At 41.9% G+C, this 144,179-nt stretch overlaps 6 protein-coding genes and 1 long non-coding RNA gene across 23 annotated transcripts in view; 4 read left to right on the forward strand and 3 right to left on the reverse strand.

Moving 5' to 3' along the window:
• The window catches only part of Abhd10 (abhydrolase domain containing 10, depalmitoylase), a 12,135-nt gene extending 1,746 nt beyond the window's left edge, over positions 1–10,389 (forward strand). Inside the window, exons 2-6 of one of the 3 annotated variants that reach the window (XM_087576249.1) lie at positions 544–727; positions 4,214–4,325; positions 4,787–4,924; positions 7,425–7,515; positions 9,719–10,389. In XM_087576249.1, coding sequence (XP_087432375.1) covers positions 544–727; positions 4,214–4,325; positions 4,787–4,924; positions 7,425–7,466 — 476 coding nt within the window. In that variant the 3' untranslated portion in view covers positions 7,467–7,515; positions 9,719–10,389. 3 annotated transcript variants of the gene reach the window in all.
• A 6,444-nt stretch (positions 10,390–16,833) lies between these two features.
• Tagln3 (transgelin 3) lies at positions 16,834–30,401 on the forward strand. Of its 5 annotated transcripts, NM_001035236.1 has the most exon segments (5): positions 16,834–16,977; positions 17,292–17,473; positions 18,499–18,673; positions 28,520–28,622; positions 29,921–30,401. In NM_001035236.1, coding segments are annotated over 4 exon segments (600 nt in total). In that variant the 5' UTR covers positions 16,834–16,977; positions 17,292–17,293; the 3' UTR covers positions 30,063–30,401.
• A 15,675-nt stretch (positions 30,402–46,076) lies between these two features.
• Tmprss7 (transmembrane serine protease 7) lies at positions 46,077–81,921 on the forward strand. Its single transcript, NM_001105882.2, is given in 18 exon segments — positions 46,077–46,124; positions 48,455–48,662; positions 52,633–52,763; positions 54,406–54,473; positions 55,763–55,956; positions 57,716–57,754; positions 58,512–58,740; positions 59,955–60,085; positions 61,884–61,996; positions 65,986–66,092; positions 70,687–70,823; positions 72,271–72,378; positions 75,499–75,609; positions 76,409–76,525; positions 77,371–77,542; positions 78,808–79,076; positions 80,066–80,202; positions 81,651–81,921. Coding segments are annotated over 18 exon segments (2,490 nt in total). The 3' UTR covers positions 81,822–81,921.
• Positions 73,005–84,860, reverse strand: LOC148002597 (uncharacterized). Its single transcript, XR_015633082.1, has 3 exons — positions 84,688–84,860; positions 83,952–84,286; positions 73,005–76,631 (listed from the first exon to the last, which is right to left on the reverse strand). It is a non-coding gene; the product is annotated as an uncharacterized LOC148002597 (long non-coding RNA).
• C11h3orf52 (similar to human chromosome 3 open reading frame 52) lies at positions 82,448–109,276 on the forward strand. Of its 3 annotated transcripts, none has more exons than XM_087576945.1 (7): positions 82,448–82,480; positions 83,506–84,198; positions 88,906–89,035; positions 96,128–96,255; positions 102,871–102,941; positions 106,587–106,768; positions 107,831–109,276. In XM_087576945.1, the coding sequence occupies exons 2-7, from the start codon at positions 84,064–84,066 to the stop codon at positions 107,833–107,835; spliced, it is 651 nt and encodes a 216-aa protein (XP_087433071.1). In that variant the 5' UTR covers positions 82,448–82,480; positions 83,506–84,063; the 3' UTR covers positions 107,836–109,276.
• A 3,478-nt stretch (positions 109,277–112,754) lies between these two features.
• Positions 112,755–123,969, reverse strand: Gcsam (germinal center-associated, signaling and motility). 4 transcript variants are annotated; one of them, NM_001432441.1, is given in 6 exon segments: positions 112,755–116,159; positions 117,025–117,053; positions 118,377–118,423; positions 119,315–119,371; positions 121,243–121,311; positions 123,837–123,969. In NM_001432441.1, coding segments are annotated over 6 exon segments (549 nt in total). In that variant the 5' UTR covers positions 123,866–123,969; the 3' UTR covers positions 112,755–115,841.
• A 4,825-nt stretch (positions 123,970–128,794) lies between these two features.
• Positions 128,795–144,179, reverse strand: part of Slc9c1 (solute carrier family 9 member C1) — a 66,872-nt gene continuing 51,487 nt past the window's right edge. For all 6 annotated transcript variants that reach the window (NM_001008762.3, NM_001437751.1, NM_001437748.1 and 3 more), the window contains 6 exon segments: positions 128,795–128,994; positions 130,596–130,648; positions 134,851–134,977; positions 136,853–137,038; positions 137,156–137,287; positions 143,816–143,998. In NM_001008762.3, coding sequence (NP_001008762.2) covers positions 128,932–128,994; positions 130,596–130,648; positions 134,851–134,977; positions 136,853–137,038; positions 137,156–137,287; positions 143,816–143,998 — 744 coding nt within the window. In that variant the 3' untranslated portion in view covers positions 128,795–128,931.

Below are 144,179 nucleotides of genomic sequence, written 5' to 3' on the forward strand. Positions count from 1 at the left end.
TAAATACTTTCAAGACTCGTGATTATTTCACCTCCGATTCCCAAAACCTGGGGTTGCAGGAGCCAGTTTCCCTTTGAAATAATTTTGTAAAGGCAGGGGAGAGAAAGAAACAAAACACACCTCCACTTCTTTCCTCCTATTCATCTGACCAAAGTAGAAGATATGAATTCCTGAAACATCTTTAAAACGGAGAAATCTCAGGGGAAAAGCTGAAAGTGATGTATTTAAATTTAAATGTTCATTGCTAATGTTTAGGATAATCCCATTATGCCAACATGAAGATATTTTTTGATGAGTCTCTTTTTTGTTTTACTGAAATTGCTATTTCATTCTGTATTTTGGGAAAGTATGATTGGGCCTTCCTCTAAGAAGTTAAAAATTTTTGATGCAACCTTAAAACTAAAAATCTCCTACTTGAAGCTTATTTTGACTTTTCCTGTCAAATGCAGCGGGATAAGAAAGTTAAAATGTGAAAATACGTGTGATTTTTTTTTCCAAAAATAATTTTCAAAGTATCATTGACGCTTTGTGTACTTTGTTTAGCTTGCAGACAAAAGACAACACTCTCTTTCCTTAAACGACCAGAACTTCCAAGCCTGGCTTATAAGAGGTTAAAGGGCAAAAACCCAGGAATTATCTTCATCCCTGGTTATCTTTCTAACATGAATGGTAAAAAGGCAGTAGCGATTGAGGAGTTTTGCAAATCTATAGGTCACGCCTTTATCAGGTAGGAACAATACATTTCAGCGAATATATTGCCATTTAGTATTGAAATTAAGTAAATGAAGTAAAGGCCAGTGTTTTAGTAAATGGAGTTATTTAATAGTGTGCAGACTTTGGTTTTATGAGTTAGGGACGTTAAGGTATGGGTGCTGTGCTGGCTAGATTGGCAGCAGAAGGTAGAAGGGAGCTAGTAACTTAGTTCTCTAGATAAAACAATCTGTGTGGCAAAGGAATATACTTGTTGGATTTCTTGTAATCTCCTGTGATGATGGGTTTTCCACTGAAGACAAAAGACTTATTTGATCACTGTTTATTACTTTCTAACATGGGTGCTTGAGGCTGAGTAGTGATAGTATAGTATAGTACAGTACAGTACAGTACAGTATGTATAGTACAGTATAGTATAGTACAGTACAGTATGTACAGTACAGTACATACTGTATAGTATGCACAGTACATTGTGTATAGTACAGTATGTACAGTAACATTGTGTGTACAGTATCGTACCGTATAGTATGCACAGTACATTATGTATAGTACAGTATGTACAGTACATTGTGTGTGTACAGTACAGTATAGTACAGTATAGTATGTATGGTACAGTATAGTATGTATAGTACAGAATAGTGTGTATAGTACAGTACAGTATGTATAGTACAGTATAGTATAGTATAGCACAGTACAGTATAGTATAGTATACTTCAGGAGAAGAGCATGTGTTTAGCACAAAATCCTGGATTCAATCCCTAGCACAACCCACAAAAGAAAATGTTTTTCTAAGTAATATAATATTGTAAGATTGATATTGTATAATTTACATTTCTGTTTTCTTTGTCCTTTACTTATATTATCTGACTATGTGTGAATATAAACAAGGGTGGGTAGTATTTAGTTAAATCTTAATTTCATATTTGTTCTTTTTCTATATTTTAATAGAAATGTATTGATGTAAGAAAATTGTTGGGTTTATCAATAAATGTTTTTATATTTTAATTTTAAGATAGTTTAATGGGGAAAGCATTGGTATAAAATTGAAGAATAGGATTGAAGAGAAGACTTCTTTAAGTAACTGATAAAGAAGTCAGTAATACACAGTAGACACAAGTTTGTCATCCAGTAAAAGAAGGTTGGGCTAAAGAGAATTTCTGAGTTCTTCTCCAGCACTAACAGCCTGAAAATCTTAAATGTTAAAGAATAGTTTCACTAATGTTCATTCAGTAGTTCTAGAAAATCTAGAAAATATAGCTACATATAAAACTTGTAGGCATTGTCTGTCAGTACATTTGCAGGAATTTTGTCATTAGGTGGATTTAGTCTAATTCCTTTTAGCAAAATTACTTCATTTTCATTCTCAGAAGTATTTTAAAACCTCTTAACTTGCTTTGAAGACTGGAGCTGAATTGTATGTTAAGAATTGTGAATTGTGTTTGCCCTTAAGCAAGGGGTGAGAGCACTCAGGTTATTAGGCAGAGCCACCCATCAGAATGGGATTCAAAAGGAAATTAAGATGAGAGGCACTGAGGAGGGAATTAGATGGACAAGACTTTACAAGTGAACTCTGGGGAAAATAAAGGACAGTTTGTGGACAGAGATCATTCACAATCTGATTCATATCTAAGGAGAACATTCATAATCAGAAATATTGCTGTCATTGCTTTTTTTGTCTGAAAAATAATTTTAATAAAGAAATCAGCATCTAGGGCTGGGGAGATGGCTCAGTGAGTGAAGCACTTTCTGTGCAATCATGAGTGAGTTCAGATCTCTGAACCCAACTTCGTAAAAGCCGGGTGGACACATGCTTGTAGGGGTCAGAATCTGACATCAAGTATCTTCCTTGATCACCTGTAATCCTAGCCATTTGGGAGAGAGAAAGGGAGTCTCCTAACCAAGCTGTTTAGCCGACTAGTGCAACAGTAAGCCTCAGGCTCAGTGCAGACTACCTCAGTGTATAAGGTAGAGAGTGATCAAGGAAGATACTTGATGTCAGATTCTGACCCCTACAAGCATGTGTAGTACATGTACCTATGTACCACGTACATGTACCCCTCACACATGGGAATACATGGGAATACACATATGTCACAACCCACATAAAAAAAGAACTCACCGTTTAACCGATTTTTGAATTTCATTTGAGACTGAGAGCTTTAGCCAGTTCCAGGCATACTGTAGTTTTCTATATATTGGAAGCTATATAAATATGCATTTATAATCAATAGATCTACAGATTCTTTAATTAAGATCTTTTGGGAAGCATTGTAACAGTGGTGAGTGTAGCAACCTTCCAGATTCACTGTGTGTGTACATGATCATGTGATATGTAAGCATGACCATGCATGTGTGTGTATGTGCATATGTGTAGAAGCCAGGAGACAACCTCTGTTGTTATTTTTCAGGAGTCATTCACCTTATTTCAGAGACAGGGTTTCTCTCACTGGTTTGAAGCTTCTCAAGTAGGTTAGACTGGCTGGCCAGGGAGTCCCTGATCTACCTATCTGCCCCTCCAGCACAGGTACTGAATGAGGAAAGTTCACGAGATGAAGAGATGTGACTTAAAGAATGACTAGTTTGATGGGGAAGGAAGACTTTACTGGCTGTGGAATAGCATGCAAAACTCATAGTTATAAAGGATCTGGCCAGGAATTGGGACTAGTTCAGAATGACTTGTGATTTTGATAATCTGCGGCCATGATAGGATACTTCATAATTTATTGAATTGGGACCTTGTAGGAAAGGTAAAATCCAAAGATTAAGACAGATATTGAGCTTGAATCCCTAGGAAAATGTAGGCGGAGGAATTCATGGTGAATCTGATTCTAATCCTGAGGAGCAGTGAGTGATGTGAAGAAAACAGGAAGGCGTGCAGAGCTGTGAGAGGAGCACAGTGGTGGCATGGGACACCCAGAGCCAGCTTTGCATTGCATGCAGGGCTTGAGCTAAAGGACTGCATGAGCTGAGGCATATCTAATGGACAGCTGCAGATAGAAGTGTGCTAAGTAGAGGTGAAAGGTCACGGGGCAGGAATGGGGATGGTGCATACTCATCTTCAAGCATGAATATGACAATGCACTTTCAAGGGAAAGAGCTCACAAGAAATGAGGTCAGAGAAGCATAGTAAGGGTTTTGAGTTTTATTAACTACACAGAGCATGATGATACAATGTTTCATTGAGGAGGATCGTTCTGACTCCTAGGGACCAGGCTATGAGGATAGAAAATGGAAATGAGAAGAGACCTAGAATACTACTGCGTTGGGTGGATGAAGATGAGAACTTGAACTAAGCTAAGTACAGTGAGGATGGAAGAGCTCGAATGTTGAGAGAGGTGGTTGGCAGTTAAGCCAGTAGCATTTAGGAAAACACGTGTTGACTGATGTTTACTGTGGTCCGTCATGGCAGTCATGAAAGTGCCTTACTTTGCTGTAAAGTCAAGTAAGCAAGCCTGGACGCATGTCAGACACATAGGTGTAAATCTATGTTTTCTTCTTCCAGGTTTGACTACTCTGGGGTTGGAAGCTCAGATGGTAACTTAGCAGAGTGCTCAGTGGGGAAGTGGAGAAAGGATGTTCTTTCCATCCTTGATGATATAGCCGAAGGACCACAGGTAACCAACCGGCTTTGCTAAGTAGTTTTTGTCTCAAGCAATGTTTGTTTCTTTAGGTACGACAGTTGATAATACTTTGTCAATTTCAGTAATTTTGATTTTGATGAGCAATTTGACTTAAAATGATTATATTTTTACTTTTTACTTCTCATTGAAAATTAAGTTTGCTTTTATAGTTCTATATTATAGTCATAATGGCTTTACAAACATTAATTCTATCAGGATACAGAAGCAGATGCTCTCTTGAGTTCAAGATGAGCCTAGTATACAAAAATAGACAACACAGAAGAAACGACTCAAAAGACAAACAAGTAATTTGAATGAATTTTACTTTTTGATACATACTAGAAGTCTGGGGTCTACAAGGATATAAAAGATGCAAAGTCCATATATTTCTATCAAACCAGTCTCTTTATGGGGAGTGTGGGAATCTCTTTGAAGCCATGCATACTTGTTTTTAGATACTGGTTGGATCCAGCCTTGGTGGATGGCTCATGCTGCATGCTGCAATCGCACGGCCAGAGAAGGTCATAGCTCTTATTGGGATAGCTTCTGCTACAGATGGCGTGGTGACACAGTTTCACTCACTTCCCGTTGAGGTAGGTCATGACCCATTTGGCAACCCCAGAGAGTCCTTCCTGTCTTCTGCCTTCTCCCTCTGTACTTGTGCACCCTCTTCCTCTAACTTATTACAGTGACCGGGCTTTTGTCTTTGCTGTCCTTTTGCTCGGTCTCTTGTTTTAAGGTTTTATTTTCTCATGCCTCTTTTTAAACATCCTGCCAAATACGCAACACATGGTACTGAAGTCATATTTTAGACTTCCTTTTTTAGCTCAGTTTTCTTGATATCATTGACCTGATGGGATTCCATATAACAGTCTACTCTCTTTACTCTCTTACTGTCAGTTCGTGCTGTGTGAGTAGTGCCGCTCTTAGGTCATGTGACACTGCACTACACAGATGCTAAACTACCTCTTTTAGCCCGAAAACAGACTTATGTTTTCTGGGCAGCAGTTCTCAACTAATTAGAGGTAGCACACCAGGGGTAGAGGGTTTTGTTTTGTTTTTGGCTTTTTTTTTTTTCCCCTGGCTCTGTTGCTTTGTTAGCATTTTGCTAATAATTTTTGTGATACATCAAAAAAAAAAAAGCAAGCCTTTTCTTTAATGTCCTTCAGCAATTCATTGTAAGAATGAAGTGTCTGAAATAACTAGGAAGATAGCTGTTTTCGTCAGTTCCGATTGGATATGCGTTTAGGCAGTGTCCTAGTTAGGGTCTCTGTTGCTGGGAAGAAACACTATGGCCAAAGTTGGTGAGGGAAAGGGTTTATTTGAGTTGCACTTCTGCTTCATAATCAGTCACGGGGCAGGAACCTGAGACAGGAAGAAAGCTGATGCAGAGGCCATGGAAGGGTGTTGCTTATTGACTTGCTCTTCATGGCTCACTCAGCCTGTTTTCATATAGAACCCAGGACCGTCGGCCTAGGGATGGCTCCACTCACAAGGGTCTGGACGCTTTTCCATCAATCACTAATTAAGAAAATGCTGTCCAGACTTTCTACAGCCCTGTCTTGTGGAAGCATTTTCTAAGTTGAAGTTCCCTTCTCTCACATGACTTTAGATTGTGTCAAATTGACATAAAACTATCCAACACAGACAGTTATGCACAAGGACAATGGATTGAGCAGCATCTGAATCTTCATGCATTGTTGTTTTATTGCATTCATTTGTGTTTTCCTCTCCTGTGGGACTAAGTTCCTGGTAAGTCAGAGACAATAGAGACTAAAGGGGAAAACATTGTTTCAAAATGATCCAGACCTGCTATCAACCTTGAATTTCATTCTGAATCAGAAATGGGAGATATGCTCAACAAGTTCCTCCCCACAGTAGAGCTTGAGAACCAGATTCGTAGAACTCAGGATAAAGGGGCCATGGGGAGAATCGAGGGGACACAATGAAAATGTATAACTTTGACGAATAGAAGGTTACTGATTTCTGCTTAGGGTTCTTTAAGACCTATGCTACAGAGCATCTGAGTTTGTTCTAAGTTCATGTTGTTCTCGGTTTCTTAAGAAATAACAGTGTTACTGGAGATGAGGGGACAGCTCAGTTGTTAAAATGTTCCACATACAAGCTTGAGAATCTGAGCTAACCCCATGCGTGCTGTTTTGTTTGTCTTGATTAATGATGACAGGCTGGGAAAATGGCAGAAGAGATAAAAACACTTGCCTGACAACCTGAGTTCTGTAACAAGCCTGGGACTGACATGATAGATAAAAAAACCAACTCATGTAGGCAGTCCTGACTTCCACACAAGCACTATGGCACACACATGCATCCTCACCTTTTCCCCACAGACCTAAATGTAATGATGATAATAGTAGTAGTAGTCGTAGTAGTCATAGTAGTAGTCGCAGTCATAGGTAGTGGTCATCGTCGTCATCGTCATTATCATCATCATCATCATCATCATCATCATAATCATTTATTGCTAGGTATACTGGTGTGCCCTTGTAATTCCAATACTGATAAGACAGACCAGTAGATCCTTAGAGCTTCATGTCCAGCCATCATAGTGTACTAGTAAATCCAGCCTCAAGATACAGGGTGTAGGCAGGTAAAATGGCTCAGATATAAAGGTTCTTGCTGACAAGCCTGATAGCCTGAATTTGATTCCCAGAACCCATGTGGTGTAATGAGAGAGCCAATTCCTGACCACTGTACATATACTATGGCATGCACACACAAATAATAAATGTTACAGAAAACAAGGTTCATAGGAGGGCTGGAAACATGGTTCAGCCGTTAAGACCATTTGCTCTGCCTTCATGAGGACCAGAGTTAAGATGCCAGCTTCATGTAACAAGCCAGGTGTCCCCTCAGACATCTGCAGACCCAGCTCTAGAGGGGAGAAACAGTCACAAAGGCTCAGTGGCTTCTAGTCTAGCCGAGGGAACAGCATCAAGGTCAGAGTTGAAACTTGGCTACAAAAGGACCAAGTGGAGAATGATAGAGGAAGACCCCTGCCCTCCTCTGGCCTCTGTGCATACAGTCATAGACACATAAGCAACACACACAACTTCTTTTTCTCTTTTGGAACAGTGGACCATGTTCCTGAGAAATGTCAACCAAGGTGCACAGTGATACACACAAATTCACCTCATGAGAGTCCTGATGTTTTTTCCTGTCAGAGGTAAAATTACAAAGTTGGTCTTCCCTGTACTCATCTCTGATGTCTGAATTCTTTTCTCACTTTTTTTTCTCAAATATAGTTCCTTGGTGTTTGTGTTTTTTCTACTCTGTGAATTTGAAACTTTGACCCATTGCTTAATCCTCTTGACTCACCAATACAATGCTTTTCATGATAGGAAATTTTCTCAAGAATATTGCAGCTTGAAAAGGAGTTCCTTAAACATGTTTTGTTGTTGTAAATGCCAAGGTCTGCGCACCTCTCCTTTTGCATATGAGTAAATAGATTGTTTGCATGTGGATGAGGTGGGCGTTGAAAATCAAACAGCAGGTTTCTTAGGTGGGGTTTGTGTTGCTGTGATAAATGCCTTGACCAAAAGCAATTTAGGAGGAAAGAGTTTATTTCACCTTACAACTTTCAGGTCCCACTTTTACTAAGGGAGAAGTCAGAGTAGGAGCTCAAGGCAGGAACCTGTAGGCAGGAGCTGAAGCAAAAGTCATGGAGAAATGCTGCTTACTGGCTTGTTCTTGATTTGTGCCTCTTACTTTCTTACACAATTCGGGGCCACCTGCCTAGGTGTGTCACCACCACAGTGTGCAGGGCCCTCCCGCTTCAGTCATTAATCAAGAAAAACCTACATTAACTTGCCTGTAGACAGGTATTAGGGAGGCATTTTCTCAGTGAATGTCCTCCTTCCCAAATGGTTCTAGCTTGTGTCAAGTTGACATAAAACTGAACAGCATCATGGAAAGGACAAGGCATTACCTCCACATCGACCACTAGCCCTAAGGGATGAAGAGCGGCCAGAGAGGGTGTCACAGCCCTTGGAGCTGAAGTTAGAGCAGACTGAGATGTCCAGTGTGGGCTCTGGGAACCTAGCTCGGCCCTGTGCAAGAGGCGGGAGCACTTTAACTGAGAAGCCTTCCCTCCAGCCAGAAAATTCCAAAGTTTAATAAAAAACATTATTGAAGGCATATATATATTACAATCTGAAAAATAATCCTCAAAGGATGTGTTGATGTTTCTTTTTATCAGAATCTAGGACTAATATTACTGTTCAGTTTTCAGGGGGCTTTTTTAAATCTTCTTTGTTACCCAAACCAATAAACTCTCCTTCCTAGAGTCCTGAGAAGTAAAAGTTATGCACATTGTAAAACTTTCTTTTGCTAACTGGTGGGGTGCTGCTTTAATCCCAGCACTTGGAACACAGAGGTGTCTAAGTTCGAGGCCAGCCTGATCTACGAATGAGTTCCAAGATAGCCAGGGCTATACAGAGAAACCCTGTGTTGAAAAAAAACACCACTCTCACCACCATCAATAATAATAGTGATAATGATAATAATATTCTTTCAACTGAAAATGATCTAAGTATATGAGTAATTGTTTTGAAATTTCAAAAATAAATTATTTTAAGATTTGATTTAGGACTGGAGAGATGGCTCAGTGGTTAAGAGCACTGACTGCTGCTCTTCCAAAGGTCCTGAGTTCAATTCCCAGCAACCACATGGTGGCTCACAACCATCTGTAATGGGATCTGATGCCCTCTTCTGGAGTGTCTGAAGACAGCTACAGTGTACTCATATATAATAAATAAATAAATCTTTTTTAAAAAAAATGGTTTACGTAAACATTAGTGTTTTGGGACCAATTTCCAGAAATTGCTGCACTTTTCTTCCCATCTGTCTTCCCAGTCAGTTGGGGTTAAGCAGAACTTGACATAAGAACTTGTATGATAGGGAGATCTGAGTTTGCTTGATAGCGAAAGCATTTTGAGTTTGGCCTTTGAATATGAGTTAACTGTAAGCCTTCATGCTCTCCTTTGTAAAGGGAGAATTGTTTGTAGGTTTGTAGATTCGTGGAATCATTACAGAATTATTACCAGAATTGTGTGAAATAATATATATATATAATGTACCTTGCATCTAGTAATTAATTTTTGTTTTCTTTTCATGGGGTCTCCCTATGTATCTCTGTCTGGCCTGAAACATGAACTGGCTCTGTAGACCAGGCTAGCATCAAACTGCTAGGTGGGCCTGCCTCTGCCTCAGGAGCACTGGCGTTAAAGGCGTGCACCGCCTTGGTTCTGTGTGTGATGATCATTGTTGCTGCACTTCTGTTGCCTGTCTTCTTACTGAGGACTGCCTTCCTCAGATGTTCAAGTCTGCTAAAGAGTTGTTGATATTCGTGTTTTTATTTTTCCCACTAGATGCAAAAGGAAATAGAAATGAAAGGTGAATGGTCCTTGCCATCAAAATACAACAAAGAAGGCTATTACAGCATTCCTTACAGTTTCATTAAAGAGGCGGCGCATCACTGCTTGTTACACAGCCCCATTCCTGTGACCTGCCCTGTACGGTTGCTCCACGGCATGAAGGACGAAATAGTTCCTTGGCACAGATCCCTGCAGGTTGCCGACCGAGTAGTCAGCCCAGATGTGGATGTCATCCTCCGGAAGCACAGTGATCACAGGATGAAGGAGACAGCAGATATCCATCTGCTTATCTGTACTATTGATGACTTGATTGACAAGCTTTCAACTGTGACTCACTAGAACCGCACTTGTGCTTGGTGTGCACTCTAGTGCGTCCAGAAGATTGAAAGGATGGTAGTAAATCAAAGACCCGGGTACTTCAGGGTTTCCCCTTCTAGTATGTAAATATCCGATACGTATTTATTTAATGATGTGTTTGCACAAGTACACAAATTGGGAGAAAAATATTAGCTGCTGTTTGGAAATTTTTGTCCTCCTTTGATATTTTTCCCATTAAAATAGTACCTATTTTTTTTATTAAAGAGATGTTTACCTTTCTTATGTACACTTTAGCTGTGCCAGCTCTCAATTGTGTTCCTTTCTTCTACAATAAAGCTTGAATAGTTTGGGTTTTGTCTGGTACCATTATATATGGAGGTTTGTAAAATTCTGCTTTTAAAATACAATTCAGAAAATAGAGGAGGATTTTATTCAAGTAATATGAAATGATTATTGAAATGTCTGAAGCATGATAAAGTTGGGAAAATGAGAGTGCCATGCTATATTTAAAACTAAAATTACTGTTTAATTATTTTAAAGGTTAAGTTTTATTGTGATGTAAAAGATACTTTTAAATTTTAAATTGTCATTCTTATGGGAGTCTTCCAGAATTTTTAATTTTTTTAAGTTTATATGTAAAATAATAGGTAATATAATTTCCAACACTTCTTTCATTTTATCCTTGAACCTCACTTACACATATCCTCTGCTGTGTCTCTCATTCTCTGCTTCCCCCACACCCTTTTTCTCCCCGCAGTCCCCTTCTGCTTTCATGCTATGTCTCTGTATGAAAAAACATAGCTACTATTTCCCTTCCCCACCGCTGCCCTTTCATGCTCCCCTAACATCCTTTAGAGCCTTCTCTGCAGTCTACTTTCTCCAGCCATGCAATATGTGTATTTAAGTCTGTATTCTACATATGAGAGAAAACACTTTCCACATCCAATCGGTTTCTCTTTACAGCAAATCAGTTCCACCATTTTCCTGCAAACATGCCTTATAGTTAAATGGTATACATGTAATGGTGTAGTAATTTTATATAATGATTGGTTAGATTAAAGAGAGAGATGATCTTTCTGCATTAACCCTGCTTTGGGGAATACGATTAGAGTGGCTTAAGTGCAAGTAGTTGGGTGGTTACCACTTTAGTCTGAGTGGCAGAAGGGTAGAGTCAGTAAGGAAACATGAAATGCTAGTATAAGGCATGGCATCTAATAACTACTGAGGTATTAATGTATACTAGCCTTTATATTAAATTGTGGTTTGTTCTTTAGTTATTAATTTTGGCTAGACGTTAGCCTTCATGGGTTATATCTGTCTATGTTAAGGTGACAAGATAACTCATAAAATGTGTCGAAGACTTAATTGATGTCATAAACGAGAGTCAGCAGACAATAAACCTGGTTGAAAGGACAGTTTAAGAAACATAGTATTTATAGCCCATGAAGAAAAGGGTGATAAAATTTCTGTGCAGGAAAGTGTTGCAGCTGGTTGGCAGATCATCCTGAGAAACATTCCTTATGACTTGGCTTTTGTCTGTCTGGGAACTTGGATTTCAGGGACTCCCACTATGGCCAGAAATGAGACTAGTAGCTCACTGTGCATAGTCAACTCTGCAAACACTGGTTTATGCTTAACCTGGCTTTCTTCCCTGGTGCCCAGAATGTTGATATATGTGGATCAGAGATTACCTCTGAATAGTCCAGTAAAACCCCTTGGTACCGCCTCTTAACAAGCTTTCTTGTGGATGCTATCACATGAGCTGTTAGAGCTCTTTGCTGGAGACCCAGTTTTGGCCTGTGTGACTTCAGTGTGGATTCTTGGAAGCTTACCCCCAGTTTCCCTGGGCTTCACCCCATGTGCCTTTTTCCTTTGCTCACTCTGGTTTGGATCCGTTCACTCTAATAAATCAGTAGTGAAAGAACTGTATGGTGAGTCCTGTGCATTCTCACAAGCCTGCACACCTGAGGTGGTCTCAGGGGCCTCTGATGCACACACATTAAACTAATCCATGACTACTACTTATCCCAGAGAAAATCAGGAGGAAAAAAGTGAATCCTCTTGGCCTTGTTACTCCGAGCTAGAAAAGGACCATTTGGGGACCCCTTTGGTTAGATACTGCTAAACATGAAGAGTATTGGAAAATGAAGGGGACAAAGTCCTCCCTCCCCACTTAGAGTTTTCTGGGGTTGAAGTAAGGAGGTGGGAGAGTCAACATTGTCAATGCTACATAGCAGTTAAGGTAGGGATTGGAGCTCTGGGCTGCATTCCATAAGGTGAGTGACCCATTGCCTGTGTTGATGCAGTTGATGTGTTCAAAGTACAAAGTGGAGCTTAGCTACATCCCAGCACATGTACTAAGCCTGCAACAGCAGTTTTGCCCATTGTGCCTTACTTCCAAGTCTCAAAATGGTATAAACCTACATAACATATCTAGTAAAGAAGCACAACACATTTAGAATAGTGATGGGCAGGAGGCTAGCTTCCTGGTTTTTGTCTTCTGCGTGGAACATAGTCCCGTGAGGAACTGATGGTCACCAACCCATAATGCTATAGGAAAAAGGAAGCAAGGAAGTGGTGAGGCTTTTAAAACCAAAGGACCTATGATTTCCTAACAGGAAGACCTCAGATTGGACTGGTATTTTTTCATGTTTATGTAGATATTCAGTGCCTTCCCCCTAGTTTTTTTGTTTGTTTGTTTGTTTGTTTGTTTGTTTGTTTGTTTTAACAAAAGGAAAGCCTTATTTAGTTTGGCAGGAGTTAACATCACAGAATTCAAATGAGATTAAATTGATATTTTCACCATCAAGTGAAACTTCCAGTTACATTGAATTGAACTTTTGGCCACAGGGTCACCATGGAAACGCTTAAACAACTCAGGCTATTGCCAAGGCTATTCCACAAACCCATGGTACAGTCCTACTGCTAAAGACAATGCTTGCATATCTCATTGAACAGAGAGGTTGAGCTGGTGTCTAAAGCTTTCACCCCTAATGACTGGCGTCCATAGTACTGAAGTAATGAGTGTATTCTTCACATTACCACACAAGAAAGGTACCAACCCTGTGATCCACATGACCTGCCTGCAAGATGCACTGAGGTAACAGTGGCACAGATGTGGAAGAAGCCAATCACTCTGGTTGGCTGAAGGGCCCACTTTTAAGAGATGGAACCCATACCTAACACAGGTCAGTGGTCAAGAACCTTAGGCTAGATAAGCCATAGGCCTATGGGAAAACCAAACTATTGTTCTGCTAAAGGAAGAGCAATAAGGGACTCCTAATAACATTCCACTAATAATAACTCCTAATAACTTATTCCACTGATAAGTGCTCAGCCATCATTTAGAGTAGATAGGAACTAACACAGAGACCCACGTCTGGGTAATATACAGAGAGAGATTTGGGAACAGCTAGTCCTAAATCTTCATCAAACCCCTCCCTTCAGGGTACTATTTGGAGAGGAGGTAGAGAGACTGTAACAGCAAGAACCAACAGATGACACTAGGAAAACAAACCTACTAAGGTCCTACTACATAGTACCTTTAGACAAAATAGGACCGACTTACATAAGAACTCACAGAGACAAGGGTAGCATACACAGGGCCTGCACGTATTCAAGCCACGCAGGGTCTCTGCACTGAGAGGGTTGGAATGGGAGTGAACAGGAGTCCTCATCCCTAACCAAGAAGCTGTCTCCAATTGACAGCTGCCTGCAAAGGAAAGTGTAGTTTTTCCCCAATGGAATCTTACAGGGTATATAAACCACACTTAGATATAGGCCCCGAGCGAGCCCAGTGTAGACGGCCAATACAAAACAAACTCAATGATTCAGTGATATTTTTGTAGAATTTTTTGTTGTTATTTCCTATTACTTTGGCTTTTTTTTTTAAATCAAACTGGTCTTTTGATTATCTATTATGGTTTCCAGTTTTGTGGTTTTAGGGTATGCAAGTTCCTTATCAGCCAATAAAAATATTTAAAGGAGCTCTGAGCAAGGCTGATTTATAAGGCATAGTGATAGAGCTAAAAGAGGGTTCTCATTCCCAGGACAATCCCTATAGTGAGTCCCTGGATTTGGAACATTTGGAGAAGTGTGTGGTGCTCACCTTTAATTCCAGCACTTGAGAAGCAGAAGCAGATGGATCTCTGAGTTCAAGGCCAGCCTGTTCTGCAGAGTGAGTGGGTTCTAAGATAACCAGGGCTACACAGAGAAACCTTGTCTCAAAACAAAATGGAAGAAAAGGAGCAAAAACTCATTAAACAAAGAAAAAGGAACAAGTGCATGCTAGGTGCAGCCATTGCTGTGTCAGAACTAGTTCCAGTGCCCGTCGAGGCTGTCAAAATTACAAAATGCTGAAGTCCCTCGTGTGGAGTAGGATTTGGTTAGAGCCCATGCGTGCAGCGCCTAAAACACTTGATTTCTAGAGTATTTAGAATACAGTGCAAAGACAAATATAAATATTTCTTATGCTATATTTCTTAAGGGACAATAAGGGGAAAATTACATTTTCAAAACAAAATACCTCTCTTGCCTTTATTTTTTTTTTCCAGGATGGCCTCGAACTCATGGTCCTGCTTTCAACCTTCTAATCTTGGAATTATAGGCATGCACTACACTGCTGTGCCATGTCCAGACAAGGGCTTTTTGTTTTGCTTTTGTGTTTTTTGAGTTGAGTTTGGGTTTTTTGTCTTGTTTTTTTTGTTTGTTTGATTTATTTTATTTTCTTATGTGTGTGTGTGTGTGTGTGTGTGTGTGTGTGCATACACATATATTTAATTTGGATCTTCGATGTGGAATCTTTATATATATGGAGGGCTAACTGACTGTTTCAAAGATCTCTTTTTAAGAAAAATATGTTTCTGTGTGTGCGTCTTCGCAAAATCATGTACCCACATGCATATTAAGTGCCAGAGGAGGCCAGAAGATGGTGTTGATCTCCAGGAATGGAGTTACTTGAATTATGACAAAAATAGGAGATAGAGACTATATCTAGAAAAATGTAGGCAAGTTTCTACTCTAAATATATATTTTAGGGAACATGTCATTTCCCATTTTGCCTCGTTTATACTGGTATTTTCAGAGGGTTACTGAGAGCTTAGCTTTCTTTAATCAATTAATGAAGCTCACTCAGTCTTCATTCATAGCCTGAAGCACCACAAGGTCTGAGCCTGTGTGTCAGTTTCTCTTTGAAGCCCTTGATTCAGCCCCATCCCTCTTACTGCCGGATGTTGGTTCATGACAGTGCTTTGCCTGGCATTATTGATAGAATTTACCACCTTGAAACCCTCTGCTGGGCCTCCAATCTCTTCCTTTCAAGCACTTTTGAGTTTGGACTTAGTTTCTTATCCTCAAACAGCCGTGACTGACAAGGTGCCTGAATTCCCCTAGGCCTCCTCTCTCCTTGCCCAGTTTGTAATGACAATTTTCCTTTAGATCTGGCCCTGGCAGTCTTTTCATGTTACTTCCTTGAACAGCATCACCCAGGTTTATGGTTTTAACTCCTACCTACCAAGCGGATGACTCAAGTATGTTTCTACCAGTCAGATAATTCTCTTGAGCACCAGACTTCTAAAACAAGGATCTCAGACGGACCATGGGGGCTCTCAAAGTAGCAGGACCAACTTTCATTATCTCTACCTGTGAGTGCTTCTGCAGTTAAGTAGCACTACATTAATTTAGCTACATCAGCCAGATGAGTCTCTCGCCTTTTATCCAAGATGTGGTGGTTTTCTTCCTCCTGAAAATATTCAAATTCTCTTGCAAATCAATGTGAGGCTGGTAAGTGCTTGACAACTGGCTTTTTACTGTTGGTACTTGCCACCATCTTGGGATATGGATTCAAATCAGGACCAGTTTCAATCTGCCACTGTGGCATCTCTGAAAGCAACGTGGGGAAGAAATGTACAGGACCACACTATTATTCATTGCTTACCTTCTGTAGAGACATGGATACAAATATCCCCAGGAACATAGATTATTGGGAATGTAACAAAAGTAAAAAGCAATTCATTTTGGATACTTCATCTATGTAATGTAATTCACTTATATAATCCGATAACTAAAGATGACAGAATTTGCCAACTGACCCTAAAAATTACTGAAAAATCTAACCACAGACCCTTGCAAGCACACTGCTTTGTTACCTGGAGCCACCTGACGTTCCAGCCGCAGTTTTCTTGCTGATTCTAAGGATTTTTCACCTTTTAAAAAAATATTAATTTTAAATTTTTGTTTTACGTGATGAGTGTTTTGTCTGCATGTATATCTATGCCCTGAATGCAATCTACCAAAACTTTTAGGGTACTGACAGACTTCTGTTTAATTACGAATATGTTTTAGTTTAAAATAACATTTAAAAGATTTACTCCTTGAATAGAGCCAAACCAAGCCACAGAGGTTTTCTATGGGTTGGTAGTTTCTGGATGAAACTGGGTTGACAGCTTAAGTAAATGGTTGCAGCTTCCAGCGTCCCCCACCCCCACTCCATCCTGTCCTGTAACAACTGTCACTTCAATGCAAGGTTAAAGTGATTTGGCTATTCCTGGCAGATGGGCACTTAGCAGAATGGACCCTCCCAGAGGCCCAGGTCCCCTCAGGCTGCTGTGTGGGGCCTTGGTTACAATGCTAGGTTTCCCAGAGGAGAAGAAAGGATTGCGCGGCAGAGAAAGAAGCTCCCAGCGGGAGTCTGGCCTGACTAGGAGAGGGCTGGTTTTGGAGGGCTCTTAGCAACAGCCCTGGTTTGACCCTCCTCAGCCGTGAGAAAATCGAATCTGAGCGCCTTGCTTCCAGGATCCTCGCACCAACAGCGGCTGAATGTTGAGACAGCCTTTCTCCCACCTTCTCTGGGAACCTCTAGCAAAGTGCTGCTGAGAGCCGGGAGCAAGCAACCATCGCCCACCCCCTACCGTCTGTCTGAGGGGTTAGGCTCACTAGTGAGTCCATGTACATCATCTGGTCTGCCTGACAGGCAGGACAGAGAGGGGAGGGGGGTTCCCAGCCCCCCATGGGCCGGCCGGGGCTTTATTCTACAGTCCAAGGCGCGTGGCTGCGCTTTTCTTTCCCGTTTGTAGGTGAAACCCCATTGGCTTCATTGGCTCCTTGATTTAAACCACGCCCGGCTTTCTGCCCGCTTTGCTGCTGCTGGGTTCGGCCTCCCTGCCACATCCCAGCCGGGTTCTCAGGAAACCCGGGGGCTCCTGTGGCTGCTATTGTGTGGATGCCGCGCGTGTCCTCTCTTCTCTTCCAGAGATGGCTAACAGGGGTCCGAGCTACGGCTTAAGCCGAGAGGTGCAGGAGAAGATTGAGCAGAAATATGACGCGGACCTGGAGAACAAGCTGGTGGACTGGATCATCCTGCAGTGTGCTGAGGATATAGAGCACCCGCCCCCGGGCAGGACCCATTTTCAGAAATGGTTGATGGACGGGACGGTAAGGCAGGCAAGGATATTGGTTGTTGGGGCGCTGGGCAGGGAAGCTCTCCTAGGACCCTTTCTTTCCCTGTGAATCCCCGAGAGATCCTCTGTTGCCAAGGTCTGGGTCTCACCAGGAGAGATGAGTGTGCCTTTTATTTCTCCAGGGCTGGCTGTAATTCTGAGGGCTCTCTGCACAATTCCCTAGCCAATTTAGAGGATTCTCCACCCATCTGGGCATCAAGCTTCCTTCTGAGCTGTAAGCAAAATTGAAACCCTTTTGATAGTTCCATGCAGAGTAGAGCTTAGCGCTGCTGTGTGATCTCCTCAGCCTTCCTGGGCTGTTCTTACCCCAAGGGAGCCAGCTAGTTACAGTGAAACAAAGGAAGGGGTCAGGCTAGGCAACTTGTCTTCCTCCGGGGAAACTGTACCCCTGGGAGATGCTCAGGAACTCTTGAGGAGATGAGTTCCCCTGAACAGGAAGGGAATCCTTATTTGATAAGTGCTGATCTGCCCAGATACTGTGTGTGTTTGGGTTCCAGGAGGATCGCTCAGCTGAGTCAAAGAAGCCCATCTTTTCTGCCAAGCTCTGATTTACTGTTACATAACTGCTATCCCATCAGTTTGTTGGGTTATCCTAGGGTTTCGCTTCCAAGAGTCTGTGAGAAGACCCAGTTCAGTTCTTTGACACATCACAAACTTACATAGGATGAGTTAGTGAAGACAGCAGATCCCAGAGAGCAGATCAGAATCCTCCCGTTTCCCCATGAACCTCCAACGCATCCTCCATTAAGAATGTGAGATCATTTCCTCATCACCCAGCATCGTTTATCGTTTTCAAGGAGGGAACCGGGTTCCGGCTGCAAGATTGCTGTGGTCAGCTACTGTCTGGGAATGGGCTCCCTGGGGTCTTCTGTGGTGTGTGTGTGTGTGTGTGTGTGTGTGTGTGTGTGTGTGTGTGTGTGTGGATGCACCATTCACTTCTGACCTGTGACATTTATTGCAAAGGGAAACACTAATCCTCTGTCCTCACACTCCCTTCAGGTCCTGTGCAAGCTGATAAACAGTTTATATCCACCAGGACAAGAACCCATCCCCAAGATCTCAGAGTCAAAGATGGCTTTTAAGCAGATGGAGCAAATCTCTCAGTTCCTGAAGGCTGCCGAGGTCTATGGCGTCAGGACCACTGACATTTTTCAAACAGTGGATCTATGGGAAGGTAAACAGCCCTTCTGTCTTTAGGTCTGTTTCCCCTGGACTCCCATTCTGGTACGTCCTCTGTTCTCTGTCCTCTACTTATAAAAGCCACTTTTATAGGGCTTCCCTGTGCTCCTTGGGGGAAGGGAAGTGCATTCTCAGCTGTCATCCCAGGAACAGGGTTGGCCTTCCTGTTTGTGATGCTTTATGGGGATAGGGGTCCTGTCCTACAGAAGGACACGTCTTGAGGATATGGCAAGAACCTCACCAAACTAGTGGCTAAATGTGTGAGTGAAAGTGTCCACAGAGAAGAAGTGAACTGGTTACATGACTGTGTTTTCCTCTAGTGAGCCTTCCATAACAAATCACACTTAGTGGAAGAGAAAGGAGACAGGAGTGAACGAGTGCTCTCCTGACTCATCAGCAGTGGGGCTTGCAGACAAAGCCATCTGGTGCTCCCTCTGTCATTCAATCTGAGGAAAAAAACAGCTCTCCATCTTTTTGTTAAACAATTATCTAGAGCATGGTAACTGTATCTTCTAGCTGCTTACTCTGCTTAGGGAGACTACTAAGTGACTTTTCATTCACATTTGTGAATTGACCTGGCGAGAAGAATCTCACAAAGCTATTTAGATTGGATCTCATCTCTGGACATATATAGATAGCAACCCACTATTGGAGGAAACGATGTGGAGTTGAAGATATTGCTGGAGAATTTGAGTGACGAATAGTCATAAGGCTTCAAGTCCCTTTTAGTGACAATGTGCATATTAGTCCATACAGCCACGACTAGGCTTGCCTGAGGCACAGAGAGACCTACTGTCTAACTGACAGATTGATGGGCATGCTCATTGTCACTGGATGTCATCACAGTGCAGCCAACAGGATCTTCCGGGTGGTGACCCAAATGGCTCTGCTGACAGTGACAGCGGAATAATGCTATTTTGATCAAGAGGTGTGGATATTCTAAGGGCCATTACCTCAAGCCTCTATTCAAAGAGAGCTTCTTCGATGGGTGAGTATTCAGACCTGACGAGGCCAGGGGACTGGTCCTGTATTTAGCTGTCACTCAGAAACTCAGATATCTGAAATGCTAGCCACGGCAGCAGACCTCATAGACATCTACCTCTAATTCTCAATGGGATGGCCTCACTGAGGCTTGATTTCCAGGTCAAAATTGTGGTGACTCTCCACAGATAGTAGCAGTTTCTTTTCCCTGATATTGCCATCACTAGCAGCACAGAGCTAAGAGCTCTGGACAGTGCCACATGAGCTTCTCACGGAACTATGATGGAAACGTTTTTCAACCCCCTCCCCCACACTCTCACTCCACAGACAATGACACCTACCTGCCCCTGGCTGTGTATGTCTGTCAGAACACTCACAGACCTGAGATTCCACCCTAGGCTCTGGTGCCAAAACACAAGATGGTGCTCGACAGGCCACAGCATTCTTTGGCCAGGAGCCTTAGCTCTCTTCTTCTATACCATGGATGTGCTGTTGAGCCACAGCGGTGACTAACTGTTGATGCCAGGGAGGCAGAGGAGGATGGAGGAGGAGGAATCAAGGCTGTGAGAAACCAATAGGTGTTAGAGCAAATGAGAGAAACCCTGGTGAGCAACCTTGTCCAGGGAGTACGTAAGAGGCAGGACCCTGGAGACATAGGGAAGTAGGTCTAGAGGTTGTCTTCCCTGAAGGGCCAGCCTTCCTCCCTTCCCCATTTACTCCCTTTACCCAAAAACATGGAGAGGAGCTTCATACTGTGGGATGGGGGTACCCACAACAAGAGGAGAGAGAAAAAGCAGAAATTCTGGGTGAGCAAACTATGTAGCGCTCTACACTCCTGCCTATGTGTTAGATCCTCTTGGAGGAAGAAGAAAGCTAGGGTGCATAAAAATTACTGGAGCAACCTGAGGTGTCTCTCTGAATACGATAATGCTTCTAGCTAGGGAGAGTAAGACAGGCAATACAAGTCATCATTCTCTACACCCTGCACCAACTCCCAGTGGAGAAGCACGGGACTTTAGAGGAAATGAGGAGGATTTTTCTGAAGGTGCTGTGATTGGCAGGTCACAGAAACACTAGGTGAACTATGCAAAATGCAGGGATGGGCCAGAGACCGTAGTACAGGGAAGCAGATATGTACGAGTGTCCAAATGACTTCCTGGAAGGCCCAGGGAGAGCTGATCTTGAAGAAGCTGGCTTAGACATGATGTTTCCCAGGACCATTGTCTGAAGCCCAGGCTGGAACCGTTTACCATGCTGCAGAGTGTAGGAGTAGAAAGCAGGTTGCTTTGAACAGAGAAGTGGGTGGGATGGCATTGGTAGCGTAGATTGTGGACTGAGCATTTGAGGCTTTGGTGCCTTCTGCAGCAGCTGTTTGTACTGGATGATGACTAAACTGTAATCACGGAGCAGGGTTGGCGCGTGTTTTTGTGACAGGTCTGTGTGAGGATGTACACACTCTGTACCACACAGATATCAGACATCAGACTAGCCACTTGCACAGCTCAACACACTTTCCCTACAATTCTACTCCTTGTCTGGGGATGCCATCCCATCCTCCCTTTACAGTCACTCCTGAACCACAATTGTGGTAGCTGTGGTTGCTGTGAGTCCCCACCCCCTTTCCTAGACACTTCTCTTTCTCCTCTGCAGGTATTTTACGCTTGGCTGCTCTCAGTACCCCATTTCCTTTGCTTGGCATGTGCTTCCTAAGGACAGCTCTGTTTGCCCACTGTTGGCCAGTGCCTTTCCAAGCTGCTTCTGTATTGCTGACCAGTAAAGCTGCAGGGGCCCATGTTTGCCAAATGCCTTCTTATTTGAGCTTCAGTTACTCATAAAGGCAGGGACCCAGAAGCACCCATCACCCATTACATTGTTTGGAAGAGACCTGGGGTCAATAAAGATACGAGATTCTTCCAAAAGAAACCCACACGGCAGCTTGATCATAGAGACCGATACTCGACAAAGTTACCATAGCCTACTGGGGAAGGACCAGAGTGGCCATCATTAGGGGTGATGGGGAAAGATGAGGACCATTGGAAAGAATGGAATGGGAGTGGAGAAGTGTTCCTCTATGAGGAGAACAAGTAAATGATCTGGCAGGCTCCTTTTACTATTGTCACAGACGCTTATAAAGGGCAGGGGTGGGGCCGTTTCAGCTGACTCAGAGGACGGAACACTCCAGGCAAGCCTGCAGCGTCTTTGCTATGAGTACTAAATGAGAGAGAGGAGAGAGGGAACAACAGTAACCCACATGTGCATGTGGGGAAGAGGAAGAAACCACTCAAGAGAAAGTGAGCATTCGGGTCTGAGGTTTGGTCAGAAAAACTACAGCAAGCATCTTGGGAGGTGCGGTGAAACTAGACAGCCTGGACCAAACCTGTTTGGTGCTCTCTATTTCCCCCTGCATCAAATGGGGATAATAAAACCTATTTCATAGACTCGATCTGGAGAACAAAGGAGGTGATGTGTCAGAGATGCTCAGACAGTGTCTTCTAAGTTGAACTGTAAGTATATGTCCCTGGCCTTCCCTTTCTATAACTAATAGAAGGGATAGGGACTGGAAAGACAGAGATTCCTCTTTAAAAGATGGACTTGATTAATAGCCACACTTAGGGGCCGATAGGGTTGCCTGGATGACCTTCACCATCTCAGCCATTCATGCAGGTGACTTTATTGACTTTTCCACTCATTGACTTTGTCATCTTTCCCTATGACACATTGCACTGCCAATTTCAGACCCAGGAGACCTTGGTAGAATGATAATAGCATGGGTTTTAGAGTAGATGCGTTGAAGCCCTTCTTTCCAGTGATCCTAGTTGTGTGACTCTGTTTATGGCATTCAGCTGCCTAGAGGCTTGGTGCATTGGTCTGGCACCCCCAAACCCTAGATGTATTAATGGAGCAAATGCATTAAACCTCTAGCCTGATATATGATTCCTAGTTCGCTGATCAATTCTGACTTTTCTTCTGCCCCCATAAGCTCATCAGCAGTGACCTTTGGGGCCTCTTTGTTGGACCACTTAGTGTCAAATGTTAAGAATTCTCAAATGTCTGAGAGCAGACAGTAGTCAAAGAGCAAGCAACCCAATTATTCTCCTCAAGAGTTGCAGCAATAGAGGATAATGGACACATGGTTTTGTGATGTCTGTTCTTTTCTGCTGATCCTGGGAATCTAGAAGGTGTTGTTTACAGTGAAGTGTAGAGCCTCTCAAGAGGTGTCACTACACGGGCTCTTCCTCAATGGCAGGCAGTGAAGACACATTTCACCTAGCTGGAACTGACTTGGGGATACTGTGAGGTACCAGCAGGGCCATCACAGATGCCTGCTCCTCCATTTTCCCATGCAGCACCCTCAGCTGCATTTACTCTGAAGGGCTGCTGGCGACTGTATTCTGTGATCTTCTCCTTTTGCAGTGATTGTCAAACTCCAGCATGTAGCACAGCCATGTAGTATAGTTGACAGACACATTTCTGACATGTTACGTCTGCAACAAGGCCCAAGAGTTTGTATTTCTTACCAACTTGTAGGTGACACTGCTTCTGCAGGCCTGGGAGCCCCACTTCGAGAACCATCACCTTACAACTTCTCTTCCCTCCGGCCAGAGGCAAGCAACAAAGGTCCATAAAATCCAGAGAGAACACTCAGTCTGCATTCTGACATTTCTCCCTGGACTGTAGCAATAGTCTCTCAAGGAGACGGGATAATTTTTCTTTTACAGTTTGCTTGTGTGTGTACACTTTCTAAGAGTTATCAGACTGGGTCGAGACCAATGAAAAATAGTAGGTAGGAAACAAATATTTAAGACTGACTTTTTTAGAGTTACATTACTTTTCTAAAGTGACTTCTCCATTACCTCTGTTTAGCCCTGTATCCTCTTATTTCTGATTTCTTTTTATTGAAAATAGATTCTTTTCTCATACAATATAATCTGATTATGGTTTCCTTTCCCTCCACTCCTCCTAGTTTCTCCCCCACCTTTCTTTCCCTCCAGATCTACTTGCTTTTCTGTCTCTCACTAGAAAACCACAGGCTTCTAAGAGCTAATAACCGAAAAGGACAACACAAATTATTATAATAAGATGAAAGAAAAGCTTTTATATTGCAGTTGGACCTGGAAACCCAACAAGAAAAAAAGAATCCCAAAAGCAGGCACAAGAGTCAGAGATCCACTCATTCTCCCAGTGAGGAGTCCCATAAAGATACTAAACTGATAGCTATGATATGTCCACGAAGGACCCCGTGCAGACCTCTGTAAGGTATGCATAGGAATCTTGAATGTAAATGTAAGAGGGTAAATTCCTCATTAGTGTGTCTTCATGTAAAACTCAAATTTTATAAGCACTAATGCTTCTTCAGAGGGGGGACATCACAAGGCATAACTCTGGGCTCCACTATCTAAGGCTTATTGATTAGTAGTTTGGGGTTTATGGCTATTTTGGAGGTGCTATTGCTTTTTGTAATAAGACAGCATTACAGGACAAAGTTGGTATAGTGGCCCTTGGGAGGCTGAGGCAGGAGGTCTGTTTGGGCTACAGTGTGAGGCCTACTTTAAAAAGAAACAAAGAAGGGGTTAGGAAAGGAGAGAAAACAGGGCAACAATGACCCCTGACTTAAGTGCCCACCACTGCCCGACATTGAAAAGGCTTGCTGGATGACACAACACAATCATTCAATCAACTCCTTTTTCTTAAGAGTTCATTGTTCAATTTGGGTTGGCAGCACAATTAAGAGGAAAGTACAGATACCTTCTACATGCCCTAATGCACACATAGCCTTCCCATATCATCCTGGCCATGTGGATGGTACAGTCGTTATTATTCCTAAGCCTTGACTGATGCATTGTTATCACCCAAGGCCCACACTCTACAGTAGGGCTCACCCTTGCTGTTGTACAGTCTATGAGTTTGGACACATGTGTCTAGCATCACACAGCCTACGATTCCTACCTTAAAAGTCTTCTGTGGCCCAGCCCTTCATCCTTTTCCATCATCTTCCCTGGTAATCATTGCTCTTTCTACTGTCTCCCTGGTTTTGCCCCTTCTAAGATGTCACATTAGCGTGACAGTGTGTTATCTGTTCAGATTCTATTAGCTCTTTTAAAATAAAAACCTTGTCTGATATTAACTTCTCGTGATAAAGAAATAAAAGAAACCAGGCAGCCTGTTATTATGAGGTTAACTTCTTCCTGTGTCACTTTTTTTCTCATGGTCAGTGGCACACTCTTAGGTCATCATCAGGACTGTCCCCTTCATATCATGCTTGCATTTGGAAAATGGTCAGCCTTGGAATATTCTGTCTTATGGAGTTGTATTTCCTTATTTTCTTGAGAGAACAGTATTGAGCGGAATTACTTTAGTCATAAGCATTTGCCAAAGTGTCCAGCATGGCTTTCAGGAAGCAAAGTGTTTCAGGGCAGGCAGACTTCCAGCATGGATCAAAATGCTTCTAGCGATCAGCTTTATTCATCTGATTGTGTGGAAGATGTCTCCAAAGGAAGGAGTTAGTGCTTAACAAATTTTACATAATTCTTAGCATGCGTCAGGCACTATGATGTTAAAAAAACTGAATAGGACCAAATGTTCAGAGTGAGGCTTCTATGTCCATCTGCTATGTAAGGATTGTCATGGGAGATACCCCAAAATCTGGATATTTAGGACGCTTAGTTATTCTGACAGGCTAGCTGGGAATCACCAGATAAAGCGTGTTTCTCACACTGATGGTCGGAATCACCTGTAGAATATTTACTAAGCTTAGCTGATTATAATGAAGACTCTTAGGGCTTTCTAAATCAATTTCTCATGGGTAAAAACCTTGAATATTCCTGTACTAAGTTTGGAGAGACGCCCCCTCTGCCCATTCCCATAAACAGACGAAAAGCTTGGGATTATGCTCTGAATCAAGTTGTAATGGCCACTTTTGCACTTGCATCATTTTGTAAGCTGCGTTAAGAAGGCAGACGATTGGCCATAATAAAGCAGTTTGGCTCTTGTTATTTTATACCCAGCACAATGCACAGATCATTCTTGACCTCACTGTTCCTTAACACATTTACATATTTGATGCCTGGTGACAGGAATCAGGTTCTACAAATGGCTCCGATTCCTGCCGCCTGCCTTCCCATCTAACACTACTCACTTGATCTCTGTTTCTAGTCTGGAAAGAGGCCAGTTTGGACAAGGGCTCTCTTTCCCATCTAATCAGTCCAAGAATTTTGGACTTCTTCACAAATGTCTCTACCAGAAAACACACCAGGCGTGACAAGCAAATGGACCAGCTGTGAGCTGGCTAAGACAGGTGATTTCTAGTTACTGAATTATTTAGAATCTTGGTGACTAACTTGATTTGCATATAGGCCCCAAATATTTTTTTAAGTTCTTCAGGTGAAGATATAGCAAAATTATTTCAGACAAAAATACCCAATGACTTATGACCATTTGGTGATTGGTGTCCTTAATCCTATGGTACCCAAGATCAATGCTCACAGTTAGATTCCCTGTGTTCCTAATGGCCTTCTTTCATTATCTCTGATCACCGGTTCCTGCCAAGGAACATGGTTCACTACCCATTTTGCAAGGGGGAGGGGCATAAGGGATGGCAGTGAAGCAGAGTGACTGTCCAACAAAAGCCTGAGCGGAGCTCCATTTATTTGCTGCGTGCCTTTGAGTGTGCTTGCAGATCTTGGGTTAGCTTTGCCATCCACAAATAGAAGAGGATTGATCTCCACTCTGTCATGTTAAGATCTCATGTGATTAAGGCATTTATCCCGTAATTTACATGAAATCTCTTGCTTAGCAACCTTTCTTTAGAAAAAGAAAATTTCTGGTCTGTTCCTGTCAGATAAGACCTCCTTCCCTCCAATGTGTCCAGCTCCATCATACAGCTGCTTGCAGGTCTGCTGTAATGACAGGAGGGTGGGTACTGTTGATTTTATGCTTCTACAGTTCCTGGATCTCCAACCCTTGCCTGAAGCTCAGTTCTTCCCGAGTTCATTTGTGCTCACGTAATTTCCAGCTATTTGTGAAGGAGGCTTGTGCTCTGGTAGAACAAAGCTTGCATTTCAGCTCTTTGTTCAGGGTAATGTTTATGGGTGGCTTACTAAGTGTCCTTCCACATTGTCGCAGATCCTGTACACATCAGACCCACTCCTTCCTGCTATCAAAATTATATTCCTCCTGCTCTGTGTAAAAGCTGAGCTGATTGGCAGATTCTAGCTAAGACTTCCTGTACTTATTCATTTTCTTCTAGGTTCTCTTTAATAGCTCTCTGTGTAGAGCACACCCACCATGTCTTTCTGAATGCCATTACTACAAGTGCATTTTATTAAAAAAAAAAAGCCTATTATGTAGCGACAAAGTACAGAAAGGTGTTTCATCTGTGGAAGAGAGAACTTGTTCTAATACTTGTCTCTGCATTTCTCCAAATTCTTAGTATTTCTTGTATCCCTCCTCTTCCAGCTCCTATGGAAACTCCACCACCCCAGCAGTTTTCTGGGTCTGAGAGAATTTCCACCGACAGCATCTCCCCATACCTATTGGCCATCCTCACCTCCGCAAACTGCGGGCAATCACCCTGCAATGAGTGCTAGACAATGGGGAGGTAGGGGGGTGGCTCATGAGGAAAGGACAATCTTCCCTGTCTTCTCAGAATATATGAACATCCTGAACAGGACTTCCTTGAAGGCTATAATTGTTGATTTCATTACAGTTCATACTCCATTCTCTGTCTGCCTTTCTGCTGTAAATCTGCATTCCCCAGTGGTTGAGCTGGAGGAAGCATGCTAAGAAGACCACAGATGGCTCACTGGGTCTGACGAGAGCCTTTGAATTTGGCTCTTAATCTTTCTCAGGATCCTACTACCTCCCCCCTCTGTGTACCTATCTCTGATTTTCTGTGTGTCTCTGTGTGTCTCTGTCTCTGTCTCTGTCTCTCTCTCTCTCTGCCTCTGTCTATCTCTCTATGTCTGTCTCTGTCTCTGTCTCTCTACCCTTTTCTTCCCCGCCCCCACCCTCAGTGCCTTTCAGTGTTTGCAGCCCTCCATTCCTGCTTTGCAGAGACCTTTGATCTGCATCTAAGCTGCAGCCTACCCACACAGGTAGCACCTCTTCTATGTTTGAAACTTAGTAGTCATTGGAAAAGAAGGATTGGAGAGAAGGTGGAAGGAACTGGCTGATTTGAAGGCTCAACTGCCTTCACTGTGGGCAATCTTGCGACCATGTCCTCATTCCTTACGCAAGCCAACTTCATTACCACCACCACCGGCTCTGTTCTCTCTCACATGGGCCAGTGATTTATTGTCTCCATTAGTTCCTTTCATGCATCACATAATAGAGGGCTGTCACTTGTGTCCTGAGTGCTCTCTGTGGTGATTTGCTTTCTCCATTTGCTTGTGGACCACAGTGCTGCGTGCATACTCCATTTGATGAACATGGATGATTTTAGACCCTGCTAACCCAGATAGAATAAAAGAGCTGAGCCCCTGGGGTCTCAAGCCAAATGACTGCAAGCATCCAATTTCTCTGCAATTTCTCATTCCCTGTCCACTCATGAAGAAAGTGCTCTTCTACAGGCCATCACCCGGGACAGGTCACATAGCTTGCTGAAGCCATGAGGCCAGGGATGAATCTGTATGTGAACTGTAAATGTTTAGAGTGCTTATTACACATACACTTGAATGAGAAGAACCCTACGGTGTAAATTCAATAATTAACGGGGTTGAGGGTAGGTTTTACATTAGGGCCACTCTGGGAGTGTTTAGTGATTCTCTCTTGATTGTACTCATCCGTGGCCTCTGTTACAGCTCCTCCTTCCAAAATTCCTGTCCCTGACACACTTGGCTTTCATCTCTTAATTGAATTCCAGGGAAGGACATGGCAGCTGTGCAGAGGACTCTGATGGCTCTGGGAAGCGTTGCAGTTACCAAGGATGATGGCTGCTACCGGGGAGAGCCGTCCTGGTTTCACAGGTAAGCTGTTCTCTGCCTCCCATAGAAGGGCAGAGGGAGGACCTGACCCCTTAGCTACCAGATGCTGTCTACACAGAAGTAAACGAAGACATCCCATAGCAAGGCCCACTGAGCAAGGAAGGCTGATGCTGGACAACTCCCAACAAAAGCATAGGTTCTTGGGTTTTCCTGTTACTTCCATGCATCCCCTCTCCCTTGTTCTTTTCCTTCTTCTTTTATCTTTTTAATTTTCTTTGATGTACCTAATGATGATTAATTTATGTCTCTCTGCCAAGTACCATCTCCGTTTATAACTATTACCCAGCAGGTTGGCTAATAGCTTCCTCTTTGACTCTCAAAAGAGTCCTGGTCTGGGTGATGAATTATATGATTCTTTCAGTCTACTGAAAGGGCCTTTTAGAACATTTTCCTTAAGTGATCTTTTTGGCAGTGAGAACAGAGACAGAGATGTGCAAACTGAGGACTTTGCTGGCAGATGAAAGGGATGCTTATAGCAGCTACTTGGTAATCCACTTTATTAATCTTTCTAATTTTTTTCCTCATGCTGGTGAAATATAGGACTTAGCTTGTGCCCTTTACATGACCCTGACCTAAAATCCTCCTGAAAACTCATCAAAATCCTGGTCGCAGTCTCAGAATTATTTAAATGATCTCTCAGGGTCCAAACTTATTTACAGTTCAGCTCTTTACCACAATTTGGTATTCTCTGGTGAGGAAATATAAATTGTTCCTTGAAAATTCCTAAATTGATTGGGCAACAAAACAGAGATCAATCCTCGGTCCCAATCCTCGGTGGAATGGGACTTATGACATGTTTTGTAAAAGGAGTTAGTTTTGTGAGAGAAGGTACCTGAGAAGGTGAGGAAATGAAGACGGAGGGAGCCTGAAAAGGAAGCTGAAGGGAAAAAGAGAAGCTGAGGGAGAGTTTTCCAGAAGGGCAGCCAGCTATGAATTCTTTCTTTTTCCCTTCCTTCCTTCCTTCCTTCCTTCCTTCCTTCCTTCCTTCCTTCCTCCCTCCCTCCCTCCCTCCCTCCCTCCCTCCCTCCCTCTCTCTCTCTCTCTTACTTTCTTTCTTTCTTATGAGAAATTCTCAGAGTCATCTTGGTTCATAAGGGATAGGAAAGTTGAATGTACCTATCAGCCCCAGACCGGGTAAGCCATAGCTCATGGTAGAGTTGTAGGTCAGAACAGAGTCTACGGATGTGTTTGATTGCTTCAGATAGAGCCTGTGTAACCCTATCTTGAGAAGGATTTGAAACAGTCACATGACCTAATTCCACCTCACTCTTTCCATCCAGGAAAGCCCAGCAGAATCGGAGAGGATTTTCAGAGGAGCAACTTCGCCAGGGACAGAATGTCATAGGCCTGCAGATGGGCAGCAACAAGGGTGCCTCCCAGGCAGGCATGACGGGGTACGGGATGCCCAGGCAGATCATGTAAGATGTTGTATAGTGAGTGCCCCCTGGTAGAGAGGACGGATGTTCCGCACCACAGTCTGTGACAAAGAATTAGGTAGTCACCTTCTCACCTTCTCTTTCTCAAAGCCTTCTGTCCCCTGTTCTTGCAAAGTGCTGCACTTCTGCTGAGAATCCACGCTGCCTACTGCTGCCTACTGCTGCCACCTTCTGTTCCTTTAGAACTATGCAAAGACTGCCCTTCCTCTCGCTGACCTCCTGTGCCCTAAGATCTCAGTTTGTTTGATTATTTATTTATTTATTTGCCAAAAAAAATTTCTCTCCTTGACTTACAGAACGTACCTAATAAACAAATTAGTCTGTGTCCCAGAGTGTAACTTCATTCTCTGTCAGAGACTTGGCAGATTGTAATGGCTCCTTTCCTTTTTCATTCAGGAGTTAGTAGACAAGGTGAGATTAGCACAAACAGTAAAAAAAGGATCCACTGTGAGGAAACTTTTGTAGTTATCAAATATAGCTTGGTAATTTCAACAGAAAGTCTAGATATAGTTTTTCCCACTAGAGATCTTAAATTTAGAAGTTTACACTGTCTTGACCTAGACATACTTTTTTTAAGCATCTGTTTTATAGTTATAATGTTAGACCTTGCAAGCAAGAAAAAAACATCATGAACTTTTGTAAGGGTACCAAGGAAATAATGGATAGATGGATGGATAGGTGGCTAGATGGATGGAAGGGTACTTTTCTCAAGCAACTGTCTTAATGAGCAGCCTTTTCCTCCTTGTCCATGAGTTGTTGTCATTTACTGAGATATTTATACAACCCTCCCCACATTGGCAAGGACTGATATACTCTGTGGTATTTGCTCTCTACACATTGTTTATAGGACCCTAACCCTAAAATTCTTGAAGATTGCTCAAAATTGAGAGCTGCCTAATATGAATGAATTCCCAAGATATTTATCCATGGAATAAAATATTAACAGGGAAAATGAGTATAAACTCTATAATTCATCTTACTCTTTAAAAAATATAGTTAGTAAGAGAAATGAAGTATCTTTATTTATAAAATGAATCATGGACTAATTTGAAAAAGTAAACAATAAACGAGACTATATAATATTATCATGCCAAGTATTTAGGTGATAGCATTTCAAACAGTTCTTGGCAGTTCTGGGATATCATAGAAACTTCTATGTGATCCTTAACTACCCAGGGAGCCCCTTGGTATTCAGGGGATCCATTCATGGCTCCTGCAGGATTATTTATTGTGTCATCTGACTGTGGCCAACCCTTCCTCAAACCCTACTTTGGAGTTGCCAAATGAAAAGGGACAGAAGCTGAAGGGTCCTCCAAAGTGAAAGAAACCTAGGAGAGAATTCTTAGAGAGAACGGAAGGTAGTACAGTTCCTGTGTGCCTGTGGATGTAGGGGGCATGGGAAATGCCCTCCACTAGGGAGGGGCAGTTGGAAGAAAGCCTGGCATTCTAGAACTAGGGGAGAGAAACTTTTCTGCTCTTTCTAATTTGTACTCATAGTCAAGATAATATATGAGCTTATGGAAGGAAGCAGAGACCCTCTAGGAATGGAAGCAGTATTACTTTGTACAGAGAGAATCGTTTAGAATAAGACATGTAAACATGCCAAGAGTGGTGAGGGGAAAACATTGGAAACATAAAGCAGTAATCCATTATGAAGAAGGGAAAAAACCCTCCATCATAGGAATTAACAAAAGTAAAATGAATAAAATAGGACATGCTAGGCTGAGTGCCTAGAGCCACCTAGTAAATTAGAATACCAAGAAAATGCATCTCGTAACAATTTACAAATAGATGGTAATATGAAATAAATATTAAAAATAACACATAAGCGTCGTGGACTTAGAATCTCAGAAGGGAGAAAAGTCAATTAGGGAAGCAAATGTAATCGATTAGTTCATTTTGTGTACAGATGTTCTCCCTACAGGAATGTCTATGCATCATGGGCATGCTGGAGAGAAATTTTTGATGAAATAATATTAAGATTTTACCAGAGGGATTTCCCCCATAGAAAAGAACTGTTTAAAAATCATTATAAATACGGGGCAGGGGTTCGGAGCCAAGGCCATGTGATAAGATTCAGCATTGTAGTACAATGTTTGACCACTGAAAGTAGCAGTCTTAAAGCATGTGCATGCATGCATGCATGGATGCGTGTGTAGGCTAGAGGACTACCTCAGGTATGAGAGAGGATTTCTCACTACAGGGTACTTGAACTTGGGATCACATGTGTTTCCCCACCCCCACCTCTATAAACAAAGGCTCTGGGAAACAAACTCAAGTCTTCATGCTTGCCTAGAAAATACTCGGCCAACTGAACTGTGTCTCCAGCCCAGAGCTTGTAAAGAGTAAAAGTTATTGCATATAAGAAAAAAAAGATCAGGCTAATCTTCAGAGTTCTCAACATAACCTTTGGAACATGAAGTAATATTTTTCAACACGGAATTTTCTATCTAGATCAGAGGTTCTCAACCTTTCTAATGTGGTGACCCTTTAATGTATTTCCTTATGTTGTGGTAATCCCAATCATAAAAATTTTTTTGTTGCTACTTGATAATTGTTATTTTCCTGCTGTTCTGAATCATAATGTAAATATATGATATGCCTGATATCTGAAATATGACCTTTGCGAAAAGGTTGTTTGACCTGCTGGTTGAGAACCATTGATCTAGACAATTTAAATTTGAAATACCAATTTTTAAGTGGTATTATTTATTATTATAAGGTAAATGACTATGTGCATGCCAAGGCATTTGTGCAGAGTTCAGAGAATAACCTTTAGGAATAGGTTCTCTCCTTCGCCCAGAGGTTCTGAGGGTGGACTCATGTTATCAGGCGTTGGGACGAACACTTCTATCCACTGAGCAATCTCTGGCCTGCTTACTACATTTTAAGATCAAGAATGACGCACACGTTGATAAAGACCAACTTTGAAAACATGATTACTTCATTAAGAAAAATATATTAGCAGGAATACACTATTTGACTGGGGAATTGTGGGCAAATGCATAAATTAAAAAATCCATTCTTGTTAAAATATAAACATACTAACAAATTAGGAGAGAAATCTGACAAACGGAACAACTAAAATTCCAGAAATACTACTATGGCATGTGTGGCATAGGGGAAGAAATGAAGAGAAAGGTAGATGTTCTGAGAAAATGGACTTATTTGGAAGAAAAGTTTAAGAAACTTTGGGGAGAACCAGTTAGATGGTCCAACAGGTGAAAGCATTTGAAAGAACCAATTCCTCAGGCTTGCCTTATGCTAACCGGCACACACACAGACACACACAGACACACACACAGACACACACACAGACACACACACAGACACACACACAGCACACAGACACACACACACACACACAGACACACACACACAGACACACACACAGACACACACACAGACACACACACAGACACACACACAGACACACACACAAACACACAGACACACACACAGACACACACACAGACACACACACACAGACACACACACAGACACACACACAGCACACAGACACACACACAGACACAGACACAAACACACAGACACACACACAGACACACACACAGACACACACACAGACACACACACACAGACACACACACAGCACACAGACACACACACAGCACACAGACACACACACAGCACACAGACACACACACAGACACAGACACAAACACACAGATACACACAGACACACACACAGACACACACACAGACACACACACAAACACACAGACACACACACAGCACACAGACACACACACAGCACACAGACACACACACAGCACACAGACACACACACAGACACAGACACAAACACACAGATACACACAGACACACACACAGACACACACACAGACACACACACAAACACACAGACACACACACAGACACACACACAGACACACACACAAACACACAGACACACACACAGACACACACACAGACACAAACACACAGACACACACACTGATGCATGTGTGTCTCATTACAGTCATTACAGCACACACATGTAATGGATTTAGAATACATTTTAAGAAATTGTTTGGAAAGTATAAATTCAGTAAATCCAACTCATTTTGTGAGGGTAATTTAATATTCCAAAGAGCACAACAAGAATGAGAGAGAGAGAGAGAGAGAGAGAGAGAGAGAGAGAGACTCCCCTAAACAGATACTGTTTGAGCTACAAAATAAATTGGATTAGAACCTAAGCTATGAACTAAATATACATTAATCTGTACTGGTATCAGTAAATGAGTAAATAAAGACATGGAAAAGAGACAGAGATTATATTACATAGTAGCTAACTAACCCAACAATGTATTTTTGAGTCCACTGCATGATTCTATGGGAGAACTACAAGCCTGTCATGAAGTATTTTGCACATTATACATCATGCTGCATTCTAACTAGGCTTCTGGCACAAATGCTGGTAGAATTTGGACTTAAAAAAAAGAGAGGAGCAATTAACTTGGGCTAAAGTACAGTAGTGCATTGGTAGAGTGTTTGCCTACCATGGAGAAAGCCCCCTATTGAACTCTCATCCCTGCAATGGTTAGACCATCTGTTTTGGTAACTATTCTTCCCCATTTGTCTGGGCAGAGTAGGTGTGATAGAATGTGAGAAGTGCTGTGACCCCTCAAAGACAGTTCTTTCTGGGTGGACTGGAGCATGCAGTTACAAATACCTGTGACTCCTATGCTTACGTTTCATTTCATCTTGGATTTCTAAAGAGAATCTTAAAGCAAAGTAGAAAGGAAGTCACTTGCTTTTAATTATTTTTTTTTCCTTCGAGACGGGGTCTTATGTAGCCCAGCCTGGCCTGGAACTCACTATGTAGGTATGATTGACCTTCTGATCTTCATTCCTGGGGCCTCCACCTGTACAGTGCTGGGATTAAAATTTTGTGCTACCCCCTGTATTTGTACCATGCTCAAAAATCTAATCTGAAGTTTTCTCTATCTTGGCAAATACTCTACCAATCACATTATATCTCCAGCCCATATTAATTGGTTTTTAAAATTCAAATTCTACCAGCATTTGCTCCATAAGCCTGGTTGGATCACAGCATGACACACACACACATATGAATGATATATATATAGATAGATTTTGATATATATTGATATATGTATGTACATACATATGCACATCATATACATCATATACATACACATACATCTCTACATTTTTTCATTGTGAAGTTTGTAGGAGAATCATGCATGACTCTCAGCTTTATAAGTCAACTCCTCAACCCAGGGCCATACCCAAAGCTCCTTTCGACTGTAGAAACAGAATTATTTGCTTACAGCTGATGTCATCTATAGGCTGCATGAGACCATAGTGGAAAGGTTGCTTGTGTTGGTAAGTCAGACAGAAGGATGAATGAAAACAAAATGTAGTGCCAGGATGGCAAACCAGGGTGGGGTTCTCCTCTTTCAAGTCACCCCACCAACCAATAAGTGGCACCATTACCCTTGGTTGTGCTTTTTTGAATCAAGTTCTCAGGCAGCCTAGGTCAAACTTGAACTCTAGATCTTTTTGCTTTCATCCACCTACCAAGTCCCGGAATTACAGGCTTTTGGCATCATGGTGGATTGAATAAGAACATCTCCCATAGGCTCATAGATGTGATGACTTGGTCACTAAGGAGTGTCAGTATTTGAAAGGATTAAGAAGAGTAGGCCTGTTGGAGGAAGGATGTGGATGTCAATGAGGATGAACTTTGAGGTTTCAAAAGTCCATGGTAAGCTCAGTCTCTTGGATCAGGATGTAGCTCTCAGCTACATCTCCACTCCATGTCTGCCTCTGTGCTACCCTGCTTCCCACCATGATGATAATGAACTAGACCTCTTAAACTGTAAGCCAGCCCCAATTAAACGCTTTCCTGTGTCTCTTCACAGCAATAGGACACTGACTGTGACAGGCATTATGCCTGATAAGCCCTTGGTTTTGCAATGCTGAGTCCTCTGGCATGCAAAGCAAATACTCTATGGTGACCTATATCCAAAGTCCTCCTTTTTATTTTTATTTGGAGACGGAGTCACACTCCGTTGCCCAAAATAACTTGAGCTTCCTCTGAAGCTCAGTTAGGCCTTAAACTTGTATGCTTCATCCTTAAAGCTTCTGAGTAGCTGTGATACAGGCTGGTTCCACCAGGTAGAGCTTCAGGGCTATGTTTTAAAAGAGCAATCTTTCTCCCCTCTTAAATTGTAGACTTATGAAGCATGCTATGCATCCTTTATACTTGTAAGTGGTAGTGATTGTAGGCGAGTAAACTTAAACAGTCATGCAAATCTCAAGCATCTTCAGTAATACCTCTCCTGTGGTCACTAAAACCACAAGTTAGAAGATCGGTGAGTGGGATTTTTTTTGGGGGGGGGGTTCTTTTTTTCGGAGCTGGGGACCGAACCCAGGGCCTTGCGCTTCCTAGGCAAGCGCTCTACCACTGAGCTAAATCCCCAACCCCGTGAGTGGGATTTTTAAATCTATCGTGCTCAGCTTTTCTCTGTGATGCCAACAGGGTGTTAATTGTACAAGTAAGAATTTTCACATCAACACAGGGCTGTGCTAGCACGTGCAACAAACAAAAGAAAAAGAACTGGATTTCTTTTAACATTAATTTTTATTTTGGCACAGGGCCAGCTCAAAATGACCTTGAGTATAGCCTGCAATAGATGAATATCTGAGTTAATTTTCCTTGGAAAGCACACCTGATTCTACAAGCCACTTTATATTTATTACCTGACAGTTTTGTAAAATGGTCTAGAAATTTGAGGTTGATAAAAGACTCATTCTACCTTCTGGGATAACTTGCATACACAACTTACTTGTGCTAGCATGCATGTGTTTAGATTATGGTTCCTAGTGACTATTTTAAGTGAGAGAGCTTATGTGAAATATGGTTAACAGATTTGTAACTCAGCAAAGTCAAAGCTCAGTTTGGCTCTGAAGCTATATAACATAGTCTCAAAATAGCAAAACTTTTATAGTCTTGAGCAAACATGCAGTGTCTCTTGAATTTCTCCATCCTCATGATCTCTTGATGGTATGTTTCCTTTAGTGACATACTGCCCATAATTAAGCTTTCTTAGTGACAGGGAGCACAGATATGTTCTTGGCATACATGTGGCCTGTGGCATATTGCAGCAAGATCAGATGAGGAACTGATCCTTTCATCATGAAGAGATCTTTTACATGGAATCTACTGAACACTTATCATTGAAAACCTACTAGATATGCTGTGTGTGGCGTACACCTCTATAATCCTGTTAGCCTGGACTGATAGTGAGCCTCTGTCTCAAAAAGTAAATTTAAACAAAATAATATATCGACAAAAAAGAAAATCCAGTGACATCATATGTCATCTCTTATTTCATCTGTGAACTGTTGAATTTTTAAAATGTTGTCTAGTCATACAATTGAAAATAAAACCGTAAGAAATGTCCTGGTAGAGACTTGTTTATCCATTTTGCCTAATATTACCAAATTACCACCTACACTGACAGTTTACAGTACCACCCACAAAGTGAATCCCTACCAATTTCTCTAACTCTCATTAGAACTACCCTTCTTTCGAAGATTGTGAATATTCCAAAAGATGTTGTGTTAGGGCATCGATGGAATCCAAAGTCCACAGGCAACTGCAAAGTTAGTTCTTCTCAGAAATCTCAGTACCCTGCCCCCAATCCCAACGTTTTTCACGTTGGCTTCATAGTCCATTAAATCCATGAGCAAGTCGTGCTTATAAAGACCCCATGAAGAAGACAGGGTTGGATGAAATGAGACGGTTGGCTGGTAAGTATGACCACCAAGCATGGCACCAGAAGAGAAATTATTGTTTCTGGAATTCCACTTGAATGCTTTAGGCCAGAGAGAGCTTAAGTGAGATGTGGTTAATTGATTTATTTTTCAGAACAATCCAAATCTCTGGTGTGGCTCCTGGCCTATAATATATTCTCAAGATAAATATGACAACTTTTATAGCCTTGAGCTACGAAGGTAAAGCCAGTTTGAAGGGCAAAGATAAATCTCATAAAGTGCACATTTGTCTAGAGCCAATATTGCCCTACTGACCTTTATTTTAATGAAACACATATTGAATGGCCTTCTGTAGGCTAAAGTTAAAGATCCATTCTGTTCCATATTCTTGGATCAATACTCCTTTGAGAGAACATTACATCAGTCTTGTAATGGGATGGTCTTGGCTCACACAGGTTCAAAAATGACAAATGGTCTGTGAAGAAGTCCTGTCTCAGAACAAACTAGAAAGAAAGAAGCTGTGGGACTTTCACTTGAGAGATACCATAGATCTGATGGAGCTATTTTCGAAAAATGCTTTAGCCCAGACAATTTGTAATGATGGAAACCTATTACAGCTGTAGATCTTGGGCCTCCAAGATCAAGGTACCTGAAGTTCTCATGCTTTGCCCTCAGCTTCGACGATGGAACTCTAATGTTGTGTCCCCAAGAGGGAACCAAACCTTTCTCTCTCTCTCTCTCTCTCTCTCTCTCTCTCTCTCTCTCTCTCTCTCTCTCTCTCTCTGTGTGTGTGTGTGTGTGTGTGTGTGTGTGTGTAAAACATGGTTCTGGAGGCCAAAAGTTACCTAAATGTCATACTCAGAAATACTGACCACCTCCTTTGAGACAGGGTCTCTCTTTGGCTAGGAGCTCTCCAATTAGGCTAGGTTGGTGGCCAGCAACCCTCAGGCATCTTTGTGTCTCTCTCAGTGCTAGGATTGCAAATACATACCACCATAGTTATTTTTTTGAAGGTGCTGGGAATTCAACTCAAGTCTTCATTTTTTTTTTCAAGACACAAATTTAGCCAACTGCACCATCCTCCTGGACCTCAGGGGGACCACTTCTTCTTCTTCTTCTTCTTCTTCTTCTTCTTCTTCTTCTTCTTCTTCTTCTTCTTCTTCTTCTTCTTCTTCTTCTTCTTCTTCTTCTTCTTCCTCCTCCTCCTCCTCCTCCTCCTCCTCCTCCTCCTCCTCCTTCTTATTGATTTTCAAACTTTTCTGTTTTTTAACACCTTGTTGCAAGAGCAATAGGAAGTATCAATGAATAACATTTACTTACATTATCATTTTCTTTATCCTTGAGAATTTAATACATGTATATTACAAAATATGACCACATTCACCCCACTTTCTCCCTCTAACTTTCCTCATATTCCTTCGCAGCATGTTGCTCTCCCAAACACTTCTCTTTGTTTTTATGCTAACTCATTAATTTGAATTAGTATTGTCCATAAGTGCATGGAGGGGGGCATCCACTGAGACACAGAAAAACCTACCAAATGGGAATACTCTGAAGAAAGAATAATTCTTTCTCCCCAAGAGTTATAATGGCATATCCCCCATCAGTGAAACGGCCCTTCTTAAGGCTAACACTTGGAGACTAGGCTCATAACTATTAACATGAATCTTAGACTGATTCATGCATTCACACTCTAGCGCGTGCTTACTTTTCATGTGCTAAATGTCAGACTCTGTCTATACAATCCATATCCTTTAATGATTATGCCAGTCTCACAACATATGTACATAATTTTACTTTTTAAAACTGGAGAATAAATCTGATTTGGGGGGCCAGATATAATGACACATATTTTTAATCATAGCACTAGGGGAGCAGAGGTAGATAGATCTCTGTGAGTTTGCGATTAGTCGGGTCTTCACAGAATTTTAGGTCAGTCAGGGCTATAGAGTGAGACCCTGTCTCAAACAGACAAATAAAGAAAAATATCCAAGTTTTTGAATTGTGAATATTGTGATTCCCAAGCCTTATAAACATCACAATATAATACTTTCTTCATTCCAGACCCAGGGCTGAGCTCTAGGGAGTACATGAGTAAACATGTGGTCTTTGCACTCAGACAGCACTTGATCTCTCCCAGACCAAACTCACAATGAAGACCTTTTCCAACTGTAGCTCAGGAAGTCACAGATATGTCGATTACTCTGGGCTCAGCTCAAGGGTGCATTTAATACTTTCCTGCATGTATATAAATATCTCACATTTAATGTAGCTTATAATACATTGGACAATTTCACATGAAATTAGATCAGAATTTTTCCTGCAAAGCTATGTATATATTATGTAAGTCTGGCATCCTTTCCAGAGGGGAAGATTAAGGTAACTGTGCTATTCCTGTTGAGTACAATTCAATTTTGAGAAGCAATTGTCTGAAACAATTCCCTAAAAGCAAAAGAAACAACATTCCTGAAATTAGGTATTTGGCAACACTGCGTGAAATGACTTAAGTGGTTAACTAATAATTAATACAACAACTAAGATTTTTCTGAGCACCCAAGATGTATCAGCTTCTATTCTATGCTTTAGCATAGGAACATAAGGAACATGGAGTCCCCAACTGGTGTAGGTGGTGTAGGTTTTTCATGAGAAGAGTCAGGCAGCAAACCTCCTGCTGTACAGTCACTTCTCCTGACTAGACGACTGTGGAGAATGTCTCTCAAGGTTTGACACCAGCCCTGTAGACAGGGTCCCTCCTCCGCTGTTTTGCTAACACACCAAGGCAGATGAGTGGGTCTGAAGAGCCTTCTCTCAGAGTAAAGGAATTTGGCAGCTGTGGGTGACCGTGGGTGGATGCTAACAGAGACTTCTAGTGATGAAAATTCAACTTAAGAAGGTGGAAAACTATCACTTAAGTCAGGATTCTTTCTGGTCTTGATCCTGTGAGGGATCCTGTGAGGGTTAGCAAAGACATCCACTCGCATGCCTAAAGAGAAAGTAAGAGGTTGCCACGTAGTGCCCTGAAGAGCCAGAAGCCTGTTACAAAAGTGCAAGACATGGAGTCTCCTTCATGTTGGTAGGTCCACAAACTTAATCAATTGTATTCTATCATTTTATGAGAACAGCAATCATGAGACAACCAGGAGAGCCTCAGTAAATCAATACTTACCGGAATATTTCAACTTTGGGCAAGACTAGAGAGATGCCAGTTGGACGAACAAAAAATAATTTAGTCGTTGTATCATAAAATACATAGAGACATTGTTTGTGTTGGCTGAAACAATGCTGAACGTTTGACTTCAAAGACAAAATGAAACAAAACAAAACAGCGAGTTCTATGGAATCTCTCAGTTGAGCAAGTGTGTGTGTGTGTGTGTGTGTGTGTGTGTGTGTGTGTGTGTGTATGCACATGTTTATGGTAGAAAAGATCCAATTTAATTCTGAAATGGTTCATCTTTTGAGAGGAGAGAACAGGATGGGTACGATTTCTGACATTGGTGTTTGAATGTCAATCCGGATCTCTCTCCTGTGAAAGCAATGAGTAGAACTACCAGGATGCATCTCTTACTTGGTGTTTGTAAATTACGTCAAAGCTGTTGAGGCCATTAATTGAGTACAGTGAGAAGCAAGCAATTGAATAGGATGTTTGTTGTTTGGATCCCAGCTTCTGTACACAGTCTGCAAAGTGGTTGTCCTGGCAACCACACTGAAGCCGCAAGTAAGGAGCAGCATGAACGACAGGAACTTGCTGGCAATGCCAACTGCAAGGCCGAGCAGGTCCTGACTCCTGGCTGAGTGTGTTTACTCTCCAGGCCACTCTAGGCCACAGAACAATATCTACAATGCCTTGGAGGAGCATTTCTATTTGTTTTATCAACATTTCTCTGTACCCAGCCTATTTGTATTCATGTTTCATTTCATTCTTCCTTCGTAATTATTCTCATCTTCCATTGTTTTTGGATTTTCCTAGTCACTTACTGTCACTTCTTTTTAATATTATGAGCTTTCATGATTTCTAAAATCAATACTTTTAGTGCAACAGATATGTTCTGTTATCAGGACATAAGCTAGTTCAGCTTCTCCTGTGAGACAGGGGTCATAGGTAGCTCATGAAAGTGATGGATTTCTGTGAGACTGCTGCTTTCTGCAGACCAGTCTGAGCCTCTATAATTGTTCATCTGGTTAAGCCTGTGAGTCAGTGTGGCTGGGAATGAGTCCACACCAAGGTTTGTCACTTGATCTTAGCCAAAAAGTCAGTAAGTGAAACCGCAGTGCTCCTTAATCCAACCACGTGTGTAGACTGAGCTGAGCACCTCTCATATAAAACATTTTAAAAAGAAAAACAGAGCTTTGTAGTGGGATGATTAAACCAGAACACAAGGGCTGCTGGCTCTCTGGACTTTTAGTTTGCCTTTTCCCAAGGGTTAATATGGCTGACTATGGATGAGTCTACCTGGGGACAGTGGCTATCCAATAAACATCAGTGACTGTTGGCAAATGATCAGAGACAAGAACAAGGAGGTTTGAAAGGAAGCATGGCTCTGCTAAACACCGTAATGTCCCATTTCTGACCTTAAGGGCTGTGGGACAGTGAGGTTCTGCTGTGGTTGTTTAGATGTCTCGGCCTGTGGTGATGTGTTTGGAACTTTGGAGATGATAATGTACTGTGTCAAGAATGCAGTGTCTTGACTTGCACCTTGTTCGATTCTCAGGATGTGTTTGGAGGGAAACATGGGGCGGGGGTATCTTCATGTTCAACCATGTGTCTGTTGCTTCATGTGTAAGTTATATAGTCCCCATGCTCTGACACCCTCAGTTGTGATGTGGACACAGTGTGAGAACAGCATCCACCTAGACCATGATGCGACACTCCTGTGACACTTAAAAGGGAAAAGGAAGTAATGTAAATGACTTTGTGTTCAGCCAGAACCCATGAGACGGTAAGAGGCTAGCTTACTAGCTTGTATATAGGGTGGAACCAAACCCCAGACCTAATAGAATTCTGTCAAGACTCTCCCTCCTTCCTTTCTATCAACTATTGCGTGGAAGATCATAACTTTGCCGGTTGATGGTTGGGGATTGAATAGACATGATAATTCATGAACAAAGCAATGTGAGAGGTGCCATAAAGTACAGCTTGATGACTTATTATAATTGAGGTCTCAAATAGTATGGTGCGTCGTAGAGCTTTTAGGGCCAAAAAAGCAAAACAGCAAGAGATTGCTTTGGGTTCAAATACAAACCTTGCAGAAGTGTATAAGCAGGATGTAGAACATGGCTGAGATATGGGCAGTCCTGGGGACCAGAGGAAAACACGAGACATGGAAGGAGGGCTGCTGATGTCATCCTGGTCTCTGATGCAGGCTAATCTTCACATCTCTGGAATCATACATCTTACCAGATGGTATAATCGGCAGCTTACACACCTCCACTGAACAGTGATGCAAGCCCTTCGAGGTGGTGAACACCTTGAATCTTAGTACTCAGGAGGTACAAGCAGGTGGATCTCAGAGTTTGAGGACAGCCTGAACTATGAAGTGAGTTCCAGGACATGCAGGACTATGGAGAGAATCCCTTTCTTGAAAACCCAAACCAAACAACCAAAACATTAACAAAAAGAATAAAATATCTTATCATTTAAAAATATGTGCTGTGTCACCAAACGCCATGCAATAAGTGTCTAGGCAGAAGGATGGATGAGTACATTGAGAAATAAAGACTTAAATGCATGATTTGTTGGATCTGTTTTTGTGACAGAAGGACACAGTCAGGTGTTTTGGTGTTTTGAATAGCAGGATGCAGGGACAGATAAACAGAGCTCTGTCTGTAAAGGACAAAAAGTGATATTGGAGTCATTTTAGGAAGCTGTGCTTCTCAATATTGAACGCAGAGGTCAGCTTCAGCATGGGTGGGGTCTAGAGGAGGAAACCCAGTTAAGGAGACAGAGTAGTTCAGATCCAAGATGCTTTTTCTTCTTGTAAAGGTCCGTGGGATATGACACGAAGCATTACAATCACAGTCCTTCTTGTGAATCAAGAGGAAGCGGGAAGCCATCAGTTTATTACAGAGCATTAGGGATGACCAGAGGAACGTTGACATTCCCACTCATCCCGAGGACTTGGCAGTGAGCTGTGATCAGAGGGCAGCTCTCTCTGCCTGCATCTATCAGAGCAGGGGGAAGCAGAACCTGAGGGGTGGAAATGCACTTCTCAGCTACTGAAAAGCTGGCCTCACCTGTAGTTAGGAAAAGATGGATGAGTCACCTCCCACTGCCGGTGGCTCTAGGCCAAGGTCTCAGAACCTTGCTTACGCTGGATGCATGACTCAGGGCTATGCCAAGTCTTCAGTGTGCGGTAGCTTTGGTGCAGAGAGTTGAAATACTTACAAGGTTTTTATGGTTTGGATTTACCCTGAGGTTAAGTTTGTTTTCTCCACGACAACTTCTGACCCAAATGGAGAGATATTTCTCCTTGAAGCCAGGTCACTGTGTGCTTTCGGCTTGCCTTACTTCCTTCTGCACAGGACCTTTACTGGTGAGAGGGACTGTCTTTCAAGCTGTTTGTAATGGGAACATTAGCCTGCATTTGATCCTTATGTGTCTTTTGTGATATGTTCTGGAATTTAAGGAACTCTTTCTCAGAACTTCAGTAACAGTTAACACAATAAGGAGGTTGAAGAATGCTTGCTCTCCAAGCTGCCTACGAGCTTGTATGCCTCATACTCCAGCTTTCGCCCTATCTCGTCAGATCTATGGCTGTCTAGTGTATTTCACTCCCAGAGACGATCATTTCCTCACCAGCATCTTTTTTTTTTAATTATCTTTAATCTTTTCCTACAGTCCAGTCATTATCCCCCTCCAGGTCCACCCTCTGACAGTTCCTCATCTCATTCCTCCTCCTTACTACCCCCTTCCCCCTCCCCCTATTTCCAAGAGGTTGTCCCCACCCCCATAACCCCCATATACCCCCAGGCCTCCCCACTCCCTGGGGTCTCAAGAATCTGGAGGGTAAGGTGCATCTTCTCTCATTGAGGCCAGACCAGGCAGTCCTCTGCTGTATTTGTGTCAGGGCCTTGGACCAGCTCATGTATGTTGCCTGGTTGGTGGCTCAGTGTCTGAGAAATCTCAGGGATCCAGGTTAGTTGAGACTGCTGGTCTTCCTATGGGATCGCCCTTCTCCACAACTTCTTCTAGTCTTTTCCTAATTCAACCACAGGGGTCCCCGACTTCTGTCCATTGGTTGGGTGTAAGTATCTGTGTCTGTCTCTGTCAGCTGCTTGTTGGGCCTCTCAGAGGAAGTCATGCTAGGCTCCTGTCTGTAAGCACACCAAAGTATCTTAGCAAAATAACATCTAGAACTTAATATTGAAAGAACATAATGTCATCACTAAATCTGCCCACATTTAGAGTCTACCCTTAACAGTTAGACACTTGTTTTGGCATATATCTGTATTTTGTCTTTTGTTTGTTTTTGAGATTGTATTTTAATGACATTTCTCTCTTCCCTTTCCTCTTCCCAAAGCCTCCCATTACCCCATTCTCGTGTTCCTTCAAATTCATGTTTTCTTTTTATTAATCAAGGGTTATTACATGCATGTATGTATTTCTACATTGCTAAATATAACCTGTTGAGCCCACATGATGTTACTGTTCTTCAGTTTCTATCTCCCAAGTTCTAGGATTAAGAACCATACCCGGTTTAATTGCTTGCTTTTTCTGTTGTATGGCCAGTAAAGACTTCTTGGCATAAGTAGGATAATCCTTTTGATAATCTGAGCAAATGAGGCTGGTCTTGTAGACTCAGAAAGGCTTAAAGAAGGCAGACGTGAAGAGCAAACCCAGGATGACCATTTTGAAGTTTCATTCAAGATGAGGACACGGAGAGGACAGTAGGAAAATGTATGCTTGGTTAACTCAGTCTTAGTAAGAGTTCTCAGTATGTTTGGACTGATGGATTGCATTTCTGGTAGGGAACTGAGCCCTTGGTCCATCATAAAGCTACATTCAGAAATCTATCATCGTCAGGGAGATGCTGCATGCTAGGTCCCTTTAACTTTACAATGAAGCAGAGAGCTTCAGTTTCTGAACTGTACCTGGGTGGTAAGATGACTCCATTCCTCTGTAAGCTAGCTGAACCCGGTAACTGCCTCTCCATTCTTCTCAAGCTAGCATGGGAGGTGGTGAGTGAATGCAGCCTGCAGACTTCCCTACGTGGTCACACACAGAAGACGGGAAATGGACAAAGAAAAAAGTGATCCTTCCTGCAAGTCCTCAGACCTCAAAGTAAGTAATTGTTGGGAAGCCCTCAACTCTCCCTTGAACACTGTGTACTGTTAGTGAAATGAATCCAGGTGTCTGTAAATACAAAGAAGACAAATATCATTTTTGCAGTATTTAATAGTTTTTTTGAATGTGAGCTTGTTTAAAAGGACTGTAGTTGGTCATTTGTTAATACTGTTTTTAAAAAAGTTCAGGGAGATTGTACTGATCTCTACGTAAATTCCACTTTAAAATTTAATGAGTAGTGCTAGCTGAGACTGCCTATAATGTGTTCTGATACTTAAAGATCTGACTTGGGCCTTGGCATTCTATATGTGCCAGCATTTCCTTACACTTCTTTCACTCCTTTGGAGTCATGCTTGAAAGTAGCTATGACTCCACACTTAACTCATCCCACAGAGGCTGGTTTTCTTTCCAGAAGAACAAACTCACCCTTTCAAGATCCCACATCAAATGAAGTCTGTCTAGTTCAGTTTCACCATGAAAGATACACGCAGCTTTTCCTTCCAAGGGTTGACAAGGATGTTTGGCAAAGAGAATGAGGGCATCATGAATAATGCAAAGTGTACTTGGCCCCATATTATCCCATTAATTGGCAGGATTAAAGACTGGAAAATGTGGTGGTTGGATGCGAAGAAGGAGGAAGAGGGTGAGAGGATGAGGCAAGGGTAACAGCAATGTCAAGACAATTAATGTCTTCATGATTGTCGTTTTGTTGTTTTGTTTTGTTTTGTTTGTTTGTTTTGTTTTTTGATTTCCCCCCCCCCAGAATGCTGCTGTTAAAAGAATGTGTGTTTAAAAGTTATTTCATCACTGGAGTTTAGTTACCCTGACATGTATAAATCTCTTTGTCTAAGAAGCTAAACTCTCACATGCATTATTAAAGAATTCACAGTGTCAAATGACAAAAGGTAGAGGAGAAAATAAAAGAGGTAGAGAGGAAACAGCTAAATAATGCATTTCCCCCCTTTTCAAGCAACCAAATGCCCATAAACTGGCAATTTTACCTGGTGATGAGTCATCTGCTTCATTTTTTGCTTTAGTTTAGAGTGAAGCTTTTATTTGATTGAGAAACTGAGTCACCAACCAGTTTAGTGGCTGTCAACAACCAAACGACAGTGTCGGCGTTCTGTCCTCCAGGCCAGCAAAAATAATCACATCTCTTTAGTTTGTTTCCCCAGCTCAGTCAGGAAGTTACAATGAGGAAATCAATATATTTATGTGAGAAACTTGCATGTATGCTTATTTTCAATCTTGAGACCAGACAGAAATAACGAAAATACAGGAGAGAAGCAGAATAATACAAGCCTTTAGAAGCCATAAACATCTGGGCATGGCAGAATGTTCTTGTCATCGCAACACCCAGGGCACTGAGGCAGGAGAATTGGGAGTTTAAGGGCATACATAGGAAGATTGTGTCTCATGAACCAAATCCTTCCACAAACCCAATTCCTTCTGACGTTCAGTTCAAATTAAAAACAAATTAACGTGCCAAAAGAAATATACAAAGATGATGAGGCCAACCCAGGCATCTGAAAGTCGTACTTCTTTTCTTACTTCCCAACTCTCAGATATCTTTGTCGGCTTGGCTCTATACAGTCAGGCCTCTGCTCTGGAGTGCTGGAGTGCTGGGAGGTATGCTTTATGGCTGGCACACCATCTAGTTTTTTCTTCTCTTTTTACATAATAAGAATGGGCATGTCTCTCTCTCTCTCTCTCTCTCTCTCTCTCTGTGTGTGTGTGTGTGTGTGTGTGTGTGTGTGTGCGCACGCGCGGCACGTGCATGTGTGGTCAAAGAATAACTCTCAAGAATTGTTCATTCCTTCTCACCTTCTAGGATTAGGGCAGTGGTTCACCTGGGAATCTCTACCCATTTTTCATCCAATGACCCTTTCACAGGGGTGGCCTAAGACCATCAGGAAACACAAATATTTATTTACATTATGATTCACAACAGTAGTAAAATTACAGTTAGGACATGGCAATGAAAACAATTTTATGGTTTAATACAGATCTTAATCACAACACGAGGAACTGTTTAAAGGGTTGCAGCATTAGGAAGGTTGAGAACCATTGGCTTAGGGGAATCAAACTCAGTCATTGGGTTTGGTAGCAAGTGCCTTTACCCACTGAGCTATTTTTGTTTGCCTGCCCTAATGTCTAGATTTTCTGAGCTGCATACTGTACCTAATTAAAAGCCTCTCATTGCACTCATATGGATAGCTTGACTGATAGGCCTTTTAGCACTGGGGTCTCCTGCACAAGTCATTCCATTTATGCTTGGGATTATTTCAAATCAATGATTTGTCTTTTTTTTTTTCTCTTTTGAAAAGATATCCAACATCTCCATCCAGGTGGTCAGTGTCCCAGGGAAGCTACCAGGGAGAAGACTACCTCGAAAACCCATTGGCAAAGCCAGGCCCCGCAAGCAGCCTAAGAAGAGAGCTCCCTTTTGGAATGTTCAAAATAAGATCATTCTCTTCACAGTATTTTTATTCATCCTGGCAGTCACAGCCTGGACACTTCTATGGCTCTATATCAGTAAGTGAACATTTAAGTTCCTTTGGGGTTGGGGCAGGTCCTGCCTAAATCAGCAGGCGTAACCAATCTCTGGTCTCTTCTGGTAGATTGTCCCTCTGTCCCAGATAGACACACTGTTTGGAAAGACGGAATTGAGACTTTAAGGGGGAAAGCCACCAAGTTGTCTGCCATTTCTTCTTTATCACCATTATTTTTTTTCATGGGTGGGAAGAGGAGGAGGAAGGAGGGATGGGAAGGGAGGAGCTGAAGAGAATGCCCAGGAGGAGTTGACTGGCTCATAAATGCCATGCATTTGTAGCTTTTAGGAGATGAATGGAACACTAAGCTGTTTCATTTCCGCCTTCCACCCACAGCCTGTTACTAGGCAACCTGAAATTTCCACCTCCCTGAGTCTTCTTTCATATAAACATCTTTGTCTTCCAGTTATGTTTTTGCCCCTATGACTATGTTTTTGTCAATCTGATTGATCCTTTGGGGTACATGTGACAAACTAAACTCTGTTTTTTTCCTACAAAACACTTACTAATTCAACCTAGTAACTTGGTTGACTTGTATTGGCATTCTCACATGTATAATTCATTTAATAAAAAAATGCACATAATAGCACACATGTGAATACATACATGTGATCTCAGTCCCTGATTTTTGATATGGGGCTTCTGACATTCTTATAACGTCCTTAATAATGGTAGATGGGAACATATTTATAATATTTTGTCAATATTAGCAACTAGTTCTTAGTTGCTAACACAGAGCTTCTAAAATATTGCTTTTTTGTCTTGGTTTTCTAATATTAATAAGACGATTTGTACCTGGAAGTGCCTAGAAAGAAAGAGGAACCAATATGGCACTGCCAGGCTGCATCTTCCAAATCTAGACCACATCAGAAAGAGAAGGGAGACTGGAAATTAAGCTTAATCATCAGTGGCTAATGACTTAGTCAATCATGCCTTCATAATAGGACATCCACAAAAACACCTACGAATCAGGGTTCAGAACACTTGAGTTGGTGTATTTGCTGGGAGGAGCTGTGTTTTAGCTCCACAGAGACAGAAGTTTCTTAGTTCAGATACATACAGGCTTCACCCTAATGAACCTGTTCACCTAATGGTTCATCTGTGCTCTTTATAATATCATTTATCAGAATCCATATATAATGAGTAATAATAATGAAACGAACTAGCATAACAAATTGTCACCATTGAGGGGATTATGGGACCTCCTGATTTGTAGAAGCAGCATGGACTGCTTAGAGGTATACCACTTGTAGTTGATCTGAGACCAGAGCATCACTATGGGAAGGAGGGGTTAACTTTTGCATAGGTACATGAAGGCATCAGATACCCATTGCCATCTGCAGAGAACTGGAGTGTTGCTTGGTGAGGAGACAAAACCCCACACATTTGGTCTCAGAAATGCTATGCATAGAGAAGCAGCTTGCTTGCCTCGATCTGCTTTCAAGGATATTAGAATGTGATCATAAGGCAAGAGGATTCTAGGCAAAGAATCCATGAATGTTTTAGAGTGGTTTAAGTCACTCACTTATCCTTATAAGTAGATCCTCAATAATTTGTTCTGCTAAATCTTAGCACCAAGGCACTCTTTAGAAACTTAACTAATGCATTTTCTACTTTTGAAAAGCCCATGGGTTGGTTACCCAAGAAGGAAGGGGTTATCTTTTTTATCCTTAAGTGGTTATTTTGTAGTTAGTGAAGAGCGGCACACAATGGGCCTAGAGATGGAATTGAGACAATGCCTGCAGAACCGGCTTCTGAATGTTCACCTCATACATTGTGGGAATGCCAGTGTGAGTTGACTTCCGGGATAGGCATGGGACAGATTGGTAAACCAAATACCATCTCTGAATCCAAGGAGATTATAGGACGGTAGGGTTAGTTCAGACAATGGGCAATGAAAGCAGCACACTTTGTATGGACATAGAGCACTTATACCCCATGCTTTCCTTGCACCCCAGCTGACGTGTTTGCAATACCCTGCACTTAATGTTTTGGGAAAACATTATACAGAAGTAACTTATTTGTATAAAAGCCAGAGATGTTCATTTAATGGAAACAGTCATAGAGAACCAAGGAGAGCTTGTTTGATAAGCACGAACTGTTTAATAGAAAGCAGGCTAGTTCTGACATATACAGTTTGGTTATAGAAGGTGACCATAAGTAGTGAGGCAGACGGTTACTCAAGGAAACCAATAGGGATTTGTGCACTGGGATGAGCTAAATTTTACGTAACTGGATTTGATGCTAAATTGATCATCTTTGCCTTGCTGCTGTTCTGCCCCGAGTACATACTGATCAGAGAAGGATGTGTGAGATGATAATAACAACAATAACAACAACAACAACAATAATAAAATACCTAAGAAGGATCTCCCTGGAAAAACAAAGACAGAAGCAATTACTAGTTTTAAGTGTGAGATTTAGTGCGGTACTGTACAGATGGATAAGACATTCTGCCAAGGCCAGGAACCCAATGATCAAAAAATAACAAAGAGAAGATCAACCCCCTACCCCACTGCCATACCCCCACACCAGGTTCTCTGCCCTTTGTTCCCCATCCTTCCATAGCCTCACGTCTTTGCTTTGGCCCAAGTGACCCCAGGTAGACCTCACGAGAGGGTGGATTCCTGCCTCTCCTGTGGACTCCATCTTTTATATCCAACCATCTTTGTTTAGCTTCACCTGATAGATGGCCTTTTGCTGGCCAGAAGATATTTTCTTCCTCTATTTCTGCTACTCCTCCCCTCTTTTTTCTTCTCCACCAAATCTCTTGAGACCCAAAGGTAATCCAAGGACTTCACTATATTGGGGGTTGATAAAACGCTTGGTTTACTGTGCATTCCCTCAGAGAGCTTAAGACTGCTGCCCAGGGGTAACAACCGCAGGGAAGGGAAGGCAAAGCCCCGTGAGAAGCCTGTCATGGCAGCACAGGACTGCAGTTTGAGAGACAAAAGTAGGAAGACTGAAAGTTCACAGACAGCCTGCATGGTCCTGGTGAGACTGTCTTAAAAGACCAACGGATGGGAGGAGTGTAGCTCAGTGGAGAGTGCTTGACTCCATGTGCAGGGTCATGAGTTTTGATTCCCAGCATGGCAGTAAATGCATGAATCAATAACTATATAAATAAATATATAATCAATTAATAAAATCAAAACACATCCATAAGAAGTAGCGACAAGGGAGAGACCTTAGAAAAAAAGAGGAGACTGTGGCCCAGTGCTATAGTGCTTGCCGACCACGTGTTCAACACCCAGCATTGGGAGGGTCAGGTGTGCGAGAAGGCTAGACTCTAATCCCCCCCAGCTATTTCCTTTTTCTCCTGAGCCCATGCAGATACAGCCAGCCTTGTCTCTGTCCATCTGTCAGCAAACTTCACAGCCAAGAACCCTAGTCTTACAGTTCTCAGAGCAGATTTGAGTAGGAGTGACCCCATGCTGAGCTGAAGGCCACACTGGTAAGGACAACTGCTCCATATGTTGTGTAGAGTAAGAAGAGTGGCCTCGTTACTGAATATTAGGCACACGAGTCAGCTAGTAGCTCAGCGGAAGCTCCAGTCAGGAGGTTTCCTCCCTCTTTCTTCACATGCTAACTGTAGCCCAGACTGTGATGGTGCACACCCCGTACTACTTTACAGCTTGTAGACCTGGAGCCCATGAGAACTGTGTATGTGCTTAACCCTCTAGAGACACCAGACTAATCACCAAGACATGTAGCTTTTACCTTTAAACCTTGCCCGTAACTATTTACCAGTAGCAGATGAGTAGATTGTGGTGAGAGAGAGAGCTACGCTGATTGGCTGCTGATGGAAAAAGATACCACTAAGTTTATTTTTGAGTTTTACAGATTATGATATATTCTAAAGTCCCTATTGGCCCAAGATAAAATCATTTTAGGAGACTCCTGCTAACATGGCTTAGCTGTCCAACCTCACTGCCTTCTCTCTTGTTTTGCAGGTAAGACAGACAGCAAAGACGCCTTTTATTTTGTTGGGATGTTCCGCATCACCAACATTGAGTTTCTTCCCGAGTACCGGCAGAAGGAGTCTAGGGAATTTCTCTCCATGGCAAAGACAGTACAGCAAGTGGTAAGGCTGCGCGTGCAGGGGCAAGTGGGTGGAGACCACAGGAGCGGGGGTTGGGAGGGGGTGGGTTTCTTCAATGTCCTGGCTCACTGGCTTTAGGAAATAGAAGATAGGGTTCAGAAAGAAAGCTGTTGGAAGGAAACTTCATCTGTTCTTTAAAACACACCTGCTTTTCTTCTCTCTGCTCTGTCCATCGTCACTGTAAAATACAATCCCATTCAGATGGTTCTTCCAACTTCTGTTGAAATAAAGGCCATCGTGGGATCTTTAAAATAGCCTCCAGGTCTGAAGTTCAAACGTACCAATTAATTTTGTGATTTCTGCATATTAATTTCAGTCTGGCACCAGCCATCTCTTTACTTTAAAAAAGATGTGCTTTTTATTCAAATAATAAATACTGTAGAATTACTACAATTTGGAAAAGTATTAAGAAGGAAATCCTCAGTTTTTCAATCTCACTTCCAGAGAAAAAGCTCTGATTCTGGCCTACAACAGCATGAGGTCACTGTGATACTGGGGTATTAGCAGTTATTGTTATAGCGTGATATTTTTTCTCTTAACATTGACTTTTATGCTTTAAAAGCAAGTGTTAAAGGTCCCAAAGTTAACAAATCCCTTTATATTGGGCGTTTAAGCTGTTCTCTAGTTATTTTTTTTACATTATACATAAATACAAGATCAAAACTGTCATGAATTATGCACAACTTTGCTCACTCCCACAGATGAGTCTCTAAAAGCATCTAGGAGAAAAGTCTATTCAGGGCTCCTGGCATAGAGGGACAATGGGAAGGCTTCTGCTAACTTGGACTTCTGCAGCAATGCAAGAGGGGTTGCCAATGACCTCACTGCAGCAAGAAATGAGAAGGGGTTTGAAAGTGACAGCCACGGTCAGGTCGCTTCTTATTGATTGCCAATAGCTATGACTGGAAATCCTTCACCTCGAGTATAACTGCACCAGTTATGCCTTAAATTATGAATACTAGGCAGGCAGGGAGAATCCAAACCAAACCACTGGAGGCCCAGCAGGTTTAAACAGTGTGCGCAGGCGTGTGTGTGTGTGTGTGTGTGTGTGTGTGTGTGTGTGTGTGTGTGTGTTGCATGGTTGCTTTAAACTTTATATAATCTTTATGTTATTTTCCACACTATTATAGCATTTTTCAGATTTGGGCATTTATGTGGGTGTTTTGGAGAAGAGAACGAGTTTAGCTTTAGGAAAGCTAAGTGAGGACAAGGAAGGCGTGTTGATTGAAGAAGGTTTCCTTTGAGTTTTGGATCAGCTGGTCTGAGGACAGTTGGCCCGGCTGTGGGCGCCATGCGCCGCCTTGTGGCTAATAATGTAATTTGTCCTTGGGAATAAGCAGATCTGAAGCCGTAGATAAATGAGTTTGATTTTTTAACTATGGAAAAAAACCTAGTATTAGTAATAGAAAGAAGCCAGATGTTAAACTGGATGACAAAAATGGGTAAGAGTAACTGACAATTCTAAAAACTGCTTCAGAAATGAGGATTTAATTAAAATCAAGAGATAATGTCTGGGTTTGGAGAGAGAAGCCTTCTGTTTAAGGCCTGCTTTCCCCTCTACTAGCTGTTAGAATGTGACCCTAAGAAAAGCTCGAAAGAATTAAGATATTCTCTTTATTTTCAGGTAAACCTTGTTTATACAACATCTGCTTTCTCCAAATTTTATAAGCAGTCTGTGGTTGCAGATGTCAGGTAATGTATGTCCCTGACTCTGAAATTCTTACTAGCCCTGCAACAATTTTCCCAAATCAGAAATAATTTGTTGGTGGTGAATATCCCCATTAGCAAAACTAATGACCCAACTGTCTGTTCGGTGCTATCACACCAAGTCTGTTGTAAATATACCAAGTCTGCCTTCCTCTACCTAGATGGAATCTGGATTTCAGTCACATTAGGGAAAATGGCCACAAACATGGCCACTGTGGTGGGTGGATGGTGGTGACAAGAATAAGGTACAGGCCACTACTTTTCAAAATATTTTTTCTTTTTTTTTTTTTTTTTTTTCGGAGCTGGGGACCGAACCCAGGGCCTTGCGCTTCCTAGGCAAGCGCTCTACCACTGAGCTAAATCCCCAACCCCAAAGGGGAATGGATTTTTTTTTTCCTTTTCTTTTTTTTTTTTCGGAGCTGGGGACCGAACCCAGGGCCTTGCGCTTGCTAGGCAAGCGCCCTACCACTGAGCTAAATCCCCAACCCCTCAAAATATTTTTTCAGTGAAAAACTGGTCACTAGATATTGTCTGAGAAGAAAAAAGGAATCTCACAGTAAAATAATAATTTCTTTAAAAAAAATGTGCTCTGTATACTACAATAACGTTTCTCCTACCCCCAGTATAGCTGCAGAGACTCAGAACCCCCAGGAGCATAGTGAAGGTATGGAGAAGCCTTGGAGGAATTCAAATTGTTTGTTTTCCTCAACTTCCAAAGTTATTTACCACAGAGCACCAGCATATGCCTGTACCGTAAAGCATGTTGTATTTGCACCTCTAGAAGTGTAGACTCTGTGGTCAGCTTGAAAAGAAAACTGGACTCTGTTTCTGGCTCCACTGCATATTAGTTGTGTGAGTTTTGTACTATGCTTGTCCTGAATTTTCTCATCTGCAGAAGTGGAATGTTAGCAGGTCAGATGGACAAAGCAGACTTAACACTGGGTGGAGACAAGTCGAGATACAGAACTGAATTGCCCTTATTTGCAATGGGTAGTGACTACTGCTTGGAAATCCTTCGGAGAATCTCTCTGGAGATCCAGCTGTGCAGTAATGTTTCCAGATTTGAATCCAGCACAGTGATTAGAACACACATAGCATGGCACTCCCTCTTTCAAATCTTTGTAGGTTGAAAGGCAACCTACGGAAGGGCGTTAGGTTCATTTAAAGGGTGGGCTCTGTGTCCTGGTATCTGTCAGTTTCGAACTTCCTGGGAATGTCTGCATTCTACAACGTAGCCTCGAACATTACTCTCTTTCTCTCTCTTTTCACTATAGCAGTAACAACAAAGGCGGTCTCCTGGTCCACTTTTGGATTGTGTTTGTCATGCCCCATGCCAAGGGCCACATCTTCTGTGAGGAATGTGTGGCAGCCATCTTGAAGGACTCCATCCAAACCAGTATCACAAACCGCACCTCTGTGGGGACCTTGCAGGGTCTGGCCGTGGATATGGACTCTGTGGTATTAAATGGTGATTGTTGGGTAATTCTCCTTGAAGCATTCTTCAACATCACCTCTGATACTCACATTACACTGTTAACATTGTGGTAGAGACTTCCATGATCCCAGGAGCCACTGGAGTGATTGTTGCTGAAGGGAATTCTTTAATGTTATACCCAGTATGATTGAAAAGGATTGTGAACAAGTAGGTGCAGAATTATATTTAGTAAAGTGTGTCCCTTCGTGCCGTTATTGAGCTGAGGCTCCTTCAGACTATGTCCCTAAGGAAGAAAGTTCGAGAGCAGAAGAATTTTACTGAAGTTTGGCTTATCTTCCGTTTTGTCCTATTGTTGTTGCTGGAGACAGAATGTTGAGTTTGGTCTCCGGATAAAGTGGCAAATATTAAAAGGCTTTCATGGGCAAAGTAAAGAGGGAAAATAAGAGAAAGGTTATGTGAGCATTCAGTGAAGGGAAGGCATTGTACAGCATGGAAAGAGGAAGCAAGTGCACAAGGAGGGGAAAAGAGAAATGGTGGTCATGAAGATTTTATCACAAGTATATTTTTAATTGTGTGTGTGTACATACTATGGCACATTTGTATAGGCCAACTTGTGAGAGCTGATTCTCTCCTATCCTGTAAGTATTAAGTTCAGGTCACCAGGATGGGCATCAACAGACTTCATCTGCTAAGCCATTTGGTGGCTCCTGGGTCTTTGTTTATTGAGCCTTTGGAGGTTAAGGTGGGGTCAAGGGGACGCAGACTTTTGTGTGTGAAAATAAATGAGCCCAAGCATGTAAAAATGAACTCCATCTTTAAAGGCTTTCACGCATTTGTGTTTAGTGTGGAAAATACCACCATAAAGGTTGTGTTATACACCTGTGCTAAGTGCAAGTGCCAGGTACCTGCCTCTTGCCCAGAAAGATCTAGTGCCATTTCTGGAAGATCATGTTGCAGTAGCTTGTAGCAGGGAACACATATGGCCTAAGAATTAAGATGTGTATTTGGACAGGTAATAGCTAACCCCACATTATTGTCTTCTTTGCCTCATTGAGCTAAGGAGGAAAATATGTAAATGCACTATACTGCCGGCACATTTATTTATTTATTCATTTTAATTAATTAATTAATTAATTTTAACTTTGTGATGAGTTGGAAGCTGGTCAAAGGTTACTATTGCAGGAAAGTCCAACATTTGAAATCTGCCTCCCCAGACCTCTTCTCTAATGCCTGGCCTACACCAGTGCTTCCAAACAGGCTGAGCCTTAGCCCCATGGAAATATGATGTCACCCTCTGTCCTGACAATGCAACATTGTAACTCTCAAATTATTCTGCAGCTATCCCTGCTGATGTAAAATGTACGTGTATAACTGCCATTATACACACACAGATATACTAGATGTCATGCAGATTTACTAGATAATGCTTACAGCAGGTGGCTGGCATTTGGTTTAAACAAATGGAAAAAATCTCTAGTAGAAAATTTCACACTATATTTACTATTCCAGCCATAGCACTAATTGCTATTGTTTACGTAGTTGCTTTCTTTGTAACTATGAATTCAAGGAAGCAAATCAAATGGAATGCTGGTTTCTCAGAGATGCAAAGGCGCTCATCTCCTCTGCTCTATCTTAGCTTTAAACACCCAAATAGCTCTGCTCATCCCTGGACCACTGTGACGTACAAGCCATACCAGATGTGCTTGATTATTTTAAAGAAGGAATGAGAACAATTTTTCTAAACAATGAACTTCTGGAACCAACAGTCTTTTTCTTTCCTGTTTCAATGCAGCTGGGCTCCGGTCGGATTACTCTTCAGCGGTAGGATCTGGTAAATTCGTGTTTGTGTGTGTGTGCGCGCATATATATGTAATACATACATATGTGTGTGTGTGTGTGTATGCTATACTTGGCTTTTTCTAATGATGTGATCTGTTAATGTCCTTTTAGTAGTGAGTGACAGCAATATAAGTGACTTTAGCACAAAAGAAACCTGACTGGCTTATGTATTAAATACTAGAGACAGATATTGATTATGTTTGCTTCAGGCATGGTTGGAATCAAGTTCTAAAATAAAATGCTGGAGGGACCCTGTAATAAAACCTTTTTATTCCAAGGCTTTGCTATGAAGCACAGCTTTCATTGTGGCAGCAAATCAACATTTCAGCTTGGTCACTTCTCAGTCATAGTGGAAAACTCTGGCACTCAGACTTCATGAAAGTTCTTATAGATCTTCTGAACCGAATCCCATTATGCAGACTGGGCTATGTAGCCAATCCTAAGCCAATTTCTTTGACCGTTTGGCCAGTCTAGCCATGTGTCCAATTATAAAATCAGAGGTAAATTTAACCCCAACTAAAGTGTGAGCTAAGTAGAGGCAGTTTCTCAATGTAATAGGTTCTGTCAGCAAAGGAGAGGAATGTTTAGACTGGCAAGGAAAACAAATGTCCTCCAAATGACAGCTTTTGCTCACTACTCTTCTATAGAGGTCTAGAAAGGTCATACCTTGAGAGGAGGGGAGGGTGGGAAGGAGGGGAAGGAGGAAAGGGAAAGAGGAGGAGAGACTAAGGAAGGTTCTCTCTCCACAGACAATGGCTGCTCCCAGTACTTCTATGCAGATCATCTGACCCTCCGCTACCCTCTGGAGATTTCCGCAACTTCGGGACAGCTAATGTGTCACTTCAAGCTGGTGGCCATAGTGGGTTATCTGATTCGTCTCTCAATTGAGTCCATTCAATTAGAAGCTGACAACTGTATTACAGACTCCCTAACTGTTTACGACTCCCTCTTGCCAATCCGGAGTGCCATTCTATACAGGCAAGATGACGGCTCTCTAGTTGCTGGTGAAAAGGGTTTTCATACTTTTTCTCTCTATAATTTCTTTGAATACCTATATATTTGAATACCTAAATAATTTCTTTGAATACCCAAGTCATTGTGACAATGACTGACCATGATGCCCCTGATATTTTAATATCTTTTAAGTGTTTGTAAGGTTCTATGTTCGTTGTTCACTTCTAGTAATGATTCTCAAAGTCCACATTGCAAAGGCTTTGGGCAATATATACAATATACATCATATATTTTGTGCAATTTGTCTTTCACTATGAATTGAGTAACATCTATTATATCAGTAGAGCATGAGAATAAATATCCTATGATAGTTAGATCGCATTAAATAACTAAAAATTTCTTTAATTACAAAGATAGCATGTACTCATTATAGAACAAAACAAGGTCAGAAAAAGTAATAGCAGTTACTTTACAATTTCATTCTCCAGCAAATTTCTGTTACATTTTTACAAAAATATATTCATCCACATATTTATTAAATATACAGATGCCTATCTGTTTCTTAATTTAAAATTTAATAACAAATTTCTATTCATGGGTGCTTAATGTCCGATAAGCTAATGACAGCAATTAAGCTTCATTTAGGCACTGTGTTAAAAGGGTATGCAAATTATCTTATTTAAACTATTTACACATGTCACAGTGCTTTACATGTATGCATATTTTTATCTTGGTGAGTATCATACATGTTAATAGTTTAAACACAATATATAGTATGCAATAAAGAATGAGTTCACTCACGTTTCCCCTCAATAATAGTTAGCTTCTTCTCATCCTTCCAGAGACTTGGGGCTATTATCTCATCTTGATCTTTACTGCAGAGCAATGGGGCAACATCAGTGCAAGCATTACCACTTCATGGAAAAAACACTAGAGCTTACATAGATTTAATTGCTTGATTGTCTAACATCTTTCATCCACCCAATCCATGGAGCTAAGCCATTGCATATCATTATATATGTCAGCGAGAGTGCAAGGATGGGCATCTGAGAAAATCCTCTGGTAGCCTTACTAGACACATGCCTCTACACCTCTTCCAGTTCCGTTCCATCTATAGAGTTCTACGAGCAGAGACTAACCCAGAACTGAGTGCTGGCTCTAGAGATGTGAGGGATGCTGTAGGATGGAGACCCATTCATGAAATAAGCAGTTACCTGTGTGTTGTTATCTGGTTACAGAATCTGTGAACCCACAAGGACACTAATGTCCTTCGTTTCTACAAATAATCTCATGTTGGTCACACTGAAGTCTCCTTATGTACGGAGGCTGGCAGGGATCCGGGCATATTTTGAAGTCATTCCAGAACAAAGTAAGTCTTCTCCAATTTAAATTACAAGGAATTCGTAATCCTCGTTGAGATGCCGTGGTCTTTCTATCTTGGGACTGGGTTGTAATAGTAGTTGTGGCAGTCAAGGCAATTGTTCTAGATCCTGACTCAGAAGAGAAGCAGCAAAGTGAATCCAGCAAAGAACTGCTAGTATAAAGATGTTCGTTAGGGAACTCAAAGGGGCAAAGGGGAATTGAAAGTGCATTTGGAAGAGCCAAAGGAAGATGGGAACTAATGTGATTAAGAGCTTGGAAGAAGGGATCTGTGGCTGAAAACTCTGGGCTCTCAGCAAGTACCACTACTTCCCTGCTCCTGGAGTCTGAGTCCAGAACTGTTGTTGTAAAAATATAAAATAGAAATGGCTAATTGTCTTTTTACCAGCTAGGTCCGTACCGCGGTGCCCAGTTATCTGCTAGATTATCTTGGCGGAAACACATCCCAGACACACACTTTCCTACACTCAAACCCTCACATAAAAGAACACACAACACAATAATCTTAGATCCAATTGGTAAGATATAATTGCCCACTTAAACATACAAAGCCCAGTACTTTCCATCCCTTGAGAACATTAATAACAACCTGTAAATACACAGAGCAGAATCTTAACATCACCTGCCATCTTGTCCTGCCACCGCTTCTCTCCTCTCTCCCTCCTGTCTCCTCCTCTCTCCCCTAGTCTCCACCTCCTCCTTCAAACTTCTCTCCCGCCCATCCTTCCTTCTCCTCCAATGACAGGCCTCCTTCTATCCTGTACCTGCTCCTCACCAGTACTTTACAAATTCAATGGAGAGATGGTTCTGGTGAAATCACCTGAGTTCTGAGTCCTTGACTAGGCAGCTGTCCTTGGGGCAGTGGAATTAGCATCAAAATACAGTACCTTCTGGGCAAACCACAACACAGAAGCATGCTTTAGAGGAAGTAGTCACATCTGACAGGTTCATAGATAAAATGAGGAATGGAAAACGTGTTGACTGTATAAACTGATGATGTGACTGCCCCATGCTATAGTTAAGTGGAAGGCTTTTAGAGAGAGAGAGAGAGAGAGAGAGAGAGAGAGAGAGAGAGAGAGAGAAGAGCCAGAGGCATCTTGGAGAGTCCAGAGCAGAAAGAGCAAGTAATAAATGGAACTTGGGCAGCAGAGTGGACTTGGCCATGAGAGAAACAAGAGCAGAGTGGAGATAGAGAGGGGGAGAGGGAGGGGTGGGAGAGACAAAGAGAGGAAGAGAGAAGGAGGCAGGGAGGGAGAGATGGAGGAAGGGAGGGATGGAGGGAGGGGAGAGAGAGAGAGAGAGAGAGAGAGAGAGTGAGTTGAGGAAAATGAGTAGTTAGGGGAAGGGAAGCCAGTGAGTTGGAAGGAGATGAGAGGGTTAGGATAACAGCATGCACTTTGAAATGTGTAACAGGTACTTGTGATACTGAGGGAGCCTGGAGGCCAGCACCCACTTTAGTAAGCTAATAGGCACCACAGATAGCCACTGGTCCCTTCTGCCATGGGTAAGGGAAACAACTTCTTTTGGCAGGGGGGAACTGGCTTCACAAGTTCCTGAGGAATGGTGGCTTTTTATCCAACCTCCAGACATTGAGTTAAAGGCCAGACTGAGCCTATATCTGGACTGTCTTTTGGAGCTTTGAAAATTAGAGTTTCCTTTGAATACATTAGCTAAATATCTGTTGGGTACTATTTCCTTGAAGAGATAAAGATTCAAAACTATGCAAATGTGCATGTATAAAGAGACACGTGCGACCATAATCTAATCATGCTGGACCCTTCTTTCAGAATGTGAAAATACAATACTGGTCAAAGAAATCAACAGCTTTGAAGGGAAAATCTCAAGTCCCTATTACCCAAGCTACTATCCCCCGAAATGCAAGTGCAACTGGACATTTCAGGTAACCTAGATCTTCCCAGGATCCTAAAGGAAAATTGCTCTGCTTTAGTAAAATTTAATTTTTAAGTTCTACACGCTTTTTAAAAATTCTAAGAATATGATTTAAGGTTAGGAGACATAAACTTTCTTAAAATATAGTGTCTATAAAGCGAAATTTTCCAAAGTCTGCATCCTCTGGTGTCAAGTTACCTACTACTCTCAGCTGATTTGGTAGTATTTCTCCAATTTATTTTGTTTTTTATTTATTTTTAAAATGTAAAGGTATTTTTTGCAGGATAATGGAAATTAACAAAATGATAAATTGATGGATTATTAGTGTTCAGATTGTCAGAAACCAAAATGTAAATTTATATGAAATCTATACATCTCCCTCTGTTGCTTTTTTTAAGGCATGGTTCACTGTTTTAAATCTTGGTCTATAAGGCTACTTTTTCCTCATATTTTAATAGGATATGGAAATGAAAAATGCCACCATTGCTCATTCACTAGTTGTAGCATCATTGTGTGTAAATGGCAAATACATAGTTTGAATTCATCGATATGTAACTGTGGTCCTGGAACTCAAGTACTAAAATAGACCCAAAATCTGAGACTGAAAAATAAATTAATTAATACCGACTTTCATGAAGCACATCTTCCAGTAGGGGGAGACAGGTGACAGGCTGATGAGCTACATATAGAAGGAATCCTATCTGTGGCCTTCACATCAGTGGATTCAGTCAAAGGCCCGACTGAATGTGTGCCTGTACTGAACACATACAGAGCATCTTATTGATGCAATTTCCCAAACAACACAGCAGAACCAAATTTTACAAAATTACTGTATGCGGTTCTAGCTATTATGAACAATATGGATATTTAGAGTATGTGGAGAGGCTACATGTAAGCTATCCAAATAAAATTCATTTTATGCAAGGATATATTGATTTAGAGATGTGGAGGGTCCATGAGCCAATCCTCCCAAGAGGGACAGCTGTATGCAGTGTCACGTGTCACATGGTGACACAGTGCTAGAGGGGAAAACGTTGATGTCAGGCAGGCATGGTAACTTGGGACAGAAGGAAGTCAAAGGTTATTAAGTAAGAGGTCAGAGAAGCCAAGGAGGAACATTTGCAGAGAAGCTGAGGGAAAAGGGGGATCTACTTTATAGACACCTGGATTAAAGTATCGCTGCCAAGGAAACGTCTGAGGTGAGGAGACAGACACAGGAGGGAACTCAACATGTGCGACCATGTGTGCGGTTACGCAAATTTAATACTTCAAATGATTTTATTATTTTTAACTAAGTCTGACGATTGATAAAAAGTCCTGGTGACACATATCTTTACGTCACTTAACGTCCTTGTCTATAGTATGGTCACTTTTGTTAAAGTAAGAATTGTTAAATCACAATTGTTAAAATAAGAAGTTAAATCGTCACCCTCTTCAGATTTTGAGGAATTAAAATCTCAGACGACCAGAAGGCTGGGTAGATAAGAAGGAAGGAGAGGGTAAATGGAAGAGCTGAGGAAGGAGGAGGGAGAAATACTATTTCTTCTTTTAATTCCTCCAAAACACAGCTGTAGCTTCTTGAGTTTGAGAGACAATCAGAATAAAGAATGCACCTTTCCCTAAAACTCAGTCAGATGTTTGAAATTCCTTTGATGCTAAGTATACACTGATTCTACAATAACTCAGATACTTAAAATGAAAACCCATAAACACTGTTGTGATTTTTTACTCAGAATGTAAATAAGAACAATGGCCCACCTTTTATTTTGCTAGAGGTTGAGAATTAAGGGCTGAAGAAAAAAGTCTTTATAAAGGAAAAGGCATACCATACTAGTATAATTAAGGAAAATATCATGACTATGTCTGGGATCATGGAAACATGTAGGAGGTATCGATGTGGAGAGGGAGGTACAAGGTTCACAAAAAAAATTCTTAAAAGTTGTGGGAAATAGTTTATAATTCAATCCTGTTATGTCTTTCTTTAGAATGATTTTATTCATTGACATATTGTTCTGACAGATGTTTCATTTGGGTTACCCATGTGTTTGTGTTGTGTGTATGTGCATGTACACAGTTGCTTCTCTCTAGAGAAGCTCTCTACTAGTATTACCATCCTAGTAAGGGAGCAAGGAACAGAGGACGGCCATAGAAGGAATATGAGAATAAGGCCCAGCAGACTTTTGCAGGGTTACTCTGAGCCGTGTAAGTCCCCTCTCCATACGACCATGGCAAGTTATGCAATGGCTTGGAAGGGACTCACTTGTTCCTGCCTCTGTGAAGGAAATCTGCAGGCATATTTGCCATAGAAAGTTCCAACGGTTATCTGAGACAATCCTCTATCTTCTTGAGTCTCTCATATGAGTTTACAATGAGCATGATACACTGGGCAGAATGTGGCTACGAGAAAGATTAGGTTACATTTCCTAACCTTCAGGGAGTTACTTATCTTCCATTAGCTATGGTTTTTTTCTTCTATAAAATGAGACTCGTATCGCTGACCTAACATGTTCATCATGGTGTTGAAATGAGAACTGTAAAGTGTCTGATTTATTTTCTTTCAAGAGTGGGCAATGATGGATGGCTAACTATATTTACGCTAGAGAGATGGGACAATCCATGCAGAAGCTCCTCCACGACAAAACTGATCCTCTCTCCTTCTCTCAGTACCTATTGATAACCTGTACCTCTTCATGTAGGGGCAGAACTCTATTTTTCACAATAGCATGCCAACTGATGCTGTCATTATGCTGGTCTTGTTCAGGCCAATGATCTGTTGATATTCTGTGGGTGCATAAAATCATTTTAGGGGACACTATCAGCAGCAAGCATACTGGGCCTCTGATTCTGATAATCATCTCACCTCATTTCAGCAGTCCCCCCCCCCCGAGCCTTAGGTGTAGGGGTCATGTTGCAAATGTATCAGTTAGAGTTAGGCACCCACCAATCTGCATTTTGACCCCTTGTGTCTGTGTGATAGTACACAAAAAGAAGCTTCTTTGATGAGGAGAGCCACACTGATCTGAAAGGATAAGTATTGGAGCACAGAATTATGGTGAATTAAGAAAATGATGGCGGTAGATTCCCCTCTAGGGCCTATGGCCCCATCAATCATGAATAGTTTTCTAGGTTTACAGTTCCTGGAATGATTTCCCTCCCAGCCATCAGACCTTCATCAAATTAGAAATCTGTTGGTTACCTAGGAGATAACGGTGCCATGGGGATGGCTTGCCTAGCTAGTCATTCTTTGGCTTATAGGCATTGCACCTGGGTAAGACTATGAATTGCTTCTCTCCCTGGGCACCATGAATAGTGCTTTCCAATTCTGAGTGACAGTCCTCAGGGAGGAACCTTCCGAATCAACTCCAGCTCAATTCCTTCAGGTCCTGGATCTGAAGTGTGTGTCTTCAGCAATAACGTGGTCTTGCCTTCAAGTTCTAGAAAGGAACAGAGGACAATGGAAATGATTCATATTGTTTTGGGGAGATGGCTATTCCTCTGACCAACAGCTACAAAAGACGTTTTCCATGCCTGGCACTGTGGTTTTTGTTAGATGGTACACAGCTCTTGAAGGAGCACTGTCAGCCCATGTGTGATGTAACTCCATTAGCATAAATTTCTACACACACACACACACGTGTATGCCCATATCTGTATTTTTTAGTTATACTATAAAATAAAGCTTCCCTATGTTGTTTCTGGATGTCTGTATCTCCCCCTTTCTCTCTCCCTTTGCATTACTCATTTCCCAACCCCCATTTTTCCCATCATCCACATCATAGCACCTACTTCCTACTATGCTCCTATCTGGAGTTCCTTCTACCCCTCCCACTATGGTCTATCCCACCAAGGGCTAGATAACACCAATAGTTAAAGGATATTCTAATCCATAAAACAATAAGCCAAAAGAATTGAGTACTGAGCAAGCCAGGGCATTTTAAGTTGAACTACATTCTTCTACTGAGGCATTTTTTTTTCTGACTGGATGTTTGCTTTTCACAGACTTCTCTATCAACTCTTGGCATAGCCCTAAAATTCCACAACTATTCCATAACTAAGAAGAGTATGAAAGGCTGTGAGCATGGCTGGTGGGAAATTAATGAACACATGTAAGTAGTTTTTGTATGTGAAGAATCATACAGAAGGCGTTGTCCTGTTCTCCAGGAGTCTACAGTTTCCCAAGAGGGGGAAGCTATGGATAGAGGAGTTCAGAAACACAAACATGGCCAGTGGGCACCTGCGGATTTCAGATTCTCAGCCTCTCTGTGCTGCTGGATTACTCAACAGTGTCTTCTACATCTTACAAAGGGATTTACTATATGAAGTGTTCAATTCTGAAGCCAGGGGAAAAATAAGAAGGGGCCACTCTGGAGGTTCAAAGCCAAGAGACTACTAGCTAGTTTTGTATTATAGAAGAGGCCTAGCTGATCTGGCTATATCCTAAGACTGGAAAATGGTTGATCACAAAAAAAAAAAAAAAAAAAAAAAAAAAAAAAAAAAATCAGACATGCAGGTGTGTGAGATTCCTGAATCCACCATGTGGGTCATATTATTACATTTCTTAATGTCTTCCATAGATATTATTGGTGTTGATTTGTTCCTAAAACTATAATCAGTATTGAAAAATATAGCTGTGATCTTCTTGGCAGGAGAACAGCTCCTTGAGTCACTTCCAATGAAGTATCCTGTGGGTTGAAGGATTTACCAGCTAATTCTTTTCTCTTCTTTCTAAGAGCCTCTTCCTCCTCCTTCCTCCTTCGTTTTTAAAAAAATTTTCTTTTGAGTGCATGTGTGTGTGTGTATGTGCATGCACACATGTATGTGTGTGCGTGTATGTGCGTGAGCTTGCACCTGCGAGCTGTGCAGTCATGTGAGTGCACATGTGTGAGTAGGCACATGCAGACCCATGCTGACATGACATCATGGAGGTTGATATCACCATTTTGGTTTTGGTTGTTGTTGTTGTTTGTTCATTTGTTTACAGCTTGGCTATCTGGCCACCAAGCCTCAGCGACTCTCCTGCCCCCATGTCCCTAGTGCTGAGGTTACAGATGTATATTACATCTGGTCTTTTATGTAGGGGATCAGGATCCACAGTCTAGTGTGGATGTATGGACAGCAAGCACTTACCTACTGAGGCATCTGCTCAACTCTCTAAGAGGTTATTCTGAACAAGGCATCATTTCACTGTCTACAAAATAGTCGTAGTCCTGTATTTCCTGGAAGAGACTTATCTGAAATGTGGTCTATACTCATTTCAGAAATACAGCTTGAACCAAGTTTCTTTATATATATATATATATATATATATATATATATATATATATATTTTTTTTTTTTTTATTAACTTGAGTATTTCTTATATACATTTCAAGTGTTATTCCCTTTCCCGGTATCCGGGCAAACATCCCCCTCCCCCCTCCCCTTCGTTATGGGTGTTCCCCTCCCAACCCTCCCCCCAATGCCGCCCTCCCCCCACCAGTCTAGTTCACTGGGGGTTCAGTCTTAGCAGGACCCAGGGCTTCCCCTTCCACTGGTGCTCTTACTAGAATATGCATTGCTACCTATGAGGTCAGAGTCCAGGGTCAGTCCATGTATAGTCTTTGGGTAGGGGCTTAGTCCCTGGAAGCTCTGGTTGCTTGGCATTGTTGTACATATGGAGTCTCGAGCCCCTTCAAGCTCTTCCAGTTTTTTCTCTGATTCCTTCAACGGGGGTCCTATTCTCAGTTCAGTGTTGAACCAAGTTTCTATTGCTATTTTTTTGTTTGTATTTATTTTGTTCTGTTTTGTTTTTTGAGACAGTGTTTCCCTTTGTAGTCCTGACTGTCCCAGAATTCACTATGTAGGTTAGACTGTCCTTGAACTCAAAAAGTCTGACTGCCTCTTAAGAGCTGGGACTAAAGGTAGGTACTCCCATGGCCCAGCTTCAAGGATCTGCTGCATAGGTTCAGATTCAAACCATTGCCTGCCATTTATTAGCTTAATAACTAGGAAAATTAATCTTTTTGATTAGAGTTATTTTTAACAAAAACTCATTTTTTTAGTGTTCAATGAAATGATGCAAACTGTGTGAAAAGTACATGACCCATGCCTTTAATTCTGACATGCCGGAGGGAAAGGCAGGTGGAGCTCTGAGTTCCAGGATTTCCTGCTCTACCTAGCAAATTCCAGGCCATGGAAGGCTACATAGTGAGACTTCCTCATCTAACAAAATAAAAGAAAAATAAAAAACACAGCAATGTGTCCCTAGAGCTTCAAGAACACTTCCTTTGATATACAAGCGAAGACCCTGACCATACACCCTTACACATTGTCTGTGGATTTGAGAGCCTAAGAATGAACACTGAAAGAAGACCACCCCTCCCTCATAGCTAACAGGTATGACACATGTTATTTGGCTTCAAGTAGAAGAGTCTCCTCCCAACCAAAGCCAAGAAAGTGTCCTGCCCCAAATACTTTTCTCTGAAGCAGAGGTTCCTCCTGTAGTCTGCCATCCTACCTGATTCATCTGATTCTGATTGTCCCTCAGAACGTAAGTCCCCAGCTCCCTCCTTATTAGTCATCTCCATCTAGAGAAGGAAGGCTCTGCTTTATAGCATCAAACTGAGCTGAGACACAGTCAAGAGAATGTGGGCTGCAATGGGGAGGCAGGAAAAAACCAAAAACAAACAAACACACCTCAAACCAAAAACCAACCATCCAACCAAACAAAATCTCTAATGGTGATGGGAAGAAATACAAGATTCTCCCTGACACAACAGACAACATAGACTGGGATATTTTTATTCAGGGCAGTTAGATGCAGTATTGCAATCTTAGAGGAGTGAGTAATGAATTATCTTTGCATGACTCCAGCAATTCAGGCCTTTTGTGTCTTAGAAAGTTCTAGAGTCTAGCAACAAGGCCAACTTGTGTGACTGTTTCAATAAAAGTATCTTTACCATTTGAACTTTAATGAATCCCTTTGCTTCTTTCTGATTCCCATTCCTTGTCTTGTGTCCATGTACAGAACATAAACGGACTCTCACTGGATTTCTTCTATCTCTCCCAGTTTGCACTGCCACTCCATAAACCACCATCATACTCCACAGCCCACCAATCATCTCCAAACTCGAGCCCAAGCATGGGTTTGAAGGTTCCTTTCTTCTCGATCCCCTCCTTAGCGTGCACGCTAGTTAATTTTCTTGTTACTATGGCAAAATACGAGACAGAAAGAAGGAAGGATTAGTTTGCCTTGAGGTTTCAGGGGATTTCAGTTTGTTGTGACAGAGGAGTCACCCTGGTAGAAGCGGCTCAGTCTAGTCTTCAGAAGGATGGGGAAGCTGGTTATACTGCAGTTCTGACCAGGAAGCAAAAGGTGAAGGGTGGGCAGGACACACTACAAAGACAATGTACCCCTTAGAGGTGCTCCTAACTCTCTTCTTGTAGCTGAAACTTGACTTTTAAGAATTTATATTCCAAAACAGTGTCACCAGCCGAGGGCTGACTGTTTCAGATACATGAACCGGTAAGAGATCCCGCTTCACATACAAACCAAAACAATACATGGAGAGGAGCTCCGCTGACGGAGGGCACGTGATAGAAAGAAATAACCACTTTGAGACACAGATAACACAGATAACACAGTGGATGTGTTTTCAGAGTACACAATTATGCTCAACATGACCAGTTAAATGTATGGATCTAAAAGTTTGACTTGGCCTCAGACCCTAAGACAAAGCCATCTCTTCTGTGCGTAGTAACTGGCCATCCATACTCTCACATTCTGAATTTCATTCCTCTGCCAAAGACTTCTGAGTAACCCAGGAATGCCTTTTTTTCCCCTCAAGCTGTAAACATCATAGTGCTTCTGAATGCCAGCCTTGAGCCCATGGAACACAAGCAGTTCCCAAATGCCTTGGGAGCCAAGAGTGCTTGGCATTCACAGGTACCAAGTCAGGATGTGGTCACCTCCTCATTTCTTATATCAGCTGTTTCCCACACAGACTTGACAGCTTTCTCACTGGAAAAGCCTTGCCTACATAGGGCAGTAAACTAACTTATCTTGCTATAAAATAATATTCTATGCTCCATTAACTACAATGTTCACATAGTGAGAATTATTAACCACAGTGACATTTACTCAAAATGACACTGGGAACCCTGCTGGCACGATACAGTGGGAAGTAACCAAAAGGTCAAGGTAGGGGATACTGTGGATATGGACACATGTTACTTCTTTGAAAAGTTGCCAAGGACAAGCCCTGCAGTGCATATCAGATTTCAATTTAGATTGAATTAATGTTGTTGTCTTTTGTCCCAACTGTGGGTGGAATCATTTGCATATCGCCAGCCTGAGCTCACAGACTCTACTCGACTGTACAGAGTGATTCATGGATAAAAGCAGGCCATTCTTGTTACACATCTTTTTGACAGTAAAAATATGCAAACTAGGAGAATCCAACCCACTGTTCTACTAACTTGTCCTGTTAGTGAAGAAAGCAACGGGTCAACAGGACTTTGCTTGTTTTGTTTAGCAAAGGAGAAAACTCAGACAGAATTACCACAAAAGTCCAACAACACACAGTAGCTGTTATTAGCTCTACTAGAAGTATCTTTTCTTACAGAACCTGAAGGACCAAAGCATCAATTATGTCCACTGGAGATGAAACAGTCTATGGGACCTCAAAAGTCACAAGTCCTCCTTGATTCTTGTCTCCTCAGGTACTGTGGCTCCTACATGGATCATGAGACGATTTTCCGGGTGCCCAGCCCCCTGGTCCACATCCAGCTCCAGTGCAGTTCCAGGCTTTCAGACAAGCCACTTTTGGTAGAATATGGCAGTTACAACATCAGTCAACGTAAGTGTGGGCATCAGTTCCTTAGAAAACCTAATGAGCCCTTAATGATAAAGCAAGGCGAATTCTTCTTTACTTCAGGTCTTGAGGATTTAAGGAATTAATTCTGCTTCAATTTTTTCTCTGCTTCATTTTTGTTATTTTCTATTGTCCATTTTTTAAAATAGGTAAACAATCTACACTACAAAATAATAAGATATATCAGATTATATAGTAGCAATATTTTTAAATTATAGAAAAATAACTCTTTGGTATTATTGACTTATAATTGAAATACAGTTTTTAATTTGATTTCTAACAGATAGGAAAAGCTCATATTTTGGTCTTCCTTTCCTTTGTATATCCTTCCTCACTCCTCCTCCTCCTCTTCTGTTTCTCTCTTTTCTTCTAATTTTTTCTCCTCTGAGACCAATTCTAACTGTATAGCCTTGGCTACACTTTGTAGATGAGGCTGGTATTGAACTTGTGGCAATCTTCTTGCCTCAGCCTCCACAGGATCTCAATAACAGGTGCATGGCACCACACTCATCCTGATTTTTAGACTAGTCATAATTCATTGTGATCATGGTGCTTGTACCAAAGTACAGTGGGTCTATGAGTGGCATTTTGTATTCTCTTTGGATGCCAATGACAGGGGAGAGCTAGTGGTTGAAAGGAGTCAACTTTCAGAAAGTTGAAATTTATACAGGAAACCACAGAACATGGCCAGGAAGTGGATCTAGGAAGGACAATGTCTGGAGGAAGTCGTGGAAGCTGCACAGTGTAGATAATGACTTGGAGATATTTTGACCGGAGACAACCCAAAGTGATACAGTGAAGTATGGCTTGATAAAACCTTCTCTCAACTTTGCCCTCCTCTGCTACCTCCTGGTACACATGCTTCTGGATAGACAGTGCTACTTTCTGATATTCAGGATGCTTGAATTCCCAGTGGGGACACAGGAGAAGCAAAGCATCCTAACTGCTAAATGTTTCCCACACCATGATGATGTTCTCACGGGCCATCTAGTCTGTTCACTGCCACTGATAGAGTATAGCTGGCTTGACTATGTGTTCTCCTCTGTTTTATTCTCATAGGAGGGAAAGAATTTACTATCTCTGTAATATTCACCCGTAAGCTCAGGTTCAATGGTTTGATCTTTGATCAGTATCCTGGTTAAGTTAGAAGGGATGATGAACAGTGAAGAAGAAGGCAAGAGCCCTGGGCTTTGAGACTGGAAATTAGTCTATGTTTAGCACATGTAGCACTAATTTGCTTTTATTCTTTGCTTATTGAAATTATGCATTAAAAATTACTCACAGTCTCAACTGCCTGGAGAGATTGTATCCTTGCTCCCATTTTTTTCCTACCAAATCTCTAACCAATCAATACTTTTTAATTCTTTGCTAAAGTAGAGTGTGACTTTTAGGAATCCAGTCAAGATTTTCTGTGTTTTGATTTTGCCGGTAGCTTGTCCTGCTGGATCTTTTAGATGCTCCTCCGGTTTATGTGTCCCTCAGGCCCAGCGCTGTGATGGAGTGAATGACTGTTTTGATGAAAGTGATGAACTTTTCTGTGGTAAGTGCAATACCATTTTGTTATGAATGATTGCTGCTGCTGGTTGACACCAGGCTTTGTAGTCGCTGCATGTCTGTTTCTAGCTATCCCCAAACTCAATGGCTTAATGAACCCAATCATTTATTCTTGATCATGTATTCATGGTTGCATAGGCTCCCCTTAGCTGAGAGGCTCAGGCTCAAGCAATGGGCCATTCTATGCTAAGCTCCTTCCCGGTAGGGATCATGGCTATTCTTTATGGAACATTCTTTCAAGGAGCCATGGAGCTAGTAGCAAAAGCAAGGACAAGCGAACATAGACACATGGCTCCCCATAAGGGCTTGCAAGGCTTATACCATATTCTATTGCTCCAAAGAAGTCACATGGCTAGGCCCATAGTCAAGTGGGAGGGAAATTTACTTTGGATACCTTGGGGTCAGGGCATGACTAGTATACATATTCATACCACAGAGAATAATGTCTTATGGCTAATGACCTAACCTACCACAACCCTGTGTAAACACACAGAACCTTTACCTTGAGGAGCTCAGAATCTGCAGGAAGTTGAGTTCAGTATGGTTGGTTAAGCAGCACAGGTGTGGTGAACAGACTGGTCGGCTGTTTAGTCTATTTATTTATTTTTTTTTATAGTTACTTCTTTTTTATTGAAAAAGGTTTTTGTATGCATTCTATTCTGATGCAGGTTTCCTCCCCTCTCCACACTCCTCTGAGAGCTTTATCATCTCTCTCTCTGCCCACCCAACTCCACCATCTTTCTTTTTCTCTCTTTAGAAAACAAGTAGTCAACCAAACAAAACATAATAAACAAAGGAAAAGAAACAGAGAGACAGAGAGAGAGAGGGAGAGGGAGAGAGAGAGAGAGACACAGAGAGAGAGAGAGACAGAGAGAGAGAGACAGAGAGAGAGAGAGAGAGACAGAGACAGAGAGAGAGAAAACCCCAAACCTGTAAAAGCAAAAAAATGGAAACCTTAATATACAGTAAAAAGACCAGTAAGAGAAAAAAAGAAAATAAAAAGGAGAAAGGAAAGAAAAATGCCACTCAAAGCAATGGGAGACAAAGCGTTTATAAAAATACCATTAAGCTTATCTCGTGTTGTCCGTTTACTGCTTGACATGGGACCTGCCCTTAAGTGTGGCTAGTGAGACTCCGCTGGAGAAAACTGGTTCCTTCACAAGCAGATGTCAGTTAGAGATAGGTTCCTGTTATCTCATGTCCACTTCCCTTTCTGAGTGCTGGGATCTGGTCTGGCTGGAACCTATGAAGGGCTTGTGCATGGTGCCACAGTCTCTGTGAGTTCATGTGGGCATCAGTCCTGTTGTGTCTGGGAGATACCATTTTCTTAGAGTCCTCTGGCTCCTAGAGGCTCTCTGCCTCCTCTACTTCATACACATTGACTGCTGGTGATAACTAAGGGATGGAGACAATATATTCCTAGTCTAGATGGGTAATTTATAATCTCGATTTTTCATTGTTATTTATGACCTATTACTGTATCTATTTCTAGTTTATAGGACAATAGGAAGATAGCTTTAAAACAATATAAAGTTATTGGCAACAGTTTTTAAATACTCTTATAACAGAAATGGTAATGTAATATTTCCATGTCTTTAGAGAAATGTTTCACTTAATATAATTCAGCTATATAAAATTATATTCATAAAATGACCTCTGCATCCTTCAACTGTGTGTGTGTGTGTGTGTGTGTGTGTGTGTGTGTGTGTGTGTGTTACTGGGATCAAGCCTAGTGTCTTGCGTGTGCTAGGCAAATACTCTAACCCCGAACTACATCCCTAATCCCTTTATACACTTTTAAATAGACAAAACAAAATCAAACCTTCTTGATATATGGCACATTAGCAATCAATTCTATAAAATCTTTGATTTCTTAAGAAAATAGATGCTAGCAATTTTAGTGAAGGATTCTTTTCTCCATTACTGTTCTTTGCTCTGATGCTCCAGATGAAAGCTATTGGCATTCTTTTATAACGAGGATTAGGGTTTGGTACCATTGTGTTTCATTGCACTGTTTCTGGAGCTATTCTGTAGATGTCAGCTGGGTACCTTGGGCAACAACCTACTGCTTCAAGGCAGTAGTGTACTCCGCTCACTCCTGGGGGGCAGGGTCAGAGTGAGACAAGAAATACACTGGCAAACCAGGAAATGACAGTAAAACTGATACATTTCACAGTCTAGAAACCACGGAGAAACCTTCCTTTCAGAAGAAGATGCTTTGCTGATACACTGTGCCTGCTATAGAGGCGATTCAAGAAGTATGTTAAAGAAACAGTGGTGTTTAGGGTTTATTCCATCAGAATAGAACAAGTTTAAAGTGGTTTCACATGTGGACCACGAGTCTGATATCCTTTAAATTCTCACCTTCAGGGGCTGGGGATTTAGCTCAGTGGTAGAGCGCTTACCTAGGAAGCACAAGGCCCTGGGTTCGGTCCCCAGCTCCGAAAAAAAGAACCAAAAAAAAAAAAAAATTCTCACCTTCATTAATTAATTCACCAAGGTTTTTGTGAGCTCCTAATATTTTTGTTCAAGGACTTGAGGTAGAGAGATGAATGGGACAAAGTCCCCCATTTCAGTCCACTATACCTTTTTCGGGAGGTTAGGCAAGTTGAACTCAGATAACAGATGATGAGAATTAGTTCTCTTTAAAAACAAAAAGATTACTGCTGCCAGGCATGGTGGAGCAGATCTTTAATCCCAGCACTCAGAAGTAGAATCAGGTGGATCTCTTTGAATTCAGGGTCATCCTGGTCTGTATAGTGAGTTCCAGGTCAGCTAGGATTACACAGTGAGACCTTGTCTCAAAGAGTAAAACAAAATATGATTATTTATGAAGCAATGAGTTGTACATAAACCACCGATTTAAACACACTTACACCATAGCAAAAACAAGATATGACAAACCATTTTGTAAGAAATTACATCAAAGTAAGGAATTATACTAACCATTCCCTTTCTTCCTGGGATTTGTTATTTCAAGGTAAACACACTCTATCACTCTGTTGTATTTTCCATGTGAAGCTTCACCCCTTTAGAAGGGCACTATTAGCCACCAGAGAACCAAGCTGATGTCCTGTGTTCATGACCCTTCTGTCTTTCATCACAGTGACTGCAAAACCTGCCTGCAACACCAGCATCTTCCGGCAGCACGGCCCCCTGGTCTGTGATGGCTTCCAGGACTGTGAGGACGGCCAGGATGAGCAGAACTGCACTAGGAGTGAGGAGGGGTACACAGGGCTCTGTTCTTTCAGGAGAACCCCAATGATGCAAACAGCTCTGCTGCATTCAGAGAGATAGCTTGCCCCAGTTACCCCTGATCACTCCCAGTTTTAGCCTTGATATCTCTTGATCTGAGAATCCTATCCATTCTAGAAAACAATGAGTTACTTGTGTACAATGAGATACAGTGCGTGGGGTGGAATTGGATGTGCTTCTGTGCAAATACTGGCACATTTTGTGGTTTTACTAGCTTTTCATGCTAGCTGTAGGCTGGAAAATAAAGATTTGTCATAGAGGAGCCTAGTAGGCACTTTGAGGATACCTGCTGATACCATAACAGAAAGTGAACTATGTAGGTGGTGAACACATGCATAGTAATTCAGAGCATCTGTTCATTATTTTCCTCCTAACCGCCTAAAAGGATGGCAGGTACTATGGGCTTTGATAACTTGTTTTCTTCTTAGAGAGGAAGACAAGGCATTAGCTAAGAGGCCAACACTATTGATATGGCCAGTTCTTTCATGTTGTGTCCATCATGAATATGAAGAAGCAGTTGGAGGGATTCTAAGCTGTATGCTACTTGCCTGCCCTCCAGTGCATTTGCTTAAGTGAAGGAAAATGTCACGGTGTGGTGTACCTCCTCTTCCCTCTGTCACCTTTTCCCAAAGTAGAAAAGAGTGGTCCTCTGACTAGGACACCTTTTGCAGAGTTCCAAGGCACTCCCTCACATCTGTTTTTGTCTAGAAACAACAATGGCAACAAAACAAAGCTGTTCCTTCTTTTTGCTCACTTTTTAGGCATCCCATGCACCAACAGGACCTTTAAATGTGGCAATGACATTTGCTTCAGAAAGCAAAATGCCCAATGCGATGGTATAGTGGACTGTCCAGACAGAAGTGACGAGGAGGGCTGCGGTGAGTAGAAATGGCTTCTCCTGATTCCTGCATTCCCTCTTCCTTTATCCATTGTCCATTTTCATTGCCTCTGATTATCATTCCTCAGATAAAGACTGCTTGGTATCTAGGAAAGAATAATATTTATTAGTTTACTGGCTCTGATGTTGCTCCAAAGAAATACAAGCCCCAAAGGGTTGTTCCGTCTTCCTTCTTGATAATAGGAGGTAACAGGATGTTTTCTAGTAATCCCAATCAAGGAAGAAATCTCCTATGTGTAGAGCAGTGGAACCCGGTGAATGACCTTTAGTTATGACTCTTGACAAGAGCAATATTGAGACTCTTTATGCCATGTGTTCTTCTTAGGTGTTCTCTCATTAATAATGTCAGTCAGCCTTATTGAGGTCATTTACACTGAAAAGAAAGAGCTCTGATGATTAGTACATGTGCACATGTCTTGGACTTAGAAGGTCTCTCCCAAATGCCTTCCGTCAAACCAGCACACTTCGAAAACACTCTCAGCTCTTTTATAGTTGAAACCTCCTGCTTCCTTTCCACATAGCAACCTAACTCCATGGGCTGCTGATTATGTGAGTCCAGTTGTTACCACAGGGCCTTCCTCCACAGCATGCATCAGTGTGTAGACTCCAAGTCAGGGCATGCTCTCAGCAACAAAGGCGTGGTGCTGTGTTGGCGCTGGTTCCAGACCTATAGATTTCCTCGCTGCCAGATAACCAGCAGACTTCCAACTGTTGGCTTGATGAGTCAGTTCCCAACCCAGCCATAAATGTGATTAAATTTCCAGTTCTCTCTCTGTGTGTTTGTGTTTCTGTCTATTAAGTCATATGACGCTTCCTCTCCTAAAGGCTGTAGCAGAAGTTCTCCCTTCCTTCACCGCGTCGTTGGGGGTTCCGATTCCCAGGAGGGGACCTGGCCATGGCAGGTCAGCCTCCACTTTGTTGGATCAGCCCACTGTGGTGCCTCAGTCATCTCCAGAGAGTGGCTTCTCTCTGCAGCCCACTGTTTCCACGGAAACAGGTAGAACATCCTTACCTTTCAGACCTTACATCTGACTTCCAATGATGAAAAGAAATGATCAACTTAGTTGGGCTCATCTTGGGTGGGGGGTAACCAGTTGTGTGCCATTTTTGTTTTGTATTGATATAAAGAAAAAGAGCACAAAGGAAGTACGGAGGCTAGGCAGGTTTTTTTAGGCTGAAGAAATGGAGTCTGACTTTCAAATCATAGGGGCAAACATAAGTCAGTATATGGAATGAGGAGACGAACAGAATTGGACGATGGTTGGAAAGCAGAGAATCCTAGAAAGCTGGGGTTATTACGGAATAGATTCTCTTTTAACTCAGGGTAAAGGTAAAACTTAGAAGAAAAGAAATAACCCCACTTTAAATCTGTCTGAGATCTATTGGGTCTTAGCTGAAACAAAAAAACAATTATTCTAAAATTTTAAATAGAGTATTGCAGTGAAGTTACATAATTTGAGATTTTTTTTTCTGGAACTTACAGGATTAGTGTTAATTACTAAAATGGATCACCGATAAGTAAAATAATTGCTCCAAGCATTATGTTAGCCTTAGATTCTTTGAGTCTCTGGCACATTCATGTAATATCCACTCAGCAGATTAATGAATGTGTTATGGCGACCATGGTTTAGTTTTCTTCCAAAGCTTCCATGCTCTCTGTACCTCTATTCTCCCTGGTTGCTATATTGATTCTGTGGGAGATTCAAACCTTTTAACAGAGCTCCAAGATCCTCTCTGGTGAATTGGGCAAGGCATGATCAACCACTACACTGATCTGTAAAAATTCATGTGGTTTGCAAGAAAGTACTTCATTAATGCCAGCTTAAAGCACTGAAATGTCTAATCTGTTGATGGCCATATTATTTGCATTTAATATAATGCCCCAAACAGTACCTTGGTGTACATTATGATGCTAGCATACATAAAAAGAGGAGAATACATTGATTGCAGCCAACTGTGTTTATGACCTGTGTGTAGTTCATGAGATGTCAGAAGGCAAGAAATATTTGAGATACTTCCTCAAAATACTGTTGAGAGAATGTTCTGTATACAGCTATAACTCACTATTACTACAACAGCTTACTTCAATGCTGTGTCTAGCAAGCAGACACGGGAAGTTTGTGATCCTTGCCATGTTCCTGGACAAGGCCTGGGCTAAGACAGGACCTGGTAGTCAGATCTTCCTTTTCTCATCTTCATGGCTTTGTAGAGTACTTGCTTCCAAACAATTTATAACTCCATGCTTCATTCCTTTTCTACCAGGCTGTCCGACCCCACCCCATGGACTGCTCACCTTGGGATGTACGTGCAGGGGAACGCCAAGTTTGTCTCTCCAGTAAGAAGGATTGTGGTCCACGAATACTACAACAGCCAGACTTTTGATTATGACATTGCTTTGCTGCAGCTCAGCATAGCCTGGCCTGAAACCCTGAGACAGCTCATTCAACCTATATGTATTCCTCCAGTTGGCCAGAGAGTGCGCAGTGGGGAGAAGTGCTGGGTGACGGGCTGGGGGCGAAGGCATGAAGCAGGTGTGTATGGTGAACATGGTGTGTGTGTGTGCTTATTCCTCTGCCCTACAAAGGAAAGACATTTGAGCTGAGCTAGTTCTTTGGTGTTCCCAGAGAAGATTTACATATAACATCTCAGTGAAGGGGAAGCCCCAGTGAGACAGAGAGAGAGAGGAATTGTAAAAGCAAGACAGGACTGATCAATGCAGGCCTTTTCAAACTCGGGAGGGGTGCTGGACATTCTATTATAAGACAGTAATTCATTTTTAGGTTTAGAATCCCTTGTCCTCTAAAGAGGCGATTCACTTTTGTGAAGGAGAAATCACAGATATGCACAGCCTACTGTGCTGACTCAGAGAACTGTCTGGAAGGCTATGTAAGTGTGTCTCACACCAAGACTATTGGCCAAGGGATGGCATGACAGAGAAATCCAGCCAGGACCCATGTCCTCAGACTGCAAATTCTGACCCAGGCATCACTGCATCCTAGAATCAGTCCACGAAGAGGGAAAGAAGTATTACTTTTTGCAATTATCTACATACCCAGAAAAGGAGCCTATTTCAGTATTTAAAGATCGGGCTGTGTTCTTGGGAAGCTTCTCTATCAAGCTTGCCAAATGATTTGTAGCTGAATTTAAATATACAGTGAGGAGAAGAATCCCAGGTTGCTTGAATGGTACTCCAAGAGTTAGTGCCCAACTATCACTCCTGGGACACAGGGGAACAGGCGTGAAAGCACAGTGGCAGGGTAGCTCAGTGGATAAGGTAATAAGAGTCTGACCTTTGACTGTGTCCTGCTGTTACTTGCTGTATGAGTGCCATTGGGCAAGGCTTTGATCTGTCTCATAACTCTTAATTTCTTTGGAAGCAAAATGGGGTTAATAGAATTTATCTCAGAGAATCGCTCTGAGGCTAAAAGGTGATTCAATCCAAGGTGATTGCTCAAATGAAACCTGGAAGAGATGTAGTCCTTGCCATCACCATGATATCCGTCCCCAATATGTCTTACAGACAGTAAAGGCTCCCCCATTTTGCAGCAAGCGGAGGTAGAGCTCATAGATCAAACCGTCTGTGTTTCCACCTACGGGATCATCACCTCTCGGATGCTCTGTGCAGGGGTTATGTCTGGCAAGAGCGATGCCTGCAAAGTAAGTCTTCCTCTCTTTCCTCACCTAACATGCTGTGCTCTACGATGTGATGCTCTCCCATTTCATTTACACAATACCGGGGCTTATCTAGGGCGGGGCTTGCCTTTCCTTTATCTGAGTTGCCCAGATAATAATTATGATTCAGTTGCCTAAGACTAAGGAAATGTTGAGAATGAATAGGTTTAAAAAACCAACCTTCCACAGGAAGACACATACAGAGTGCTTCTGTGTTGCTCCTATTCCCTTAGCACCAAAACCACTGGGTTCCTTTACTTGTTACTCTGATGCATAGTTGGGGAAAGGGAAAACAAAGGAGGCAGACATGAGGCACATTCACGTAAGCCTCACAGTTGCCCTGGGAGCAGTAGGCATAGGTTCTTAGTCCTTTGGGGGCATTACTTTGGTCCCTTCATACCAATCTGTACAGATTGCTCCACAATCTACAAAGAGCAAATAGGTGATTCAGAAAACAAGGAGCAGTGAGGATCCTCCCAACATTGGCCAATCTTCGCTGCAATGCTGGCACCTTGTCTTAGAATGATGACGTCCATCTTTTGAGAACTTACTGGTAGCAAGTACTGGACGAGATGAAATGAATAGATTCATTCACATCATCATTTATCCCCATTCTATAGAAGAGAGTAAATAGAGCCTCCAAAGTTACCCAGACAAGAGCTATGACAGGTGGGATGGGAACCCTTTCCTTTCTTCTATTAACGCTACAGTTTAGGTGCTTATTGTAGGTGTGCAACTACCTAGCTGTGTTCTACACAAACACCAAGGCTTGGGCTTTAATAGACTTATAGAGCCAGTCTGGAAATGATAATGAAGACCCAGTTTTCCTATTGTCAGAATGTACCTAACAAGTTGTGGGATTACTGAGCTGAGACACAGGGGCTTGTCTGAAGCACTTTGTCAGCTTCACCTTTGACCTATAACTTTAACCACCCTCCAAAAGATGAACACAAACCCCAGCTATTATACAGGAAGATTCATGCTGTAGGAATTGCAGCTCTTGCTCTGTAGAGCCAAGATATAAGGGAATTCTCAAGTGATAACTCAGTGACTCGTAAGGCTGCTTCCATGGACCTGGCTGACTCTTTTCTTCTTTGTCCTTGGGTCAATGAGCCAACTTCCAAGATAACTGTCATGTCGTTTTGATGACGAAATGACCCTGAGCAAGGCAGGGCATATAGCGAACACTCACTAGACATCGGTCCTTCTCTTCCTACTACTTCCGCCACTGCAGTGAATGTAGTAGTTAATCCTTGGGGGATTTGTGAGAATTGCTTTCTCCTGCATAGATTATACAAGCATGAATTATACAGATTATACAAGCAGCACCATGTCAGAAGGAGATGTTTGAGCATAATCTATTAGACACAAAGATGATGGCCTGGGTGCTCATGAGACGGATGTCTTTATGCTGACATTTTCTTTATGCATAGGGAGATTCAGGTGGACCTTTGTCTTGTCGAAGAAAGAGTGATGGGAAATGGATTCTGACCGGCATTGTTAGCTGGGGATATGGATGTGGAAGACCAAATTTTCCTGGTGTTTACACACGGGTGTCAAACTTTGTCCCCTGGATTCATAAGTATGTCCCTTCTCTTTTGTAACTGTACAAGATGAATTTTTAACTGTGACTTTGATATGGGACTGTGCTAGATCCTTGTAAAAGAATGTATTATCAATAAAATTAATCATTTTTTCAACAGAAAGTGTCGGATTGAGCACATCTGATATTCATTGCAAGGCAGACTAATTAATATGTACTTCATAAAAATCCCCCAAAGATAAAATGATATTAATTCAAGGGTGTCAAAATGTTACTGACTCGTAGATGGAAGAAAACTAAAGTAATGTCACAAACCAAGTCTCTAAAATAAAGCGAGAACTAAGAGAGGCAGGTTTCTTCCTCTGTGTTCCCATGCAGGCAGAGATGCATACAAGGATTGAGACAAACTTGGTGTGCAGGTAAGCCATCTTAGGGAAGCCATACCTGACTATTAGCACTATCACAAAACTCAATGCGCAACACCAAGGTACCTCATAAATGGAAATAAAACAAAACACAGTAATTAACAGAGGAGGTAGCAACTGTGTTGGTTTCCAATCCAACTTGATCTATCCGGATCATGGTGAATCATGACTGCACAGGGTGCAATTTTCACTAACGCAATAGAAAGAGCTGTGGTGAGAGGTAGACTGAGGCACAACCATGAGCTCCTCTCTCTTGATACAGGTGACCAACAGTGAAGGGCCAGAGGCGTTTTGGGTGAGTGCTCTGAAAGTCAAACTTCTCAGGTATACTATCTCCTGGCTTCTGGTTGTTTCTGTGAAATTTGAATTGTCAAGATTTACTTTTTTTTTTCAAAGTCTTGTAATGAATGTTTTTGAAGAGCTGTAAGTCTAGAGTTTCCGCTCAACTCACTCCGTATTGGAATAATATTTTTCTTGTCAGAGGTCAGAGTTAACCACAGCAGCAAACAAATAAAATGGGATAAAAAGCATATTGGAGGAGAAGTAATGATACTATTATTAAACAGATCTCAGAACACACTGCACGGATCTGCAGAGAAAGTACAATCAAAAAGGAGAGAGAACAGGAAACGTTATTTTCCAAATTAGTAAAAATGATTGAAAAGTTATGACTACCCCGCGATAATGAATATTTCCAGTTCACAGCGCTTGGTTTGAGTTTCTAAAATATCTTTCCTTGGGATTAAGGATAAACATCACAACAACACCATCTCTCTGGTGGCTGGTGATAAAACCCAAGGGTAGGGCCATAAACGTGGGCTGGATGCCTAGAGCTGAAAGAGACATTTCTAAATATGTTCTCAATATTTCTGGAATCCCCAAACTGGTCTTAATAACTGTCTATGTGGGAGGAAGGCAATAGGAGGGGGGCAGTGGCTCTGAGAAGAAGGTCTAGCTAGAGGCAAGATCTTGGATCAACACCCAATACACACTTTGCTTTGCAAACGTTATTTTGGGCTCACTAAGCCAGTTCTGAGCTATGCATGGGGTGCGGAAGGCATTGTATGCTTCCTGACACACATACTTTTTTTCTCAGGTGGGGTGTTTATGATCCCCTCCTCTCAAAGATAAACAATAATTAGTAAATCAGTAATGAATTCTGCCAGGCACTGTCTTCTGGCCTGAGAAACACAAGCATATGGGGAGCTAACGCCGTGCTGATTGCCCTTATTACTCTCAGCGATACTGATACTGCCCTATGCCTGAATCAGGTGGAAGGGGAACTTTGGGGCTGTATATTATTCATCTTCCTGTGCTCAGAATCCAGGATGCTGCCTGTCACCCAGAAGATGATTCATAGCTGTTCGTTGATTTGGTAGATGATCCCTCGCTAGACAGAACTGGAGTAAGTTTCAGCATCTCACCGGTTCAAGTAGAAGGCAAAGTTCTGGGAACTGGCCCCCGCCCCCATCCCCCAACCCCCAAACCAGCCTAGCCCTTCCTTGCCACAGTCCAGCTTGCAGTCAGGCCTTGGGAGACTGTCTGCGGTCTGTATCCACACTGAAAAGCATTGCAGGTTGCACCCTGAACAAACCAGAAAAACAGCCCTCTTCTGCTCTGAGCCCAAGGCAGCAGGGTCCCACCCGCATCTACCTTTCCCGAGAGCAAGGTCAGCTAACCAAAGCCAGAGTGCTCCCACTCTCTAGCTTCGCCCCGCCCCTCCAGGTCCGCCACCACAGGTCTATCTGGCGCCGCCCGAGGTCTACCTGCCACGCCTGGTGGGTGGAGTGTGAGCGGAGCAGTCTCCCTGTGCTGGACTCTGCACCCTTAGGTGCTCGCGTCTTGGCTCTCAGTGGAGCCTCGGTCTTCCGAGTTGCCATGGAAGGGTCCAGGACCCCATCATCCCGGGAAGAGCTGGAGCTCTCGATAGTGGAGGGGCAGCAGGAAGAACTGACGCCTCTGAACAGCCTTCAGATCCAGCCTTGCTCCACCCAGGACCCTAGCCCCGCACAGGTAAGGACTTAGGGTTCTGGCGTGACAGCAGGAAAGGGGCTTGGCACCGCTTATGGGCGCGGGAGTGTCCTTCCATCGTCCGGACATGCTGAGAAGGGGAGGTTAAAGAATGCAAGAACTTTTGGAATTCCTTAGACCGTATCCCTTCATTTCTCAGACTCGGACCCCGCCTAGAGACTCTTCAGGAATCCTGTAGAAGGGCGTGGCTGCTCCTTTCAAGGGAGAGCAAAAGAAGTAGAGGTGGTGTTTGAAAGTTATGTAACTTTTAACTTGTTTTTCTTTCCTTCTCTAATAAAATTAAGAGTGATGGATTGAATCATATTGTCTCTCTCCCTTCCCCCACTTTCTCTCTCTTTCTCCTGTCCCTTTCTCCCCTTCCCTCTTCCAACACCCCTCCCCCCAGCTACGACCACCTCTAGCAGTATACAGTCAACTGTCTCCTACCTCTAAGTCCTCCGTGCCCTCCCCCCACCTTCAAACACGTCTTACTTTCTCCCACTTTTGTCATTGCTTCCTCCGCACTAAAAACAGGTAAAGAGAAGGAGGAAAGCTGCTGAGGTTAGACTGAGGGGTTGTGGACTTGCCTGCTCAGTATAAGGGAAATAATATCAAAGTTCTTCCTAAGAACTAGCCTCACTCTCTTCTCTTCTAAGGACTTCTCTAAGGAAGTCCTTAGGGGTGTGTCTTTTCTGATGTCATAGCTGAGCATTAGCCACAGATCAAATACTTGTAAAACATCAGAGAGTTTGAATACTGAACCACTTCTTCTGATCAACTCCAAAGGTTTGCTTAAGTTTTCCTGGGTACACTAGATTCTCTGGGCACTCGACCTCCATCCCTCTTCTGCCCAAGTTCTGACTTTAGTAAAAAATTCAAAGCTTGAAAACATTACTCTGTGTCCACAGTGATTCCTGGAAACACGGTGTGACAATGTCTTGCTTCATAGGTATCTTGGAGACTAAGTTGGCTCCTTATGTCTGCATGAAATAAGACCACAGATGAATGGAGTTTGGAAAGTAATGGCTGAAGGCCAGTGCAAGAAGCCATAATCAGGAACTTTCTGTATAATTCCCCAGGGCAGGGATTAGGCAAGAGAATTAGAAATACTTGCCTCAAGGTGGGGGTGAACCTGGAAGAAATTGGAATAGGGATGAATATTATTTTTTAAATACATTATGCAAAATTCTCAAAAAATTAAGAAAAAATGTAAAGGAAAATAAAAATTCAAACAAAACTTGTAAAAAAAAAAAAAGAAAGAAATACTTGCCTCTAGTTAGTCAGGTGCAGCACATCCCCAAAGATTGAGGCATTTTCCAGAAAAAAAAAAAAGTGTGTGATCCCAGAGAAGGCTGTGAAACAATGTTAATATCATATGCTCCATTTAGGCTATGGGAGCTCTAGACTATTTGTGGACAGCAGCTGAGAACTGGGTATCAGAATTTTATGATGGCTTAGGGCCTGCCTTGTTAAAACCATGCTTTGGTGTCCTAGTGACTTCCTTGTTAGTCAGATGTATGCAGATGTGCCAGACTTCCTCATAATTTGGCTTTGTAGGTTACTAAATAGCAACATTTCAATAACTGAGAGAATGGGGTAAGGGTAGAGAACCTGAAGAACCTTCTAGAAATACTTGAGTCATAGCATTTTAATAAGGAGAGAGAGAACAAAACCTCAAACCCTTCCCTAACATGTTCGCCATCCTCTGACTCTGTAGAATAGGTTGAAACGTGTTTCATCATGAAAAGCTCAATCAATGAGGTTCAGAAAGAACTGACTAGCACAAGCACATGGTTACACGCTTACCAATTGTGTGTCACCATCTTAAGTTGTGTGATAATAGTTCTGACCTTCGTGCTTATTTAAGTAGTCCATACACTTTCTAAACCACACGTTTTGTACCTATCGCTATTATGTGCAGCGGTGTAAACCATAAGTGCAGTTAATTATTATCAACGTTGAGGGAACTGCCCTAGTTAGCATTGAACTGTCAACTTGAGATAGCCTAAAAATCACGTGACAGGAGTCTCAGCTGAGTAACTGTACCGGGTTGATCATCGATCTGTGTGGATGTTTGTAAGGGATTATCTTGATTATCAATTGATACAGAGGATCCAGGCTACTGTTGGGGATATCATTCCTAGGCGAGTAGTCCGGGGCTAAAAGAAACTGGTTTGGCATGAGCCAGTGTGAGAGCCAGTTAACAGCATTCCACCATGAATTCTGCGTCAGATTCCTGCTTGAGGTCCTGCCCTGACTTCCCTCAAGGGTGGCCCGAGACTTAGAAGTATAAGGCAAATAAACCCTTCCTTCCCCAAGTTGCTTTTGTTCAGTGTTAAATCCTAAGGGAAAGAAATGAAAGTGGAAGAGGGAGGATGCTAGTTCTCTTGTTTGAGAGATGAAATAGCTCAGGGAAGAAGCTGAAGCTCAGAGATAACAACCTAATGGCGCAGGTTCACTCAGTGCCCTGAAGTTCAGATTTGGTGTCTTTCAATGTCTCAGGTCTACATTGTTCATCAATTTTAAGAAAACATTACGTTGATTCTGTCTCTGTCTCTGTCTCTGTCTCTGTCTCTGTCTCTGTCTCTCTCTCTCTCTCTCTCTCTCTCTGTGTGTGTGTATAAAAGTTGGGCTAGGAGTATATGAACAATTTGTCTCTCTTTCTTAATCTGAATTGGAACGTAGAGGGAAAGGAATGTAAACCATCGAACACAACGTTGTCTATTGTTACTACAGGTTAGCACCCTTGGGCAAAATATTGCAAAAGAAACTGTAGGTAAGAGGGCGAGACTGAGTGTGTCTTAGAGCTCATGACAGGGGCCCTGACTCAACATCCCAGAGATATCTTAGGTGATGGCATCATCGTTGTATTAACTAATAATATTCAGTAAATTGACTGCTCTGTGGTAACCAAGGTTTATCTGCGTTATCAAATTAGCCCTATTTTTTTATGCATTATTCGATGTAGTACAAGAACCAATTGGCTTTTCTGTCCCTAGATGAAGTGTGTGGATCAAATGTGAGGATATGAAAGTGCAGGTTTTCCTGTGCATGGACTTCCTGTTACTGCTGGTTTGTTTGTTTGTTTATAATAAACTCTCCTAATTGAGCCAAGAAGAAGACAAGCTTTTTGGACCAGAGATAGGTAATCCTGCCAATGTATCTAGATCTGGCATTAATGTCACATATCTAGTAATTTACCTGGAGAGTTGGTGGATCTCTTGTAGTGTTCAGAGAAAGACCCTGAAAATTCAAGGTTGGTGGATCTCTTGAAATGTTCAGAGAAAGACCACAGCCATCTAATGTGTCACATAATGTAAGGCCTCCGGAGGAGTGTGCAAGCACATATGGAGGGCGCCTTGTGGAAGAACCTGCCTGAGGCCTCTCAACAGATCATTGGGACACACCAACTTAGATCCCGCCAGTCTTCACAGCAGTCATACCCAGAGTAATGGGACCTGAGCAATCATCCAAGGCTCATGTGTTTCTGAAGACCTCTTTTCCAAATGCTTCAAAATATAATGATGGGGCTTTGGAAAGGTAATCAGATCCTGGGGGCTTTGACTTCACTTACAGACCTCTCTGTTCCCAGAACCATCATTTGGTGGCATGATTGGAAAATACTGGATAATTTAGGAAGTAGGACTTACTTGTAGAAAGTATTTTCTGGGTTTTGTCCTGGAAGTGTGTGTTTTGTTCCCAACTCCTTTGACCCTTTCTCTCTTGGCTTTCTGATTGCTGTGCGGTGAATGGCCTCCATTTCCCACTGCTGTGATGTGCTGTGTCTGCCACAGAATTAGCTGACCATGGTCTAAAACCAAAAATAAAACCATAGCCCAAATAAATCTTTGAGCGGTTTATTTTCAGGCATTTTGTTACAGCAAGGGAAAGCCAACACAGAATGCTTCACAGTAGGTTCCAGCCCTTCCCTCTCTAATCTCAATTTCATGACTCTTTATGACATTACATCCCAGTCCTTAGGTTGGTCTCTTTGGCCAGTTCTGTCATGGATCATTAGATGTTGCTTCCTGGGCCTTTAATACTTTCAAAACCCTTTCTTCTATATGCAATGATAAATATCGTATGCTCTCATTTCTGTACTGAAGTTTAAAATGTTGATCTTATAAAAGCAGAGAGCAGAAGTGCTGTTACCAGAGGTAGGGAAGGGAATTGGGAACAGAGAGATGGGGAGCAGGTAGTTAATAGGTAGAGAGATACAGACAGAAAAAATGCCTCACAATGTTCTGTAGCACAGTAGAGAAACTATGGCTGACAGTGGTTTATATATTTCAAAATAGCTAGTAGAGAGGAATTTGCATGTACCCAACACGAAAGAAATTAGAAACATTAGAGGTAACGGACCAGCAATCACTCTCATCTACCATGATACATGACACATGGGTTTTGAAATATCTCAATGAACTCCATAAATATATACAATTTTCATGCGAATTAGAAATAAATACATTTTTAAAAACTCTAAGAATAAAAGTCCTGCCTCCTATCTCCACTTTGGAACCCCCAAGGCGTCTTTGACTAACTTCCTCTTGAGGTTCCATTCTTCCCTGTTGTAAGTTTGATTCAGTGTCATATAGATTCTTGAGGTTAAGATCCTGATGGCCTTAATTCTTCATTACCGCTCTCTAGTGAGAAATTGAGACTATTTGCTGAAACCCAATGACTACCTCACAGTCTCCCTTTGCTTTTTAGGTGGACCAGGAAAGGCCCTGGAGTTCCTGTAACAAGAGCGTGGTTGGAAAATGTAAACTGTGGATGGCCATTGTGAGCATATTCCTGTGTTTCACTATAGTGGTCATTATAAGCCTGTGCCTTGTAGGAGGTAAGAGCATTGCATCGTCACACTGGGGAGACCTTGATGAATGCTTGTGACTTACACCACTGAAACCACAAATGTACTCAGTGCTATTTTACTATTCACGATGTGAACTGCACAATGGCTTGGGCAGCTCGGTGTGAGGATTCACACCTGTCCTCCCAGTTCTTGGGCGGCTAAGGTGGGAAGGTGTCTCTAGTTAAAGACCAGCCTGAGCTGTATTGTGGGCTAGAGGTCAAACTGGTTGTACATAGTGAGACCTTGTCTCAAAAGCAAAAATAGAAACTAAACTAAAATAAAACTGGAAATGCTGTGTGTGTGTGTGTGTGTGTGTGTGTGTGTGTGTGTGTGTGTGTGTGACATCAGTATGTGCACATGAGTGCAGGTGCTGCAGAAATCCAGAAGAGGGCATTGTGTGGGTGCTTAGAACTGAACATGAGTACTCTGAAGAGTCCTGAGAGCTCTAAGCACTCTTAACCCTGAGCCATCATTCTGTTGCTTAATATATGAGCTTGAACACCAATCTACATTTAATTGCATTTTAATACATGCTTTACTATTTTAAGTTATTTTTGAAATAACTCTTACATATCTGTTGAATATGTCTTGTGAAATGGTTACACGATACTAGAAATATACTGTGTCTGTGTTATCTCATTCGATGGCTGTGTGTTTTGAATGCAAAGCAATATATTTAGTGTCCTATTCTTTGTTGTTAATAGTTTGTCACATGTTCTTCTCTTATTTGCATTTTAACTTGATATTAGTATTTAAATAGTTTAGCCCATCTTCATGATTTTGACATTATATTTGAATAATTTTCCCAGGTCACTAACAATTGTCTTCTCCGGAACTTTAAGTTGTTACTACTTTAAGAGTCATTTCATGTATTGTTCAAAGATTTTAAGCTACTCAAGCTGGTAAACTCCGGTAGGTAAGTGGTTTTTACGTTGAAGTAGGCAGGTGTCTCACTGGCACATGCAGAAGTGGTTCATGTGGAGCTGGAGTCTCCTGAGGTCCATGGCCTCCATGAGGTCTGACTCATGTTATCCGGTCACAGAATGTTACAATGACAGTGGGCTCTGAGTCTCTCTAGTGGGATTCTTGGGCTTTCTTTTTTCTAGAAAGCAAATTTTCTTACTCTTTTCTTCAAGCTTGATGGTGTCTGGAAGATTTCCATAGCATCAGCTCCCCTGACTTTCAGCCTTTGAGTTTCTGACAAGTGTCTACTTAGTTAGACATTGTTTAGGTGGGATGGGTGATGCCTTGAAGCTGTGGGCTTGTTTTAAGTAGGGAGCATCTCTAAGGTGTGCTGTACCTCCTCCCGCATGCTGAGGACAATGGCATTGTTCTAGTCATTGACGCTGTCATCAGCTGCCACAGGTGGATGCTGAAACCAAAGCTTAGTCACACAGTCTCCTCCTGTCTCAAGTGCCTGATGCAATCCCGAAAGTTGACTGCTTTGCCTGGTAGCACCCGAGGGAGCCGATCATAAAGCAAATGGTTTAAGATTCTGAACTTGAAAACACAATACTGGATGTCTATCTAGTCTTTGGAACTCTCCTGACTTCAACTAAAAAAAAAAAAAGCAATCTGCAGAGACTTTAAAAGTTATTTTTTTTTTTGTGATATGTGAAAAGTTGTACTCCAAAATTTCAGAATAGCTTTTTAATATTATAATGCAAACTTAATTTTAATTTGACTGCAGATTTGCATCTTAACATATGTTAATTTCATACAAGAAATTACAAAAATAATCTTGCTTTTTTTTTCCCCTCCTAGGGAAATACTTATTTTATTTGGCATCTTGCCTGTCGGGCTCTAAGACTTGCAGGGAGAATCATAGTAGACTTAAAAATGGCAGCTACTTATACGACTTTGAATTTGAAAATAATACATATTCAGTTAATGCCATGGCTAGTTTTATGTCAACTTGACACAAGCTAGAGTCACTGGAGAGTAGGGAGCCAGAACTAAGGACATCCCGAAGATCAGGCTGTAGGCAAGCTTATAAGGCATTTTCTTAATTAGAAATTGATGGGAGAGGGCCCAGCCCATTCCAGGGCTACCCTTGGGCTGGTAGTCCTGAGTTCTAGGAGAAAGCAGATTGAGCAAGTCATGAGGAGCAAGCCAGTAAGCAGCACCCTTCCATGGTTTCTGCTCCTACCTCCAGGTTGCTGCCCTGTCTGAATTCTTATCCTGGCTTCCTTTGATAACGAACAGTGATGTGGAGTCATAAGCTAAAATCCCCTTTCTTCCTTTTGGTCATGGTGTTTCATCAGAGCAATAGTAACCCTAACTAAGACAGTTATCATATATCATTAATAGTTTCTTCTTATCTCTGCTTGACATTTTGAAATACTTTGAGATCAAAATTTAAGAGAGCAGTCTTTCCTTAAGGTTTTAAAATAATTTCGACATCATTTTGCTAAATCACTAAAAAATTCAGAGAAGAATCTGAGTGAGATAATATAGACCACAATAGATTAAAAGGGATCGAGACAGCAGGTTGACCTGTGTGTGAGCATGCTTACCACACCCAGAGCTGCTCTGCTGATAGTTCTGGGATGACAGTTGGCAATCTTCAGCCACTGCCCAATCACCAAGCTTATTGATATGAATCACATGTTTGCAGAACTGAGTATTGTGTGGGAAATAGGAGAAAGGATGATGTTGGGAGAGTCAAAAGTTAAGACTTAGACAAAGCGATTCCTTTGTATCCACATGGCCCAGTCTCCTCCTGTCCTCTCGTGAAACTCCAATCTCAAGATTCTTTAGTTCCCAGACAGGCTTGACACAGAGGAGGAGCTGACTATGCAGTGGAAATAGATGCAGAACAGGACAGTGACTGCATCCCGGATAAAAGGGTTAGCTAGCTAGGCACAGGGGCCCCATGGCAGGGTGTCCAGTGAAGAAGTCTAGCTGCTATTGTTAAGACTCTCCTGTATGTGGTGATATTTAATGCAAGGTGGCTGATCTGATTGTTATTTTCAGTCCTCTAAGGATTGAACACTTGTTATTGTCTGACAATTGGGGTGGCCTCCTCTGCTCTGGCGTGCACTGAGGTGATGACTGATTCAGAGTCATGACTCAGCTTCACATATGGTGCAGAGGCGGTGTACACAATAGGGATAAGAGGTCATCACTCCACCAGACTCAGTTAACATTGATAATTTCTTTAATTGACAATTTTATGGTGGGAGTTAGGTGAAGCTTATTGACTTGGGAGAACTAGTTTTGTCCTGGCTCTGTAGAGAATTGTATTAATGGACAATTTAATTTCCTTCTCCTTGAAGAATTGTAAAATCTTTGATGTGGAGATCATATATATGTATATGTATGTGTATTATATCTCTGTGTGTGTGTGTGTGTATATGTATGGTATGGTATTTAAGGGTATACATACATATGTATGGTATATAAGGATTATGTGTATATACACACACATGCACACACACACACACACACACACACACACACACACACAGAAAGAGGGCCTGGCAATCATTTTAAAACCTCAAATCCCACCCCCACTGATACATCCCCTCCAAGGAGGCTATTCCCACTCCAAAAAGGCCATATCCCCTACTTCTTCCAAATAGTTCATCAACTGGGCACTAAGCATGCAAATATATGAACTTATGGGGGCCATTCTCATTAAAACCATCACATCATGGGAGAGGGAGAACATTTACCTCTTTACCTCAGAGTCACTTTCTTTGTAGATAATTTGGAGAGCTCCTTAAGCACTTTCAAGTGTTTCTTTTTGCCTCTGATACCCTGGTTAGAAAAGAATAATACCACACTAAGAAATGTTTCTTAACGAACAGGTGTAAAGTTAGAGCGCTCGGAGGGCCCCCACATCCCCTCCCCCAGGATTGCAGTTGACCTGCCCACCTCTCGTGTCTGCTTTGGAAGAAGTGCTGTGACATGATTGAGCAGAGACTTTCTAAGTGGCGCAGCACTGAGTGGACTACTTCACTCTTCCTCTGTCTTTTGGTGTCACCTGGCATACTCCTTTCACAGGGAGATACTTCCTGGTTAGGGTGACTCATGGGGGAAATCCTTGGTAGATTGGATGAACAGCCGTGACCTACAAAGGTCCTTCAGGGCAGGAACTTAATTGCTATTCTCTCAACCCACTTTCTGAAAGTTACGTCCTATTTTTGCCTGACAGTCTTTCCATCAGATCTTTGGTGTTTTTAGACATTCCCAAGACTTGAGGTCTTACTTGCATTTCCAACAAAATATCTTAAGCATCCAAAGGTTCTAAGTGTAGTACCTGCATCTCTCCTTCGAAACAATCCTTCATGGGATTTGCCTTGTCACTCAGGTATTGTTTTCTCTTTCTTCTTTTACTGAAGAATGTAGAGGTATGTCTGCATTGAGATCTTGCTCTCTGAATATTCTAAACCTTTGTGTCTACTGACCCCAGTTTTATTGAACAATGGTGAATAGGAATTTCTGATTGTGAAGTAAATAAATATATATATGTATGTGTATATATATATATATATTCAAGTGCATATGCATGTATGTGCATATACACTTAAATGTGGAGTGAGCCATATATGCTAGGTAAGTCTTCCAGCACAGAGCTGCATATGCCTGTCTCCTGCCAGAACTCAAATTAGCAGTACATAAGAGCATACTGGGATTTCTGTATTGTTTTGTTTGTTTATTTCCACTATGGTTCCATTATTTAAAGTTCAAAGTAAGCAAAACTAATCTATAATTACTGAAGCCAGAAAGAACATTCTCTTTTGGGGTAGGTTAGTAAGGAGAAGTATCCATCAAATGTAAGTGATTATTTTTATTTTAACTTTAAGATTTCTATCAATTTCACATAATACATTTTGATCATATTAACCCTCATTCTTCCCCCTAAATTCTTCCCCCTAACTCCTCTTCCATCCATTCCCATCTCCCCATTCCTTCTCATGCCATGTTCTTGTGTTTTCATGTTTTTTGTTTGTTTGTTTGTTTTAATAATCTATGAGGTCTAATTTGTGCTGACCATATACTCCTAAGAGTGGGACCTGGTGAAGCATGGCTGACCTACCAGGACTACACCTTATACATAATCTCTCCCTTCCTTAGAAGCCATTACCTGCCAGTACCTCCTGGAGGGTGGAGGCTCAGAAGCCCCTCCTTCCTTTATGCTACAATGTTGATTAGCTTGACCTTGTGTGGGTCTTGGGCAGACAACCACAGCTGCTATGAATTCGTGAGTGCGACTGTCCCGTCCTGTTGAGAAGACTTCATTCTTGTCTTCCTGACTCTGAGATCTTAAACTTCTCCATCCTTCTTCCACGGTTGTCTCTGAGCTTTAGAGGCGGGGTATGTAGATGCCCAGTCATGGCGAGCACTCCACTGAGATGCATTCTTTGCATTTTGGTCACTTTTGAATTTCTGTCTCCACCACCATCCTTTGCTCCACGAAGCTTCTCTGATGAAGTTTGAGAGCACTACTCATCTATGAATATAAAGATTAGAATTTAGAAGCAGTTTGCTCTTATGTCCTTTTAGTAGAATGATAGTAGGTTATTTACTCCCGTGGCCTATAAGTCCCCCAATCATGGACTCTTGGCCAGATTTTGCAACCCCAACTGTGAGTTTCTTCCAGGGGAGAAACTCAGTGAGCCTTAAATCTAATTAGAGGGCAGTTGGTAACTCCCAGAGCATTCTCGCATCTATTGTGTCTGTGGGTTTATTTTGCTATACTGATTATTATTGTAGTTCACAGGGCTAACAGCTTGGTAAGACTGTTGAACATGTTCATTTGAATGTGTGTGTGTGTGTGTGTGTGTGTGTGTGTGTGTGTGTGTGTGTGTGTGTGTATGTGTGTGTGTGTACGCGCACACACATGTGAAGGCCACAGGTTGACATTAGGTGTCTTCTTCGGTTGCTCTCCACCTAGATTTTTGAGACAGAGAAGCCCTGCGTTTTATCTGTTTTATCTGCATTTCTATCAAAAAACACTGAATTTATGCCAAGACGACCTTTCAAAGTCCAGTAAGAGGCAGAGTTAGTGATGTATGAGACACAGAATTTGAGGGGGAAGCCCGAGAGCACCTAGTTTCTCAGCCCACGCTTTTCACAGGGCAGATGAGGTGACCACCTGAGTGGGGTAAGCCTGTGTGGTTGGAGTGGAACCAGGAGAACTGGAATAAGCATGCCAGTGGCAGTTTCTCAGTTCTGACTCCTGGCTTTGTGTGGTTTTCCTCTTTCCTCCAGCTCTAACTCTTCAAATATCAATTAGCTCTAGTCATTAGAACACAAGCAACACAGAGCTCATTGTCCTATGAGTTGCTCTGCAGGCCCTGGGGCTCCAAGTGAGTTTGGTTTCCCTTCTGCAAACAGAGTACGTCAACATCCTTCTCTTGTGATGGAGTGATGACTTCATGCCCATGCCCTGTCTCTTGGAACACTTGGAGACATGGACTCATAACTTCAGTTTCTAGTTTCACCTCTATTCTTGTCTGTGATACCACTTTCTCTTCATGGTCTCTGACAGCGCTGAACTGGAAGATGGTTCAGTGAAGCTGCTGACAATCTCTCCATATACTACGTGTCCATGCCGTTTTCTAGCACCGATTCCATTACCTGGGTATCTAGCTAACTTTCAGACTCAGTGCAGCAAAAATAAGTTCATGTTCTTCCCGTTCTTTACTTGTGGTTCTTCCTCTAGTCTATATCCTGTGGTGTCTGAGGCCCCTTGACCTAAAACCAACAAGATATTTATCATGACAAGTGACTCTCTTTTATTCTATTTGGTTAAGCAAAGAAAGCATTTCTGCTTGTACTTACTTACTGTGTCAAGGCTTTGGCTTCCACCAATACTGAGAGTTATGCTTAGTTATAGAAGCCAACAGGATGAATGCCTTGGTTTGCTCTGTGTATTTTGAGAACCGGTCTCACTATGAAGTCATGTATGCCCGGGAGCTTGCTATGTAGAACAAGCTGGCCTGGAATCTGAAGTGGTTCCCTTGCTTCTGTGCTCTGGGATCACAGGTGTGCACCACCACATCTGGCTTTATTAAATTCATTATTCTATGCATGTGCTCACCATTATTTTTATCCCCTCAATCTGTTCAGTGACTTATATAGATGAAGATGAAAATGAAATGCCAGAATTGTCATCAAACAAAACATTTTTCATCGTGCTCAAGATTCCAGAGGAGTGTGCTAATGAAGAGGAATTGCATCATTTGCTCACTAAGAGGGTGATTATGTCTTACGTATTGTTTACTGAGGTCTTAACGTTGGATTAAGAGTTTTGTTAGAAGAGTTGGCAAAGAGCTCTAAAGTAAGCTGCTTTGTTTCTCTGAATGTTAGCTGCAAAAGATGCTTATAATTGTGTCTTCTGGGCTGCAAAGCCAGCAAATGGTTTGAGTCTGGTCTGGACTCCAGCTCTGTGTAACCCAGAAGGCAGTGTTGCTTCACATAGGCTGGTCCTGTATTTCACCCATCCTGTATTCCTTGAAGATTTAATGATTCTGTGTGCCAGGGCCACATAGTCCTTGTTTGTGGGCTGATAATCATGTAGGGGAAGCAATCAAATAGTTACAAACAGTATAGTGTGTCCCACTGAGTTACATACAGTGTTGTTGGGGTTGTTTTTGTGTGTGCACATGTCAAGGCCAGAGGTTGACATCACATGTCTTCTTCAATTGCTCTCCATGTTATTTTTGAAATAGAATTTCTTTCTGGGAACCAGAAAACACCCAGTTTGGATAGCTTGACTGACCAGTGTGCCTTAGGCATTCTGCTGTCCCTGTCTCCCCTGCTCACATACTACAAAGGAGTTGCATCTAAATTATGTGAGATGGAGGTGGAAGTAGATGGAGGAGCTGGTCCTCAGGCTAGTTATAACATCAGGGCTGTGGATGTTATAGGACATACATACTTTCCTTGTCAAGTGGGGACAGAAAGCTGGAACAGCGGAAGATATTTTTTTTTTCAGAGCTGGGGATCGAACCCAGGGCCTTGAGCTAGCTAGGCCAAGCGCTCTACCGCTGAGCTAAATCCCCAACCCCAGCGGAAGATATTTATGTCAGGGGTCCGTGCAGTAGTCTACTGAGTCCGAGCACGCTGTGGTGAGGACGCTCAGGGGTTAAACTGACCAGGAAAGTAGGGAGAAGGACCTGGTAGTCTTTTGGTAGACTATATAAAGATTTTCCCTTGTAGGCTGACATGGTTAGATTTTCATTTTCTTCTTTCTGTGTGGTACTGCACAGTACTTGAAGAGAATAGTTCTGAGACAGCAGGGCATCTGAGAAGTAAAGGCAGTTGGAACTAGGGGCAGTCGCGGGGACCATAAGGAAGAGTTGAGATTTCAGAGGCATCTCTACTTGGAGGAACTTAGTGATTGGAACATGGCAAAGAAGAGTGTACCTCCAGCCTCTCAGTTGGAAGATTAGCTAGATGATTTGTGAAATGGTAAAGGCAGAAGAGGTACAAGGTAGAGAGGCTCTGCAGACTGACGATTTTGGGGATCAATCTTGGCTAGCTTATCAAAGAGTTCGCACAACACCCACAGTGAGACAGGGTCTTATTATGTAGCCCACACTCTGTCCTCCCATCTTAACCTCACCTCATTGGTGCTAGTTCCAGCCATGCACCATGCAGTGCCGGAGCCATGTCCAGTTCTAGAAATGTGGAATACAGGGCTCTAGACAAAGAAGACATCTTCTGGTGATCTGAGCAAAGGGATTTGGTTTTATAGAAGTAGGAGGGTTTGAAGAAAGGAGTAAAGGAAAGAGAGTAGATAGAATTTTCAAAATGCCTTTTCTTGTAAAGCGGGGACAGGGAGACGGGATGAAAGTACCTGATTTGTTAAGCATAGATTATTTCAGGTTATTGGTTTTTATAAGAAAGGAGAAAGATTTGAGGGAACTTCATTATCAAGCAAATTGAAGCTGGCCTGTTTGGGAAATCTAGCTTTCACGTCAACCATCATTTATCAGACAGTTAGATATGCATCCTAATTTCAGCCCAGTTACATGGAAACTTCAGTTCTTATGACTTTGTTTTGATGTTTTAGCTTGGGTCTGTTCAGGAGTGTACCAACAGTGACATCCTGTACATTTTCAAATGATTAAAATATTTTATTTATGAGTATGTATGTATGCCTGTGTGAATTTATAAGCATCATATGTTTGTGTCTGTGGAGGTCAGAAAGTGTCAGATCCACTGGAACTTGAGACGGGTGGGTTGTGAGTCACCTAGTATGGGTGCTGGGAACTCGGATTCTTTATAGGACCAGTACATGCTCCTAACCTCTAAGCCATTTCTCAAGATATCCTCCAATCATTTTTATTTAACAACTCTCATCTTTTGGTTGGGTTTCCAGGTGAACGTATGGCCAAAACACAATGCAGCAGGGCAACCCTCGCTTAGTGTCACTCTGTGATTCTGCTCTCAACACATCATTCCTTGCTTCTTGTGCCCTCATAAGCACATAGTCATTTTGGTCAAGGATAGAGCACTTGATGTCCAATAGATTGTTAATCATTTAGCTTTTGAGGAGGTGGGGTAATTGCTAACATAAGGAATTCCAATACTTAGGAAGGTGAAACATGAAGATTGCAAGTTGGGCTACACAGTGAATTTGCAGCCTAGCCTACAGAGTGAAACCCTGTCCTCCAAACCAAATCATCCCAAACCAAGCAACCAACCAAACCACAAAGATATAAAAATGTCAAAACAAAAATGCTTTTGAGAGGATATAGTTTACAATAAAGATTGCTCTTACAGCTGTCAGGTGGATAGCGTCTAGAACTTGGAATATGCTCTGTAACCAGGAATCCTATGAACCCAATGCAAAATAAAGTAGATCAAAGAACTGAGATAGATGAGTCTCCTTGTTTCCCCCAGGTAGCCTTTTTGTTCATTGTAATTCACTTTGTAAAACAAATATAGCCATGGATCCAGAGAGGTGTCAGCCAGATTCTCCCTTGATTATTTAGCAGCCAGTATTTCTGTCAATTTAGCATCTGAGAAATGAGTTGAAATTAAAGCAGAGTGTGCAGTCTCTATAAAAGAGATCATTAGTGCTGTTTGGAACGTTTGCCCTAGAGCTGTTGTTGAAGTTATTCAGAGTTCTTTTAGAAAATGCCATTATGTCCCAAATGCAACACCAAAAAGACCTTTAGAGTGTGCACTAGCCACGCACAGTCATACCTTCTTTCTTCTAATTTCCAATTTTAGCTTTGACATTTTCCCGAGTCTGCTATGTGCAAACAGAATGCTAGATCCTGGGATGACTAGAGGAAGGAACAGGGACAAATAAAAGGTTTGAAATAATGATAAGTGTTGGAAAGAAGGCTGTGGAAACATGAGGAACTGGGTTTGGATTTTCAGAACCCATGTAAGGCAGCTAGGCATGGATGCCGGAATCTATAATTCTACTGTTGGTGGTGAGAGAGTTGAGGGTTGGGGGACTGGCAGATCCCTAGAGCTTGCTGGCCACCTAGTCTAGCTATTTCATGAGCTCTGGATTCAGGATGAAAGGCTAGCTCAAGAAGTGAGGTGGAGAGCAAGAAAGAAAGACATCTAGCCTCTACATACCTGTATACATGAGTGCACACATGCATATAAATACAATAAGCACACATACATATATGTTTTTACAAAAACAATAGGCATGATCTACAAGAGGCATATGGTTATTATTTATTACCAACACTTTTAGTGCTTGAACAAACATCCTTTGTGGCACCCTGCATCTAACCTCACCTTCCCTTCATTCTGAGCAGTGAAAATCGCCTTCTTGAACCTGAATTTCCCCACTCCTATCCATCATCTACCTTCTTCATACCGGAGCTCAAGAACTAAGATGGCTCCCCTTTCTTCCAAAGTTCTTCTCACATTGTGTTTTTTCCTTTCCTGATAACTCAGACATGCTCCTCCATTGCTTTACCTTCTCTGGGTAGTGAGGTAAAACGGGAAGGAGTTGGGCTTCAATCTGTCACACCTAATCATGAATTTGGCCTTTCGAATTTACAAGCTATACAAGAACCAGCAAGTTTTGAACCTCTTGAAATACTTGTTCTTAATCTGTAGAAAAGGAAGGACAAAATGCCTGTCATGATTATAAAGGTTCTGTGACTAAGATTAGAGTTCTGCAAACACCAAGTGCCGTTGACCTGCTGAGTTATGTAGGAGGGTATTTGGTTGTGCAGCATCCTTGAGATGAGGTAGGCAAGAACATGTGCACCCTCATAGGGCCCTGCTGGGCTTTCTATATTACAGTGCTTGCTAGTGAATAAAGTCATGGCTCACCAAGCTTTCTTGATATACTTGGAAGTGGCTAACTCATCATAAGGTCTGGTCTAGTGAAAGGTCCAGAACAGTGTCAGGGTTGAAGCTGCAGGTTGAGCAAGAGTGGGTCTTGCTCTTGATGACTTTATTCTAATCCTAGAGTTGTGCCTACATTGAGAGTGGTACCAGATCCCAGCCTAGTCCTGATTGTTCCTAGAACTATTATGTTAGAGATCAAGGTGTTTAGCCTCCCAATGTAAATGCAGAAGGAATGCAGTGTAAATTTGTTCAGCCATATGTTTCCTAGTACAAAGCAATTAGGATTTGTATCTCTGAAACTTGATGGGAGAACTAATCAAGTCCTGGAAAAGCAAGCTGACAGATTACTTGGTTGTTAAGAGTTCCTGCTGTTCTTGCAGAGGGCACAGTATTGGTTCCCAGTGGTCACATATCAGCCAGCCCTCAATGCCTGTAATGTTAATGGTGTCTCCATAGGCACCAAGCACATGGGCACATACATATATAGGAACACATGGAAAGGTGCTCTACCTATAAGAAGGGCAGTATACACAATGTGAGATGTGACCCTACATCTCTGAGATTGAGAAAAGGTTTTAAGTTTAGTAGGAATAGGAGAAATGGAACAGGTCTGATTGCAGGAGGAGAGGAATACGGAGAATGTTCACCAAGAATGAGTTAAGTTGAAGATGTACCTGCCTTTGGACCAGTAATTCCATTTCTTGCTATGTATCTTGGGGATATTCTCAAATGAACAAAAAGGTGCAGAGAGGTGGTTGAGGATAACTATTGCCTTAGCATAGTTTATCATAAAGACAGCATTGAAGGAAGTCACATGACTATCAGTGGGGAAATGGATGAGCTGGTATAACGACTTAATGCATTCTGTGTAGGACCTGGACTTAAGGGCCCTGAGATGTATCTTATGCATAAATCTTGAATGTAATTTTCAGTATAAAGGCAAGTCTTTTAAAAACAGTAATTATTTTATTTATTTACATTCCAAATATTGTCCCCTTCCTAGTCACTCCTCCCAGAGTTCTTTACCCCATCTCTCCTCCCTTTTGTCTCTGAGAGGGTGCTCCTCCACGCACCCACCCACCTCTTCCCCACAACTCTGCCTCTGGCATCCCCCTTCCCTGGGACATTAAGTCTCTGCAGGATTAGGTGCATCTTCCAATGAGACCAGAAAAGGCAGTCCTCTGCTACATAGCACCCGGGGCCACAGACCAGCCCATGTATGTTCTTTGGTTGGTGGCTTAGTCTCTGGGAGCTCCCAGGGACCAGGTTATTTGACACAGTTGTTCATACTTGCCATCTACATTGCCATCCCCTTTGATTCCTTCAATCCTTCCCCTAATTCCTCCATAGGGGTCCCAACCTCAGTCCAGTGGTTGGTTGTAAGTATCTGCATCTGTCTCAGTCAGCTGCTGGTAGAGCCTCTGAGAGACCAGCCATGCTAGGCTCCTTTTTGCAAGTATAACATGGCATCAGTAATAGTGTCAGGATTTGGTGCCTGCCTATGAGATGGATTCCAAGTTGGGCCAGTCGCTGGATGGCCTTTCCTTCAGTCTTTGCTTAATTTGGGCAGAATGGTACATATCTGTGGTATTAGCTACTTGGGAGCAGGAAGACACTGGAGTTTGAGACCAACATGAGCAAGATAGCGAGGATGTGTCTGATGAAAAAAAAAAAAACCAACTCTTAGAAGATTATACGGAATATAATACCTTTTATTTGAATAAAAACATAATTAGCATGGCATTATGATTCTATAAAGAAATAATAATTTCTAAATATAAGTGAAAAAAGGATGCGGCTAGGACCGGGGAATGGAGAAAGAATATCCTCTATTGTTAACTCATGGACCACTCTTGGTGGTGTGAAAGACCACATATGCAGCTTTTCATGTTTTGGCTTTGAGGACAATAGTTAGACAAATTTCATGAGTTATATTTTCACCTTGTTATAAAATGGGCTTTATGTTAGATGCCCAACTGTAGGCTAATAAAAGAAAGTGTTTTGAGCCAAGCCACAATGTTGATTATGTTAGATGTAGTAAATGAATTTCTACTATTTTAGCACCACTAAGGTTACCAAGTGTGTGCTCAACTCATAAGTCAAGTTGAGGATTCCCGGTGAGTCACTTGGGCCTTATCAATGAGCTCAATTTATTTTACTTTATTTTATTTATTTAAATTTTTTTGGACAGAATCTCACTATGTTGTCCTGGCTGACTGAGAACTCACCATAAAAACAGTGTTACCCTGAGATCCTGGGCAGTCCCACTTCTACAGCTTTAGGAATGTTAGGATTATAGACATGTGCCTGGCTGCCTACCTGTCAATGAGACTCTACTAGTTAGACCATTTAGATCTCCTTTGAGTGTTAACTTGAGTTGTGATCAGCTTACACTTTCTTCCTCTTAGTCCAGAGCCCCAAACCAGTGAATTCCTAGCCAGAGTGAATTCTCCTTTGTCCTGAAGCCATTGCTTCTGTGGGTGGTATGTACCACGATTCTCAGTGACATGTGTGCTTTTTTCTTGCTGTGTGTTTAGCTCACGGACATGTATAGACAGTCCCCAGCTCTGAACCGTTTTTTCACTTCTGCTGATATCATGGATTTCAGGTAAGGGCTCTGGTCTTTACATCTTGCTATTTTTCTCAGAAGATTGCCCACCCACCTACCCAAGTCCATTCACCCACAATGATTTCCCTGAACTTTGGAGCTGCAGAAGACTTGATAGTAAAAAGCACAATGTCATGCTGGAATGGTGCCTGGAAACTTCTTAGTTCAACAAATATCAAACAAAGCAGAGAGAAGGAAATCATGGACTAATTATGTGATTCAATTATGGTCACTCTCAGAGAAGAAAAGCATGTCCAAGAGAAACGTTTCTGTTTAACAATAGATACAGAAATCAGTTAAGTGCAGAAATAGACATAAATCTCAGAGAGTGATACACTAGAAGGGACATGATCTATGTGCTACAGCAGTGACTCAAGAGTGTAGTCGCCTCATACAACATTAAGAACATAAAAACCCACCTATATGTCTCTTCTGTCTCCTTTCTTTAGTGGTACCGCCAATGATTCATTACACTCATCCCTACAAAATTAACAACTCTGTTTTCCTTGGTTTTTGCTATCTAGAGTGTCCATATATGTATATACATGTTTTGCTTTTTAGTTCTAAGAAATTAAATAGTTTGAACCAATCAAAAGATATGCGTGTATGTGATTTAATAAATTTTCTTTTTTATCACTGAGATTACTGGACATACTTTAAATAAGATTTATATGAAAAGGCCTTAATGTCCATTGTTCCTAGGGTGTCACTGGGAGGTAGTTATCAAAGTCAACATTACATGTTGAGATTCTCCCACTTCAACCATAATACCAGTAGATCTGACAGAGGAGCGTATAAACCAGTGGTAACGTGATGTGATAGGACTGGGAAGGACATGAAGTCTGATGTTATCTTCCTTCTTCTTTAGATGTCTTGTAGGCACATGCTGCCCAGTGGAACCCTACTGTATTTAATCATAAGTCACTGGCACAATAATTGGTGTAGGAAATGGAGAATTAGATAGTTGGACCTCACATGCTTTGTTCATCCCTTTGATACATCTTTCCATTTGAAGATCGTAGTAGAGATTTCTTCCACCCCAGAGCCTTCTGGGTCTTTCCAAGAATTTCCCCTTGCTATGAATTTAAAGGACCTGAACTTAGCATTCAATGGGTGGGAATAGACACTGGAAAAACCCATAAGAAAACTAAGTAAAAGAGGTCTAGAAATTAGGCCAAGGCTTACTGTTAGAGAACTTGTTCATATTTTTAAAGCTATCTGTGGGGAGGGAGGTTGAAGAGATGGCTCAGCTATTAGAACACATTCTGTTCTTCCAAGAACCTGTGTTCAGTTCTCAGCATCCAGGTTTGGCAGCTCAAAAACACCTATTTGACTTCAGCCCAGGGGATCTAACAACACTATACTACACACAGACACATAGACACACAGACACAGACACACAGACACACACACACACACACACACACACACACACACACACAAGAAAGAGAGATCTTTAAAATATGTTCTCTAAACAAAAAACTCAAGGACTTTAGTACTTCAGAAAAAGAACTGATAGTGTGTGTGTGTGTGTGAGAGAGAGAGAGAGAGAGAGAGAGAGAGAGAGAGAGAGAATCTCATATAGCTCACATAACCAAGGTTGACCTTAAATTCTGATCCTCTTGCCTGCACATGCTGGGCTTATAGGCTTGTGCCATTGTGTCAGGTTTTCTGTATGCTGGGGTTTGAATCCAGGGTTTTATGCATGCTAGGCAAACAGTTCATCAACTAAGCCACACCCCAGCCTCCAGCCCCGAGCCCCCATGTCTTTTAAAGTTTATTTAGAGTTTTCAAAATCATCACATCTAAAGTGATACTCTTGCATGTATGAAAAGACATCCCTATGCTCAGCACATGCATTCGTGTCTACAGAGAGACCCTGACCTTGGTCTAGAGCGGGCCCAAAGTACCTGGAAGTGCCTTTGACTGCATCCATTGCTAGATCCACTCCAGGATGGCCTGCGGAAAGTCCACAGAAAAACACCTTCCTTCAAATGTCTGCCTTTTATAAATCTACCAGGGGAGACATGGGTGGTGGAGGCAAGAGTGACAGGGATGGTGCACTCAGACTGGGTCAGCCATCTTGATATTCTCTCTTAGCTTTCTGGGTCAGCCATCTTGATATTCTCTCTTAGCTTTCAGCGTGGTCTTCCGAACACCCACCCCAAGGCCCATTTCCTCAGTTAGCCAAGATCCTTAGCAGTGGGCATGCAGGACTGCTGCGGCCTTCCCGCCTGTGCCTGCCCATCCTCCTGAGTGATAAATCATTCTGCTAAGGGGTAATTAGTGACACATGCAAACTAGGCTAGCTGGATTGGAGTTTGAAAATGGGCTTTTAACATCGCCCTTTAGTGGCATCGTGGTAACTAGGCCTTGTAAGAGTCTTTATTTACTCTGTAATTTATTTGGTTCATAGGGCTTGGCACAGTTCTTTGCTATATGGAAGAGTTTACAAACCTGTATTATAAAATGGACAGTCATTAGCCTATGTGACATCTGGCCTCCAGAGGGAGCTCTTTGCCTATCCTTGGAATCGCAGTGGCCTGATTAACTCCGGAGAGAGTGACGCATCTATAAATCTCTCCCTAGAAGGATCTCTCTGATGTGAGCTTCTGTTAATTTTTGTTGTTGCTGTTGTTGTTATTGCTGAACCTAATCTGGGCCATCTTAACCAAAGCAATAGACAAATTAAATGTTACCTGTGAATTAAATGTTGAGGAAGCCACTTAAGCTACTAATTTACGACAGACCTATAATTATTTTCACTGTAAAAAAAATTAGAAAAGTGTGTTCTGAAAGATGAAAGGATTAGAGTCTCCCCAGGGCTGAAAATTCTTTAGGTCTAATTACTAAGAGATTTAAAAAAAAATATGGTCATCATGCCTTTAAGGGGCTCTGGAAGTGTACATGAAGGAGTAGCTCCCCCAAACATAGGAGGTACAATTCATTGCACTAAACAGGTCATTTTCAAGAGCTAGGGTGTGGGCACAGGGTAAGGAGCCTTGGGTCAGACCATAGTCATTTTTATAGGTTAAACTTGGGGGAGGGTATGTATGGTCAAAGTGTGTGTGTGTGTGTGTGTGCGTGCGTGTGTGTTGTGTGTGTGTGTGTGTGTGTGTGTGTGTGTGTGCGTGCGTGCGTGTGTGTTGTGTGTGTGTGTGTGTGTGTGTGTGTGTGTTGTGTGTGTGTGTGTGTGTAAACCTATGAAATACTAAATGAACCCTTTAAAAGAACTCATTAAATTAAATAGCCCTGGTGTATACATGTAGTGGCAACATTGAGAACGTGAAGACAGGGACAGAGGAGGAACATCTGGCCTTGCCACACAGCATGGAAGGCTAATATCAGATGGGTGCTATGCCAACGCTCACCTTTTCTTTATGATAGGCGGGTTGTGTCCTTCCCTTGCAAACTCACTCTCAGTGGTCCCCTAAAGTGTGAGCAGTTGGTGGTGGTTATGTGAGGGCTGCTGGAGGAGGGCTCTAGGGTAGTGCATTCTCCCGGGCTAATGCACCCCCTGTAGCTGGTTACAGGAAGATGTGGAGCCAAGGAAATATTAATGTTAAAATTGGTGTCTGAGTCTCGATATGATTCTGTGTATTCATTTCCATGTCTGTCTGTCTGTTCTAATGGTTTGGCTTTCAGTGTTGAAAATGCCACGGTAACCTATCACTTGCAGTTTGGGGTTCCATCTGAAGACGATGACTTTATGAAGTACATGATGAGCGAAGAGTTGGTGCTGGGCATTATGCGACAGAGTTTCCACGATAAGAATTTATCTACTTGTGAGAATCTCGGGCTTGACCCAGAATCGCTCCTGCTCTATGGTAAGTAGGGACAGCAAAGAAGTTGGACCGGAAGTGATGAACAACTTGGTTGATCAACGTTGGTGCCTTGTATTGGTCAAATCAAGTAATTAGTCACTCTTCCACAAACTGATCTTTTGCTCTGGAGGTCACAACCTGTAAGCCGACAGAGTAGTGAGAAGATACTGTGGAAAAAAATAGAGTGTTGTCCCTCCCACAGAGCCTCAGTGCAGAACAGCAGATGTCTACCAGGACCTATATGAACACCTCCACCCAAGCCAGCACCTCCCACCATGTCCCTCCCTCATCAGTTTCTTTTGGCCTGCAGATGGTGGTTTGAGGTGCTAACACTTTACAGTTATTGTCATAGGTAGATTACAAAGAAGGACCAAATGTTCAAATGCCCTCATCATTCAAGAGGCTACATCAACATGTTTATCATGAATCATAACAAAATAAGTGAGCTTCCAATAAACATTATTTTCCCCTTGAAGGGTATTCATCATGCATGCATGTCTACATATATGCATGTCTGTATTTGTGCATGCATACAGAGAGTGAAATTTTTCTGTTCAGAATTGATGGCAATTCCAATTTGATCTAAGATTATATACTCAGACAGTATGACACCATCTGTAAGTACAAATGTCCTAAGTAATTTCAGCTTTTGAAAATTAGTAATCATCCTAGTTTCACTTCTGTTGCTGTAACAAAACACAACTTCAGCTTCCATTTCGTTACTGCAGGGAACTCAGGGATGCAGGAACTTGAAGTTTCCAGTCACGTCATAACCACCGTTAAGAGCCAAAGGGAACGGAATGAGTCTGTGCTTTGTGCTCAGCCATTTTCTCCACTCTTACACAGTCCAGAGCTCCGGGCTGAGGAATGGCCCTGCCCACTTTCAGACGGAGCCTTCTCATATCAACCAAGGCAATCAACACACCATATCAATCAAGGCGCCGTCATGCCCACAGGCCAATCTGACCTAGGCAATCCCTCACTGAGATTCTTTGCCCAGGTGACTCTAGTTTGGATCAAAACTAAGCACACAGTGACTTTGGTTTGTCTTCGTTTTCTTTCTAGAATGAAGCGATGGGGGTTGTGTGAGAAGGCAGTGCTCTGCTGAGTCTCAGACTGAAGACAATTCAGAAGCATATCTAGCAGTGACCTGAAAGAGGAGACAGCCCTCCCACTGATTCTACACAGATGTGAAGTCTGGGTCCACCTCAGAATGGCAGTTTATGAGAGCTGCCTCAGCTGGGTTCAGGAGCTAGAGGTCTGGGGTGAATCTAAGATCCCGCAACATGGGATTCTCACTGCTTTGAAGTACTGGCAGCTTCTACTAGTGCATAAATGCTTTTCCTGTGTTGTTGCATAGATAAGCATCTGAGTTTGTTCTAGGCAGGTTCTGTTAACCAGAGCTGATGGGGCAAGTCAAAGCTGCATCAGGGTAGCCAGGGGAAAGAGGGAGAACCAACCAGTTGTTCACTGAAGCCCTCTCCCCACTCACAATTATATCTGGTGGACCTTTGATCCAGGGCAAGAGGAAAAGGAAGACAACTCCAAGACCTAAGGAGTGTAGCCCTTCATCTTCTTCCACTACCTAGACCTGACAGCTGAGCTCAGTCAGGCTTATCGCTGAGCATTACATATAGAAAGATGATCGAAATGTCTTAATTGTTTCTCATCTCTGCTGTGGTCCTGAGATGACTCTATCTTTTTTTTCTTTTTGAAAACATATGTCTCTGAGTTTTGATCAGGTACCATCTTTTAAGATTGCCACCCATGTGGGTTATTATTATTATTATTATTATTATTATTATTATTATAAAAGTCATCAAAGGATCATTAAGACTGCTTAAATTTCTGCTATTGATACCACACACTGGCTTTGTGTTGCTTGGTATCACCAACCTCCCCGTAGGACTTAAATTCTTGAGGTGTTGTTTGCGTGTCTTCCTACAGATGATCGCTGAGCAGAGAATTTCTGTCCTTTTGAAACTGTCCCAAATGATATGGCAGTCCCTTGGAGGGCCAGAAGGAAGCTAATGACTGTATCAGTCACCTGTGGATATAAATTGCCTGTCGTAAAAGAACTGAATGGTTGTTTTGTTGGGGGAAATTGCCTTCCTGGAAATTTTCTGGGAGAGTTAGTTTCATTGTTGTATAATGAGAAATTCCCCAGTCTGATACCTTAGATTAGTCAGGTCTCTATGGCAGACAACTGTGCATGAGTATGTGTCAAGTGTAGGGTTCTGAACACTGTGAACTTGTTTTCTTATTTAAGGACTATATACTATAGTAATATAGTATAATGATAATGGCTACAATGTAACTTATGGTTTCATTTTTCAGGATAGTTCCTTAAACTCCTGAAACAGGTGGAGTTTTCTTCTTCCCCTTTATTTTATTTAATTTTATTTTTTTACATGTCAACTGTGAACTTCCGTGTCCCTTTACTTTTTCTAAAGTAATGAGGAATTTTAATATATAATGATCTAAAAGCATTTACAATAAACTATTTTTTTTTCAACTGTGCTGTTTTCTGCCTCTTGGGTCTTTCCTCATTAAGGCCATGTGTTTGTTGGGGGTAGAAGCGATAGGGTGCATGGAGACAGCTTGCTCCTCTGTGTGACGAAGATGAAGCTGGGTTGGACCAGGTTGGACTGGGGTTGACTGTATCATCCTCTGGTTTCCAGGGAGAGTGGGAGGAGCCTATCCCTACCCCCTCTCTTCTTTTTTAGGCAGAGTGTTACATTTTCAATCTGCAATGTCCCTACAGGCTTATGCATGAAACACTCGTTTCACAGTTAGTGATACTGTCTGGGGGGAGGCTGCATAACCTTTAGGAGGCGGGGCTCGCTGGCATAAAGAGATTGGTAGAGGAAATCATTAGAAGGTTGCAGCCCAGTCAGGTTGGTCCAAGCTTTATTCTCTGCTCCCCAGTCTACCGTGATATGGACCTTCCTACCATGCTCTCACTGCTGTAAAGCCACCATGCTTTCTTTTCATGATGGAATAAAACCATGAGTCAAAGTAAACCTTTCTCCCATGAAACTGCCCTTGGGTGGGGCTGGAAGGATGGGTCTGTTCATGTTTGAGGACTGGCTTAGTTTTTTTTCCCCTTCTCTTTTGGGAAACACTAACATAGAAATACCTTAGTTTTGATTTTGACCATTTGGTCAAAGAGAAGACTTTTCAAGGTTTGAATTTTGGGTCCAATATGTTATAGGTAACTTAAAGCATACTGAGATGTTTGAAAAAAAAAAAACTCTATGCTCATACAAACTGTTTTGTTCTAGAAGACAAGTTTTGTGGTCACCACACATTTTAATGACAGGAATAATGCCCGGTTGATCATAAGATTTCAACAACTATCTGTGAGATAATTGGAGGGATAATTTAGGATGAGTCCCGTAGCTTTCAGAAGTTATTCAGCTATGGATAGAACACTTGTCCTGTTTTCAACAAAAATTTCTGGCCATATGTCCAACTCCTTTTAGTTTGCAATTTAACTTTTTCTCTATATATTTTTAATCTTTAAAATTCTTTAATTAATTTCATTTATGTGTCTCTGCTTGAGTGTATGTATATGCACCACATGTGTTCAGCAGTCCAAAGAGATCAGAGGAGGGCACTGGATCTCCTGGGACTGGAGTTTTAGGCAATTGTGGATACGACCATGATGCTGGGATGACCCCAGGTCATCTGCAAGAGCAGCAAGCAATTTTAGTCATGGAAGCCATCTCTACCACCTGTAGGTCTTTTTTGAGTCATGTGGTTTCTTTTTTTGCATGCATAGATGATACCAGTGAAGAGGACAGTAAAAGACGTTGCTAATGTTATTAGAAAAACAGGACCTGTGTGTATGGAACAGGAAACAGCAGAGAAAAAATAGCCAGGTTTAACTGTAAACAATACAGACAAACTGTCAAACACGTGACTGCAGAGGCTAGGTTGGAACAAAGCCAGCCATATGCAACAGGGGAGAGCCTCTCCTCCTTGTAGGTAACCTGGAAATGCAACTGTTCCTCCCATACCCTCCATCGTGCCTCCCACCTCACTCCATTCATCCTGCTCCCTTAACCCTTCCAGTCTGCCCCTCCCTATGCCTTCCATCCTGTTCCTCTCACGCCTTCCACCCAGTCCCCCACCTCATGCCCTTCATCCTATCCCCTTAAGCCTTCCAGTCTGCCTCTCCCCATGACTTCCATCCCAAGATACTTAAGAGACTGTCCTCAGGCTGTCCGAATCATGGAAGAATTTGAACTTGTCAGTGGTAGCTTTTCCTGCCTTGTCTCTGCCCCTTTCCTATTTCTCTCTTCTGTTTAAAATAAGAATTTATTCAAAGAATGGGAGTTTATTTATAGGTGCCAATACGAATGTGAGCGGAAACCACAAAGGCTTGCACTGTGGACCTCTCCATTTTATCTGTGTACTGTTTGAAGCCCTGTGGGGGAGGGGGTATTTCCTTTTATATTTGTGACTTGAAAGAGTAAATTAGAAACTCAGTTTCTTTCTCAATAACTAGGATTCCTTTCAATCTTTCTTCTCTCTCTCTCTCCCTCTCTCTCTCTCTCACTTATTCACTTAACATCTTGATCACTGCCCACCTCCTGGTCACGCCCTCCCACAATTCTTCCTCCATTCCACCTCCCTTTCTCCTCCTCTCCCCCACCCTGGCATATAAAATATTTGTGAGGTTAAGTGCCTCCTCTCCCACTGAGGTCATACAAGGCAGCCCAGCTAGAACATATCCCATGTACAGGCAACAGCTTTTGGGATAGCCCCCATTCCAGTTGTTCCTGACCCACATGAAGGCCAAGTTACACGTCTGGTACATATGTGTGGGAAGGCTTAGGTCCAGCCCATATATTTTCTTTGGTTGGTGAAGAACCAGGATTCTTTAAGTTAGTGGTTGCCTTACTAACCTCCTGGAACAGTAGACACACACACACACACACACACACACACACACACACACACACACACACACATCTGCGTTAATATATACTTTCTGTAAGCCTGTGCAATTTCATGAGAAATCTTGAAATGTGTGGTAAAGGTTATCAGCCTGTGGGTTGCCATTGCCATTAGTGAGCATGTTGGGGGGGGGGTTCCTTTGTTTTTTTTGTTTTTGTTTGTTTTGTTTCGTTTGTTTCTTTGTTTTGGTAACTTAACACATATAAAATAAAATTCCATCTCCCACTTTTCCCTTTAATTCTTCTCAACCCTCCCCAACATAACCCTATTCTAACCTCATGGGTTTTTTGTTTGTTTGTTTGTTTTTGATAACTCATGACGTCCAGTTAGAGCTGTTCTCATGTGTATGCGTACAGGGTTTCTGCTGAACTATGGGGACCTACCAGACATTACGTCTTCCAAAAAGAATGACCCCTGACCCCGTCCTGCAACCATTCCCCACTAAAAGCTCCTCAATAAGTACGGTGATGAATATCATCCACCCTATCTATACCAGAGGACAAAGTCTGAGCACCGTGGCAGTGTTTGGACTTGAGGTTATTATATATATATTATGCAAATACATTAGCTATATTTTCTCATCACTGTGAACAATATCTGACAGAAGGAACACGTGGGACAAGGCTTATTTTGACCCAGAGTTCCAGGGGTGTGTGGTCCAATATGGCAGAGCAGTAGGTAACTCAGTTCATGGTGGTGGCAGCTTGTGATAAGAACCTTCACACCCTGGCAGATTAGGAAGCAGGTGGCTCCACCCACAACTAGAGCAGACAGCACCAAGGAGTTCCCTCTCCCCACTTAGAGAATCATGTCTACTAGCTAGGCCATATTCCCAAAGGCTCTCTGTACTTCCTTAAACTGTCACCAGCAGGGGACCAAGTGCACAGTGCTTATGGGACATTTCACTTTCAAACCACAGTGATACATTGAGTTCAGTTCATACGACTTTTTTCTCAGATTTAAAAAAAAAATTATTGGTATATGTTTTTTGATGGACATATAATATTGTACACAACACAGTAGATTTAAATTTTAAATTTCATTTATTATTTGGGGCACAGGTAATGCTTTACAAAACAAGGTACAAACAAACACAGCGTCTTGTATCCTACTGGGAATATTATTCTTTGTGGGTTACTTGTGAATGTTTATGTGTGAGTGCGGAGGTCAGAGGACAACTTTCAGAAATCAGTTCTCTCCTTCACTGTGGGGTCGTGGGATCAAATCCAGGCTGTCAGATTTGCCTGGTAAGCACTTTACTCGCTGAGCTATCTCGTTCACACTCCTAGCAAATGCTTTGAGATACCTCCAAGAACTCTTTAATCTAGAAACATGGCTGCTGTGTAATCCTCTAATTTTACCATGTGAATATGCTTCTTGGTCTAGGCATTTAGATTTAAAAAGAGGCGTTTGCTTTTGGAGGACAGGTTATGTTTTACAGAATGAGGTGCAAACAAATACAGGTTATTGCACCATAGTGGGAATATTTCCACCGCCTATCTGCCACAAAGGTTTAGTTTCAGTGTGAAGAGGTCTAGCTTAGAGCCATCTGTTTGATGTCTGCCTTGCCGGAGAGAACTTGTTAGAGCAGCAAGCTTTTCTGCATAAGCTTTAAAAGGCTTCTCTTTCTCTCTATTCTTTGCTATCCTTCATCCTGAAGGTCTAGGATAGATGATAAAACGGTGAGGGTTTTGTTTTGTTTATCAACTTGATACAAAATTGAGTTACTTGAGAAGAAGGAACCTCACTTTAGCAATCGACTCCATTGGACTGTCCTGGGGGTGTTTCTATGGGACATCATCCTGATTGACAGTTGATGTAGGAGGGCCCAGACAACTGCAGTGCCACCTCTGATCAGATGGCCCTGAGTTGTATAAGAAAGAGAGTAAGTAGCATTTCTCCATGACGTCCACATCAGTTCTCACCTCAAGCTCCTGCCAGGATGAACTATGGTTGGGACATGTAAGGCAAATAAACTCTTTCTTCTCCAATTAGCTTTTGGTCAGTGTTTTATTCCCACAGTTGAAAGAAAACTAGAATGGGTAACTATATATCAAATGCAGCCCTCCCCACTGTATGGTTGCAATACACTGAGCCTACAAGAAAGTGGGTCGGGCTAAAAGGAGCGTGAAAAGGAAATAAGATTTGAATCAATCTCTGGCCCACACTTGTCCCCCCACAAACCACGTGTAACATCTCATAACAGCATTTCTTATCTTTGTGAACACATCCTTTGTACCCAAGTGACTTCTGGCCAAACACTGTACTTAGGCTTCTGCCTGAAAGATATTTGTAAAAAAGGAAGTTAATGGAGGCTGAGGTACTGAGATCTTGTTAGCTCTTTAGGTGGAGGTGACCAAGTGATTTATGTCTCAGCAAAGTCATTCAAAGTACCTTAAGCCTCTGGATTTAGCCACTCTTAGTGGGCACTTGGCCTGTTTTGTGCTTTCTTTTCTCTTCTTGTCTGTTTTTCTTCTTTCCTTCCTTCCTTCCTTCCTTCCTTCCTTCCTTCCTTCCTTCCTTCCTTCCTTCCTCTCTCTCTCTCTCTCTCTCTCTCTCTGTATACCTTGTACATGCTACCTTACTACTGAGCTACCTCCCTAATGCCTTGGGGCATTTTAAATAGAAAGTTATTCAGCTTTAATAACAAGACAGTAATTAGATGCAGAGGACCTCCCAAGCTCATCTCAACAAACATCTTGACAATTTAGCATCCCTAAAATTAGGACAATGGCCATGAAGTAAATAAAACAACACCTTGCGGGTGCAGGTGTGAACATGGAAATAGTCTCATTTGCTAGTAGTTGTTTTCGTCTTGCTCATCTCCTTTGTGGTTTAATATTTTCCCTGCCAGTTCATTGGCATCTGCTCCTAACGAGCTTGTCAATAACCAAATGTGATCCTCTCCCGTTTATCTTAAACTGTAACTGTTTAAGGCAGAGGTCTGCAAAATTATTATCTAGAATAGGTTCAATTACAGATATTTTTAGCTTTGTAAAGCCTCTGGTTTGTGGCACAAATCAATTTTACCACGGTTGAGCAGCCAAAGGTAGTATGTAGACAAATCAGTGCAGCTGGGTTTCAATCAACCTTTATCTACAAGAATCCAGGTGGCAGGCTAGATTAGGCCAGTCAGTAGATTGTGCATAATTGACTAACTTAGTATGGACATGAATCCAGAAATACTAAAGAAAACAAAAATGGAAAATAAGGAATCAAGCCGTAGAGGGGTGCTCATAGAGAAGAGGTCTGTGTTACTTCTCCCATGCAGACATGAGACCATTTATGGACCAACTTACTGTACCATATATAGTAGGCAGCCAAAATGTACCATGGAGCAAACAATATTCTCTCAGTAAAAAGAGAAGATAGTTGGCTCTCCAGAAACTTCCTATTCTTTCAATCCCTGGCACTGTGGTATTTCTACTGGCAGCATTTGAGCTGTCTCTTCATGGCAGATCACTTGCTTAGCGTGGAGGAGGTTCTGGTAATGTTTACCTGAGCCATAGGAGAAAGACAAGTCTGATGAGAAGGTCAAAGTTTAAAAATACTGTTTAAAATTATATTAATGATGGTACGAGAAATTCTGAGTCATGGGGACCGTGAGTCCAAGGACACTAGATAAAGGACATGTCTTAGATTCATGGAATAAAGAAAATATTCCCGGTTTCCATAGCAAGTGGTGCCGAGCTGGAACTTAACGGTGATGAGGGATTCTCTCTGGGGTCATGGAACACGATGACTAAGAGTCCCCTGACTGTAGAGTACAGTTGTGGGGATGATTCATGAGAAGTTAGTGAGAAGAACAGAGCCTTTTGTGGTACACCTCATTGTCAATACTGGGACCTCTTCCCACCACAGATTATTTTTAACACCACTTAGAAACAAAGGTGGTTACTCTCTTTTTCAATGTGATGTTCAAGACAGTTGACTAATTTTTGAATGCTGGCTATTGTCAGACTCTGAGAGGCTCTGCGGTTTGCAGAGTCTGCTGGGCCAAAGCCCTCCAGAAGAAATAAGCTAAGGATCTCCATGACCCATGACTGCTTCAACTACAGTCCTGAACTCCTACTTTTATCTGTCAGTGCTAAAGAAACTCTAACTAGTCACTTCATTGTAGATGAGAAAAGTGGGTCTCAAAGGGGGCTGTAAGAGGCTGTGGCTGTTGATTGGCATATGAGGAGAATCGGCTGGGTACAAGAAGTTCATATTCATCTTCTGTGGAAGGTAGGGGCTGAGAGGTAGAAGAGAAACGAAGAACTGAATACTCAGTCTCTGTTCCTCTTGAAGACTCTCTGTGTCGGTCCACCTTGTTAGAGACGTTCTCATATAACCCCTCAGCAGGCTTGCCTGATGGCCTTCCCCTGAGGGCTTTGTGATCGACAAGGATGTAGCATAACTCTTCTGTGTAGGTCTCATTAGCATTGTCCTACAGGTCAAAGGAAAGGCACTATGAAGATCTAACCTCTTTCCGTTCTATTTATACTTCAGTAACAACACAGGTCTGCTGGGGACAATTCTATATTCCAGCACCACTGCCTTCTTCATTCCTTGGTCACCTTAACTAAATGGCTGCAGGGGCATTCCAAACACTGGACTTGTAGATGGACAGTTCACATCACCCAAAGCATGTAGCTGGCTTTATGGGTTCCACAGTGAGCCTGACCACCTTGTATACTTGCCATGGTCTTAGAACATTGGATGTACTTGGATAACATTTAACTACTCACTAAGAAATTATTTGAGTCTCCTGTATCCCATTCAAAATGTAGCATAGGACAGTTTTGAACTTCTGATCCTCTTACTATGAATCCTCTACTTTTAATGCTCACTATGGGAGTATGTGTGTCATTGTCATCACCTCTAGTTTACTGTGTGCTAGGGATCAAACCTAGGGCTCACTGCATACTAGATAAACACTCTCTACAAACTGCACCACATCCACAAGCTCCTCATTGCAGATTCTCATATTATTAACTTGAGAGAAGGTTGCCAAAGCACTGAATTTGGAGGATATAACTTAATCTTTTATAGTTTGCTTCTGTGAAGTCAGAGGACACAGCAGTACTGTGATGCAATAATATGGGTGGTTGTGACAGTTACATTAGATGCCTGTCAAAAGCTCAGCACATAGCCTGTCATCAACAAAGTGCACAGCAAATGTTAGCGCCTTCCAGCAAGTTATGTGACAGGAGAGCTGATATTTCTGCCACCCGGCACTGCAAATGGCTTTGGGTTCCAGCCCTAGCATTTACAGTGTTTCTTTCAGGCTGGGATAGAAAGGTTCTTATTACCTGAATGGGAGCTGAAGTCATCCCTTCATCTGTAGAAAGAAAATACATTCAGTGAATCACAGGTCTCTTTCCTTAGGTAATGCCCACTGTGTACCTACTTGGTAAAACACACTTGGGAGGCAGACACACCAGAAACAAGTGTGCCCTCTCAAGTCTAGGCAGAGAGCATATGAGACTGGATGACATTCCCACACAGCAGATAAGAGAGTATACTTTCTAACAGGTAATATAGAATGGTGGTAGCATAGGGACTGGTGCTTGAGGAAAGTTTTCAGAACAGGGAACTTGGATGCTTAACATTTAGGAAGCAAGAGAGTTTTTCAAAAGATCTTTTACTCCAAACTGACTGCTTCAACCACAAAGCAGAGGCACACTTCCCATGCCTGGCATCCAAGCAAAATAAGCAGACAAAAAATGGAGGCAGAGCTGTTCACAGGTGGCAGTACCATGTGGCTCATGGGTTTATATGTCTCCTAATATTCACATCACTACAAACTTTTATGTCCACGTGGGACTTCACAATTGCCACTAGAAGAAAGGGTTCTGTGGCCTCATTTCAGTTATGTTTTCTTTTTTTTTTTTTTTTGATTCTTTTTTTCGGAGCTGGGGACCGAACCCAGGGCCTTGTGCTTCCTAGGTAAGCGCTCTACCACTGAGCTAAATCCCCAGCCCCTCAGTTATGTTTTCTTTTGATGGAAATTGGTGTTTATTGGGACCCTGGGAGCACTACAAGATGCACAGAGCTCTTTCTTGAGACTCAGTGCATAGGTGTGGTGAGCTGTACTCTCCACTTTAAACCCAATGAGGGAAAGACACAATTTTCTTTGGAAATGCTAGGGTCCATCTTCACACCCACATTTCCTTATTCTCTCTCTTGTATTTGCTGTCACTCTCCAACCACTCATGAAGTCATGGAACTTTAACTTCAGCACTGATCTGTCCCCACAGCCTTGTGAGAGGTCTGCTGGCATGACTTCTTATGAAGAGAGTTCATGCTTATACCTCATCTTGGGAAAACTTCTCCCTCCTTCCCTGTTGCTCCTAAGGGGAGGACCAAAACATTGAGCTGCCTCTCTGTGCTCTGGCTGACACATTTGTCAGTAAGTTCCTTCAGTTTCCAGATTGGGCAAAGATTGAGGAATATGAAGGTCATAAAATCATTCCCTGCTTCAATGAGACCTGGGCCTAATAGAAACAAACAACAACAAGTAAACATAGAACTGGATAAATCATAGCACTAGGTGTAGGGTTATAGTAGGGATATTCTCCTTGGGCTTTGGGGAACACAGAGAAAGGGCATTTTAGAAATGTATTGCATCAGAAGTAAACATGATGGGTAAATGATGACTTACTTTGCTTTGGAGACTCTTGTCGAGCTTTAAATGTGCTTATGTTTTTCCTGTAAGAAAGGAATGCGGATGGGTTGTCCCAATATTCAGAAGCTTTTTAAAACATTAGATTATGAAACTTCAGCTTCAACCTTTGCTTTAATAATTATATTGTGCTTTGATAATACTTCTTTTAACAGATAGGAATGAAAGAGTAAGAGGGAAAACCTAAGATGATTTTAAGCAGAAATATATTCCTTTCTCCCTCCTTCACTTGTTTCTAGTTTGAAATGTGATCGGTGCATATGCAGTGTCAAGAGGCTACAGTTTGGGGGAATGTTTCTGACACAAACTTCCATTTTGTTTTTACCATGCAAATGAAGGAGCAGGCAGTTTTCAGTCCCAAGCCTAACCTGTGATCACACAAGCAGAAAACAAAACACTTTCCATTAGAGTACACTGTTTAGAAGGTCCCCTAGAAATATGTTGGCAACCCATTGTCGTATGGCAGACAAAGACACAGCTACTATAAGGATGGCCACAGGTCTCATATGCTAAGACTGCTTAATGTCATTAACAACCACTTAGCCATTTTTAGCAATCCTCTTACTCTCCTTGAGTGTCTCAGGTTGGGCAATAAATTATCACCTGGAGTACATATTCTCCACGCAAAGGGCAAAAATGAGTACTTCCTTACAATGTGAATACTCTCAGTATTAATGGGCAGTTTCATTTTTGCATCAGAGGCTTACCCTTGTGAGAAGAAGCTACCACCCATGAGGCAATTATTCTTGATTCTTGCCGCACACCAGGGGCTGTTTCCTTGACTGATTCTCAGTGACTGTATTTCAGCTTGGTACCAAACTTAGGTGTAGCCACACAGAGGAAGGAGCTCACAGGTACAAGTCCCACATTGAGGACACAGGTAGGGAATTAACTCCTCGGAGCAACACTTCACTTACCAAGGGAGGCAGGAACATCCTTCAACGATGTGACAACAACTCCAGCCCTTGAAATATCTGAAAGAGATGACCAGAAGTCACTGACCCTGGTTTCTCAAGCTTTATTGAAGGTGACTTCTTTCCCTTTGTTTTTGCTGTCCTTATTTCTTAGGTGAATTGGACACAAGTCTATGACACCATCAATTTCTAACCAGGGATAAATTTCTATATTATCCTCAGTAAAGGAAGCAAAATGTTTTAAAACCCACAATTCTAGTGATCTACTTGGCAAACTGCGATGGATTTATCTCCAGAAAACCAAGGTGCAAGCCTGTAGACATTTGGAAAATACCATTCAGAAATGTGCCTGCAGTGAACTTCTCAAGTAGTTTCCCTGAAGGGGCATCCCAGGAAAGGCTGGCTGAGACCTGTGGCTGTGGGTGGGAATACCAGCTTGGTTGAACAATTATGTGATATCAGAGACTTTGGTGCTGAGGGACATGGCCATAGTTCTCTCTTCTTAGTGTACTTTGTTCCCTGGAAACCATTTGTTTTCACCTTCCTCTTCTGCTGTTAAACGACATCATAAGGAAACTCCTGAGTCTGACTGATGTGTGGAAAACAGGCTCACCAAGGGAATAAGGAAGCGAAAGGGAGGGGAACAGTTGAATTTTGAGTTACTAGATCCATATTTCTAAACATTTGGGGCCAGAATTTCTTAATTTATAAAAGGAGGGTATCTATTCTACTTACTTCCTGAAGCTATAAGGATCATACAAAGGTGATGATGTTTGCGAGCTGCACTTCTTTTATTCAGCTCCTTGCAATGCTGTCTTACATTTTAATATGAGTGCTTGGTTTGGGGTGAGTTTGGGTAAGTTGATTACAACATGTTCAAGAGAGGTGGAAAGAAACATCTAAAGATGTGCCTGCCAGTGAACTAGCTCAGGAGGTCTCCCAGAAAGGGTAGCACAGGAAAAGCTGGATTGCGACTGTGGATCGCAGAGACAAACCTATGTGATAACATATAGATGCCAAAGGTCCCAGGTGCCTGTCTTCTCATAAGACTTACTATCAAGTCTATGATCTCTCCCTTCCTCCCTCCCTCCCTCCTTCCTCACTTCCTTCCTCACTCCCTCCCTTCCTCTCTCTCCCTCTCTTTTGCCATTATCCCCCATTCTTTTCTTTCATTTTTCATCATGTGACATACATACTTAAATAGATGGCCAATGACATCTCTCAAAAGTGATTCTCAGCTTGCTTGCATTGAAGAAATGCAGCCTTGGATGGGAATAACCTTTGGGTCCCTGCCTCTTAGATGGTCTTAGATTTTTGGCTTGTTTTTATGTCCTCTCTCAAATGTACTTCCTAGAACACTGAAAATTGTTGCCAACTTTGGTAGGTCACAGAACAACAAGCTTTGCCAAAATTTAGAGTTCTGAGACCTCAGATACTAAGACATTGCAAGATTCATTCCTTCGTTGTTCCCTAAGACTGGGGACTCAAAAGACCACCCAGGAGGGATGCATGAGACTGTAGTAGATTCGCAGCACTGGCCTACACAGGCAGCTCTCCATGAGCCTTTCAACCTCATGGCATGGGAGAATGCATTTAGCCCCGAAATAGAAACACAAGGCTTAACATGACAAAGCTAAGGTAGAGATTTGCACAAAGCCACATTATTCCACAAACAAAGAAGCAACAGGATTTCAGATCTTTCTTTCAAGTTATACCAGGGATTTAGGCATCTAATTTCCTGTTGCCAAGGATACAGGAGGCTCTTAGAATAGCAGCATGTCTCCCGTTCAGTGTAAAGAAGTCATGTTGTCTATCTATTCTTCACAAACTCATCACCATGATGGCTGGCAGTGGGCCTCAGCTTTGGGGAATATGTAGCCTCAGCCCTGAAAACTCTCTCTTCTTGGGAGGTGGGGAGCGTATACTCTCACCTGCAAGGCCTCCCCTTGGCATTTTGCAGTCTCAGATTCCAAGGTGTTTCCTGCATGTCCAGCTGCCACCTAAGATTTAAATTTCAGAAATAGACCAAGTGTTCCCTTTTGTAATTTCTACTCTAGTTTTATGTTTCTCCCACTTTTTTTTTTTTTGGTTTCTTTTGTTTATGTGCAATCCTGAACCACCTGAGCATGTCCCTCATTTCCCTGTTGTCTATGAATGGTTTCTTCTGAAGCATGGGACACTGCCTGTGTCACATCTAACATCTCTAGCACTACAAGGAACAGCCCACCTATGATGCTAGAAGCACTCCTGGAAATCCTTATCAGCCTGAGAATTCTTTCACAGGAAGAGGCCTGGCTTCTTAGTCACTGAGGTCCCAGGGCCTGCATCCAAGTAATGGGGTTCAGTGAGTTAGCACCTTGCACAGAAATCCAGAGAACAAGGGATAGATAGAAAGGGATAGATAGACAGATAGATAGATAGATAGATAGATAGATAGATAGATAGATAGATAGATAGATAGATAGATAAATAGAAAAAATAAAATAGAGACAATAAAATCATTCACTGTTTGGGTTGAATTTGTGTTTAAACTTTTTTTTTGTTTACATTTGCTTGAAATTGAGAATATGAAGAAATAAAATTGGTGAGTACTTCTTAGTATGCACCAGCCTTTTTATGTGTGATATTTCATTCGGTTTCAGAACAAGTCCATCGGTTGATACTATTGTCCTGTTATTTATTAACAAGGTATCTGGGGACAAAATTTAGGCAACTTGTTTTAGCATCCACAACCAAGAAGGGGGAAAGCCTGGGTTTCCTTTGGGAAAATGCTCTTCTCTGAGACCCTGGGCTCTTCCTGTGAGGAAGAGATATTTTCTATTCTCTGATCTGCAGAGACATAGTAAGCTGTGTGCCCACAGGGATAACAGAAGAAAGATGGACCACAGATGACAGCACAGGAAGGGGGACGCTGGGATAATTGGGAAATTATTTAAGGATAATAATATCTGAACCATAGGCTGCTATCCTAAGAATAAATATAAACTAATAAACCATATAAAAATGAGTAAGGAAAGACTACTACAAGTGAGTATGGGGAAAGAAATATAAGAAATTTCCACAATGAATTGGACCATCTTTAAAGTGTAATGAACACAGAATAATAAAAATCTAACCACAGACTAGAAAAATAGTATATTTTGCAATATTTATGAGAAAAACCCATTAAAGATACAAATGGCTTTTGATTTCAGAAAGAAAATGTACTAAAACTCAAACAAAAATGAATTGAAGGAGTACTAGCTCTTAGTGGATAAAGAATACAAGTGACTTAGGGAATAGGAGCTAACACAGAGACTGTGGGTGTAACACTGTAATTGTGAGTGTGGTTCCCAGCTCATGGCACCCTCTTCTGCCTGTATTTCTATGCTTCACGCCTTCTCATAATAGATATACATCGGTGTTACAACACCTAACTCCACAGCAAAGTTCCGAGACATGAAAGTGCCTGTATGCCATCCCTCACGGTTTCCTCATCTATACCGTATCTTCGTTTTGCTTTCTCTCTCCTTGGGAAAGCTTCCACTCATCCCTCTTGCACTGAATACCCGCTGTGTGCCAGAAACAAAGGCAGAAACCAGGAATTCACAAGGCCGTGAGCAGAAAATAGGAAGCAATCCACGCTTTAGCAGATTTCTCAGGGAGATATAAGGGCGGCCATTCATAATCTCACAGAAGGCTATTAGAAGGGGGGTTGGGGGGCGGGAGAGTCCAGAGCAAGCACTGGCTCTCAGGAAAGGACACAAATACTCCCAAGCATCCCTTGGGTGAGTGGCATTTTGCAAGTCCTCATTTTTCTATGTTCTCCTTTATATGCTATCTAAGACCAAGGCAGCAAGTAAGACCACCGCCAGCTTACTGTCTATAGATCACCTAACTTTATACCATAGAAACTCCATTATTTCGTGTAATCATATTTTCTTTCACATGTGCTTTCTTTGCTAGAATGAAAATGTTGCTCTGAAAATTGAGAATAGTCCCCGATCCCTGAAGCCTTCTCTGTCAGTGACTATGACTCCTCACTTGGAACCTCTGGGTAGGGTTATACTGTCATTTCCATTTGAAAATGAGGAGACCAAAGTCCAGGAACATGAAGTCTTCTCCCTAGTGACACGACCTTTTCCTTAACCTGCTTATAAGTGCACTAACTGCAGCCTCACTGTGGCAGGAAATGTGTCGCTTATTTTAACTTTCTAAAGACTCCCCTTAAGGGTGGGCACTTATAACTTATTCAAGAACACCTAGGGCCTAAGAAAACATGCCTTTCCCCAGCTGCAGGAGAGTTGTTTCATTTCTTAGATGGACAGGAATCCTGCTTTAATGAAGTCTTTCTTGCTTTTCACCTATTCTTACGTTGGGATTGTCTGTATGTGTGAAAACCTGTAAGGATGTCACATGGTGTATAGCTCAGGAGAGACTCAATTCCTGTCACACCCCTTTTCTAGTCCATTCACCCCATGAGCTGGCCTCCTTTTCTCTTTCACCTCTGGCTCAGGTCTCTACTCTCAGGAGCCAGGGAGCTCACCTGGTTGTCCTCTGCAGACAGTTCCCCATCAGTCTCCTGAGCGCCTTCCCTCTGGTAGTCTCCACTTCCTTCTCACCTAGCTTGCACCTTGGTCTTGCTCGTGCTCGGTAACTGGCAGTTTCCAACTGACAGCAGGGTGAGAGCAGCTCTGGCCACCCTTGTAGAGAGCCAGAAAGAGGAGGTGCCTAACGGAGGAGGAAGAGGGCTGAGGGGAAGATGAGAGGCACATGCGTGTCCTGAAAGGTCAGGGCTTTGATGCACCAGGCTATTAACCAAAGAGCTGGTTAGGGAGAGTGGTAGCCACTAGGGAACCCCTGGTGTATCCTAATGGATGAACTATGGGAGATTTTCTACGGCAGACACCTATGCTTAATAAAGAAAGTCAAATGGGGGAGGAGAGTTGCCTTAAAAACAAAATAAAAATAAATAAAGAAAACGAAAAGCCTGAAACAACAAATACTTCACACCACTCAAAACAAAACAAAACAAAACAAAAAACCCAAAAGAGAAGACAGAATCAAGCCACAGTCTAGTTGGACATATATAGACTTTCAAAATTTACTCATGAGCACATATACTGGAGTAGCTGTACAAACAAAGGGAAGCTGAAAGGAACCAGTATGGAGTGAAGGGGCCAAGGAGCCCCTAGGGAAATTGTAGGGTAAAATGATTTATTGTGGGAAATGGGAAAAATGGGAGCACTCTAATTAGTGTGTGAGTGGAGGGTGCTAAATCCAGAAGAAGGAGGGTAAATTAACAGCAAGGAGGGCTGAAAAAGTCATAAGAAGCCGTACTATTAGCTCTCTACCTAAAAACGCCGATAATTATGGAAGCCTATGTATAAATATTCCTATATTGGTTTAAATATAAATTTCACATCTGGTCTGACAACTCCCTTCAGGAGTCAAAGATCTGAAACTGCAGCACCACATGTTATAAACCCTCTCACGAGTTGTTGGTCAACTCCCTCCCCACAGAGCCTTATTGAGATTGCTCTTGGCTGCCCCCTACAGGCAAAAGTCCATATTGCAGCAGACACCTTGCACTTCAGAGGGCCCTGGCTCTAGCCAACCCGAGTGCCTCCTGCAGTGCTCGCCAAGAGCACCCCACTCCCATGCACATCTAGGTGGCACAATGATATCAGGAGGGGATTTGTTTTTCGTCTTGACTGTAGTGACTGTGCCTTCTTCACTATTTACAGAACGGTACCGAGGATGGATTAACTGTATAGAAATTATATGGAATCCTGTCACTGCAATTATGTTTTCATTCCTGTTTGTTTTTTTTAATTAATCTTCTGTGTGATGGTTGTTTCTTCTTTGATTACTCGTTCGTTCATCTGATCAACAAGTATATGTTGAGAACCTACTGTGTGCTGAGCATCTTGGGCTCAACAGTGAGCAAAAAAGAGGAAATATATTTATTTGCTTGACTTTCAGTAATAGAGAAGTCATATCTAAGGCAAACAGCAGGATGGGAACTGTCTTACTGTTCTGTTGCTGTGAAAGACAATAGGAGCAAAGCGACTCATATAGAAGAAAGTGTTTAATTGTGGCCTTGCTTACAGTTTCAGAAGACTCATTACTGTGGGAAACAGACAGACTTGGCCTGGGAGCTGTAGGTAGCAGAGAGAACAAGGACCTTGCCTTGTTTGGGATTTTGAAAGCTCAAAACCCACCCTACTCCCCACCCACCAGCTACACGCCTCCTGAAACAAGGCCACGCCCACTCTCAAAAGGCCACACCTCCTAATCCTCCCCAAATGTTTACATTGGCTGTTTACAGCTAGAGTCAAAGCACTAGGGGCAGGGATTGCAAATCAGTTTGTCATTTTGGGTTATTGAGTCCCCGTTTTTTTTTTTTTGTTTGTTTTTTTTGTTTTCTGTTTTTTCAAGTTTCAGTTTTACTTCCGACCACTAGATGAGGACATTGAGCTGTGGAGATCTCAGATACCAGGAAAGAAAGTGTTGATTTTGTGAGAGGCGGAGCTGGGTATTTACTACATACTCTTGTTAGTGTGGTCCAGACTTGGGGCTAAATAAACTGCTTCCATTGCGCAGATGAAAGTGTTACAAGTCCAAAAAAGAAATCTCTGAGCCGTTCTCTCTTTATTTCCATCAGTATTTACTTTAGTACTTAAGATCTGTGAGAAACGGTACTCAACTGAACTAGAAACAAAAACCTGGATATTTATATGGGAAATGAGGGTGAAATTAGATTTAGGAACTGAGATCCTTGCCCTTATCTACTTCTTGTTTGCGCTTGTGTGGGGAGTTAGTCCCCAGTGTAAGAACTATCCCACTATGCTTTTATATGATAAGGAACAAGACCCGAATAGCTTTAGTTTGCTGGCTTTCGGACAGTCACAAACTCATGCTCTTTTTATGTGTGAATTCTGTGATTATTTTGCTAACATTTCCTGTATTTTGTAGGAGGGATAAAAGAGATCCACACATTCTTTTTGGGTTGTCGTTGAGCTTGGGGTGTGGCAGAGATCTAGATCTCTGTGACAGGATCACTTCCTACATTGGAGTCCTTTTTTGGAAGTTCTTTACAATCCAGACCAAACTTCAAGCCACACACTGGCAGTCATTGAAACTGTGACTGTATACTTCTCTTCAGTAGCATAGATTTCCAAAATAGGACTGAGACAACCTCAGTAGCCTAGCCAATGGCACGTGATTAAACCGACTCACAGTGAGTCCTCTGCATAGTGAAGATGTCAAGTGATTTATCTGAATTCTGTAAATGCCATTGCTTCCTTTTCAAAATGAGGCTAACCCGCCTGTGTAAATACAGTGATGTTCCTCATGAGCTGTTGTTGGTAGAGAACACTTCTCCCCTCTCCTGGAGCTTGTCCCGGATTGAGATGGGACTCTCCATTCTTTGTCATTGCATTCTTCGACCTCCTTCTCTTCTGTTATTCTGCTGCATAACCTGGGTAGTCTTCATGTAGTTCTCCTTCCAGATACATTTTGGGAATGGATTAACCCTGCTCCCTGTTCTGAGGTGTGCATCAAGCTTAATGCTATACGCCTGCAATAATCTATGTTTCCAATTCTATCAAAAAGAACAGCCACATTGACTTGTAAGCTCCGCCAGCAATAATGGTGTGTACGTACACATGTATATGGACATGTGCATGTGTGTTTGTGTATCTTCCTGTGTATACATACAAGTGTGTGTTTTATTCTCTATCTTAATTCTTTGTGTCTCAGCTAAGAACATAGAGGCAGAGCACACCAATGGAGTCTCTAAAACAATTCTGCAAGGGCTGCTTTGTCCTTGACACTGAGAAAGGACTAGTTATGATTACCCAAAGGGTCAGCCCTCATTGTCTTGTGTTCAAAAACCCATCTGTGACAGCAGTTTCTACACTTGGATCCTATGTCCCCAACACGAGTTGTTGGCATAGCATTCAGAATTCCCAAATCTTGATTCTGAAGATGGGCATTTAGATTTTTATTAACTCTTCAGTATCTATTTATGGTGCGCCATATTGGCTAAATGTATAGAGTAACAACTTATTTTCAAGTCCACGTTCCATATCCTAGAAGCTGTGACATTTTCTGCACATTACTTAAAAATCACTGTTTTACTTTAGTCCCTCATAAATGGTGACTAAATATATCTACCATGTATGGTTACTATAACCATCACATTCCTGACTTGGTATAGTGAAACACATCATACACCCAGTGCTGGTTAGTTTTACCTGTCCCTATGACAAAACCTAGAATCACCAAAGAGAGGGCTCTTCATTGAGGGGTTCCCTAAATTAACCTGAGCAATGAGCATGTCTGTGGGACCACTGTCTTGTTAATTGAGGCACAAAGGCCTGGACTGAATGTATATGGCACCATATCATGGGCTGGATCCTGAATTAATACCGAAGAAACTTGGCTGAGCAGAAGGCAGCAAGCGAGACCATGTGCATTCTGTCTGCTCTTTGTGGTTGATGCTCTGAGACGACCTGCCTGAGGAGTAGAGTTAAGTGGTATTTTGATAATAAGTGGTCAGCTAGAGAGAGAAAACCAGGGATCTATAAGGTGAAGTAGAAGTTTCTGATACTGACTTGTGATGCAGACTCACATGGTATTTTGTTGAAGCAAGGCCCATGGACGGACACATGATGTTTGGAGTATAAATAGGACTCAATGGACAGTAGTGGCATACTTGTGTAGCTAGTTTTGCAACACTTCATTGGTCTCACATCTTTATCTTTTCTGATCTTCACTTCATTGAGAGAGGCACGGCTGAGAACTTTTGGTGGCTCAGCTAGTCCTGGTCGCTCCCACTGACTTGTGCAGATTCATCAGAGGCCTAGAGGTTTCTGCTGAATGATGCCACTGCTGCCGATCCTGACACTACTTGTGATGGCTTGTATATGCTTGGCAAAGGGAGTAGCACTATTTGCAGGTGTGGCCTTGTTGGAGTAGGTGTGTCTCTATGGTGGTTGTGAGCTTTAATACCTTTATCCTAGCTGTCTGTCTTTTGGCAGCCCTCAGATGAAGACGTAGAGCTCTCAGTTCTGCCTGCATGATGCCTGCCTGTGCTCTGCCATTTTCTCACCTTGATGATAATGGACTTAATCTCTGAACCTGTAAGCCAGCCCCAATTAAATGTTCTGTACCAGTCCCTTGGTCAAGGTGTCTCTTCACAGCAGTAAAACCCTCACTAAGACACTACTGAATTGGACTACTGGTATCCTGACAAACCAAGATTGGAATCACCCCAAAAATACTACTTTCTAAACAGGTCCACATCTCCTTGTCCTATTTATCATTTTTTCATCCCTATCTTTGGACAGTGGGCTAGAAGAGGGGTCGAAGTATTTGAGAATCCTTATTAGAGTAGGTTTAAAAAAATCTAAGCCTACAAGAAAGTCTTGTAGAGTATTACTTTAAAGTTATCCTTACCCTATCTAAATACAGAAATACCATCATTTGTAGAGTTGGTTGACTAGTGCAAGGTACTTTAATTCACATTATCACACAAGAGGCATATAAACTTTGGCTTGTCTCTATCTCCATAAATATATGTTTTCATTGCCATGGTGAGAAGCTCAGGCGACTGACTAAACTTTCTTTCCAGGTTATTTCTTGGAGACACTTGAGATGTCAATAATATCTTCCAAATATTCCTCATTTTCTTCATTCTAAAATTGGATAGGAAAACAAATCAAATTTTAAGTCTTTTAAGAAAGTATAATGGCTAAGCTTTGTCAACTTGATGCAGTCTGGAATCACCTGAGAGGAGAGTGTCACGAGGGATTGTCTACATTGCAGTGGATTGCGGGCATGTCTTTGTAGCGCTGTCTCAGTTAAGTTACTTGATGGAGAGTCAAGTTTGGTGTATGCAGTTTTGTTCCTTCTGCAGGGGGTTCTGAACTACCCAGGAGTAGAGAAATCAAGCTGAGGAGAGGCAAGCAAGGAAGATGGCGAGTGTGTATGAATTACGTCTTCCTGATGTGAAGTTCTAGCCTTTATTTCCCATCAAAGCTGGATTACAATGTAAAATTATAAGCCGAAAGAAATTCCTTTCTTCTCCAAGTTGCTGTTGTAATCTGTCACAACCACAGAAAGGAAACTAGAACACAAGGGTTTGATGGACAAAGGAGTGTTGGTGTGGGACCCAGTTTAGAACAGAGGACTCTGCAGTGGTCACTGTAAATATTCCATCCTGGAGGATCAGAACAGGGGTCTCTTGGTGGGATGGAACTTTGAGGGGTTATCTTGCCCTTTCAAGGAAAACCATGATCTGGAATGATAGTGGTGAGAAGGAACAAGGTAGCAGTCCCCAAACATAAGCACCATCTAACACTTGGGAATAAAAACATCTAGTCAACAACCAGCTTGATGGGATGGATGCTTTATACATTCAACTGACTGCTGTCTGTCTTTCATTGAACCCTCACCATCTCAGTGCTGTTTCTTGAAAGAATATCATGCAGTCTTTATCTCTCTGCCTCAACTTTTCAAGTACTTGAATTCTCAAGTACTAGAGCTGCAAGTTTGTGCTAATTTTTTTTCTTTTAAATTGATAGGCAAGCATCATTCTTTGAAAACCGGTACAAGAACACTAGCTTCCCTGGCTGTTTTCTATCTCCAAAATATGTCGGGGGAGCTGAGTCCTACAAGCTTGGTAAGCTTAGCAAGTAACTAATACTTATACTCTAGAATTACCTTGTATTTTTACCTTAACTCTCTTCCTTATATGATTTTTAATTGAAGTTTTCTTTTGTTATTCTAGGCCTAGAAGGTTAGTATATGAGGCTTTCTGAGAAATTTAGTTTAGTTCAGGACAGAAGAGATCAGAATACTGTGCACTGTGTTCATCAAGAATGGTGATTCTAGAGGCTGGCTGCTTTCCGACTGGAAAATCCTAGATGCTTTGCAAAGGTAGTTGTAGAAGTTGTGGCAGCCTTTGAATCTGGCCAAATTCAGCACATGATAGAGTTAAAGGGGCTCAGATTGCAGCCAATACTATCCTTGCTGACACTAGCATGCTAATATGATTCAAGACAAATATCCTGCTATCTCTTGGATTTGTTAGTCATTTGTATAATATTTACACGAAAGTATGTTAGCAATGCCTGTCATGTGCTGGGCAAAGGGAAATTTTTCATATCCAAATCTGTAAAATGGTTAATAGGTAAACTCCTTTACCTATTAACGCATTGGTAGTTTCCATGAATTGAAGACTTTCTTTTAAATTAATAAAACTCAAAAAAAAAAAAACCCAACAAACAGCTCTCACCTCTTTTTTATCCTCATCATCTTCAGAACTTTCATTTAATGTTTCAAGTGATTCTGCAAAGGAAGAGAGAGTTATTCCATCTCTGGAGGTAGTCACACTTAAATAGGTCATCTATGATCCCATATGGATTACAAACACAAGGAATCTGCGACCTCGCACCAGTGGAATGAAAGGTCACTTCTTAAAGTGTGTCTTACAGGCTTTAATTGTAAAGATATGTAACAAGTGCACAGGAGAAGTAAAAATCTGGGGAAAAATAACATTTATGCTTTTAATGTCCTTTAACACTGTGATGTTAATATGTATTGGGAAGGCCTATATTAGCAATGAGGACCCATGTGAAAGCCACACTTTCTTTGAGTTTTAGTCAGCAGAAAGTACAGGCAAAGAAACACGAAAGAAGGTTAGCAGTGAGATGATCACTTATGATTCTTGAGGGAGAGACAAAGAGATTGGTGGGGAGAGCAGACAAAGACAGAGACAGAGAGACAGAGAAAGGGACAGAGACAGAGAGAGGAGAAAGATGTTGAAAAGAAACGTGCAGTAAGTCCATGAATGGAGAGATGTGGGGTAGTTTGAGGGTCCTAGGTAGTAGATACAGTACATGAAAATGCCCAAGAATTAGAGACCACTGGGTCTTTTGCTTCAGAAGGACCATTGTCGTTTGGCATGTCTAGGGTTTGGAGACTGAGGAGAAATGGCAGCTGCAGAGAGAGCAGTTAGTATCAGCTCGAGGACCATAATCTACAAGTGTTTGATCTTATGGCTAGTAGGAACCCATATGAGGACAGGATTTTATGTTCACAAAGATGCATATATCTGGGTTCTGGAGAGATGGCTCAGAAGTTAAGAGCATGTATTGTTCTGGATTTCGGTCCCCAGCACCCATGTTGGGCAGTTCACAATGGCCTACAACTCCAGCTCCAGTGATTTCTTATTCCCTACCTGCCTTGAGCACCTACACACACATGCACAAACTCAGAATTATAATACATTAAAAAGTTTTAAGTATACACCAACAGAATGTAATAAAGATAAAATTCACTTAGAATTAACAGCATAGCATTGGTAGTTTTGCTTGACATATACCACAGATCTTTTTACATTGTAACATGAAAAGTTATTATTTTAATGATTATGTAATAATCAATCTTCTTGATTAAATTGTTAATTTTTTATTAAATTGTAATTTATTATACAGTTTCACTAACTCTAATATTTTATCTTTATAGTGATGCCCAATTCCCTTTTTATACTCTTTTATATCTTTGTAATAAGTGTCTAGAAAGCACATTATTTAATCAAAGGTTATAAAGCTTATTATTTTTAAAATCTCTATAATTTCATTAACTTATACTAGTACCAATAAAGTAAAAAATATATCAGATTTACTATTCCTTTTTCACAAGTGAGTTTCATACATATATTTTAAAATCTCACTGTGGTGGGTAGTCCTTGTAAAACTTGGGTTTAAAAATCACCTAAGAGACATTTTTGGCTGTGTCTTTAAGGACATTTCTTGAAAGGTTTAACTGAGGAGGAACCCCTCTGAGCATGATAGCCTCATCTCCTGGGCTGGTGTCCAGGGATGAGTAAAGAGAGGAAAAAGAGAGGAAAAAGCAGATGTCAAGCTGAGCACCTCATTCTTCGCTCACTGCTTCTTGTGTGAATGCACAGTAACCGAAGCACCTCACGTTCACTGCCACATTCTGTCCTCCCTGCTGTGATGAATTCGATTTGCCTGGGAGCCAGCATAAACCTTGGTTCCTTTAAGCTACTTCTGGTTATGTATTTGGTCACAGCAATGAGAAAAATAATGAAAACAATCACTAATGAAGGGGATGAACTTGTAAATCTTCTATGCCATTTAATTGATGAGGTATTGTAGGTCCTAAATAATCCTATTTGCTGTAGTATAGTTTGTTCGTTTGTTTGTTTGTTTGTTTGTTTTTTCCATTGTACAGTTTTGGCTTCTTCGTCAAATATCAAGTATTCATGGGTATGTGGTTTCTATACCAATACCCTGCAGTTTTTATTACTATTACTCTGTAATACACTTGGGGTCAAAGGTAATGATACCCCTAGAAGCTCTTTTATTGTTCAGGATTGTTTTAACTATCCTGGATTTTATTTCATTTTCTTCCGTTTTTATTAAATTGGGTATTTCTTATTTACATTTCAAATGTTATTCTCTTCCCCGTTTCCTGTCCATGAGCCCCCTAACCCCTACCACTCCCCTTCTATATGGGTGTTCCCCTCCCCATCCACCCCCCATTACCACTCCCCGAACAATCCCCTACACTGGGGGGGGTCCAACCTTGGCAGGACCAAGGACTTCCTCTTCCACTGGTGCCCCAACAAGCTATTCATTGCTACCTATGCAGGTGGAGCCCAGGGTCAGTCCATGTATAGTCTCTGGGTAGTGGTTTAGTCCCTGGAAACGCTGGTTGGTTAGCATTGTTGTTCTTATGGGGTCGCAAGCCCCTTCAAGCTCTTTCAGTCCTTTCTCTAATTCCACCAACAGGGATCCCATTCTCAGTTCAGTGGTTTGTTGCTGGCATTCGCCTCTGTATTTGACGTGTTCTGATTGTGTCTCTCAGGAGAGACCTATATTCGGTTCCTGTCAGCATGCACTTCTTTGCTTCATCCATCTTGTCTAGTTTGATGGCTGTATATATATGGGCCACATGTGGGGCAGGCTCTGAATGGCCATTCCTTCAGTCTCTGCTCCAAACTTTGCCTCCCTATCTCCTCCTATGGATATTTTTGTTCCTCTTTTAAAGAAGGAGTGAAGCATCTGCATTTTGGTCATCCTTCTTGAGTTTCATGTGGTCTGTACATCTTGGGTAATTCGAGCATTTGGGCTAATATCCACTTATCAATGAGTGCATACCAAGTGTATTTTTCTGTGATTGGGTTACCTCACTCAGGATGATATTTTCTGTAGCATAGTTTTTATCGTATGAAATTTGTTTAAAAATAGGCTTTCTGCCAACCCTATCCAGTGATTCATATGCCTGCCATTCAGAATGTAAACCATATTTTATCTGCTATTGATATACCTGACATTTTCTTTTGGAGGAAGAGCTGACAATTCTGTCACCAATTTTCTTATTATTTTGATAGTTATGCAGGCTTATACTTATAGATGAAACATAAACATTTCTAACTGTAACTCTGATATTGAATATTGAGATAATTGATTTTGGCTTTCACAAAGGGTAACTTGATTAGTTAGGGGACACCTGAAGGGGCAGTTAAAGTACACTTCTGGTGTGTCTGAGAAGATACTTACAGAGAACAGAGATGACTAGGGCTGTAGGCATTTAAGCCAAAGAAACTGGACCTCAAGATTTCTTTTACCAGGAGTAGTCAATTGTACCAGCTATAGGCTTCTCCAGATGTTGTCTCAGAGTCCAAGCCTGGAGTACAGTGAAGTAGCCCTTTATATGCAGTTTTAGCTTCTCTGTCTCATACATATGGTAACTTACATCTTGACTAGATGCTTTAAACTACTGGGCAATGAGAGTACGAGAACTTGGAATGTGCAGGGAGCAGGGACACGCTGAGAGAACTCAAGTTGCAGGTCCCTAAGGATACCTGAATGTTAGTCTGTTTCCTGCTTCTTTCCCTTGCCTGGGGTTATGGGGTACCACTGTAGGTCTTGATGTGTAGAATATATTGTCCTGGCTTCTTTTGGTCTCTTTGCCTCCTAGATGTCATGAGGAAAAAGACAAGTTCCGGGCTGGAGAGATGGCTCAGCGGTTAAGAGCACCCGACTGCTCTTCCAGAGGTCATGAGTTCAATTCCCAGCAACCACATGGTGGCTCACAACCATCTGTAAGGAGATCTGATGCCCTCTTCTGGTGTATCTGAAGACAGCTACAGTGTACTTATATATAATAAATAAATAAATCTTTAAAAAAAAAAAAACGAGCACAGACATTTTAAAAAAAAAAAAAAAAAAAAAAGACAAGTTCCACGCCCTCAGGCTTCTGGCTCCATGATATTATACACACTCGACTCCCTATCTGCCATAGAAACCTATGGCAACAGAGCAGGTAAAGAACAGACTGGGGTTGTTTGTTTCATGTGTCTGTCATAGCGATGGGAAGTTTAGCATGTCAAACATGGCAGCTAAGGGAGACCCTCAATACTCTAGGCAGAGTGCATGTCCTTGTTCCCAAACACAGACATTGCTATTTTGTGAAAGGAACGCACATCCTTATAATCACGCCCAACACAGCTAGCTCACCTGTAGAATCTGGTTTCATTGAAATCCTTCGAGGTGGGTTGTACTTTTTTACATTCCACCTGAATTTTCTCACAGCAACGGAAGTTTGAATAATCATGACTTTTGTGAACTCTTCTAAGCCTTGTATCTAAAAGTTAACGGAATCCATATTAATTTCTGAACGCCTGTTATACAATTACATGTTACTCTGGTAAGCTGGTATCCTAAGTCCTCAGCCCCCTAACTGCTGGGATGGCTGACGCCAGCCACCACACTTGGTTCTGCACATACACTCTTCCTGGATGCATTTGGGAATTCTCTTTCACACAGATTTTTATGGTAACTGCACTGGTTCAGTTTGCTTTCTTTCCTGACACCTGAAGATCAAGCCACACTAAATATGCTGCTGCCTATTCTAGCAGAGCATTGGAGACATGTTTTCTTTGCTAGCTATCAGAAATGGCCAGATTTTGCCTTTTACCTGAAGAGCGATAGGCGAGTACTATTGATCTTTAGGATGACGTTTTGTTCCAAGTCATTCTTAAGGATGCTTGGATATGGACTATACCTGGGGGACACTGTTGAGGGTGCTCATTCCACAACAGCATTTATTGTAAACATCATTTACTACCCTTTCCTTTTTTGATCTAGTGGTAGCTGGTAGGGCCATTTGACATTTTGATTGGCAGTCGGCAGACTCTGCCTTATGTCTTATAGTCTTGAGTTCAGCACTGCTAGACCCACAGCTTCTGTTCTAGTAACTCCTGTGATCCTTCAGAGAGAACTCCACTCTGACTGCATGGACCATGGCAGCCACAGCTGCTATTCAACCTTTAGCTCCAGCTGCTTTAGGAGACCTTGCTCTGATGTTCTAACCAACCGCCTCTCCAAGCAACTTGCATCAGTTTTACAGTATCCCACTTGAGGCAAAACAAGCCTCTGTCAGCTTGTGGTGAGCAACCTGTTCATCCTTTAGCTTTTCTTACAGAAGGCAGGAGAGGGAGCCCTCCCCAGTGACTCTGGGCAAAGTTTGTGTTTAGTCATAAAGACATGTGATTGGTGCACAGGACTGTGATTAGTATACTACAAGACTGTCCTATTCCCGTTCCTATGTAAACAAGCTATCTCTTAGCTTCTTAAAGTCAGTCTGGGAGGCCTGTTTCCTGTATGTTCTCCCTTACCATTGGAATGTTAGGTCTAAAATCTCTCTCCTACTTATGGTCTTACTTCAGATACAGCCAACAGAGGTAGCTGAACAAAAAGTAATCAGGAACCTGGGAATTCTCATTCTAGCAATGGTAGTGGCCACTGCAAAAAGGCTGCTGAAGGGTTGTGGAGAGATTCGGAGATGGTAAGATGGTGACAGGTGGCTCCTGTATTGAAAACACTGTGAACAGAGGGCCAAAGGCAGAAACCGAAGCCATGGAGATGGTCAGGCTGTGGTTGCTAGGAAACCAAGGATTATGGAGCAAAGAGTCCCTTTGAACTCCTAACAGTTTAAATAGCAAAGTGTTCATTTTTATATTTATCTTCTGAGTTGGAACAAAATTGCTGCCACTCTATTTAGTGGGGTTTCTCAGGACCTTCTAGAGTACTGTTGATACAGTCCTTCTGAAATGCATGAAGAAAGTGGTGGGGTCTCTTTTCCTAGGTGCCACCGAACTAAAATGTAACTGTGGCCAAAATTCTATACTGTGGTGTGTTTCATTGTAACTGTGGCCAAAATTCTATACTGTGGTGTGTTTCATTGTAACTGTGGCCAAAATTCTATACTGTTGTGTGTTTCATTGTAACTGTGGCCAAAATTCTATTCCTTGGTGAGATTTGCTGGCATAGGCATTGGACGGGAAAAGCTTGTGTTTAGGTTACTGAGTGCAAAAGCAGTCAATGAACACTAAGTGAATGGGCATGGCGTGGGTAAGTATGGGATAGTGGGCTGGAGGAAAGAAGGAGATGGGAGGGCAGAAAGCTCAACGGCAGTGGCAGGTTTTCCAATATCAATGCGTTTTTGGTGTTTCTGTACCTGATGGCATGTCACGGGAATTAGGAAAGGTGCCTTATAAATTTTTCGCAACTGGCAGTCTTCTGCAGATCCATGGATGAGGACAACATGGGTTACCGTTTCATCATAGATGTCAGTTTTTGTGGTCTTGGGTATGTCCCTTACGAAGACATTGCAGAGTTTCAACTGCATCTTGTAGTTCCAGTCCTTAAGGAGAAGCGCAGCCTTGTGTCATTAGCTTATAGTCAGTTTCTGCCCCTATCTTTGTGCAGATTTGCTTGGGGACCGGGGTAAGTAGGAAGAATTCAGAAGGACCCCTCTTACCTCAAAAGATAAGTTTTCCCGGATCTTTTGGGCAGTAATGGCAAGTCCGATTTTTTGCCACATTTTATATTTCATGTTAGGGTATTTTTTTTCAAAGCCTTCATACAAGTGGCTAATGGGAATAAAATACGTCTGGGGAAAAAAAAAGAAGATAGAATGTGACCAATTTGTGGAAGCCTGTGGCTGAAGAAATGCCTGTCATCTCCATACAGTGACATTCAAGCTAAGAACTAAGACGCATGTTACAGCCCAGAAATCTCATAAAATGCATTTATTAGCTTTATTATAACTCGGACTTGAAAAGTCTTTCTATACTTGAAAAGACACAAGTGTAGAAAGTTTCATCGTCCAAGAAGAACGTTTTAGTCTGTTTGTTTTTCTTTCTTAAAACTGTGTTTCTAGGTGGAATCCGGTATCTGTACATCTTGAAATTAGAATACCAATCACCATCTTACATATTTATCTTTATTCTTTTCATTGGCAAATAATAGCTGTACATGACAATGAGAAAGAAATCAAGTTAATTAACATGTCCTACTTGTAGAGTTTTGTGTCCAGGACATTACAAATCTAGTCCTTTAACCATTTGGACATATGTATTATTATTACTGCATTCACCATGCAGTACAAAGAATACTAAAGTCTATTCTTCCAGTGAACTACGATGTGCCCTTGACCAGCACCTTCCTTTTTCCATATACGTCTGGTAACCACCCCTCTGTGCTTTCCCAGACAAGCCTGCTGTTTTACATTCTGCATGGAGGTAAAAAACACGCACTATTTTTCTTTCTGTTCCTGGTTTCTAATATTTGCACAATCCTCATCCAGATCACTCATGCTGCTGCAAAAGTAGAATCTCGTTCATTAAAACATTTTTTATTGCTTTAATGAATGACATTTATGCTATAAGTTAATTAATTTGCACAGCCGCCATGGCACACCTGCAGAAATCAGGGGGGTAACCTGCAGTAAATTCTTTCCGCCCATCCAGTGGGTTCCAGGGATGGGACTCAGGTCATCAGCCTTGGTAGCAAGTTCCTGTACCGATGAGTCAGTCATCTCTCGAGCCCATCCTTCTTTTCAGAGGCTGAGTAGCACTCCATGGTATGTATGTTTTCCTAAACCAAGTATCAGTTGCTGGGCACTGTGGTTGGTTTCATTTCTGGACTCGTGAATAACACTGCAATAAACATGGAGAAATAGGTGTCTCTCCACAGGATGCTGATTCCTTCTTCCTTTAGATTCTTTGTATTGACTTTCCCACTCCAGGCACACAGGCTGTCTTTCCATCCTTCGGTGACCTTCTCGATGCCTTTCACCAGTATCTTATTTTTATTCTAAAGATCTGCACTTTCCACCAAAACTTATTCCTTTGTAGTTTTTCTGAGATTGCTCTTCTGACTTCTATTTTAGAGGGTTCACTCTTAGCCTAGAGTAACACACTTATTTTTGTATGTTATATCTTACGATCTTGTTGGGTTTGTTTGCTAGTTCTACCATTTTTAACATGGTTACCGGGCATATTCTCTGCATGAGGTCATTTCACCGTCACTGACGGACCACATCCTTTCCAACCTGGATACCTGGTATTTATTTTGTCCTCTTGATTTTTGTGGCTCCGTCTCCAGTGTTCTGTTGAGTGAAAATGATGAAAATGTGTAATAGGAGAAAGGGACCTCTCAGGTTTTCCCTTTCATTACAATGTTAACTTTGTGCTAAGTATATGCATGCATGCATTCATGCATATATGTATGTATGTATGTATGTATGTATGTATACAGGTATATGTACACATATGTACACAATCTGCCTTTATCGTGTTTGCTTATTGTCCTTCTGTCTCTAACTTTTCAGGCTGTTTCTTATGGATTACTGATGAATTTTATGAGGTGTTTATTTATGAGGGAGCTTGAGATTTTGACTGCTGTGCTCTTGATGCAGCAGCGTGTCACCTTGACTGACTTGGACATCTTCAATCGTATGAGCATACTTGGGATACATCATACCTGGTTGTGATAAATAACCTCTTTTCTGTGCTTTTGTGTTTGTGTTTCCAGCCTTATTTCGAGAATTTTGTGTCTGTATTTGCCACAAATACTGGTCTGTGGCTCTTCTATTTTTGTTTTCTGTTTTTCTGATTTTAGTGTTCAGATGAATGCTGACCTCACAAATTTGGAAGAAACCTGTCCTTTTGCTATTCTTTCCTGCCTTCTTTGGTGCATCTTATGGTTAAGCTGTGCACTCTCACTTGACTTTCTCAGTTATTGTAAAGTAGCACTGGAAGTGCTGAAATGGATTTTCACATAGGTGTGAAAATAAATCCCTGGAGGGTTTGACACCATGCGGGCAGAAGCCAGTGCATAGCTTGTTTGTTTGCTTGTTTCTCTTCCCCTCCCTTCCTTTCTCTCCCCTTCACTCTTTCCTCTTCCACCACCCCATCTGTCTTTTATAGACAGGGTCTCTGTATTTAGCCCAGGTTCACTTCTAACTCACAATCCATTGACCACCACACTTGGTTTTCTGTTTACTTTCAAGACTCAGGTCCCTTTGATAGTCCTTCTTACATCATTTCTATCATCCCCATCCTAATTTGTTTTTAAACTTTCATCTCAATCTGTGTAGAGCAAATCTTAAACTCTCCATTTGACCATTTATTTCATGTTTATATTGTGCTGATATTTCCGATCTCTCCTATGTTTAAGGGCAGTTTCTCTTTAATTATGTATATTCGCCTTGAGTGAGTTGACTCTAACTGTACTCAGTGCTTTAGCGACTTGTCAGCTCAGAGCATCCTCTGGGCAATGTTAACATGTTTTATACGACACATACTCCATTCTTATTTTCATGCCATCATCACTGTTTAATGTTTCTTTGTGTGTGCAAAAATTATAATCTCAAGAAAAAGCTTTCAAAATTTTATGATTCCAGATGACACTCTGTAGAGATTACAGATTCCCCTCCCTTCCTCTGAATTGCTGAGATTTGTTGCAGGGAGCTATTAATTATCTGATCACTGAGGCTCAGTGAAGGTTGACATTTATAATTTGCTTAGGTTAATTAATAGATGGCGTTAGGTGGCTTCCAAACCGAGTAACATGAAAGTAAGTTAATTTTGAAACTACCTCCACTTTGGATTTAGTGGAGGTAGTTTCAAACCTCTCCTCACTGACACAGTAGATCTAGAGAAGGCAGTGCTCCCCCTCATCACTGACACAGTAGATCTAGAGAAGGCAGTGCTCCCCCTCAGCACTGACACAGTAGAGCTAGAGAAGGCAGTGCTCCCCCCTCAGCACTGACACAGTAGAGCTAGAGAAGGCAGTGCTCCCCCTCATCACTGACACAGTAGAGCTAGAGAAGGCAGTGCTCCCCCTCATCACTGACACAGTAGATCTAGAGAAGGCAGTGCTCCCCCTCAGCACTGACACAGTAGAGCTAGAGAAGGCAGTGCTTCCCCCTCAGCACTGACACAGTAGAGCTAGAGAAGGCAGTGCTCCCCCTCATCACTGACACAGTATTATCTAGAGAAGGCAGTGCTCCCCCTCATCACTGACACAGTATTATCTAGAGAAGGCAGTGCTCCCCCTCAGCACTGACACAGTAGAGCTAGAGAAGGCAGTGCTCCCCCCTCAGCACTGACACAGTAGAGCTAGAGAAGGCAGTGCTCCCCCTCATCACTGACACAGTATTATCTAGAGAAGGCAGTGCTCCCTCTCAGCACTGACATAGTAGATCTAAAGAAGGTAGTCTCCCCCTCAGCACTGACACAGTAGAGCTAGAGATGCAGTGCTCCCTCTTACATTTATACAGTAGACCTAGGGAAGGCGGGGCTCAGACTCAGCATTGGTGGGGCAGATCAGCAGAAGGCCACTTTATGCTCAATCTTTGCTTTCATGGTCTGTTATTTCTGTTATTTATTCATTTAGTTGGATACTAGTGGTTTGAAATAATCTCCTTTCTGATAACTGAACCTTTAAAGTCCTTAAATGTTGGCAGTATTTGTTTTGTTATCTTTGTTTATTTGTTTTGACACAAGGTCTTGGTCTTAGTAGCTTTAGCTGGCCTATGATTTCAGTCACTTTATTGAATACAATTTCACAATTCATCAAACTCACCATCTTCTGTAGGGCTCTTTACTTTCTGCATGGTGACTGGAGAATTGTGGGAGGCAGGGCTCAGGTTGCGTTTAAGGGCTGTCCTACTTTCTTTTCTGTTACTGTGATAAAATAATCTGACCCAAAAAATCATTATCTGGCCAAAGAGGTGTTTTTAGCTTCTCATTCCAAGTAATAATCCATCGTTTTGGGTAAGGTATGCAGGGCCTCAAGCAACTGGTTTCATCCCATCCATGGTCAAGAGCAGAGAGAGAATAAACTCATCTTGCTTACTTTATTTGCTCTTAGCTAAGCTCTCTTCTCTTTTACTGTTTACAGCCCCCTGGCTAGGGAACAGGGCCACCAACAAAGGGCTTCATCTTCCATTGGATAAAAGTCAATACAATCCCCTATAGATGCACTCACATGCCAGCCTATCATGCCAGCTTGATATAGGTCATTTCTAATTAAGACTCTCTCTTCCCAGACTGTGTCAAATTGACCGTTCAAAATAACTAGTGCATGGCCAACCTTATTGATTTCTCTTCTGAAGGCTTTCAGACTTCTCTTTGGACATGCCTGTTTATCATGATGGAAAACAACATCCCATGAATTTGGTGAGGTCTTGTGCTCAGTTATGGTGGGTTTGCTATGTATACAGTGCCTTTATAAATGCTTGCTAGGGTTTTTATTCAAATGCTAGTCACGCAGAACGTTACATGTATGTATTTTACTGTGCCACTACTTAAAGATGCTTTTAAAATTAATAGATGTGATTACTTTAGTTAAAAAAATCTATCTAAAGAGATCTGAAAGGCTCTGGGAGAGACTGAGTAGCAGCATAAAGTCCATGCAAATGATAATGACGATTTTGTGTGTGTGTGTGTGTGTGTGTGTGTGTATGTATGTATACATACACAGACATGAGCTCATACATGTATATACAAATAAGCATCACATTTAAATCACTTGTGACTGATACCTAGACATTCTGTAACTCTTTCAGGTGCCAACTCAGTTGAAATACTCCACTGACACTATGCTTGTTTCTCCCTGCTTTAACTACCTAAGCTAAAATATGAAGAAAAATTTTGGCCCTTGAGCATTAATCCAGAGACAAGATAGCAAACTCTATCCATCTGCAACCCTTGGACTTTCAAGCCTCTTTTCCACTTATAAAATATCTTTTCTTTAAGAAACACGTGCCCCTGTGAAAATTCAATTTCTTCTTTTACCAGACCTTCTCAGTCTTACCTACTCTATCCCTAAAATATTCGGCAAATGCTTTTAATATTAGTTAAACATCTTCATGCTTAGAATAATATTTGAAGGCTCTTAGAGCCACACTTTAAAGTCTCTTCACTTAGAATCCCTTATAAAAACATCACATACTTCATTTGTATTAAAAATGTCCAAGTTGTCTCCAATATGTCTCTTCATACTTGGTTTATTGGAAGTAGAGCACTTGCACATAGGTGTTATATCTTTTGTGTCCATTTGTACTAATATTCTCTCTCCCTTTTTCTGTTCCCACTTAGTGCCACTGACCTGAGAAAATGTCAGGTCATTTGTCCTTCAGAACGTCCTGCACTGTAGATAAATCAGATGATCCCCTCTTGGTTTCACTGACTTGTTTGTCTCCTTGTGTTTCCTGGAAAACCATTTCCAGATAATGGTTTTGCCTACAGGTTTAAAGAGCCTCTCGTCTTGTTTCTTCCCAGTGCTTTCATGGGTGAACATTATTCTTTTGGGGGCTCCTGGTATACTGATGATTTTGTCCTCAGTCATGTCTCCAGTGGGAAGGAGGCTTTTTAATCCACTCTGATCAGCTTTCCTACCAATACATTCCAGTGCTGACTCTTCCCCATTTTCCCTATCTGACAGTTTATGGCCCATTCTTTTCCTTTTCTTGTCCTCTTTAATAAAGACAATTTTATTGTGATGAATTCACAAATAAAAAAAATCACACAGATTAAAATCTTCATTTAAGTAAGAATTTGCTTAGACCTAAACTCTATACACATCTTAGTGAAACTTCCTAGTTAAATTCTTTCATTGTGGTGGGCTCACTTTTGAAACTATTTTGCTAGGGTGTTACTGTTAGTATCAGAAGCTGTTTCCAGCTAGCCTCTGAATCCAGTGATGATGTCACCCCTAGGCAATGGGGGTGGGCGCTCCTGCCTCTGTTACCATGGCAACGGCTGCACACTCCCTCAGGTGCATCATCTATGTGAGTCATCACCTGGGTTAACTACATCAAGGCCCTGATAAAAGACAGAGACCCGATCCATCTCTCTCTTTCTCCTCTTCCTCGTTTCTTTCCCCCTTTCAATAAAATACCACTCTTGTGGGAACTGTTCTGGTTTGGAGGGATCTGTGTAGGAACAGGTTGTTTTCAACTAACGATTATGTAAAGTATCCATTAGTAAATAATGAATGTTCCTTTATGATTTCTATTTAAAAATGCACATTGTCACTGGCCCCTAGACACATGCTAAGTACTAAAATATTCTGTTTGATAGCAGACATTGAATGAGATACAGCAGTAAGAGCGAGGAGCTGTTCCAACCTCCACAACAGTTTTGCAGGTGGCAGAATATTGCATCCGTTCTTTAGTCAAACAGTTTAACTCTCCTATTATTTCCCCGCTGAGCAGATATTCTGTGTGAGGCAGTGTATAACTTCTAGTCTGAGCAACCTCTGACTCTGAGGACACTCTATCCATCTCCAGGTGTGGCTTTGACCTTTTAAGCTGTTAAGAAAAGAGAAAAAAAAAAACGAATATGCTGGTGAATTTCTGTCACCTACATTTTCCTGCTTCAGGCTTAACAATTACACTCTATTTGCATCATCCTGGAAATAGTTCCCCTTAAAGTAAAGTTATTAACTTAGCAGTGACTTTCATACAGAATATTCTGAAACAGGTGGCTCTT

Source organism: Rattus norvegicus, chromosome 11, assembly GCF_021556685.1.
Source record: "Rattus norvegicus strain SHRSP/BbbUtx chromosome 11, alternate assembly SHRSP_T2T, whole genome shotgun sequence".
Taxonomy (NCBI): domain Eukaryota; kingdom Metazoa; phylum Chordata; class Mammalia; order Rodentia; family Muridae; genus Rattus; species Rattus norvegicus.

Excerpts from the sequence above, each read along its gene's own strand:
- Tagln3 (NM_031676.2), top strand. The coding sequence starts at position 17,294 with ATGGCTAACAGGGGTCCGAGCTACGGCTTAAGCCGAGAGGTGCAGGAG. Across the intron at positions 17,474-18,498 it reads AATGGTTGATGGACGGGACG|GTCCTGTGCAAGCTGATAAA; the intron begins GTAAGGCAGGCA and ends CACTCCCTTCAG. Across the intron at positions 18,674-28,519 it reads AACAGTGGATCTATGGGAAG|GGAAGGACATGGCAGCTGTG; the intron begins GTAAACAGCCCT and ends ATTGAATTCCAG.
- C11h3orf52 (XM_087576945.1), top strand. The coding sequence starts at position 84,064 with ATGGAAGGGTCCAGGACCCCATCATCCCGGGAAGAGCTGGAGCTCTCG. Across the intron at positions 84,199-88,905 it reads AGGACCCTAGCCCCGCACAG|GTGGACCAGGAAAGGCCCTG; the intron begins GTAAGGACTTAG and ends TTTGCTTTTTAG. Across the intron at positions 96,256-102,870 it reads ATCATTTGCTCACTAAGAGG|CTCACGGACATGTATAGACA; the intron begins GTGATTATGTCT and ends CTGTGTGTTTAG.
- Gcsam (XM_087576947.1), bottom strand. The coding sequence starts at position 121,264 with ATGCCAAGGGGAGGCCTTGCAG. Across the intron at positions 117,054-119,314 it reads GGATGTTCCTGCCTCCCTTG|ATGAAGGGATGACTTCAGCT; the intron begins GTAAGTGAAGTG and ends TTCTTTCTACAG. Across the intron at positions 116,160-117,024 it reads TGACTTCAGCTCCCATTCAG|GACAATGCTAATGAGACCTA; the intron begins GTAATAAGAACC and ends TTTGACCTGTAG.